The 144,179-nt window shown below is 34.2% G+C and overlaps 4 protein-coding genes across 4 annotated transcripts in view; 2 read left to right on the forward strand and 2 right to left on the reverse strand.

Annotated features, from left to right (window-relative positions):
• The first annotated feature begins 2,168 nt into the window (after positions 1-2,168).
• Positions 2,169-8,633, forward strand: LOC113497163 (nose resistant to fluoxetine protein 6-like). Its single transcript, XM_026876569.1, has 13 exons — positions 2,169-2,387; positions 2,941-3,292; positions 4,035-4,223; positions 4,448-4,521; positions 4,730-4,941; positions 5,075-5,189; positions 5,518-5,732; positions 6,142-6,335; positions 6,600-6,735; positions 7,051-7,237; positions 7,474-7,616; positions 7,826-7,934; positions 8,269-8,633. The coding sequence occupies exons 1-13, from the start codon at positions 2,192-2,194 to the stop codon at positions 8,343-8,345; spliced, it is 2,199 nt and encodes a 732-aa protein (XP_026732370.1). The 5' UTR covers positions 2,169-2,191; the 3' UTR covers positions 8,346-8,633.
• A 5,096-nt stretch (positions 8,634-13,729) lies between these two features.
• On the forward strand, positions 13,730-20,162 carry LOC113497164 (O-acyltransferase like protein-like). The gene is made up of 13 exons (XM_026876570.1): positions 13,730-13,974; positions 14,296-14,659; positions 15,466-15,651; positions 15,898-15,977; positions 16,846-17,057; positions 17,362-17,476; positions 17,561-17,775; positions 17,983-18,176; positions 18,346-18,481; positions 18,776-18,962; positions 19,192-19,334; positions 19,560-19,668; positions 19,785-20,162. The coding sequence occupies exons 1-13, from the start codon at positions 13,779-13,781 to the stop codon at positions 19,853-19,855; spliced, it is 2,208 nt and encodes a 735-aa protein (XP_026732371.1). The 5' UTR covers positions 13,730-13,778; the 3' UTR covers positions 19,856-20,162.
• Positions 20,163-21,722: 1,560 nt separating this feature from the next.
• LOC113497165 (ATP-binding cassette sub-family G member 4-like) lies at positions 21,723-80,378 on the reverse strand. Its single transcript, XM_026876571.1, has 11 exons — positions 80,048-80,378; positions 39,828-39,945; positions 37,806-37,995; positions 35,970-36,115; positions 29,787-29,946; positions 25,850-26,037; positions 25,307-25,460; positions 24,357-24,525; positions 23,754-23,854; positions 22,922-23,077; positions 21,723-22,626 (listed from the first exon to the last, which is right to left on the reverse strand). Exons 1-11 carry the CDS (start codon positions 80,274-80,276, stop codon positions 22,237-22,239), a joined length of 2,001 nt encoding a protein of 666 aa, XP_026732372.1. The 5' UTR covers positions 80,277-80,378; the 3' UTR covers positions 21,723-22,236.
• Positions 80,379-142,960: 62,582 nt separating this feature from the next.
• LOC113497529 overlaps positions 142,961-144,179 on the reverse strand; it is a 1,693-nt gene continuing 474 nt past the window's right edge. Inside the window, exons 3-4 of the mRNA XM_026877107.1 lie at positions 143,809-144,036; positions 142,961-143,410 (exon numbers count right to left, since the gene is read on the reverse strand). Coding sequence (XP_026732908.1) covers positions 143,330-143,410; positions 143,809-144,036 — 309 coding nt within the window. The 3' untranslated portion in view covers positions 142,961-143,329. The remainder of the gene's footprint in view (positions 143,411-143,808; positions 144,037-144,179) is intronic.

Below are 144,179 nucleotides of genomic sequence, written 5' to 3' on the forward strand. Positions count from 1 at the left end.
CAATGATGATGAGTTCCTGAGATTAGCGCGTTCAAACAAACAAACTCTTCAGCTTTATATATTAGTATAGAAGATATAGATTGAGCAACGATGAGAATTTTAAAATCAACTTGTTTTGAAGTAGTTTTGTTATTTGATAAATAGTTTGCAGATTTTCATTATCTAGTGATGTCACAGATTGAAATCTATGTAACGATCATTATGATGTTTAGAATGATTATTATGATAATCGTGTAGTTTGAACTCTTGGGTTTTTTGTGAAAACAATTTTTTTGATGAAGGTGTTCTTAAATGATTATATATTTTCTGTTTTAATTTTGTATAATTTAGAATTAGAAATATTTTCATAGGATAACACAAACTAATACTGACTAATTTCGTTGTGAGTTCTAGGACAAACAATTGTTTTTCTAGTAGACTCTATCATTGTAGAGCCTGGGTTACAGAATTACAGTAACAGGCATGTGTAGCAGGTTTATCCCATTAAAAATTACACGAAAGCAAGATAGTATAAACCTTCCTTTTAGAAACCCATTTTCTAAATATACATACCATAGTTTGGACCTAAGGAAGATGTTCACTTGTAGGAGGATGTAAGTTAATCTCTACTAATAAAAGAAAAGTTTCTATTTCAAGAAAGGTTTCAAACACTAGGTTAAAACGCCTTTAGAAGTTGGCCTCACTATAGGTATTTGCGATCCCGCGGCGTCAAAAAAGCAAGGACACAGGCAGAGTTAGAGTCAATTCGAATAATCAAAATGAAGTCATGAGGTCTTTCACTAATATGAAGTTAAACAAGCTAATAAGTAAACCTTTAAGTAGGTAACATACATTATCATACATGTTAAGTGTTAGTTGTCAGGTGCCAACGTGCGTGTGTAGTATTGTAATCTAAAAACATAGATTATTTCAGGAACTAATCCTCAAATCAGAAGGGAATTTAATTTGTTAAGATAAGATACGGTATTAAATTAGTTTATCTTTCAATAGATCTGATTTAGAAATATTTATAATGTAACATTGAAATAAAAATAACATTGAAGTACCTATTTTAAAATCGTTTAAGGAAATTATTTCACACCAAACTATAACGACGATTTTTCAATTAAAATTGAAGATTTTAATTATTATTGTTGTTCCTTTAATCTGTTTGATCTTTTCCTCAATGGTTTTTTAACAGTAGCATTGCAAAAAACGGCACGATTATCATGTACTCGTTGTAGATAACAAAACTTAGGTCATTTTAAGTGAGATTATAATGAAAAGACAGTCACAGTAGTCAGCAAATAAAATATAATTGAAGTGTCTATTTGTACAGACAAAGATAAATATTTACGTTATTAGTTCATTGTTCGATACCTTGTATCTCAAAGTTAGTTTATGGTCGTCTGATGGTTTGTTGCGCATAATGTTTAGATAATGATTTTATTTTATTTTTTATTGGGGAAACAAACAATTGTCAGTATTTTATACACCAGGTTAACAATATGATAAATAAATGTAAAATCCATAACATTTCCACATTTATTTTAGAGAACATTTGTTTTATTCTAATGTACACTTTTTGGAGGGCCAAATGCTGTACACTCTGTACAGCACCCAAAGTCGCTCAAAACTTTATCGCTTTCTTGGTGCCCTTGATGTAGAGGAAGAGAAAAATAAAGAGACCTAACAGCGCGCCGAATCCGAATCGCGAGTTCGATCCTCAAAACAATGATTTTTGTATGATGAACACTTGTTCGGAATTGTTGTCTTGGGCATGTGACTTGAATTACTGTGAAACAAAAGCTTCAATTCTGTGGAAATCATCAATAATAGGGAGCAGAAGGGTAGAGGAATTACATTTCAACAGTTTTTCCATATAATAATCTTAAATTCCTAATTGCCACGCAAAATTTAGTTCATTTTAGATAAATACTAAAACATTATCCCAAAACTGCGAAACCGCATGTCTAAGTAGTCGAACGTCGTTAGATTTTATCTTTACCTACATACATTGATTAATCAATTGTTTTCTTATTAGCGGCAATGTAGCAGAGTAGCGACAGACTTAATAATTATCTTGTAATCAGTATTTATTAGATAACCTTAAAAAAATAATTAGGTTTATATAGACGAATAACAAAAATTGACATTCAGAAAAACGAACGCAGTGATCGATTGTGGTTTAAATGTTAGTTAATTTTGAAAAATGATTATTTTTTATTTATTTTGTTTATTATCTGCCATACAAAATGGGTGCATCGTTAGTGCCTATCTTGACATGAATGTACCGGATTCTAAATATTTCTTTAATAAGGAGCTATATGGATCCGTATTGGACGAAAAACTGTGTGAAGAACAGATGCAGTTTATTCAGGCGAATCGTTCCGATCTATTACTGGAATGTAAGTACTTGTATTCGTGTTAAAATCATTTATTCAAATTGGGCTACCCTAAGAAATGCTTTATAAACGTCAAAGTCGCCATTGGACAGCACCCTTTACCGCTTCCCAAGTGCTCTTGCTTTTATACACTATACTATTCAAATAAATCAACTGAAACTAGATGAACACTATTTATAATCATCTCTAACATTATTTGGATAGTTGCTTATTAGTTCAAAACATATTACAAAACATCTGCATTTGTCGTCAAAGATAACGATACATGAAGCAATTGTTATTGTGTTGTATACGTACAATCAAATATAACAGTACCTACTATGGACGTAAATCAGATCAACAGCTAGCTTAAAAAAAACCACGCTGAAATTAGGTCTAGCAAAGTAGCTCAGAAAGTTACTCATTCAAAAAGTACTTTACGTCTTTGCATGCGGAAGGTAAAAATACCGTCCCTCCGTCGATATCCGATCATGAATCGCGGTCAGGCAAGACTATGCAACTCCTACATAGGATATTATATCATCTTCTAGTTTGACCAAATTGTTGTGTTTTACAGTTTTGGACGCCGGTATTCGAACACCAAGAGGAGTACTCACTGGAAATCTTCTAGACTTTGGAAACTACTACCAATGTCTAAAAATTAATGAAGAAGTACCAGATTCAGTCATAGAAGGGAAATATTGCCGTATCAGTCTCCCATTGAACCAAACATGGCCAAGTCTTCCAACATTACCTGAACTACCAGATGGCTTCCCTGAAAGTTGGCCTGAAGACTGGCCTCAAATACCACTTCCTGAAACAAACCCAAGGAGAATGAGATTGAAAGAGAGTGTAGTGCAGAGACTGAAAGATTATTATAATCAGACTTTTACGAGTCACGTGCTCAATGGAGCCCATGAAAATGCAAGGTAATTATAAATTTTAAGCCAAGGATATTTTACTAAGTCACGAAGTAAGCAAATTAAAAGAGAGACGCCAGTCTAAGCTATAACTGCAACTATTTCAAGAGAAGGTTATCCTTAATCAGCAAACCTACAATATTCCGATTTTATTCGGCAGCAGTCTTAAAATTTGTCATATTTGCTGAAGGAAAATGATTGAAGGTTTTGCTGATAATTCTCTATGTTTTTTATCTCCCTTTTAAAGCCTATATGAATCATTAAAAGGATTATGCAAATTACTATAATTCCCAAATATCTTCATTAAAACTGTAGTGATTTTTATATTGTTTACATTGATCAATCACGATTATGAGTCAGCGTCTGGTAATCTTATCTCAATAATACGTGAGTATTTGAGTATCATTATTTACAAGGCAAAGTATAGGATAAGCTTATTTTGATAGTTATTAACATAGTATAGTAAATGTTTCAAATTAAATCCGCCCTTCTGATTATTTTTCTCAAATGGCTCGTGATGAACGTTGTCCGTACTTCAGCCCATTCGTATAAAATGTTTCGTACAAATAGGCTAAAGAAGACGTAATATCAGACAGAACTAAAATCTAAAACTCGTATATAGTCAAGTAAGAATCGCTACCGTCCATTGAATCGCTCAAAGGACCGGCGAATGCGAATATTTTTCGCTGCGTTTTGTGATTTTGACTATATTCTCCTCCAAAATTTGAATGACGAAATAATACTTTTCCAGATCTGGTGACGCTACTACTGCTTTAGCGTTTACTTTCCAGTTGGCAGTATGCATACCAAAGACATGCACAACTCATGGCGCATTGAACGCGTTGTTCAATACAACTGGAGAGGGTCTTATTAACTTTGAAGAAAAATCTTGCCGTCTTCCCGACGATAAGGCTTGGGTGGCTGGTGACTATGTTGCTATGTAAGTAATTTTTGAAAAGTCCTTAAAAAGTGACAAGTAAGAGCCTAATCGTGAATTAATGAAAGTGAGCAATTTTATTTCATGGATGCTTTCGACATTGTAACGAACTTTTAAAACTAAGTTTTTGTCCTTCGGTCAAGAACACGGATAATTAATATTTGTCTCAGATTGTTTTGTTTGTGAAGAAATTAATACTTATTTACATTTTTCTGTTCTGTTTTCAGTTCAATATTTTCCTGCTTCGGTCTCCTAGTTTTGTTGAGCACGTGCTATGACGTATATCTGAATCAACAAAAAGGTAAGATTCAATTGTCATATGAATCTTACACTACCTGTTACATTCTATTAATTTCTATTATACATTTCAAGGTTATGAATTGAATATCCGTCCAAACAGTCTCTGTTATATTTTTTAAAATAATATATATAGATAGCTAACTAGAATCACAAATCTGGGAGCGCCAATAGCGTAGACATCTAAAATATTTGAGTTTTTTAATTTACAGACCCAAAGAAGTCGATCCCGGCGAATAAGCTATATCTTGCTTTTTCCGTCATCAAGAACACTCGTAGCCTCGTGACGTATAATCCAGTTCCCGGTGCCATCGAATGCTTGGACGGCATCAGATCCTTTGCTATGATGTGGGTCATCGTAGGGCACACTTTTTCTACCCTCCAAGCTAGTGGGGTACTTGCAAATCCTTTGGATGCTTACGAAGTAAGTTTAAACCACCATAAAGAAAGCTCTCAACTGATTTCGCTACTGAATGTCGAAGGTTGTATCATTTTCGGTTTTGATTTCGAAATTTTTATATATTAGTAACCTTGTTTGTATTATTTTGTGATTTCAGTGGATGACTTCCTTCAAATCCATCTGGATTATGGCAGCTCCGATCACAGTAGACACATTCTTTTTGATAAGTGGACTTTTACTTGTGTATACCACTGCGGGGAAATTGTCGAGCAGTAAGTATACTTTTTTCGTACCAAGGAGAAAAAAGAGCGAATCGGCTTAGAGATATTGAAAGTTCCGTGCTAACTAAATAGGCGAAAATTAAATATAAAAAATATGGTTCAGGGACAATTTTTTTTGGGATACCTTTCTTCAAAACAGATCCTCAGTAATAGGGTTTCGCTTTTATCCATTAGCACGGAACCCTACAAATATTCATTAAGTTCTTAAAAAGCGACTTCCCTTTTCCCTTAAAATGCACAACTACAGCTGATTTTTTAAATTATTAACATACTAATTTGTCCTTCACTTTTGCACACAATAAAGTTTATTCTTTTTCAGTGAAATTACTCAAGAACCTTCACCTTTTCTACCTAAATCGCCTTCTTCGAATGTTCCCCGTGTTGGCTGCTACCGTTCTTCTCCAAGTCTCTATATTCAGCCGAGTAACAGATGGACCGTTTATGGATGTGGCAATGAACAACGTACATAGATGCAGAGTGTACTGGTGGTCTACCTTGCTGTATATACAGAACTTCCTGAACCCTGAACACATAGTAAGCAAACCATAAAATATTATTATGGAGTGTTAAGATCACAGTTTCCACTAGCACACACTACATTGCACAACTAGAACGAGAAAATATTTCATCCATTATTAACCGTGGACTTGGAACTTAACTCTATATTTTAATTAGTCTATCAACGTTTGCTACGCTTGTAGAACTCTGCTTGTGGTTCTGAAGAGACCACAAAAACTTATTTGTAATCATCTCTTTTGTTCTCTTCTTTTCGACTTCAAAAATAATTCTAAATTCGTCTGTTTTTTTATTTTATTAAATCAGAACTTTGGACTAAATCAACCGATTCTTTTATCATTTAACATCAATTGTTCAAGTTTGGCTCAGAAGTTTTCATTTGACGTCGGTTGCAATATTATTAATTTGTCAACTTCTTTGTTTCCAGTGCCTACCTCACACCTGGTACCTGGCTATAGACGTCCAACTCCACATTCTCTCGCCTCTGGTGTTAGTGTTCGTGTTGTCAGGCAAACGCAAGCTTGCCTGGGGCGGGCTCATAGCTGCCTTGTTGGCGATCTTAACTGCTTCCACTACTTATAACTTTATCAAGAATTTCCCGGCATCGTATTTCGTATATGGGTGAGTTTTTTTTTTGCTCATTTGAAGCATTCTTACAAGTCTATTACTTTATACGATTTAAGTAAAGAATGAATATGATCTACGAATGCTTGTTCTGAGTCTAGAGCTCTTGAGTTAGTAACTCAAAAATTTGAGTAGCCTCCGCTATGAAAAAAATGAAATCCTTAATGCAAGACTCATTTTTAAAAACTGTCTTTGGTGCAAATATCATAAAACTTTTGATCTTTATGATTGCAGTGTACTAGAAAACTTTTTTTATTACAGACGTTCTGAGGAAGCTTTGGACTATTTAAATTATTACTACGTTAACACATTAACCAGAGCATCTCCGTTCTTTGTTGGATTGATTTTCGGATACATAATGCATTTAAACCGAGGACGGAAAGTCCAATTGTCAAGAGTGAGTATTTGTTACTATAAATACCTATGTATTACAAAAATAAGTCGGAATTCATATCTAATCAAAATTTAATTTCAAACTTCATACTGCATATTCTAAGAATGATAAGAATATAGTCCATGGACATTCAAAAAACCTAAACAATTATATTGCTATGTTATTCGATACAAAAAAAATAACTTTAGTTCAGCAATATAGTAAATCTACTGTTCAGACTCTTCCGAGGTCAATTTATACTGGTTCTGCGGCTTAATTTCCCGTAAGTCAAAACGACGTTGATTTACCAGTAAATACTAATATCTTCTTTAATTTCAGTTCCCCTTGACTATTATGTGGTGTTGCTCTATCGCGATTATGGTTCTGTCGGTATATAGTGTATATCCTATCATACAACCAACTTGGGACAATCCAACAGCTGAGAAAATGATTAATTCGTTCATGAGGCCAGCTTGGGCCATGGCTATTGGGTGGATGATATTTGCCTGTCAATCTGGTTTTGGTGGTAAGATTAACCTTTCAGGATTGAATATAATTTGACCTGTCTTTTTTCTGCTACCTTTTAAATATAAATTTGCTAGTTTTCAATTTGCTGCTGCATTATGTATTCTCTCTAAAGCTGATGATCAGCTGTGAATTTTTGATCTTTATAACTTAAACATACGTTGTTGTATTTTTATTTATTATACATAAATAATAATAGTACACTATAAGATAAATTGTTTTTTAATTTCCTTTCAGGACCCGTCAACTGGGCTCTGACTCTCTCTCCTTGGAAGGTGCTAGGACGTCTATCATATGCTATGTATATAGTGCACTATCCTATGATGTTCGTCATCCACTCTACAACAATCGCTCCCGTATTCTTCACTGTACATTTTAGTGTAAGTTTCTACTTCGATAACATTTTTACATTGTGTGAGCGCCATCTATTATCAACACGTGGAACTAGACCCAGTGCTTTGACTTCACTAGTGGCTTTTAAGTTTACATTGTAGTTCGCAAGGTTTAGCATAGATGTCGCTGTTAGAAAGTAATGGTGGCTAAACGACATTGAAGGATGAATAAATATTATTTTTGCTTTTTATTTTAGCTCTTCCGTTTCCTTGCTGACTTTTCGCTGGCAGTGATAGTAGCATACATTGTAACAGTTACAATAGATACTCCATGTGCTATTTTCATCAAACACTTCATGGGTCCAGGTGAGTTTAGATTTTGTTTTTATAGATTGACAATAGTACAATTTGTGATGTTTTAATGTATGAGCTGTTCCGTTCAATTTTTATGCTAATTGTTGTTTCTGCATCACTCTGTTATTGACTGGCAGAGAATGCCTAAGGCTTTAAGTAATCCATTGTAAATTAATCTGAAAAACATATTTATAAATTAATAACTTAGGCAATTTCAGAATGCAATGTATTAATATTACATTTTAAAGATTTTTTCTGAGAAAAGTGAGACTCCAGTTATAAAAACCTGAAGAAACAACAAATAAGCTCATATTCACACTTAAATTTACTTACCTTTTTCCTACAGGACCAAAGAGACCACAGGCGCCAAAAGCAGAAAAAATTGAAGCGGTTGAAACTTACGAAAAGCGATCAGAAGCTTGAAATTGATTTAAATTTCTCCGGTGATGTATCACCGAGTCTACCTATGAAGAAGCATTGAGGAGTGTATCAGCACCACAAGCAGTACGTTACTATTGGACCTAGGTGGCTTTTAGAAAATGCTAGCAATTGCCAATGTTTATAAATTAAGTTGTAATTAGTTTTTAAGTAATGTAAGAAGTAAGTATATTAATTTATGCGAAAGACAATATAAGTGAACCCAAATATTCTCATAATAATATTATTAGACGTAGTTTTAAGATGAAATAAATATATAATTATCTCGTAAAATGCAAGGATTTCAATATTTAGACCTAATTAAACGGGCCTAGCGGGTTGGTCTTGGTTAGTGACCCTGACTGCTATACCGGAGCTCGTGGGTTCTATCCCGCCCAGGATAAATGTTGTGTGATGAGCACGATCATTTGTTCTGGTGTCTGGGTGTAATTTATCTATAATATGTATGTATTTAGAAATATATAAGTAAGTTTATCAGTTGTCTAGTTACCGTAACACAAGCTCTGCTTAGCTTGGGATTAGATAACCGTGTGTGTGTTGTCAAAAAAAAAAAAGTTAGCCTTAGATAACCGAAACAAAAATTCTGCAATTAAAATGGAGACGCTAATTTACTCGTAGGGTGATCTGACGATCTCCCTGAAGTAGAAGCTCAACGATATGTGTATCTTGCCCATCCTAACCTATAAACGGTGCTCATACCTGGCTGCTGACCGACTCCCAGAAATCCGGTCTTGGAGTATCCCAAAAAGCTATGCAAGTTCGAATATGCAGCATTATTGTAGTTGTAAGACCGAATTCGATTTCGATTCCAATTAAAGACGTCGGAAAAAGGGCTGCCAGGCTAAAAAAGATTAGACATGTCACGTCAGCTGCAGGGTAATAGTCACCACACAGGAACCATCGGACGGTCGGGGTCACCGTGAGCGGCGAAGGAAGCGGCGGCGAGACGATCTACGCGCTTACCGCGTAGGTTCCATTTAGCCAGGGACAGAGTACCGTGGAAGGATATATCGGAAGCTAGAGCCCAAATAAATAAGACACGTACCATTAATGAAGCTCAGAATGCTCGCCACCGCATAGCTCATGATTAAGGACCGGTGTAGTCCAAAACTAGTCGGGAAATCCCGATAAATACCTACGCGTGAGCAAACCGTTGCATCATTTTATAAAGAATTCCAATTCCAATTCCTTACGAAAGTTAATATAAAAAGCTCAGAATGTACCTTTTTTATTTTGTAAGGCGAGGTAATTCTCATGGACAGCATGGCAGCACGCTTGGCCTCGATGGAAGAAGCGTGTAGTGACTTTTACTGACTAAACATAAACCACCGTGCAACGAAATTTGCGTTTTGCTGAAGGCGCATGTGTAGCTAAGGCTGTGTTGCAATTTTCATGCTCACATCTAGGTAGGTACTAACTGTGCAAATGGTAGAATTGAGATTAGGTTCAGCTCAAGCCCACTCTCTCAACTGTGTTCTCTTCATTCTCGTTGGGCAGAAATCCATTACAAGTAATCAGACTTGTTTTCCAAAAGCTTCTAATTTTATTTTTGCCTAAAATATAATTAAATCAGTTTTCAGTAAAACAATGGTAGCCTCAGCGACTGTAAGTATAATCTTATCAAAAACAATGATAAACAATCAATTTATTTTCCTTGGAAACTCATTCTTGGCTAATTTTAATTTTAATCTTGGCAGTAGTTTACAGAAAACGATGCTGGTTCAATTTCGATACAACTAGAAGCAGTGAAAGCATTTAATATTGTAGAAAGAGTAAGTATCGACCGTGAAAACTGACGTTTGCTAGTGCGTACACAATTAATGATGATGATTAAAATAACGATGAATTTTGATAAGATTGTAACGATGTGTGAATGACCTAGTGAAGGTTGAGATATAACAAATTTTTTATCTGAAAGGATTATAACCTGCCAATACAATCGCTCATTCTAGGTTAGTGGCGTAGGGCAATGACCGAGAATATTATTCATTAATTATGTCAGTATGAGCTATAAAATTACACTTATATTGAAAATACTAGCTGTTGCCAGCGACTTCGTCCGCGTGGTAAGAAGGTATAAGTTATGATATGGTATATATCTGGCCTGTTTTTTCCACATTTTCCATTGTACTGCAATCATTCTCACGATAGTTAGGTACTATAAAAATTATTTAATTAGTGTAAAGAGTTCTTATTTCCAATCTTACAATATTAAGCCCAGACTACAGATGCTTTTCCTTGACAAACACAAATCATGAATAATGGCTACTGAAAGGTGAATAGCGTAAAACTGTTTTAACTTATTTCCTTAGTGTAACGATGATTTTCAATAATACCAAATTACGTGTACATAAAGGTCGATGACTTCTGATAACATTGTAACGATGTGTTAATGACCCAGTGAAGGTTGCGATATTTAAAAGAAATGGCGAAAAGGTTTAAGCTTGTCTATGTGCCCATATAATTGCAAATTTTAGATTAGCGTTAATGTTTGATTGATAAGCGCTAGTGTCCCAGGACTGGGCAAAAGATCCGTCAAATATTTTTTCAGTTCTTAGATGGAAATTGAAAATCAGTCCCTCCATGCTTAAGTGCAATGATCGACTTTTCTTGGAAAGTTAGCTGAACTTCAGTAGTCCTAAAAGCAGTGAAAGCAGTTATTATGGTTTTTAATAATATAACTCCTGCAGTAATTAATTTAATCCTTGTGTCGCGGATGTTTGACAACATTCAAGTCACATGGCAAAGACATCCAGATTCAGAACAAGCTTTTTTTTATCACAATCGCTTTTTCTACACGCGGATCGATTCCGCAACACCTCGCATTCAGTGGGTTTATCGAGGTTATCTCAACTAAAAAGCAGTTTCTATTGTTTGACATTAAAAATGTATACTTCTATCAATGTCGAAAAAAAAATATATAGTCAAACTTGCAATAATAAGCACACGCTACAGAACCTTTCGTTTTTCCGACTGCACAGCATGCGAAGCGTCATGAAAGCACGTGCGAATATTGAAAACTGTGTTAATGCTATCAAAAGTCATTGAACTTATAGGTCGATAACATTAAAATGATATGTGTTATGACCTAGTGAAGGTTATGATATATTATCATGCGAAAGGATTATAGCCGATTTATATAGATACTATATATACAATTGCAAATTTTCGTTTAGCGTTGATGGCGTCACTAAATTGTATGGAACAGAAATGTAATGTTCATACTTTTGAGTGTACTCTATCAGTGATTTAGCCTGTAATAATAATGTATGCCAATTGCCAACGAGTCCGAGTGGGGACTTCAAAATTGAACCTAATTATAAATTGTATTGACGTCTTTTATCATAATCAGAAATAATCATATTATCTCGGATACCATTACTATCTTCACACAGACATCACGGACTGCACGGATAGCCAAGTGGTTGAGGTCCCCAGGCCCCCTGTGCGTGACGTGTCGCGGGTTGGATCCCTGCGTAGGACAAGCATTTGTGTGATCCACGAATGCTTGTTCTGAGTCTGGGTGTCTTTGTGCATGTGATTTGTATGTTTGTAAACCCCCCGCGACACAAGGCTTAAATTTCTTAATGCGGGAGTTTAAAAAAAAAGAGAAAAGAGACATAACACTTCAAAATCGATTTTCTGCAAAATATCAAAGTCCATGTGCATAAAGAAAAACGATTATCTGTACAGGTGGACTTTACGAAGTAGAACGTTTAGGTACAGAATCTGGAAGTTTAAAGACGCCCGTCATAAATTCGAGGATTTATGGACTAACCACAACCTCTTAAAGTAATATTATTGCCGTTGTGGAAGAAAGACCCCACTACACGCTATTTATGAGGTACATCACCACCTTGCACAATTGCAAAAATATTTCGTACTTGAAGAGTTGGCAACCGGCTGGCGTCTAGACATTCCATGGCATCTCAAACTGGATAGTGGACATGACACTAAAAAAGATCCAACTAGTCCGTCAGACTCTTCTTCACATCATTAAAAATGAAGAAAGATTAAAAGCATTTAAGATGAAATGTGTGGTAGCGAGGGAAAGCGAAAAATGAAATACTTAAATAATAATTTTTGGAAAGCTGAATGATGGACTAAGCACTTTTTTCCGTAATGCCTTGTTATTTGCTTAACCACGCTTACTTCCTCATTCGAAATGACGATGATTTCTGATTAGATTATAACGATGTGTGAATGACCTATTGAAGGTTGAGATTGTTTATCTGAAAGGATTAAAGCCAGCCACACAATTGCTGGGTCTAGGTTATCGTTGATGACGTCTATTTTGTGTAAGTGAAAAAAAATCGTGACTTTACGAAAATATTCTTGAGTGATTGCTGTCATCACTAGCACTTGCAAAAGAAATATTCGTCAACGTTCAACCACCACGTTCTAAAGTAATTATATTGTGGTCGTGGGGTTGCGACAGTGCACTGCAAAGCGTGGAGTGGTGTCTCCTTTTACTACAGCTGAAATGATTCGGGCGGGGAGGCGGGAGTTGTGAAAGAAAGAAATATTAATTTATGCTGAAATCTGTTACTACATACGCTCTGATGCCATCAAGTCTATGGCACCTAAAACTCGATATGTCGTGAGGCAACGTATCACTTAAGACATTGTAGGTGACGGCAAAGTGTCGTGACGTAGTAATGACGAAGTTAAGAATAAAACAGCCAATGATGGGCCATGATCTTGTGAATAATCGAGGCCTCAATTCTGCTATTTATGTTGGCCGATAAATGAATGGAAATCGGATTTGACACTATTCGTATGTTTTAAACATTTTACCAACACAATAATTGGAAGTTCAGTACAGGGCGGAACACTCGCTGTAAATAAAATGTATTTCAGGTGTCGAATTTAATCCTATTTCCATTCATTAATTGGAAACTAAAATAGCGGGCCTATGGCTCTGATGCCAGACTTTTGATGGCATCAGAATCTTGTGAACAAGAGGAAAGCAGCTGTCATAGGATTTTAGGAATTACTTAGCAAAATTCTGGAAGAAACCGCTTCAACATCTTTAATCATGAGCTACTTCGCATCGCTGCCACACAGCAAGCATACAGGAATGTCATGTCTTCACGTGGGCACCACGGTTAACAAAATTTTAAATATATTGTATATTTCGATAATGTGTTGATTTTACTTAGATAATATTAAAGAAATGAGGTCGTTGATAACAGCGATAAAGCGGTAAATCTAGAATTAATAAATCACTTGTTTTGCTTTTCTTTATGATAATATGATAGACCATCAACATACAAAACTAATAAAGTGTAGTTATCTCTTAATCATTTTGGTCGTAGATAAAATTCAACAATTAAGGTATTTAAATAGCCGAATAACGAGTTTGTCATTCAGAAAAGTGATCGCGCTGATCGGTTGCGGTTTTAATATTCCATAAAAATGATTATTTTTTATTTACTCTGTTTATTAACCATTTTAAAAAATGGTAGCATCGTTAGTGCTTATCTTGAGATGAATTTACCGGATTCTAAATATGTTTTTGATAAAGAACTTTATGAATCTGTATTGGACCAGGAATTGTGTGAAGAGCAGATACAGTTTATTCAAGCAAATCGTACTGATGTTTTAATTGAATGTGAGTATTTGAAATCTACTTTTTACTCTTCAGTCTTATTCTGACCACGGCTTACACTTAGAAAACCCAATAGATACTCAAACCTACAATTTCTTTAACAAGTTCATATGGAAGAACCACTTCTTTCTTGCGAAAAAGCTCACTGGATTCTTAGTGAAAGCTGCTTGAACGACATGATAAGGTTTAACTAAAATATAAGTACCAATGTTTTTAAATCAAGCATATCAGTTCCTTACTTCTTGTCAGTCTTCATAAAGAATAGTAGAATTTGCTGCCAATATCACACTCTGACACCAAATTTGAGCAAAAAGTCTGTTTTAGTTATGGATGCCGGCATTCGAACACCAAGGGGTGTGCTCACGGGAAACCTTATGGACCTTGGAAACTACTACCAATGTTTGAATATTAATGAAGAAATACCAAACTCAGTCATAGAGGGGAAATATTGTCTTATTGACCTCCCGCTAAACCAAACATGGCCAAGTCTCCCATCGTTACCTGAACTACCCGATGGCTGGCCTGAAGGTTGGCCTGAAAGTTGGCCTGAAGATTGGCCTCAACTCCCATGGCCTGACACAAACCCAAGAACGTTGAAGTTAAGAGCAAAGCTGGCGCAGAGTCTTAAACAGTACTATCATCAGACATTCATGAATCGCATGATTGACGGAGCTTATGAAAATACTAGGTATGTACAATTTAATGACTTTTTAGTTTACCCTTGTACTTATAGAATAGTTCAAGGTATTAAATTATAAAAGGTCTGCAAATTTTTGTGAAAGTAAAACGAGAACATTGGATCAGCTCCAAAATTATTATTAAGACGTTTAGGAAACTTGGGCTCAGCTTACCAATCTTTTATTTCTTCGTGTACGGTTTGCCGCTGGTACTTAATTTGCGGAAAGTAAAAAAATGATTTGAGGTCTCATGGGTTAACATTTGTTGAAATAATGTAAAGACTTTAATAATGGAGTTAAGGGACGTTTTGTGGGTGAGAGGTGTCTTCCAATACCCTTTATTTGATTTCTTTATTTTGCTTTTAATTACCCATAAGCAATTCTACTTCTTCATGATTAGAAGGATTACTCGAATTACTTTAATGCCCAGATATCATTGTAATGACCGTGATTTTAATATTGTTTACATTTATCTATCACGTTTACCTGTATGAAATCATTAGTAAGCGAGTCAAATCGCAAATATATGCAAGTATCTGGCTTGCATTCTCATTTCATTTTCCAGTTTTGTCAACTGCTTCATATGCTGTATTTTCCATCTAATTACCGTGATATAATCATAGAATGGCAAATCAAAAAGTTTTAAATTAAGAATTTTGCCTGTGTGTTTGAGGAACGGCCTGTTACACGAGCGAAGTCATGCTTTAAGATTTTTCGTACCTACTCAATACATCAAAACGCTTCGCAGTATCGATTGTTAAGCTACAAAGGCTGCCTGAAAATTTCAAACTCGTAATTTTCTGTTCTATTTTTGCAGGTCTAGTGACGCTGTATCTTCTCTAGGGTTTAATTTCCAGTTAGCAGTGTGCATACCAAAAGTATGCACTACTCATAGCGCTTTAAATGCATTATTTAATACTGGAGACAGTCTTATAAACTTTGAAGAGAGATTCTGCCGTCTTCCTGACGACAAGGCTTGGGTGGCTGGTGATTATGTTGCTATGTAAGTTTCATATTTAAAACATCTTAATGCCAACGAAAGAAAACCAGCGAAAAAGCTAGGATTTTGTGATTATTTTATTATTCCATAGAGGGTTATCCAGTTTTCCATAAATTTTCAAATATCTATGAGTGACATTGTATCTCAATCTCTGATGGTAAAAAAAAATCTGATGTTTTTTTTTTTTAAGTTTTACCAATATTTGTTGTACTTGTACGTCCAATAATGATTTTGTTTTTATTTTTTCAGTTCAATATTTTCGGTTATCGGTCTCCTCGTTTTACTGAGTACGTCGTATGATGTCTATCTCACTCGCTATCAAGCAAAAGGTAAGAGTGTCTGCCTTATGAAAAAAGTTATATGCAAAATATCACATTTTGTAATTGATATAGGGTTCCGTACCCAAGCGTAAAAACGGAAGGTGATTATTATTATTATTACTAGCCTGGAATGTCCCACTGCTGGGCAAAGGCCTCCCCACTCTTCTTCCACTTGTCTCTGTCATGAGCCGCGAGTGACCAGTTCGGTAAGAACGAATCCAGGTCATCCCGCCATCTCCGTCTGGGTCTGCCTCGCCGACGTCGGTCTTGTGTCACGGACCATTCAGTGGTAATTTTTGCCCACGGAAGGTGATAAATGACTTATAATTGCAATCGACAAGGTTATCTCACTATGTTAATCGAGCAATGACTTATTCACAAAACAAATAACTGCATGTTACATATTCATCGTTCCAAAGTAAAATCTCAAAAATACATGACATGTACAGTCATTACAGCTATCCAATTAGTATCGAGGCATTTTTATCATAATCTGCTATTAAGTCCATCTGATATCGGCCGAACCTTTGGATTGCACAATACGGGTTAACGTACTATTTCATGGTCATTTTGTTGAACTTGTATGCATTTTTATCGATTTAATTATCACGAATGACATTCCTAAAAAAAAAAAATATGACGAAGTTTATGAGCATTCAATAATTGCTTGCATTTATCTTATCACTAGTCTTTTTGATGCATTAATTTTGCAAATATCTGGTTAACGGATTTTACCTGAATTTTTGGAAGTGAGAAAGACAGACACGCAATGGTGATTTTTTTTAAGCGTTCAACTAATACTTAATTTCCACATTACCTGACAATATTGATACATAAATAAGGATTTATTAAATAAACTCGTTTTTTTTTTTTACAGAAACCAAAACTTCAAGCCCAGCCAACAAGTTGTACCTTGCTTTCTCTATCATCACAAACACTCGTCGCCTCGTGACGTATAATCCAGTGCCCGGTGCCATCGAATGCTTGGATGGCATCAGATCCTTTGCTATGATGTGGGTCATCATTGGCCACACGTTCTCATCTCTTAACGCAAGTGGTCTTCTGGCAAATCCTTTGGATTCTTACGAGGTAAGTTGAATAGATGAATGGCGATACTGAACAGCTGACTGCACAAATAGCCGACTGGTTGTAATCACCACGACAAACCCACTAAACGTGACGTGTCGCTTGTTTAATCCTCACGGGGGACAAGAATTTTTGTGATCAACGAATGCTTGTCCTGAGTTTGGGTGTCTTAGTGCATGTGATTTGAATGTTTGTGATTAAATTCCTTAATGAAAGAGTCAGTTTTTAAGAAAAAAATAAATTACGAAAAATAAAGCTGTTCAAATTTTCCAGTACTATAGTCAGCTAATTGGTTTTGTTGTTTCAGTGGATGACATCTTTAAAATCCATCTGGATTATGGCAGCTCCGATCACAGTGGACACGTTCTTCATGATAAGCGGACTTTTACTTGTGTATACCGCTGCAGGAAAAGTCTCAAGCAGTAAGTAGCCTTTTTTGCTTGCTACAAATAAATAATATCAAGTACTTTGCTATGATGATACTTATAAACGATTTCTTCTTTCAGTGAAATTAGTCAAAAATCTTCATCTGTTCTACCTAAACCGTCTACTTCGAATGTTCCCCGTATTGGCTACGACAATACTTCTCCAAGTTTCGATATTCGGTCGAGTAGCTGATGGACCGTTCATGGAAACAGAAATGGGTAACGTGCATAGGTGTAGAGCCTTCTGGTGGTCTACTTTGCTGTATATCCAGAACTACTTGAACCCCGAACACATGGTAAGATTTTTTGTCTTTATTTTGTAACAAATCGATATTGATATATGGCTTCATTGTTAGCGCTGATAGTATTACATAGTCTCCGAATATTTCCAAAGTCATTTAAATAAATTATTACTTAGTATGTCTTTCACAGATCAACGACATAATATACCAGAAAACAATTGCGATGAACTAAATTCCTTGAAATTCTTTGTCTGTTTTCAGTGCATACCCCACTCTTGGTACCTGGCTATAGATGTCCAACTCCACATTCTCTCGCCAATTGTATTAGTATTTGTGCTGTCGGGAAAACGAAAGCTTGCCTGGGGCGGGCTCGTGGTTGCCTTGCTGGCGATATTAACTGCTTCGACCACCTATAACTTTATCAACAACTTCCCAGCATCGTCATTTATATTTGAGTGAGTTGTTTGTTTGTTTTATATTCAAATCTTTAAACTATTTGTAAATAAAATGTTATTGTTTATTATTATTGAAGACGTCTAGTTCCTTCTCATACTTAATCTTATGTTAAAACCAATAATAAGTATCGAAAATTTTGTAGGTTTTATTTTCTATGTATTTTTTCAGAACTTTTGAGGACATGCAAAACTATATGTTCTACTACTACGTCAACACATTGACTAGAGCATCTCCTTTCTTCGTTGGATTAATTATTGGATACGTCATGCATCTGTACCGCGGAAAGACAGTGAATTTAACCGTAGTAAGTATTAACTTTTGGCTTATTAAAAAAAAACCCGTAGAATAACCTCTTCGAAGGCTTTAGTAACTTTTATCTGCAAGAAATGCATGTTTTATTTCAAATTCATATAAAATGAAACATTTTGTCGATAGATGCCTGATATTAGATATAGTTTTTCCTGATATTAGATAACAGACATCCATCGTCAAAATGTTTTATTCGTGATATTTAAATCCAGATATTTTTATAAAATTTCATCATTTTATTCCTCCTCAAATCACCTCTCAAAATCTTAAACAATTTCGAAACTTTCAGATCCCCTTAACCCTGTTATGGTGTTGCGCAATTGTGATAACGGCCCTTGCTGTGTATAGCCCATACCCGCTCATACAGCCCGATTGGGACAACCAAGTAGCTGATAACTTGATTAATTCCTTCCTGAGACCAGTATGGGCTGCAGCTATCGGATGGATGATCTTTGCTTGTCAACATGGGTTTGGTGGTAAGATCATTGCGAGCTTATTTCTTGTTGTAAGACGTGGATGCCTCCAAGAGCTAATTAATGCATTATTAGAAATGATTTAACATTTGTTATCCTACGCTCTGCAGCCAAAGTGTATTTTTAATTAATTCAGATCAACGTTATAGTACATGAAACAAATAATACATTGTTAGCTTTTTTTCTTGAATAGGTGAGATAGCAGTACATTTATGATTAATATCTTTTTCAGGTCCCATCAACTGGGTGCTGAATCTATCTCCATGGAAAGTGCTAGGACGCCTTTCGTATGCGATGTACATAGTGCACTATCCCCTAATGTTCGTAGTGAACTCTACAGCCATCGCTCCTATATTTTTCACATTGCAGTTTAGTGTAAGTTTTTCATATTTTATTACAAAAATCCAATTGGTTTTCAAGGGTGAACATTTTGAAGAACTTGTTGAAGCGCCATCTATTGCTAGCTTTTGCAACTACTATCTTGCATTAGTCATTATTGAGAGTTGTAGTACGCATAGTTATCAATAGATGTCGTTGCAATAAATTGTTTCTTTCCAAAGGCCAACTTAACCTAATCGTTTGTAATCTGTTTTCTTATAGTTATTCCGGTTCCTTTCGGACTTCTTGCTGACTGTCATAGTAGCGGTTATAATAACGATTACGATTGACGCACCATTTACAATCTTCATCAAACACTTTATGGGAGGTGGTGAGTAGAAAAATCTGATACCTGTATATATTTTATTTTTCAAAACTCAGAAATGAAATTATTTTTTTCAAATAACTTCTGGTTATAAAATAAGAGTTGTGTTTTTTTCTTAACAGGACCAAAGAAACCACGAACTCCGAAAGTTGAAGAAAACGCTGAAATTGAGGAAAAGCAGTCAGAACCTTGAAGGCGATTCAAAATCCATTTTCAAAAACGGAATATAATTCACTTTTTGACATCAATGTTTAACTTTTTTAAACCAAACTGATTTTGTTTTAGGCTTATTATTAGTTTTCGGTTTTTGTTATAAGGACTTATAAAATATTAAGAATAATGTACCTGCTTTATAATAAGGTGTAACACCGCATAGTTTTAGGAAGGTAGTTGGTACCTAATATCTAGAGATAAATTAGGCAAGAAACAGGTGAACCCAAATACTCGCTTATTGTAATATAATAATTTACATTATGAAATATATAATATTTATTTTTGTAGACAAAGAATTTTATTTCTTTAACCATAACCTGCTTTACTTAGACAGTTACTTTTGTCATTATAAAATAACTCACACCTATCTATGTTTTTACATATTTTTTTTACAACTATCACACAACACCATCTGTCTCAAACTGAGCAAAATGACTAGACAACTGACAAATACTAAGTATTTCGAAATACAATTAGACACAATATTACAAATCATCGTGCTCATCATACAAAAGTTTTCCCGGGTGGGAATCGAACCCACGACCTTCGCAGTCAGGGTCACTTTCCACTATACCTACAGGTAAGTCAATTGCTTCCATTTACTTAACTCAAGATTATGTGTTTAAAGTTACAGGAAATTCAGAAGCGCTTGCAAAATCCTTATGATAATACCTGATCACAATAAATAACGTGACTGTAACAGTTTCTCTAATCTATCAATAGATCTCGGAAAATCGATCCATTACACGCTTAATCTGCTAACTGGAAAAACCATTAATTATTTAATGGCAGCGTAGTAACTATTATTATATTTCTTATTATCTTGATCAGACCGCGTGATATTGTAATCACTTATATTAATATATACATACAGTTCTATATGATATAAGTACTATGTTTTCCTTAAAGAATAGATAATAGGTTGTTGTGAAGTGCTGGTCATTTATCACTGTTTGATGGGACATCGGGATCCTGTTTCCACCTCTGATTGTAATATTTTTTATAATATTCTATACTCTATACTAATATATAAAGGTGAAGAGTTTGTTTGTTTGAACGCGCTAAACTCAGGAACTACTGGTCCAAATTGAAAAAATCTTTTGTATTGAATAGACCATTCATCGAGGAAGGTTTTAGGCTATAAATCATCACGCTGCGACTAAAAGGAGCGAAGATACAATGGAAAATGTGGAAAAATCAGGGTAGATATAAATCTTAACTTATATCTTCTAACCAGGTGGACAAAGTCGCGGGCAACGGCTAGTACTGCATAAGTTTCACATATCACCATCTAGTCTTAAACTTAGCAAAGCTTGTATTACCAGAAAACTGATAAACATACTTACATATTTGTAAATACATACATCATGTATGTAAGCTACACCTAGATACAGATAAAATTACACACGAATTTTGTCCTGGGTGGGAATCGAACCCAGGAAGACGGTATAGCAGTCAGGGCCACCAGCCGCTAGACCAACAGGCCAGTCTAATAGGACCATTGCTACTGTAAGAGTGAGAAAGCGCAATGGACGTTGTAGAGCAATGTCTCTCCTCCACATGACGAATAACAGCGGCAGGTATATTAATTGCTAAGTACACTTCCCTTATAATAACTCTTCTATGTTTTACTGTTTTACGCCCTCATCGTTAACTTACGAAAGAGAAAGAACCTTTAAAATCATATTTAACAAAGATTTAAATATGGTTTTGACGTAGATTAAAAATAAATTTATACTTTATACCTCTAACGTAATAAATTAAAAAATATAGGAAATATAGAATCTTAAAAAAAACATACTCACACCTAAGATTTAATCCTAATTTGCTCAATGAAACAAAATAAGTTAAATTTATAAAACCTTTATTTCTATTACCCTTTCCTAGCTAAGACTAAATGATAATAAATTCATGATCATATAAAACAGTAGAATTACTTCTTAGAGGTGACTTTAAACAAATAGTGTAAAATATAAAATTGAGGCATAAATTTTGCTACATGTGCTAAATACACATTCCAAGTGATTCATAGTAAGAAAATCTTCTTTCAGTAAATGACTACAATTAATTGAACTGCCCTTAAACAATGTAATCCCATTAACTTTATCTTAACTATCACAGATATCATTTAAATATACACTCTGAGGTAAGCTAGTCAATTTAGTCAATTATTTATGAACTTTATATATCTCTCCACACATCGTTAATGTGTTCTATCCATGCACTTCAAATTCAACCATAATTTGGCAAAAATCAGAAGAAGAATTAAACTAAATTGTTCTCTATAAATATGTTGTTCAGGCATTGAAATTAATTTCATCTAAATTAAATCACACATAATTTTTATTTACAAACATAACCTTATCTATGTTTTAAAAATTTGCTAATATACGTCATGAATTTATTTGAAAATTCAGTTGTTAAGCGGTACCTTAAGGCTAGATACGCTAAGGTCCTGTGAATCGTAGTAAATACTATTAGGCCTAAGATTTGTATAGTATACGAAGCTTCTTCCATTCCCAAATCCCTTAAAATGAGCTTAGGATCTGAGTATAGGCAGAAGTCTTGGTCGCACTCCATAACGTTTCGGTCTCGGTAGAGGGCTACGGCGAATCCAGTGACACCATAACGAAGGAATGAGGCGGACATGAGGTACTTCATGAAGGTTTCAATGAAGGGTCCGAAGCCCATTCCGTAGCAAGCAAGGGCTAAAAGTGGTGCTGCCGTAGCTGGTCCTATGATGGAGCCATTCTGAAAAAGTAATGCCACATTTTTAGAGCAATAAAAATAAGATGATATCGAAATGAAGACAAAAAGAGAAAACTTAATGTTTCGAAAACTGTACTTAAATGACAAATATTATGTACAAAGTGAACGGAATGTATGACACTGTATTTTATAGGTGTCTAGGAAGAATTAGGCAAAAATTGGCCAAAACCAAAATCAACAGGCCTTGTGAACTATTTAATTCGGCTAAGCCCCAAAAATATATTCAGACAGCAACTTTACCGAACAATCAATTGATCTATTCTGAAAATTTACTTACAGTAACACTAAAAGCTGAGCCAACAGCCAGCCCCAGGCCTTCGGAACACATGGCTATTAGGATAGCGCAAAATGAGAAAAGGAAAAATCTATCCCACTCCAAGCTCTGTCCAGACATGAAGTATGTGATCACCAGGAATATGAAAGCAAGTATTACCTGCAACAAAATAGGAAATCTTAAGGTTTCATAAGACTATGAACCGAGTTCTGGTACAAAAATTACGGGCCATGTTTTTTTCCAGTTATCGTAATTCTAGTTCACCTTGAAGCAAATGGCTCTATATGGATAAACATAGTTAAAGAATATAATTGGCATTTATGGAAAATTTTTACCAAATATTTTAAACAACGTTAATACGGGCAAATTCAAATAGAGTTCTGGGATCAAGGGTTTTATCTAAAAGATAAGTATTCAATCTTCTTACATGGAAAACAAATAACATTCAATGTTTCTAAGAACTAAGTCCTTATACCTATTACTCTTGAGTATACGTAGAAAGTAAATCCATATTAAACGAGAATTGGGTTTACCAGGAAATTCTAATATATTATGAAGGCAAAAATATTTAAACAAATATTACATTAATGATGAACGAATGTTGTTCTGTTTCTCAGCAATTTTAATAATATAATAATACAAGTACTGTAAGTTCTAAAAAAACAACTGCTGCCATTACGCAAGGAAGATGGAGTAATATAAAACCATCTTGGCATCTCATTTCCACAATGCCTATATTGTTTGAAGATCTCATAATAAAGGCCCCCACGTAATGTGAACCACAGAACACTATTAAGTTTATAATTTGTAAACGAAGTAAAATACACGAACTTACCATACTTGGAATACTGGATACTGTTAGGGCAGCGTAAAAGGCTTTCAAACTGTACCAGCGATTGAAATATTCCCTCCGAAGTAAACGCACTTGCAAGGGAACTGTAACAAGTAGTAAAATGATATAAGCTAGATTATTTTTGAGTCGGTACACTATGTCTTATTTCAAATTCATCAATTGGATTCATATCGCGGGCCTTGAGCGTGGAGACCGTAAAAACCAAACACTCACTCAACCAAAACTCCCACTCTTCTATCTATCGACTAATACCAGAACTTTTAATGACTTTTTGAAATATCACGGTTGTCCTTAGTTCAGCATCCCGCCTTTAGGTGGCATTGGTTGTAGGTATTGGAAAACTATCTTAATCAGCTGTTTGTGCTAAAAATGCTATGCAATAGCTTAGCAATAGACGGCCACACGTCTTTTTTTTTTACTTCTCTGTACACTTTCATGACAGAAAACAAATTTGCCTGACACTGATACATAAAAACTAAGTACTACATATTTTCATCACTGTTGCCAAAAATGTATCAGTCAATTAATGGGTTTTAGTTCTAGGGCTACATAATTATGTTAATGCAATAACTTAAATATACTTACATATAAGGACAGGAATCATGATGTACGTATACATAAAGAAAACAAGACAGCTGAGACAGAACTTAAAGTTGACGACGGGGACCGCAGCGTTGTTGCCGACGTCAAAGAAGATGCTGCCAAGAAGGAAAGCCGAGAGCAAGTGGTGGAAAAACTGAATCCAATGGGAGATCTGAAAGAAGACAGATACCTTATATTAATATTTGCTTTATACTATCCAAGTAGCGACTGGCGCTCCTAACGTCATCGCATGCCATCATTAAAACCGTATTATATGGTCCTAATTGTTGAGATTATTCTTCTTGGAAGGACCAACTTGCTAGAAAGTGGTATGATATTAGGCGCCATATTGCTTGTAAAACTGAAAACTGTTTGCTGCGATAGACATGACATGACATCAAACCTCGAATAATGGGCAAGACGACACTAAGACGGAATCATTAAAATATTGTATTTAACTGATAAAATATCGTGTATGTATTGTGGAAAAAATCTCCATTTTAAAATTTAAGACGAGATTACTATTTTATTTTAGAAAATAAAATTGCAAAATTCTGCCAACTCCATGCTTTTTAAAACACCAATCGAAGTGTGTTACGTCAGCCCTCAGTAAATACTGTCACTGTCACTGTCAAGTTCTATACATTTTGATCTCTCATGTTTACAAGTTTGCTGAGAGTTGACGTCACAGCAATGTCAACGCCGGTGACTGCGTTTTGGCGCGAATAAATGAACGTTTCATTAAAAACAATTTTTTTCAATAATTAGTTTTTAAATTATAGAAATATTATATTTTTAAGTAATAGTAGATGCTTAAGAATATTTTAAAACACATTTTCAAAAATTGTCATCTTGCCCATTATGCTTTTTATAATATTATTTTTGAATAGAAAACACTAATGTTGATGCACTCCTTCATATATATTTCAAAACCAAATAAAAACATAACTCACCGTATTCCTTTTATTTTGTACCAGCATTCTTGAGGTAAGTATGATAAATTGTGTCCAAAAAGACGTAGGAAATTCAACTTTATAGGACTGATCCTTAGTTACGTGCTCCGAAAATATTCTTTGTACAGACTCGTCTGAATGGAGAACGGGTGTCCTGAAACGAAAAATGGTTGGAGGTAACCTTAACCTAACTTGAGGTCTAGTCATAACATTAACATCCCTTTGGCTTTTTCTGATCTATTTTAGGGATATTACAGATTAGGTGATTTGGCATATTAATATCCTACAACATCCTGTTATTTTTGAGCTCACATGAAAAAAATAACTGTTGCCATTTCAACAATATACCTATGAAAAGCAAAGTATCTAAGAAATCACAATATTTCGTTTTTTTTTTGTCTAGCATTTATTATGCCTTTGTATATATTTCGAGTAAGTCACTTTACTGCATTTCAATGTAATTTGTTTGTAATAAAGTTTTGCCAGCTATCAATATCTATACTTAAAGTATCAACCTTACGTTAACATTAACTAAATACGAACCTTCCACCTCTCGTCATTATTCTGTTTGGCCTCTTACATAGTTTCCCATTTAGACATAATTCCGACAGTTGAGCCATTGACTCTAAATTTCCGAGTAAGGTTTCCAGCACAAAGTCTGCAGGGTTGTGAGTTGTAGGGCAAATATGGCCAGCTTCAGCCATATATGGTACTAACATATCTGGTGATCCCTGAAAAGAAAAAAATTTGAATTAAGATGATTTAAAGGACTTGTACTAGATAGGGATGTAGTAATAAATGCAAGTATAAAGCCTATGAAGAAGTGTTTTGGTGGTTAAAAACAATTTTAGCCATAATCTATGATCTTAAGAAGATGTCATCATCGGCCTAGCCTTTTCCCAACTATGTTGGGGTCGGCTACCAGTCCAACCGGTTTCAGCTAAGTACCAGTGTTTTACAAGGAGCGACTGCCTATCTGACCTCCTCAACGCAGTTACCTGGGCAACATGCACCCCTTGGTTAGACTGGCTGTCAGACTTTACTCGTACTTAATTAAAACTGAGCTTTATGCTTTAAAGAAATGATAAAACTAAACCATAAAAATTGAGTTGAGCATTCTCGTCTGACGTTTTCAATGAAATTTTTATGTCAGAGTGACTTAAGTCGTAAACATAAAATTGTCTAGTCATAGTCTTGGAGCGATGAAATGATAGACGAAACAGTTTAATAAATAGATAGTTAAATCGTAAGCACTTTTACGAGGAAATTTGTTTATAGCATCTAGATCCTTCTAATTTGTATCAGACATAGAACAAGCAGACAAAATTTCGATAAAACCGTCTGTGATTGTTTTTTTATAATGCTGATTTTTCCAACACTTAAATAGGAGACCGTTGCTAAGCAGGATTTTTAGATAAGATTGAAACAAAAAAATCGATTATGATTGCCTTTATTTCCATATATAAAACGCAAAGACCGAAGAAGGATATTTTTTCCTTCTTCCGCTTTGAAACATACTAATAAATCAAACGACTAAAACTCTCTAGATGAAATAATATACTAAAAAGATCATCCGGAATCGAGCAATGCATCACCAAATGAAATAGAGTTTAAAGTAATCGCTGTAAAAGCGTTTTATATCTGAGCCATTACTCACGCGAGGGTTAAGTGAAACACTCCGAAGTTATGACAGACTATTATCGAGACATCATTTTAGGGTTAAACACGTATCTTTGCCATAAAGTTTATAGCATCACCGCCCTACTGAAAACTCATTATGTTACCTAAGTAAATTATTACGACGGTAAAGTTCCAAAGTTGACTTTTTGGACAGAGTGACCATTTGGGCCTTAAAGGAGGATTGAGTGTTTGATTTACATAGCTGTTTACGGATCAGGGTACTATTAAATCCTAGGTTACGATTCATACGTTGTTAACATGCCTGGTTTGAACGATGCCATAAATATTGTGGTCGCTAGATTGTTGTACTACCAGTGAGAGTACTTCATGTATAGTCAATTCCGAGAATTGTCATTGATATTTGAAATGTTCATTCCTTTCAATACAATATAACTTAAGATGCAGGGCAATATTGGTCAATCAAATCTTTATGCTGTTTGCGGATGAGACCAGAAAGCCAATATTTTCAGGAGATAAAAATAACAGCAACTGAAGTAGGTGATTTAGCCCAGCTACAAATCATTATTGAAGAATTGTATTGTATAAAAAAAGTTCAAGGGACGTACTCGTACGTTTTTTCTATATCAGTAATTTTCAAAGTCCGATATAGCTTAAAATAATTACAAACTAACCTATTGTTTACAATATGTACACTTAAAACAAAATACATAAGAAATAACATGGGCATTTTAGCGATATGACTACTATTATCAAATTAAATAATACAATATATTTGTCTCCGGTCAAACGATACGTCTGGTCCCATTCACGCAGTCGAGTAGCTGTAAAGCTTTGTACAAAATCCCGCCAATGTCAATTACGGGTTTAATCTCGCCATTAAATTTACAGCCAATAGAAAGGCTGTTTGACGAACGATTTACGTCGACATTGTTGATACATTCTGTAGCGATTTGTGAATTATTTGCGCTCTTAATTAAATATTTTGTTGGATGAATTGAAAGTGATTTTGGAAGCATTCATGTATAGTGGTAGACCCCAATTCTATTGTTAGCAAAGAAATAGCTTATAGCAAATTAAAACTGAGTGCTATATAAGTCGTAACTTAAGTGATATGGTACCTAAATTGATAAACAGAGTAGAACGTAACATACTTACACTTACTCAATATACTAGCCTGAAAAGCGATATAGGGAAACAGTTAAAAAGCGGTAAGTAAGTTAATAGTCAAAGTGCGAGTTCGACTCCCGACACTAACGGTGCTATACAAAAAAAAGCTAAAATAAAATCAAAATCCGTTTTTTAACCTTTTCTGTGTCTTCTGTGTCAGGGTAAAAATCCATTTTTACCCTTTTTGAAAACCTAAGCCCTGAACAAGAAAAATAAGTTTTTATTTATCGCCTTTCCATAGAATTTCTCACTATAAACAGTTGTTTTCCTGTCTTAACTTATCTTACAAGATTCTATAAGTTTTTATCGAAATTTACACTTTATATTGTTCACAAAACTAGCTATTAAATTTCTTTTGTAGCGCTTTACTTGAACACAGTAATATTCATATATTTTCTTATCGATATTACGTCTATAGAGATTTCCCTGCAGCTTCTTGGAGTTTATAAAGGAGATTTTAATTCTTAAATTAAAATACCGTAGAATACGTTTCGTTTTAGTCAAGTTATCAGTCAATTGCGTCAGTTCAATAATTACTTCTAAATAATTTACTGAAACGGACTGTTTTTTTTTTGACTAGCTCATAAATAGCTCACTTTTTGGCATTGGCTAAGAGATTTCAAAAATTTATACTTTGAAACTTTCGAAAACATTTTCGATCAATTAAAATTTGAAAAAGTTGAGTAGTAAATTGAATATTCTTTTTGTGAAAACTTTATTTAAAAGCTAAAATTATTAGCTCTCTAAACTATAAAATATGTAAAAGGATTCAAAACTTTTTTCTCATCACTTATTCTCTTTTAATAAAACTATAGAGACTTTAATTTTTATAAAAGATTGCATCAGGTGCAAACTACTTTAATGAATAAAATTACAGTTACAAAAATAAGAAATTCATTTTTACAGAAATTTTTCATAATACTTAATTTTCTTCATAGGAATAGAACTTCTATAAAATATGCTTCATTTAGGAGTCTGGGATTAGTGATTATCCAATTAATTTAGCTATGTAAATCAAAACGAGAAGATTTTAATGAAGAACCGTTTGATTTGGGTTTCGGAAACTTTCGACTTGATTGACATCTTTCGCGATAGGGACTTTGCTAATTAGTTTGCGAGACAATCAAACTTTGGTAGTGGAATTATCTTACGGCTATTTGTTAGGATGTCTTGTAGGTTCAAGTGACTGACCTATATTTAGCGTTAATTTTTGTCTGGGTATGTGAATATTATGAATATCGCTTGGAAGTTAATACATATCCAAACAAAGAGAGACCTATGCTTAGCAGTAAGTTATACACAGTTAATATCTCTACTAATGTTGGAAATGTGATGTTAGTTTGTTTGTTTTGATTTTACTTATCGATTGTCATGAGAATAAATTTTCTTTGATGCATAAGGAGTAACATAAGATATATTTTCACTAACTTAAAATAAAACGAAAATAATTGCACGAAATGGTTGAGGTCACCAATCACTCGTCCACCGAAACGCGTCGCTTGTTCGATCTCCGCACATGGTTTTGTGAAAACCACAAATCCTTGTCCTGAGTCTGAGAGTCTACTTGCATGTGACTCGAATGCTTATGAAACCCGTCGCAACACAAAAGTTAAAATGTTTAGTAAGGGAGTCGTTTTTTTTAAAGAGTCTGAAATAAAATTGATATACATACTTGATAACAGCACATTCCTCTGGCCAACACGTATATTCTGTCAAAGAGTGAAAACAAGGATGCCGATGGTTGATGCACGGTACATATTATGTTCCTGCCTTGTCGTGACAGCAGGCGGAGAAGTACCACGAGCTGTCGAATTGACACGACGTCGAGACCTCTGAAAAAGATGAAAAGAAAATGAAATATACTGTCGGAGCAATAGTGTGGAGGTTTAAAATCTTTAAGCCCCGACGATGATACAGGGTCGTTATAATTTTTTCGGGGCAGTCTATGTACGCAGATTTCTGTGAGGTAAATAAAAAAATAAACGTCTTAAGTCTACCCCTTTGTCTTCATTTAGATCTAAGCACTTATTAAAAATAAATACGGGCATAAAAAAAAAACAGGCAAACTACACACACAAACTTCAAAAAGAAGCTAGTGACTCTAATGAGACGAATGTCTTCCTAAGGATCTTTATACGCGACAAAACACAAGTCTCTGTACCCAACTAGATAAGGGTAGTACTATGCATACCTATAGTAATAAGTCTTCAAACCGAAGACGTTGCTAAGCAACGAAAATTCGAGTTTTGTATACGTAAGTTGCCTTGTGTATGAAACGGCAGTCGTATCGTTAAAGTTTTCCATATGTCTACGTCGATATGCCCAACTAGACACCATTTGTGAGTTCTAGGAAAGGGGTACTTTGAGCGTCTATTTTCTATTATATTCGGATCCACGGTTCGTTGGCGCACCTAAACAAATAAAATCGAGTAGCCCTTTCAGTTAAACATCGTTTAAATTAAAGCGTTTTGCATTTTAAGGGTTTTCGTATTAGTGAGATTATGTAATTTTGGGCTTTGTTGAAATTGCCAACCCATTTGCTTACTCTTTAGTTGTCAATTAATTTTCTGTAAGTGGTTAAATATGATATTTTAGGTAACGAATGGAAATGATAAGGCCACAGAATAGTAATTTTAAATAATAATGATTTAGACAGCAGCGAGATTTTCAAAAAGACAAATGTAACAAAGACATTAATTCTTAAATACGAGTACCTATGTCATATTATTTGTGAGCATTTTGGCAGCTATGTTGCTATCACGTTAGTTTTGTAAATTATACAATTGTTTTGGTATTGTGTTTCAAGAAAAGAAGTATTCTTACTGCTAACATTTATTGAAAACTCATCGGTCAAGTGCAGTTCGGTGTGGCGATGCTGAAGGTTCCTTACAACGGCCAAAATAAGTCAAAGGCAAAAAAATCGGCTGGGTGGCTATTAATTTGAGGTAGTGACCTAAACAAAAGTACAAATTTATTTGTTATTGATAGCAAATTTTTTATCGCAGCAACATTGGTTAATCTCAACGTTTATTTTAGTATTTGGTGAAAATAAATGGTGTTATAGCGGCAACATAAATACATCACAACTATAAACTAAGTTCTTAACGCTGATAATTTGGTTTGTACATAAATAAAGCCTTGATATAAATGTATCCATAACTTTATGATGAATACTTATTGACATAATTATGAGGCTAATTTAAAAACTTGAATTATGAATTAAGCAATGATTTATTACAATCTTTTTCTTTGACGTAAAACAAACATACATAAAATGCAGTTTATTTATTATACTTTTTTATCAGCAAGTCAAACAATGTTTTGAAGACAAGTTTTTCTTAAATAATTCACTTGTTATTGCTAATTTAATACTCAATCATATTATTATGAATCGCTTAGTTACACAAGTTATATTATTACACTAGCTATTGACCGCGACTTTGTCCGCGTGGTTAGAAGATAATATAAGTTATTATTTATACCTGCCCTGTTTTTTCCACATTTGGCTTTATATCTTCGCTCCTATTAGCGGCAGCGAGACGGTATATAGCCTAAAGCCTTCCCTATATTTTTTCAATTTGAACCTGTAGTTCCTGAGATTAGCGCGTTCAAACAAACAAACTCTTCAGCTTTATATATTAGTAAGTATAGACAGATATAGATATAAATTTTTAGATAGAAGCTAGAAGTAAATTGAATGCATAAATATATGCACTATAATAACAACAGGGTAATAAACCGTATTTACTATAATATAGCAGTAGCTACCAGATAATGAAATACCAATGAATTCAATAAAATCCAATTAAATTGAACAATTATTTGTCTTGCACGCAAACTTTTAATGGTTGCTATTATAAGATATAACAGGAACATATAATTTTTATTGTTTTAATAGCCGTAAATCGTAATTATTCTCTCTGTTATAAGTAATGTAGTTCTGTTACAAAAATATCTATAACGTGATTCCTTTGCAATTATAATATGCTTTCAAAATTGATCTAGAACTTTTGCTTTGCGTTAGCAAGATTTTTAAATTTAAAAACACAATTTAATGACTCCTCGTCAACGCAATCAGTAATTGAAATAAACAGATATCGGTATTTTTAGGGCAAAATTATACAAACTGGAGAGGGACACTAATAAAACAAAAAATACTAAAAAATGTTTGTTTTTAATTAAAATAATTTGGTCCTTGATAAATTTATAACAGTAAAAAAGCTAAATTAATTCTTGCCGTAATTATGAACAAAGCAGAGGCCTTTTTTGTTGTACTGAAGGACTTTCGTTTGTTTTATTGAACTCAAATTGAAGATATTAAATCAAATATGTACTATTGGACCCACACGGTACCAGTATTTTGTACAATTTCTGCATTTTAGATATGTGCATTTGCGTATAAATTATAGGAAGATATAATATAGAAACTTTTGGAAAATAAAGAAAATAATGTTAAAAAAGTGGATACATTGGGATTTCCAAGGATGAATAGAAATAAGTGTAATTTTTTGAGGCGGAAATAAGTGTTTAATACTAACATTGAAACTGCTTTAACAAATGTAGTTTATTAAAGTTGAGAAATTTTTATTTTTTGTTTTATATCGTTAAACATCTAACAATTTACAAAACCTTGGTTTCTATACATTGAATTTCTTTTGCCAGGAAAATGCTTATATTCAAACTTTTTACCGTTTATAAGTTTAATCATAAAAAACAGGATACTAATCATATTTTTATACAATATTCCTTGTAGAATGTCACAAAAGCATTATAGATGGCATAATAGTTGGAAATGGAAATAATTATGCTTTTGCTGCGAGGAAAATGCGCAATGATGGTGTAAGTGAGAAGTACCTACATCCGTCAGTAATATGCAATTTGGTTTCAAAACCGCTAAGTTGTAGGTAAGAGCGAATGCACACTAGTGCAATTGTACAGTGGTTTCTTTGAGCATTTGGCAAGAACTAAATGGCCTATTTGGGTCTTGCTAAATGCTCAAACAGGTGGACAGTTTTGTATTAAGGTATTTAATCCTTGTGTCGGGCACACAAACATTCAAGGAAAAACTAAACTACTCAGGATCAGCATTCGTTGATCACGCAAATGCTTGTCCTACGAGGGAATTGAACCCTCGACACGTTGCGCCCAGTGAGTTTTGCGTGGGGTCCTCAATCACTCGGCTATTTGTACAGTCAGCTGTTCAATTTCGCCTATCATCTCGCCTATCACGTAAGAATCCAAAGAATTTGCCAGAAGACCACTTGTATTGCGTTAAGAGATGAGAACGAGTGGTCAATGATGATGTGGTCATGGCAAATGGCTTGGCATGCATGGCAAGGTGCAATCACGTATGGTTCTTCAAACTCTTGGAAGGGACAAAAGCCTAGATATAGTAATCTGAACTTTGTCTTATTTCTACTCCGAATTTAGTACCAACAAAGGACCAGGACCAAAATAATTGTAGAACCGAAGGGATCACTTCCAAAAGGATCCACAAATCAGTACCATGGGTTCATGAGCAATTTTTGTCAAAATAGCTCCACTCGATGGATTAAGTACATGATCCGATTTCGTAAACGCCCCAACCTGCACGTCCAATAAAAGGTTATGGCGGGACGTGGTGATTAAGCCAATTACCTTCCATTGTACTTATGTAATTTTGTTTAGCCTGCCCCTATTGGAGTGAACCTTTTAAGCAATAGATATTAATGAATCTACTCAGAATTGCGTTTGCTTTCAAAAGATTGTATTCAGAATGAAATTGGAGGTGATATCGGGTATACAAGTTGCCTAATCTTTTTCATGGTGATTATGCGACATTGTAAAAGTTTACTCTACCGAGTACTTATACTAACAATGAATATTATCATACACTTTACATTGTTATCTTTGTTGGAGTAATTTTCTTATATGGTTACGGAGAATTTCTTGTTTTACACACCTGCTTTCGGAGTGAGAAGACATTTGAAAGCTTTTTAGCTTCTTTGGTAATATTTTTTCTTTAGATAAACCTACTTTGAGTCCTGCTTAAAGAAATTTAAAAAAAAACTAGCTGTTGCGCGCGACTTCGTCCGCGTGGTTAGAAGATATAAGTTATGCTGCCCTGTTTTTTCCACACTTTCCATTGTATCTTCGCTCCTATTAGTCGCAGCGTGATGTTTTATAGACTAAAACCTTCCTCGATGAATGGTCTATCTAACACAGAATTTTTCAATTTGATCCAGTAGTTTCTGAGATTACCGCGTTCAAACAAACAAACTCTTCAGCTTTATATATTAGTATAGATATAAAAAAATAAAGTAGAATATTGAGTTTCTAATGCCTATAGTAACCAATGGGACGTTGAAGAGTGTCCAATCACATAGTTTTTAGTATCATAATCATTAGTTTTTGTATGTACTTGTACAATGTACTAGAACTCAAAGTAATTTTCAGACTTGCCTTAACAACTGGTACTCGTCTTTAATGAAATTAAACGGTCGGGTAACCATTGTAGAGTTTTTGTTAGTTTTTGCTGGACCATCATAGGACCCCTCTAATCAACGTTAGAACAATTTCAGTAACAGACATATTACTGGCATCATGTAAGTATATCTGACAAGCCTTGAAAAAGTTTAAATGGCCTACCATTATCTAACTCCAAATTAGCTTGGTAATTGTAAACGTGACTGCTATTAGATGACAAAATTATGAATGCTGTTATTTCGTAAAAAAAGATTCAACGTAACCGGTTGCCAAATGGCTGACACAATGCTTTAAATTACCTTAAATGCCCTATTAATAAGAGGAATGAATCTCAGCATTGGCAGTGTTTACAAACACACACGAGAGTTCCGGATCCACAAACATTAATATTTACTTTAAAAGCCCCTTAAAAAGTAAACACGAAAAACAATCCTTTAAATACTCCATAAAACCCACGCGTAACTATGTTAGTAGGTAATAAAATAACCCTTTACTGCCTTAGTTTGACAAATAAGTTTTAGCATGGATTTGTCGTTTTCAGGGAATTAAATACGGGGTTTTCCTTCCTCAAAAGAAGGCTTCCATCAGAGAAATAGTATACACAGGCCAACATACAAGGATCGTCGTAATGATACCAATTACTCATGTTTAATCCAAGGATAACACTTTTCCTCAAACGTGCGGATTATTCCTATTATGCCGGTCTCCTCTAATTGTTTTTTTAACCCGGCCCTTGTAATGAGACAAACGTCAGCGTATCACAAAAACGTTGGGTTGTTTAGGACTCTTGTTCTGGTTCTACTAATGAAATGTGTTTCGTGAATTAACACGAAGGGATGCATAATGGATGGAAATTGTTAAAAAAAAAACCTTTTTTTTTGCTGATTTATTTAAGGTCTTATGTATTTCATTTAAGGTTTATATTGGTTGAGATCGGTTGTTACTATTTTCGCTGTAGTAATAAATAAAGGCTTCCAAAAACACTTCATCAAAATTGCATCATATTACGGGGCTTTTCAGAATGTATTTAAATAAGTGGGCTACTAAAGTAATTCTTGAAAGTTTATGATTAAAAACACTTACTATGTATATACATCAAAGCGAAGTTCCAGAAAGGACTTGTTTATGCAATTAAGTAGAAAATTTGTAAATAACTTTGACATCGTAAATATATTCTATACCATACAAGCTTGTTTGCCTATATCTCTAACATCTACCAAAAATAAACCGTGCTGATACCGATAGCATGGATTTCTAAATTAACTAGACTTCATGGTACGAGGGCACTTTTTTGCACTCCATACTCCCTATAGAGACAAAACCAGTCAGAAAGATCTATCTGTTGACCTACTCAGGATAGCTTGATTAATGAATGTCTAAGATAACTTACGTAGTGGGCTCATCCAAGAAAATGACGGGTGGATTGTTGACCAGCTCCAAAGCGATGGATAATCTTTTCAGTTGTCCTCCAGATAGCTTTTCCGTCATAGTATCCCTGTGATTCCAGAGTCCGAGGGTTTGGAGAATTTCTTCTACCTGTAATATGTTTTTGTTAATTAATTATTTTTCTTTTAGAATGCCAACACAATATCGAATTAGTTGCATAGATAACGTCTACTACAAAGAAAAAAAAATCCTATATGTGGAAGCACCAAATGTGTTTTCCAATTAACCTACTAATAACTATTTGCCTGTTGTTCTAGTGGTTAGTGACCTTGACTGCTATACTGGAGATCGTGGGTTCGCTACCCATCCAGGACAAAGGTTTGTGTGGTGTGCACGATCATTTGTTCTATGTCTAGGTGCAAATCAGAAATATTTAATTATGTTTATCAGTTAAATTCTCAACAAAATAAACTATTCAACATCATCGAGTGGTATATAGTCACCATGGCAATTATCTATGTGGTGTGTAGGTGGTGCAATTATCATTGGTCAATTATGCGGTTCAATGATAAATGTTTGTAACACGTCTGCATATATTATGAATCAAACGTTGCCGTGCTTAATAAAATCATAACATGTATCTACTGTATAAAGTAAAATTTATCTCATGACTTTGCCCAAAACATTTTAGGAAAGCGTAAAATAAAAATGCTTTGGTAGTCAGACAGAAATCGAACAAGAAAAAATATATTCAAAACATTCAAAAATGTCATATGACGGAATTGTACTAATTTCCTTACAATTATGTTATTACTCTTAGTTTGGTTGAACTTCCCGTTCCTTTGTTCGAATACACTTGTATAATTATTTAAATGCGAGAGTCAAATTGCCTTTCATCGAATATTAAAAGGAAGTTTATTTATAAGAATCCATGACATTCAGCCCTTCCTACACCAATTAAGTACTTAATCACAGCTTTAACAATTACATTAAAAGAACTTTTATTACTTTTAATTTACATCCGCGTTTTAGGGTTTCTTACCAAAAGGAAAAAATGGCAAACACTATTAAGGCACTGCTGTATGTATGTCTGTTCGCCGGTCTATCACCTGGCAGCGTCAAATGAACGCTGGCTATAATGACTAAACAGTTGGAATTTTCACGGAATTTCTGTTTACATTATAACCAAAAAGAAAACAAAATTATTGCTAAGCAACAGACAGTGTACTCAAAAAAAGTCTTGTCTTTTGTACGGAATCCTCAAAATCGCGAGTCGAACTCGCACTTGATTGGTTTATTTTATTGCTTCCTATGAAACAGTATTTTTCCTGGTTAACAACAACTGCCGGTCAAAGTTCATTAGGGTTATTATCTTTCTGGAGAGCGTTTTACATTATTGTGCGGTCATGGCCCAATAATTCTGACCATTATATTGAATAACCGTATATTGCTCAGACGACTGTAAAGCGTAAGATATTAATTCCCAATTTCAGGTCTAAAATTCTCAGAAGTAATTTGGAGCTAGAAATTTCGGTCGGCGGCAACCAAAATGTTGACGGTGAATTATATAATATTCATAGTGTTAAGAATATTGCTTACCTCAAACCCACTGTGTTAGCATAAATATTGAGCAATTGACTGGTCTGTTTAGGCTATCGTGCATTTTGATATCCCGGGGTCCTCAAAGCATTGTTTGTGGACAACCTATGTATTGGTTCCTTATTTTGCTCATTTAGCTGAGACAAAGAAGTTTATTTAAAGTAATTTTACGGATTTCTATTATTTTACCAGTCACTGTATCCAACCAGTCAAGATCGCATACAAAACAAAAGAAACTCACAATTAGTTCCTTTTCAGCATTCCCCAGTTCTTTCCCCAGCTTCAGGTTGGCTGCAATCTTCATGGCTTCCTGTACCGAGAGCCTGGGTTGAAGGAGGTCGTCTTGCATGATGTATGTACTGAGCTTTTTGAAGATCCTCATATCTCGAGAGTGACCATTTACCATGATTCTCCCGTTCACACCATTTGAACTGTAAGTAGAAAAGTTTTTATTAAATTAAGATGCTAAGGTAATATGATAATTTAAAGGTTGTTTGAGGTGGGATCCTAATGGGGTTTTTGTCGAAACTTCACAATTCTGTCTAGTATTTGTAACTCTTTGTCTGGTCTTGATTGCACGGAAATGATAACAGAAACATCAATATCGGTAAATCCTGTCTTAAATTCTAAGGTATCAAATAAAACAAATTTTAATACAGCTCTCTTTTTAAAGCCGGTTGAAAGTCCGTTGGAAGACAGCTCAAAAATTACACAGTTATACTAAAACGCAACAGCAATTTAAATTAAGATATTTTAATTTGTCACTCAATCTATCAAGGTTTAATCCTTAAAGCTAAAATAAATAAACGACAGATGCTTTTTTATCGTAATAAACCACGGGCCACGCCTGCTTGGATTATCATAACCTTGTAAAAGCTGTTAGATGTAATAAATTATTTTTAGTATCGTAACATTCCATATTTTTCTAAAGTAATAGCCCATAATGACCGCAATTAGAAATAAAAAGCAAGCGAAAAAAATATGATCGTTTTAGTTGCCGTACTCCTCCGAAACGGCTTAACCGAGTTTTACCAAATTTTATATGCGTATTCAGTATTCGTAACATCAATTTTCATACCCATAAAGGTTAAGGGTTGCTCACACTAAAAAAAATATTTTATTATCTGGACGAAATTTGGCACTAAAAAATACATACAACTAGAAATAATTTATTAGGCAAAACAACGTTTGCTGGGTCAGCTAGTATAAATATAGAAATTAAAATACCTGAATAATACAGATTGTTGATGATAAAAGTGCAACAAAGTAACTGTGAAACTATGTTTAAAACAATAAAGCACATTTTTCTTTTGAATTAAATATACTTATTTATGTTTTAACTACGCACGGGCATGCAGAAAATTATATTTTATTACCTAGTATACTGTTATATTCTTGAAGTTCCTGAAGATATAACGATAACAAAGCATTGTGTTATCATAACAAGTTTATAATTAAAAATAATTTAATCCTCTTTAATTGTAAGTAATTTTAAAAAAATACGACTTTATTTAACTACTGGTCTGAAAATAAAAGAATACCTTTTACACTGTAAAGGTATTTTTTTCAAGCCATTGTTATATATTTTTATTATTCTCATAATGACTCGGTTTTTGTGTCTTACAAAATAATGGTCTTGTGAAGAAAAATAAACATCTATACATAAGTGATATAGGCGTTAATTATTATTAGCATGAAAACACACTGTCATAAAAATATAAATATGAAAAATATGAATGAAGACACGTTATTCGAGTCCTTTTAACTGCTGAGGCGGTGGGCATAGTAGACCGTTAATAGTTATATAGATATCAAAGTATTTGAAGTATTCGATCCCGACCAAATAAAGAAAACATGTTTAAACGTGTATGTATGCCAATTCATCATACAAGCACTTCACAAGGAATGCATCAATAACTTAAAAATTCCAAGCAACTCCGGTCAATGTAGACATCCAAGGTTATAAATATTCACACCTGGCTCAAAATTAGTAGGATTGGACAAAAATAGAACTACGAGTAATATTGTCGTTATTGTCATAATTTGAACACGTTATAAGGCCAATTTCATAGGCAATTCTACCCATTTCGTAGCTTATTTCTTATGTGGTAATTATTTTCTGGACATCCAGTAAAAAAAATGTTTATTGATATTTTTATGGAGATCTATAACTTATTTATGCAATTTGTGATATACGCCGTCGATATAGAGACTAAAACTACTTGTTCCTAAATATTTAAAGATCAAATTAAGTTAAACTTACTTATAACCAGCTAAGATGTTCAGTAGTGTAGATTTGCCAGCGCCTGATGGCCCTAGGATGCAGGTCAGCTCTCCCGAACGAAACTCTCCTGATACATTGTGAAGGATCTTTCGTTCTCCTGGAAATAAAAGAAAAATGTCAATTACTGACAAGATGTAATCAGAACTTAAATAAAAACTGTTAAAGAAAAGTCCTTACTATGGGAAACTAAATATAGAAAAATATTTAAATATCGATAGTTCGATAGTGCTCAATTAGCCTTTGCCCATCATATTTTGAAATGGTATATCTAGAAACACTCTACCATTAATACTCATATAAACAAAGCAGAGAGTTGTCTGTTTTCAAGGATAAATAACAAAAGAATTCCTAGAATAAAAGAAAACCGCCAGGCAATAAGTAGAGGATATTAAATTAATATATTAATCGCATCTTCGAGGTAAATAAATGGCTAGTAGCTATCAGTGTTTCTCAAACTTGCTGATATTTTACTATATACTCATGGGATAATACGACACGTGGGAGATGTGGTAAAATTAAAAATACAAATGTATGCCTGGGAACATTATAAATACATTTTTTTTAGTTTGTAGTAAATTTCTGGATAATATCGAAAGTCATTGGGTTTTAATTCAAAAAGTACTAAAATTGTACCACTCTAATTCACTAGTTTTTCAATGATATTAACGCTTTCAAAGTCATACTTATATAATATATTTACTATCATTACATTAGTTTCATAAAAAGGATAATCTATTTTTGAGAAACACTGTCATTATAATAGTCTCTCGATGCAGCAACCGTCGCACGTGCAAGAAACGCGTCACAGTATCTAGCAAACATAATAGTTGGGTCTACGATGACGAGACCCGATAAATGATCCTATCTTTTCTACAACCTTGAATAAGAAACATCCTATTCAATAGTTTATATAAAAGATTATTGTGCTAAGCACATTGTCCCAGTGTAAACTGCTTAAGCAATTTCAATCTATTAATGCCATGGACCTCCAATAACATGCAAAATAAAAGTTAGTCTTCTTTCAAGTCCAATGTTAGATTAAAAGTGAAATGTGTCGAAAGAAAAAACTTTATTTCGAAAAACCAAAAAATTCAAAAAGCATACAATTTTCCAAACTCCAGTTTGAAGTATACCAAAAAACCGGTGAGCCGTATGCGTGAATCTTGCATCCAGGTTTTTCTGCACCAACGAGTTTCATCTAGTTAGTGGAGTCCAAAAACAAAAAGTAGTCACGTCCCTTCTGCTACTAGCGTCTGTTGCCTCCGTAATATACATACAAACTTAAACCCATGTATGTCTATCCCACTGGAATGAGTTCATCTGTCACACTGAAACTTATTCTTCCTAGCAAAGCAAGTTACGCCCTTTCAGGCTTATGATTCAAACCAAACACCGCTTTTGATTGACTCCAACTATTTTATTTCAAGTGGCCCTTTAACCTTTTATTGATCTTCCTGCAACTTTAAATATTGACATACAATAAAATGTTTTTTGTAAAACTTGTCATTACCTGCTTCGCATAATTTCTTTGCTTTCAAGGAAGTCTCTTTATGGTATCCTATTAATATCGACATTTACGTGAACTCTTACAATCTTATCGCTATTTCCTTGATCTTTTATTATTCCACAGTTAGGAATTTCTTTGAGTATTTTTTTCGAACGAATTCCCAAACGTTTTTGGATGAGGTAAAAACAAGAAGAATTTACTTAACCGGAATTCCTTTTGAAAATACTTGTTTTGTTTTGACAAAAACATATTTTGACCAAAATAGCAAAAAAGTTAAAAGGTTTATGCAAATAAAAACATTTTTTGTAATTTGGTTCAAAATGAAGTATGCGTTTGAAGATATAATGATACATGATATGAGATACCAATAAATAAAACCCTTTTTTAGGTTCGCGGGTTATCATATCACATTTACTACCACATTTACTGAATCTGGTATGATAGCAACATGCGAACCTGAATCTGGGCTTATTAAAATCCTAAAAATACTTTTAAGGACCATTGAGAATTTTTGGACAAAATTTTGCCAGTTTGTAGGACAAACGCGTTATTATGGTGTACTACTTGTCATAAAAATACCTGACTTTTCACAATTATAATTATATAGACGTAACTAGACCTAACAGGATTGTCCAAAAGGGTTACCGCGTTCTCGGTACACAAATAGCAAAAGAAGGAACATGGTGGATTTTAGTCAGTTAAAGTCTGACACTCCCATCCGCTCAACCCAAAGCGTCATTTGATGATTTTCCATTCGGCAAAAAAGGTAGTCATGCAGAAATCTATTAGCATAACGCATGGCAACAATGTAACAATCATATTATTATTATGTTAAAAAGATTTACTGCGCATTACATTATTATAATAACAAGATCATAAATCATTAAGGCAAATTAATTATTGCATATTGTGTTTCGAAACTTTACCTCTTCCTACTCCTAATTTGTGTTACCTATGGTAATCATTATAATCCGATAACCCTGGAAGAAGACCATGGCAATATGGCAAGTTGTACTGTCTAGGATAGGTAGGGAAACCGGTCAAGTACGAGATGAACTTTCTAAATTGAGGAGTACGGGCAAATAAGCTAAAGAAAATTGATCACCCATATTTACATGCAAACCTATCGTAGCTTAAAATAGGTGTTTTTTTTTTTTTTGCAGTTATAGCAGTAACATAGTATAATAATATATTATTGGTGTTCTTTAGATACAGGTTGGTGACGATAGTAATAGATAGTAGATCTATTTGTTTGTCACGTGTAGAGCCTTAGTAATAAGCGTCCTTTAGATACAGAAGCCTTAAAAACAGAAAAGTAAACAAAGTGTTTTTGAAGTACAGAACCCTAAAAGCAATTTATTCGAACTATTACACCCCTTGTTGACCAAACAATTCAAAATATAAAAACAATTTAAATAAATACATTTTGAGAGCAAATCGCCAGAGTTTGCATACAAAAGTTTGGAATGAAAAATGACATCCAAACGCGTTTTAAATCGCAGTTTTGAGTACTGTCGCTAACAGTTACATTGGATATGAATGATAGTTCTAGATAGTATGGCATTGACGTACAGGCAAGTACAAAAAGCAATCTATGGAACTGACATAAATTGTCACAATGGTCACAATATGGTAATTATTTTTAACATATATTGATCATATGTATTTTATATGCGAATCTTGCGAATCGCCTATAAAAGATAAGTGCAATGTTATCAAGGTTACAAATAACTTAACATCTAAATGATTAAACCAACTAACCAATTACATAGATAGCCGAGTGGGCTAAGGTCACCACCTGCCGCGATTTGGGTTGTCCCGCATAAGACAAGCATTTGTGAGATCCACGAATGCTTGTTCTAATTCTCGCGCCCCTTTGATGATAAATGATAGTGTGTGAGCAGGTAAAAAAAAAAAGTTCGAACGAGTTCGAATGTAAGTCTTTTTTCTGATATGATGACTTTTTTAAAATAAAATTATTATGTTGACAGTTTGGTAAATATCGGGAGAGTGATGGTCATTTGTTTATTTAATTAGCTATAAACTTTATAGTGTATGATAAATTACAAATTATATTACGCAATAATCAACATTTCCATTGACATACTTAACTTACGGTCTTAATATTATACCTTTATTAGAATGCTTTTAAGGTTACCTAGCTGCTTGCAAGTTCGGTTTTTAGATACTTGTCACATTGCAAATATAACTTTAGCTTTTAGTGTTGGCAACTTTTACTATTTGCCGTTTGCATAAAAAATAATGTATTCGAAAAACAAGGTGTAATAAAATAGTAATTGAAAACCAGTATCTGTGATTTGCATAAAACGAATACAATTTTTCAATAAAGTCAGTCAAGCACGAGCCAGACTTGCGATAATGTTATGAGTTCAGTACAAACAGAGCTAAGAAAAATAATATTTATATGCTTATACTTAATTTCTTTGCATAGCATAAGGGTTAAAAAGAAACATCTATTACTAAAGCTTTGTTGGACGTTGGCAGTCGCTCCTTGTAAAACACTGGTACTTAGCTGAATCCAGTTAGACTGGAAGCCGAGCCCAACATAGTTGGGAAAAGGCTAGGCCGATGATGACGATGATGAGAACGTTGGTCATCAGGCAGATATATTTCATAACCATTTGACGACCTCCGTGGTCGAGTGACGTACGCACCGGTTTCAAGGTGTCGCTAGCTCTGAGGTCCCGGGTTCGATCCCCGGTCGGGACAATGTAAAAAATCACATTTCTACATTGTCTTAGGTCTGGGTGTTTGTGGTCCCTTCGTTGTATCTGAATTCCATAACACAAGTGCTTTAGCAACTTACTTTGGGTTCAGAACAATGTATGTGATGTTGTCCGCATTTATTATTATTATTTATTGACATTTAAAATATGTGTTTTATTATAAAATATAGAGATTTTTATTTAAAAAAAATAGAAAAGTGTCTTGGTAACCATTGAATCCCAAAAATAGCATAAAGAATTGTCTACTTAAGCATTTACCTCCATCAATGTTCTAAAAACTAATTTATATAATTTGTAATCGAAGATTAAAAGCGTGGGTCCTTTAGTAGACCGGTAAGTATTGTGAGGTGGGAAGGGTCCTTATTAATAGCGTACAATCAAGACCCTTTTCAATAACGAACAGGTTACCTGAACGTACCCTTTGAAATAGGTGAACCTAAAGCGAATGTTTAGTCATAGGGATCATTGATCTTAAATTGAAATTAGTGAATGAAAAGTCAGGATACCTTTTTTTATAATTATTAATAGATATTATTTCTTTTCTTAATACTTGTACACTGTTGCATATTTTTCTTAATTGTCCTTTCGCAGGTCTGTTGAAAGAGATTTCTTAAGAAAAAAAAATATTTTGTACACCTCTTTCGAATTAAGTGTTATTTGTGTTCATAAAAGGTACATCAATAAGTACCTTAGAACCTACTTCTAGTTATCTCTGCATCATCCTACAGATGTCTGATAAAGAATGCCTGTGAAATGAAATTGAGACTTTGAGACTAAACTTTGGTAGACAGGTATACAATGTATATTAATTGCCTTCATGGGACGGCTTGGCTAAGCTATAACCGCATATGTGATTCGATCACAGGTTAAGCTATGCTTGACGCGGTTGGTCTGAAGATGGGTGACCATCTTTGTCATAACGAGTTCCTCCGTGTTTCGGAAGGCACGTTAAATTGTGGGTCCCGGCTGTTATTCCTACATCTTTGACAGTCGTTACAGGTAGTCAGAAGCTTGAAAAAGTCTGACAGCCAGTCTAACCAAGAGGTATCGTGTTGCCCAGGTAACTGGGTTAAGGAGGTTAGATAGGCAGTCGCTCCTTGTAAAACACTGGTACTTAGCTGAAACCGGTTGGACTGGTAGCCGACCCCAACATAGTTGGGAAAAGGCTAGGCCAATGAATGGGACGGAACACACTTGTTTTGTTTGTGCAATAAACAAGTAATCATTGCGTCGTTTGTTTATAGTTTCGTTTCGGTTTCTTGTTTTGTAACAAACTGCAAAAAAAAACGTTCAAGGTCGATTCCCACATTAAGCTTTACGTTCTTATATTTTGGGTCATATGATTGAATTGAGTAAATACAAACAATTCATTTTAATTATAAATTATATTTTCTTATGTTTACTTAATTTATAAATGTAAAACAAAATATATTTATAAATCCTTACAGATGTCAATATATATTTATAAGTTAAAAAACAAAAAATTATTAAATTAAATTAAAGCATCAAAAAATTCATCGGCGTCGCTGCCGGCTGGGAGTGTGCCCAAAAGGCTGGCAGCATTGCCACGTTGAATGGCAATGCTAATCCTCTGAGCGAGGTAAAAGCCAGCCTTTGGGTCACGAGAAGTGTCAACGAGACGCTTTGCTAGGTCTTTAAAAAGTGTTTTGGCACTCGGCCCCCACGGCCCAAAAGTTTCAACCCCAAACGGCTCAAAGAAGTAACTACCAACTAGATTACCATATTTGCGCCGTTTGAGGTTTTCAGCAGCCGCGGTATATATATTTATTGATATCTGCAAGGAAAAACGGCCTTTTGCAATTTGAAGAAAAATCAATTTAACAGAGCTTTCATGCATTCTTTTACTATTAAATATTATTATTTGAATGATACTCATGGTTGGTGGTAAAATGATTCCACATCCACGTTGTTTTTCCCGTTACTACAAAAAATTTTGAGAAATTATTTTCAGCCCACTTTTTTCACCTAAAACTGTCGCATCGATAGTGAAAACTCATCCGTAAACTCTAACCTACCTCTTTTTTTACCGCCCAGTCCCATTTGTGTAACTTTCCAGTATTCATATCAATAACATGATGAAAAGGAATTGGCTCCTATCACCACAATATCCTAAATAGCTACTCTAAGTATTAAGACCTAACATTCAGTCGCGAGTCAAATGTTTACATCGCAAGTTCATGGTGAAGAGGTTTTATTGTCACTCATTGTCAAGCAAAAAACTCCTTCCGTAAATTTAAATACATCGAAGGTCGGTTAATTTCCCATTATAAATGCCATGAGCAAACAAAAGAAATTAGCGCCACCTTGACTCGGTCGATGACATATGAAAGTGGTGTTGCAAGTTGTGCGATTAATCGAAAGTGAAGTTCAACATTGGCCGCACAGGTAACTGAGTGTGGATCACCTTGTTAACTAGCATTGTGTGCCGGTTCAATCTATACATGGTATTATTGATATTTATTTTGTAAATCTTGTTCGATGTCTCTGTCATGTGACACATTAAAACAAAGATTGGACAAATTAGTATATGTAGGTCTAGTTCAATTTAAATAAAATAAAATCACTTCTAACAGTTCTATTAGTCAAAATCTTTTTTAACTTTTAATTTAACTGGTGATTCAAATGTCTAATTGAAAATCAAATTCGTACAACTGAAAATACGACTTCCGTTTATAAATAAAAAGATTTAGACTTCAATTTTATATTCGAGTCCGTTCAATAAAAACAATTAAACGTTTTAACAATATACCTAAAGCTACGTAATTAAAATATGTTTACAGTTCGTTCAAATCTTTTTATCAGTAAACAGAGCTGTTCTAATTGTATAACTGCAAATCTCACGGCATTTACTATAATAAAGACAAGTTGACAACTAATGATTAAAATAATTACCGTCACCGCAAAGTAATTGATATGACTTGACAGAATAATTACCGATTTATATTTATTTTCTTCGTGACACAAATTGCTTTTCTTTTTTTATCCCTTGTCATCACTTAGCGTTGACGTTTCATGATCTTTTTACCAAATGTAATTGTCCGCCAATAAGGAAAGCAAAACAACTCTTAATAGGTCTTATTTTCTTGTTTTGTTTGCACTATTGCACAATTGCTGTGAAGAAATATTCCGGGTAATGATTGATAGGTCTTACGATATTTTTTATTACCCGTTGTATTTATTATTACCTGTTCATCATGATAAAGCCTTTTCAAAACTATGTCGGGGGCGGCGTCAAGTCTAAAGGAAAATGCAGCTAAGTACCAGTGAACACCTCAATCCAGTTACCTTGGCAACACGATACCCTTAAGTAAGACTGGTAGTCAGACTTTCAAGTCTGTAACTACTCGTAATGATTGTCAAAGATGTATAAATAACAACCATCACCCATCTCTGACCGACCGTATCAAGCGTAGCTTAACGTATAATCTATTAACTTGTGCACTTGTTCTTAACTGCGAGTTTTTTATCTTTTCAAAGTCGTTTAATTCATGCTGCGGTTTTCTTAATCAATGACGTAGTCGTAGGCAAGTTGCTAAATTTAAGTTTAAATTCTTGACTAAAATTTTACAGTCCTAAAACACATAGCTGCTGTAAATTTTCCTCGGATAACTAACATACAAATTACAAAGAACGTTTCTAAGGAAAAAACGACGGAGTTGAGTGGCATTTTCACGAAATAAGGTCAGTAAGATGTAAAAGGGTAGTGGGAAAAGGATCGGACTGGCGGCTGCCGCTGACGGCTAAGAATTTGTGAGGAAACCCGAACGTTTGAGCTAGAAAAAAACGAATCGGATATTGGCTTAGCTTGTTCTGTCTTTGTAGGAAATCGATGGATTTCAGTCTTATTTATAGATTGGATTTATTTTTGATGCAACGACCTGGTTATTAATTGGTTTCGGTTTAAAAAGAGAGTATTGCTCCTGAACTTATCAACGATTGTTAGGAGTGATCGGTTGAGGTAGGTATATTAAATTTAGCGATCTTAAATCACATTTAATAGCCAAATGCTAATTTAATTCATTATAATGATGAGTGGGAAAATTAATGCTTCTATGCTAAAGCCATAAAATACTTAGCATCAAAATAAAAAGTCCTGACTTTTGTGTCATCATCTGTGTGACAATCATACGAGTAATAAATTTGATTCATTGCACTCGGCAAAATAAAAACATTTCAATTCATGAAATAAATGTTCTCTTTCAGCTAAATTCTCGAATGAAATTCTATTTTATGGGTCAGTTAAAATGTGCCTTGAAAACGGCTTTCTAAGCATAAGCAATTGGAAAGGTAAGAACAATCGTGTTCTGCCTGCATCCAGAATGGAGCATACTTAAAGCTTCATGCTATAAATTATCGCTAAACACATTGTCATCTAACAATTTTATATAATTACTTAAATCATACATGCGTCACAATCCCGGGCACAGACCTCTTCCCGTACATGGAAGTGAAGGGTGAGCATCGGTCACCACCTAGGTAACTGCGGTCTGGCGATTTTAGACTAAAATTGGAATTCTAGCTTTCAAACTTATTAAGACTGGATTCAAAAATTGAAAGAAGATATTAGCTTCTTTCCCTTTTCTCAGGAATCCAGTTTTCATCACGATATTTTCCTTTCGTCAGAGGTTTCTTTGATTAATGAGAAAATTACATGTAACGTATGTAGTTTATTGAACTTTATTAATGAAGTATTTTTTTTAAAATTGTTTCAATGGATACTTGCAATTTACTAAACTCGAAACATTTGGGATTTGCAGTTATCCTTGTTAAGTCTAAGAAAGGAGTATCCAGAATTTGAATCAAATAAAAGTTACATGCTATACGATAAAACAATCACTTTTTTATAGCTTCAGCTTAGCTTGTGGTGTACAAAACCATATTTCAACGAGAGCATATTATTTTCGGCAATAGTCGTCGAGATTCCGCTAGATATACGACCTACATTACCGGTCTTGTCTCACTGTAAGACGAATAGCTGGCTTCCGGGTACCTCCGGAACATTTTGCAACGGTCCCCGGACGGGGTGTCCATTTTATTTTCATTATTTCAAGTGAAAATTAGTTGGTTTTCGCCTGTTTAAAGAGTTGAATTGACTTGTTGAGATTTTTGTCTTTTTTGTTTCATAAACAAGTTTCCTAATTAAGCCTTTTATTTGATTAATTGTTACTGAATTACATTCATTATTTACTCTGTATTGATGAAGATGATTATCACACTTCACTTCAATATTCTAAATGGGAAAGTATGTGAATGTGTTTGTATGTATGTATGTTTGTTATCTCTTCACGCCCAAACGGCTGTACTGAATTTGATGAACAATGGTAAATATTTAGCTGACACTTTGGATTGACACATAGATTATCTTAAAGTTGTGTAATGAATGGTTTTATCTGTATAATTTATAGTCTCCCTATGTCTATATAATCTCTCTATCACCGACATCCAAGCCGCGAGCAACAACTAGTTATGTAAAAAAATATTTCTATTAAAATTTCTGAAAATGCAGCATTACAAAGATGATGCCGTCTCCCTTTTCAACTCTCTTACTGTCACGTCTTCAAGTAAGCTGGAAGGTAAAACCATTTAAAAGTAAAATTGTATTGATACCATCACATAAACAAGCGGTTAAATACCTCAAAACTGAGATATAATCGCACCCTTTTCCCAACTCGTTTTGCAAAATAACTTGTTAGTTGAATAATTAATACCTAACTTTTTCATGATTGAGCGGATCATTATTTTATGCCAAATTAACATGGAAATTAACTTTAGGAACAAGTCAAACGTGTTTTTTGAAATACCTGACCTGTGAATCAAGAGAAATTTACATAAACCAGTGACAAAACACTGCATAGATACCGAAAAGATTTCATTCTTAAAACATTTGGGAATTATTATTATCCAATTTTCAACACGGAAAATAACTTTAGAGTACCTAAACGATATCAAATTAATGTCTTACAATAAACAAATAACAATAATATCGATCCGAGTTCATATTTATTTACGCATAATTTAACAAGATTATCGCGAAGACAAAAATAACGAAAGTCATTTGTTTTGTGATCAACTTCAAACAAAAACTTGACGAAGAAGCATTAAGTTAAAAAGCAAAAAGGTTACATTTCCTTAAAATATTTCGAATACAGATCAAAAGAAGAGACCTTACGCCGCGATCTCAGAAAGTGTATTTGACGTTGTTTCGTCAAATCCAATATGATCAGAGTAAGACAAACCCAAATCAATCAGGGATTCAAAAAGATACGTTTTTATTGCTCTACATCAGATCATTACTTTCGTTTTTTTCTTTATTAGATTCCTGGCTGTTTCATTTTAACTTTACGACTCTACGACAAAGTCAATATTGCAATCCAAAGAATACTTAATGTTCAAGTTTAAAAATAAGTAGAAAGAAAAGTTGGAGTATACAAAAATGAGATAAATATCTCTTCCTCTCCCAAAGAGAGAGATGGATCGAGAAATAGAGAGGCCTACGTACGTCAGAGGAACAGAAACTTTATGACCTTAGAGGTTTGCTGTATGACGGTGACATCTAGAAAAAAAATAAAGGTAGGATCAGAGGCTACACTTCCGACACAAGTGACATTTCTACTACAGTCGTTAATGCTAATCAAATCGTCGTAATGGAAATTTTCCGTATAACCGCAGATCGGACAAAGGTTAGGCAGTAACTTATTAAATGTCATGCTGTCTCTAACTAGAGTCTAAACATCGTCACTTAGTAGTTTTGTTTGTGATGAAGGATGTTAGACATGTATTAATAAGAAATTACATTTATATATCACTTGCTCATGGATAATAGATTGACAGTATTAGAACAAATTAGAGCTTTTCTTTTGGACTCTGAAGGGCAAAGCTTCAGCACACTTGAATGCCACGTTCAAATTAGTTCTCCATGACCAAATATTTTATACCAAATTCATTACAAATATGTATCTAAAAGGAGAGCTGAACCCAAAACTAGACAGATAAGACCAAAAAAAACAATTTCCCTAACAGATTTATTTGAAGTCCCGAAATATCTGAAGATGGCTACACAAAAAATATTGGCAACACAGTCAATATTAAGGATCGGCCAAAGGAAGTGGTGTTTCACGGTATGGCCAGAACAAATTACACCAATTTCCATTTTCTATCGTTCTTGCGGTTGTATCGCCATTTGTAAGGATTGATGATGTGTTACTTATGTGGGTGTACGATATCTATTTATCAACTTCCAAAGTATGTTTAGCCAAGAAGGTAGTAGAGGCCGTTCTTTTGTTTCTTCGATGCGTTTTTATTTTATTATTGCTTGCTAATTGATTTTCTCTTCAAACTGTAGCTTTGAAAGAAAAAGGTAACAATTTTGAAACACTTTAAACAACAACAATACTAATTAAAGATAATCTTCTATTACTAATGCTGATAAATGTTATAATGATAGGATAAAAGCATCTTAAATTGTAAATACTAATTTCCATTAATTTCAAACTTTATCTTGAAATATAATAAGGATCTCCGCAAATTTCAAACAGACCTAGCTGGCATTTGAATATTGTACTAAATTGACAGAACATTTCAATGGTAAGCCGGTATTCAGGGTTCCGTAAAAATGAATCTATATTACTAAGACTCTACTGTCTGTTCGTCCGTCACCATGCTGTGTCTTAAAGATCGTTATAGCTAAATGGTCATTAATTTGGCGGGCGACATTTTTTTTTGCTAGCCCATGTTTTTCTCAATGCATCTTTTACTGTCTACACTTTCATATCTTTCAAGCTCACATGACGCTAACCTTTTACATATTAATCTTATACTATAATCAAAATAATCCTATTTTTTACCACTGTTACTGAGACGAGAAAACCGAGGTCAAAACCTAGTATTCATTATTCTACCAAGGTCAGGACCTAATTTGAATTCTGTCCAAAGATAGACAACTTCTTACGTCAATATCTTGAATGTCTATATTTCTTGTCGTCCGCAGATGACTTTTACTTACAAAGTCTCTAAAACATTTGTTAAAACTAATTAAACCGTTGCTACTTAAATTGCTTCATCTTTACTCAACTTTGAGGCTCGCAACTTGTTAAGAATTTGCGAAATTAATTAGATTACGTTTCCTTTATGTAAGCTTGTCAATTCAAAGCAAGAAGGTTAGAAAACGAATTTAGGCAGTTGTGTAAAACTATGTGTTTGATACAACAATGGTAGATACGTGTAGATTAAAATACAACACTAAGGGTTTTGTACAAATAGAGACAATGATCGGAATTGTATAAATAGTGGACCTCAACAATACATGACCTTAATAACGTTGTTTAACTTTGATCTTTATATTTTGTTGTAGTGGCAACATAAGTGAAAATGCTATCGCTTTACCTACATGAGAAAGAACTTTTTGACAGTCCGTCGCATAGACAGCGGTACCTCCTTAATAGGGTTTTTACTCTCTAAAATGAAACAGTTGTTATATTAGTTCTTTGAGGACATATTATAGAATCTGCTACTATGTTTTTGATGTTCTAGAACTCTCCTGCTGGTAGAGCCGAAAGGAATATCAGGACTCCAAAGTAACGACAGAACTCTAGCGCGATTGAAGAGGGTAAAGCGCTTGTCTTTTCTCGTGTTTCGTATCCCACTGCTGGGCACAGATCTCTGACATCTCAAACTAAACTGTTCAGCTGTAAGCCGCGTCAGACTATGCCTTAAGAAGCGAACTTCTGGTGACTTACTCGGTACGTATCGAGCATACATTTACGACTTCATTTTATTTAAAATTTGTTTGTGTAGTCTATTCATTTCATTTTATTTTAATATCGTTGAAATAACTTAGATTATATTAAAACGGCAATAGAATCTTATTAAATGCATATGACAAAACAAAAAATGAAACAAAAACATGAAGCGTTCTATAATTATAAAACCTTGAAAATTATATTTAAGCTTTGTTGATATATTTATATTTTATAATGACAAAATAATTTTATATCTATTTTAGTGTGTGATCAATCATTTTATGACAGCGTATTAATAAATTTAGAATATGCTTGACAGTTTGCTGATACCAGCTGTTGCACACGGCTTCTCCTGCTTATCGTAAAAGTAGATTGTAGCCTGGAATAACATGGAGTTATTCCACGTTATTCCTTTATTTTACAATCTAAGCCAAGCTCCATCAAAATTCGTTCAATAGTTCTTGCGTGAAAGAGTAACAAACATTTTTACATCTTCACAAGCTTTTGCGTTTAAAATATTTGTTTATTAATTATCTTACGATTGAATGCAATAATTAACTATTATGTGCTACAAAATTTAAAAAAATATATAGTCTAAATACACAAATTATGTGTAAGGAATCCGGAATCATCATTAAATTAATTCACGCCATCTTTTAAAATAATTCGAAGGACGCTTTATCTGAACTTCCATAAATATTCAATTATTCAATGATTAAGAAACTATTTCCCGTAATAATAAAACAACGATACTTTAACCGATAAAAGTGTATACAGGAAATTGTAATTTGGGGTTAATACGGTATTTCACAAAAAAAATATTTTTACCTTCAGATAGACTTCCAAAACTGTAGGAAACGCATTTTTTCTATAATTTCGTAAAAAAATAAATAAAGCGATACGGCGATTTAAAATGTCACGTGACGTCACTTACTGGTACGCTTTTAATTATCAAACGTTGTTGGGTGATTCTCCGGAAAAAAGAAACACAAATTGAGAACATCATTATCCTCACCACACTTTTCATACTGCAGATTGCTTCATCATCATCATCATCATCATCTCAGCCTATAGCAGTCCACTGTTGGACATAGGCCTCTCCATAATTTCTCCAGCGCGACCGGTTCGTTGCTGCAGATTGCTTGATTTAATATAATTTTACCTAAGTTTATAAAGTATTATGGCTATTATTAGATGAAGTAAGAATCAAAACATTTTAAGCATCACAGTGAAGTGAACCAGTTGGTGAGGATAATGATATGACCTTAACTAGTGTATTTTTTCCGAAGAATCACCCTGTTATTAGCCTCCACTGTCATAGGTACTTTTTACTATCTTAAGCGTACGCTTCTAAAATTCCAAACTTTTAAAAGGTGATAAAATGAAAAAAGCTTATTTAAAACTTTTTTTAAAAAATCTGTCTGACGGACTAAACAGATTCATATTATTAGATTTAGTCGAATACTCTATTATCAACATTTAAGTTTTGTTTGATGTCTCGAACGAAAAAAGTAGCTAAGTAGCTAATGAGTTTAGCACATGCTGAGAGCATAGTACTTATTAGCATGCTAATAATTCGATATATCAGACATTCATAAAAACCTAGACGTGTAAATTAAAAAAAAAAGCGTTCCTTCTCTGAATTTGAAAAAAACAATTGATCTATTGATTCTGCCTGCTTACTCTAGCACTCACATACACATTAATAGGCAAGCAATCTTATATGCATGTAAAGAATAAAATAGAAACAATTGATACGCTTTTTTATATAGGATAAATTTAGGTATAATTTATCGCCTCTCATAATTGTCATTTGTGCGATGATATTTTTATGACGGCTTATAGCTACACACGTATCAGATGATCCTAATTGATTAATAAAGAATTCAACATTATTAGATTTTAATTGATTTATATTAAGGTCAAAACATTGTTTTTTATTTGATTATTTTCCTGTTGACAGAAGTGTCACGGTTTTTCGTATGATTGGATTTGTCTGCATGAAGTTAGAAGTTCGATCACGATATTCTTCTGGCGTGGTCACCATTCTTTTATTTATTCGATCAACGATTTTTTGAATTTCGAATATTCGAGTCTGGAATCTCTAAATATTAGTGATTTGGCGTGGTTATCCATGATCAATGATTGTCTACATAGAAAATGAGTTTGAAGCAGTGGAATTTACTGGCTTACTATAAATAGGGGTATTTTTTATTGACATTTAATTTTCTTAGCCAAGAAGACAAGTTAAGAGAAAAACAAAAAATATCTAATATTAGCTGAATCATAAAGATTGAAGTCAATAAATTACTATGGTTAATCAGAATTAAAAACTGTTTATTCTGATAACTAATCTCTTGACATTATTATATTCACAATTACTTATCCAAGACCTTAGATAGTTTATTAATAATGAGACATTCATCAACGCTTCAGTATAACTGTTGTTTAGATTTTTTGCGACATAATCTATTTGAGCATATTTTAAAGGTATCAATAACCTAACGCGAAACTGGTTATCGTGTACAGTTAGATTTAAAAATACGCCAAAATTTAAGACAGTATCTTTGGTATTTGACTAACGTATCATCAGTCTAGCCTTATCCCAACTATATTAGGGTCAATATCAAGTCTAATTGGATGCAGCTAAGTACTAATGTTTTACAAGAAAAGAGGAGACTGCCTTTGTTTTATAGATGTAGAAATAACACCCGGGACTCCTAATTTAACGTACTGTGCAAGAAACGGAAAATCTCACACATCCACGGAACGACCGTATCAAGTTTAGCTTAACCTCCGATCGATCAACGTATGCACATTCCTCCGAAACAACTCTATTGATTTTAAGCGATAAGGTAAGTCTAGCCTTAATAATTTTTCACTGTTTTATTATTCACTAGCTGTTGCCCGCGACTTCGTCCCCGTGGGTAGAAGATATAAGTTATGATTTATACCTGCCCTGTTTTTTTAACATTTTCTATTGTATCTTCGCTCCTATTAGTCGCAGTGTGATGATATATAGCCTATAACCTTCCTCGATGAATGGTCTATTCAACACAAAAAGAATTTTTCGATTTGGACCAGTAATTCCTGAGATTAGCGCGTTCAAACATACTCTTCAAATTTATATATTAGTATAGATATGTTATTTTTGTTCTACACCAGAAATTCTCCAGAAATAATAAACATGGTAAATCTAATTGCCCGGTCAAATAGTATCTACCCAAAAAGTCGTAAGTGTAAACTAAAACAAAAATACACAGAGGTAGACCATTATTGCATGCTTCTGTCATTGCTATCTGAACAAGATCGTGATCACGCATCGCCCAAGACTTCCTTTATGCTAATGTCACCTAATTAAATAATGAAAAGTTCTATAACAGAATCAGGTTTCTTCCCAAACGTGTTCCGTACAAAGTCACCTTGAGATTAAATCACTTATTTAGAGTAAATTACATTGAAGGAACCGAAATGTTTAACAAAATATTCAAAATGCTAATAACATCATAATGTATCAGGAAAAAGGTTTTTAAGGATATAATACGTTACATCTTGAATGTATCTTTGATGTTCAGATCATTAATAATTTAATTGCTATGTATTAATTATTAAAATATATAACAACGCCATCTAGTCTCAAGCTAAGCGAAGCGCCCTAAAACATACTGATACGTTCTTAAAAACATATATGAAATAAATAAATTACCCAGACACAGAAGACAATGATCGTGTTAATCTCACAAACATTTGTTCTGAGTTGAGAATCGAACCCACGACCTCCGGTATAAAAGTCAGGGTCACTAACTACAGGCCAATAAAGGTTATTAACCGAATATTTTAAATCAAAAACCTCGTATGGATGTGTAATTGTGTGTGTTAGCTGTCTAAGATGACTTATTTCAATCAAATTTGGTATTGATTCTACGAGACCATATAATTTCACTGACGAACGGCCTAAAACAAGGATTAAACGGACTTAATAATAATAATAACATTTTATTCAGATAACTTAGATCGATACAATAAACGACACAAGTTTAAGTTTCAGGCTCTACAAATATACGCATTAATCGAAAAAAAATAAACTATAAGATACTATTAATGTAACCTTTTTGAAATTACATACCTAGTATTTATACTGATCTATATTTTATACCACTACTGGGCAAAGGTCTTCACGTTCTTCCTAACCTGTTTTCTGCAATTCCTGGCAATGTATTCGCCTCAAAAAATGTCTACCTGACTGGTCAAGGTTATTGGTTGAAAGACCTTTAAAAGTATCATCCCAAATCGTACAAAAAAACCCCAAAAAATACTCTTTTATTACAATCACCGTTTCAGCACCGAAATTGATTAAGCTCTAATGGAGAAATCTAAAATTATCTCAACTTCAATCCCAGATAATCACTTTTCATAAAAATGGACCATTTTTTAAATACTTTAACGGTTCATAGGACTTGGATAACAGTAAATTAGAGAAAAATAATTTAACAAACTCTAGACTATAATATTTTAATTACATACCCATTTTGACGTTTCTCATTTTTTTAGCTGAACCGATAGTTACTCCGTTTGAATGTTAATAAAAAAAAAACTAATTTTCATCGAAACATATAACAATACCAACAAACACATAACTGTCAAATGGTCAACTTGATCCCGGATAACAAAATAAGGCAAAAAAACTTAAACTAAAAATAACCTGCATAAATTTAACCATAACAATCGACGCTCAATAAAAACAAAGTAAAAAACTGCTCACTCAAACCATATTATTGTATTTCAGCAATTCTAAATAAAATAAAATAAGACAATCTTGTCAAAATCTTAACTCTTAATTAGTGTTTTGCTCTTTTTGCGTGAACATAACAAATTAATGATCAAAACAAAAGAATTAAGAAAATTCCACGTCTATGAAATAAAGGTGCGTTTCCACTGACATGGCATAGCGAAGTGGAGTTAAACAATCGTTCTCGAAATCTTTTTGAATTGTTTCCACTGATGCAGAGTGTAGTATGTTTTCTCATTCCTCCTTTTTACTATTTTTTATTAATTTCATTGCAGGTTCCAAGGCAGTTAATTGTTTCCCCTGGGACACATTGAAATTATTATCATACGAGAACAATATATCATACTTCTGTTTAAAATCTCCATGCATTTCCTAAAAAGCTAAGCGTTACTAAATTCTTAAGCAAATAAAAATGTTGACCAATAAATTAAAACGACTTAGTTTTTATTATAATTTATGCAGAAATTATATCAATGACGCACAAAAACAAGACATACAGGATTTTACAAGCGTATAGTAACAATCCCATTATCAAATTAAATATTAATTGTACATCATTCGTCGTTGGATCAAACGTATGTTATGTTAAACTAACTCAAGATCACGTGATAAAAATATCTTTGATGAAATTAATTAAAACTAAACTTGGACCATCAAAATACCGGTCATTCCAGCGGAAACTTTTTGGTATAAGACTATAGTGATGATTGTACATGTTCGATTCAGGCAAGTTACTTTTGTACTGATTCTAAGTGGCTAGTGATAGCATAACAATGGTAACACTTGATTTAATACTTCACTTTTCAGTTCAACTTTACAGTTGGGCCGGAAAGTCAAATGATGTATAGTCATAATATGTATATAATCTTGGTATACAATATCTTTTAATATTAAACAATTGGATTATCAGCAGCCAAAAATGATAAAGGAAAACATCGTTTTGAGTGAATTCTTTCAATATGGGTTGTATCTTCAAGGTGCGGCACGTCATCAGGTATACACAAGTTAGATAATATATATTGTGTATCATCGCGTGATCGTATCATATTTTTTTGGTCTGCCTCTACAAAAAATAATTTCAACAAAAAGTCAGGTCTTTTCGACGGTTTATAGCTATATGTTAACCCATTAAGGGTCTCAATCTAAAACCCTCATCAAACGTGTTTTTTGATATAAAAATATATTTCTTTAGGTCAACGACCCTTGTTCTCGACTTGCAAAACATCTGACGTCGGATAAACTAAAAAGTTTATTAATGTGTAGTGTTAGAGTACCGGTTGACTTTGGCAATGAGTTAATACACTGATATTTTTAGGAGAATAGGGTTATTCAACTGGTAAACAACAAACGTGTTCTTTCCTGGAAAAAAACATACAGTTTAATAGAAGCAAGCAATTAAATCCTCTGAAAAACTTCATTATCAAGTTGGGGTTGCCTTCCAGTCTAACCCATTACAGCCAAGTACCAGTGATTTACAAGGAGCGATTGCTTATCTGACCTTCCCAATCGACTGAAGCCAAACCTGAGCAACACGATACCCTATATCGAAACTCATTGTCGGCGACATCGTCATCATTAATAAGCCACCGTGCATCTAATAAAACAAAACGAAGCTACATACTTCCATCATCATCAAGGTATCTACTCCCTTTCTCATATAGAAGCTCGTAAATAAGATTAGTAATCAAAAAATCTATACTAATATATAAAGCTGATGAGTTTGTTTATTTGTTTGAACGCGATAATCTCAGGAACTACTGGTCCAAATTGAAAAAATCTTTTTGTGTTGAATAGACCATTCATCGAGGAAGGCTTTAGGCTAAAAACCATTACGCTGCGACGAATAGGAGCGAAGATACAATGGAAAATGTGAAAAAAATCAGGGCAGGTAAAAATCATAACTTATATCTTCTACCCACGGGGACGAAGTCGCGGGCAACAGCTAGTATAATATACTCGAGAAAAGCTTCTCGATCACGTGCGATACATCGATAGAATTGCTATGGTTTCATCGAATATCGTATATGCAACCACTGCCGCGAGACAACCAAATTGCGCGCGATATACCCGTAGATACAAGTTTCAAAGATATACAGTGACTGGATGAGACTGGATATGATAAACAGACTCGCTGTTGATGTTTTTAGGGTTCTATACCCAAAAGGTAAAAATGGATTCCTATTACTGAGGCTCCTCTGTCCGTTCGTCAACAGGCTTTATCTCGTGAATTGTGATAGCTAGACTGTTTGAAATGTAACTACTTTTACGGATTTTATCGCGGTTTAATTTTAGATTTTAGTTTCCGACGTTTCTAAAATGAAGGTAGAACGAGCAACATCTTCAGTCAAGGCGAACGTCATCTCAGTCTCCCCGTGACCATGATACCTGTAAACCTAAGAAACCACTACCTAGACTGTTGATGAGATCCTGGCTAAGCAACGGTTCAATACTTGATTGAAAGTGACGAATAGGTTTGTGACACACACATTTATCTTCAGCCTGTATATGTGCCTGCCTGATTAGTGCCTTGAATAGACTCGCACTTAACCAGTTTTTTTTTGGTTTTTGGCTGTCGAATTTCATAACTCGTTATGTCTATTTGTATAAGAAACAATAGTCATGTTGCGGGGGACATGTCATGTCAACGTCGTAGCATGTGTTTTTGCCGTTTAGCAAAATTGGTAATTTTCATTTTTATATATTTGAATTTATTATTATTTATTTATCTTTATTTCACACAGGTATGCTAAGCCCCAGAAAACAGTTGCAATGGTTTGACTGTAGGGTCAAGAGTCTCTAAAAAATATTTTATTAGAGAGTCTTAGTATTAGAGTCTCTAAACGGTGTTCCAAGTTCGTCTTGTGAAATTTCTTACCTCTTTCACACCTTATAACTACAAACTTATCTAGTTCCTTCGCAAGTCTGTGTGAACTCGAACGCATTCGGATGTGAGTGCCAGGCGGTAGGTTTTATTAATTTTACCACGTAACGAGGTGCACACTGCAGACTGATGCAACGGCTTTCGGTCCAGAATATACTCATATGATCCAATTGCCTGAAGTTGTGTGCTTGGCATATAAATGTCATTAAAGAAACGCTTTTAAATAAGTTCGAAATTTTAAATTCCTTTTTTTTACGGTTATGTTTACTAACTCTTGTTAATCGGGATCGCTTGACTAGGATAGCGGAGTGGTAAATGTCACCACGCTTAACCCATGACGCGATGTCGATCACCGCGAAAGATAAGTACATATTTACCTAAATAGGTTTTTGTTCTAAGTCTGGATGTCGTTGTGAATATGACTTGAATGTTTGTGAAACTCTCGCTATACAAGGATTATTTTTTTTACTGCGAGAGCCATCCTCTTCATTTTCTTTAAATCGAACCGGAGTCCTTAATCATGAGCGGACTGAGAAGATACCCGCGTCAATTTATAACTAAGAACGAATCCAATAAATGCTTAAACACATAAACAAGATGTTGTCAATACGAACTTTGTAACACAATTAACATACAAAAGGTATCAAATTACATGCAACATAAACGTTTAACTAACCATTGATAGGTATTTAATTGACATATTTTATCGGATGCATTCATTTCCTTTTATTAACAAGTAGAATTACCATGTTTGTATGTTGTATGGTCAAAACAAACAGTGAATTATTAATAAATAAATAAAATAATAAATGCGGACAACATCACATACATTGTTCTGAACCCAAAGTAAGTTACCAAGGCACTTGCGTTATGGAATTTAGATACAATGAACACTCAGACCCGAGACAATGTAGAAATGTGAATTTTTACATTGACCCGACCGGGGATCGAACCCGGGACCTCCGACCCAGCAACATCTCGAAATCGGTGCGTACGCCACTCCACCACGGAGGTCGTCAAATTAATTAACCAATGATAGTCAGATATTTTGTTTCTATATTTAATTGAAGACCTTCAAAGTATTTATCGTCACTTATATTGTTTCCTTTATTCAATAATTAACATGTTTCGTTAATAATAGGTTCGAAACAAACATGAAAATTAGATATCCTTTATTACTCACTGTTTAAAGTTCAAGTTTATTCAAAACAAATAACCTTTTGACCTCCCTGTGTATTCAAACTTTTCTCAATCAGATGTCAACTTAAGAAGGTTATCAAGTCGTTAAAAATAACAATTGTGTTATATAACACTTCAAAAATGTGTATTGTATTAATATTTACATAGTTTTCTTAACAATGAAAGAAAGAAAATTCTCTTTTGAGTTAACAGAATCGTAACCTCTTTAGCTCCACCGTCCACACAATTGAATGTTAATACATTTTATTTAGATTAATGTAAATCTTTTAGTTTGTATTGAAGCAGGCAATAAAATACATACATCTGAATTAGATAGGAAAATACTCATTGTATACAATATAGTTCTTAATCTGTTTGTGATTCAGAATTTTGAGTGATTGGACAGGCAGATAGGCGACACGTTGAGTTTTAAAATTAGTCCCATTATAAGGAATTTAATCCTTATGTCGCGGCAATTCATTTCACAAGTCACCTGCACAAAGACATCCACGCTCAAGACAAGCATTCGTGGATCACACAAACGCTTGCTCTACACGGGGATCGAACCCGCGACACGTCGATATCAGGGAATTTGGGGTCGTGGCCTCAACCACTCGGCTACCTCGACTATCCGTGCAGTCGTTGGCGATATAAGCGTAAACTTTAACAGTAAGGGGCGTGACGCTCAAGACGTGGCATTATAGGGAGACAAAATCTAAAGCTAGGATCACATGGCAAGCTAATAAAAAAAAAGCCTAACAAGAAATAGTTTTATCTATTTAATACCTTAATCTTCATCTCGCGCTAAACACAATTAGCGAATAATTATGCTGACCGGCATCGCTCTATAGCTGAGAGTGTAGCCTGTGCTTTAGTACATTGAAACAACTGAACAGATGGGTGATGGCCATACAAACACAGACGGGATCGAGAAACTTTGTTCATTAGTTATCGTTAAGTACTAAAACTTTACTTGCTATTGTTTCTATAGGATACCGACAAGCCCTTTCTAGAAAAATATAGATGTTTTTCTCACTCATTGGCCTAGCCTTTTCCCAACTATGTTGGGGTCGGCTACCAATCTAACCGTTTTCAGCTAAGTACCAGTGCTTTACAAGGAGCGACTGCCTATCTGACCTCCTCAACCCAGTTACTTGGGCAACACGATACCCCTTGGTTAGACTGGTTGTCAGACTTTTTCAAACTTCTGACTACCTGTAACGAATGTCAAAGATGTAGGAATAACTTCCGAAACTAACTTCCGAAACAAGAGGAACTTGTTATGACAAAGATGGTCACCCACCTACGGACCAACTGCGTCAAGCATAGCTTAACCTGTGATCGAATCACATAAATATTTTTAGGGTTGGTGGCTTAGTTTCTATCCCCCGCTATTAGCCAAGATTAGATTAGAGATGTTTTAACTTAAAGTTACGATTGTTTGCACGTTGTGGGAGTGGGTTGTCACGTGATGCCAAGAATGTGGTTTCATAAGTTATTACTTAATAAAAAATACGTCTATTAATCGAATTTTGTGATATTTCCCTCAACGCACGATTTTCTAATGATTATCATCATGTAAAATATTACAGAAATGCCGTAACTTATGATAGCTTTAATATGAAAATGAATACTTTAAATTATGATATTTTTAATGTTAAAGTTTGCATAACTTTAGATAAGTTTGAATGCAGAGCTCCCGTTATTTAACTCACTTTGTCGCTATACTCACGATACATAAGCACCGTGTCGAATATTTATATATTTATCCGACAAGCAAAATTTACCTTTTCATGCCCCGTCATGATCCCTATAGGGTGATCCAAATTAGTAGGTATTTTAATTAGTTTCGTCTTTGACCCAGTCTTGCGCGCTAGGCTGTAATTACTACGATGGTATGGACTGATAAATATGGATGACAGTAATAATACTATATATGCTCTTAATGGTCCTATTTAGAAGTATAATAGCGTGTATCCTTAAGTAGGCAGCAAGTTTCAAAATGAATCATCATCATTACCATGCTATGCAAAGATCTCAAATAGTGGATAAACTATTGAAATGTACGAAAATTAATTGCGAAAAACATAACACCAGTTTCTGTCTTTGTTACATATATTATCCTCTTTCACATTCCTAATACAATCTGGGGACAGTATACAATCTGTTTAAATTGGCAAATGTACCAGTCGGCAGCAGGGGGCAAGACTAGTGAGTGAAGGCTAGGGGTGTAGATAGTTGCGATACCGATGTCACCTAATTCGTATATTAATCATTATTTTTGACATATTCATTTATAAGAGGAAATTCAAAATGATTTTTTTTACAAGACGTTCTGCGCAGCTTTAAATTAGCCTAGAACTTATTATGTATACAACATCCGATATAAAAACCCAGTCATAACTACGATACTATACATCATCAAATAGTCGTCATAGGATAGTCTAAGATAATGGAAACCGAGAGACAACGCCATAATTATTGGTTTCCACTAATAACCTCGTATTTTAACAACCAAGTCTACTGACGTCAAACATTTACCTTGACATTGCTTATGAGTATTTAATTCATATGTTTACTATAATAAAATAAATTGAGCTGTTTGTTATTGAATTTGTTGAAAATAAAAGAAACGTACCTTCCATGCCTTTCCATCTGACGTTATTTCACTAGAAACACTCTTAGCAGCCATATCGTCTTTCACACAATCCATCGTCGTCCCCTTCTCCTATATCCATGCACATGCCACATCTCTCTTTCATTCTCAGTCCTCCGCATAAGATGCCCATACCATGACAGCCTGTTACCACGTAGTAAGAATATAAATATATCAGGTTTTGGATATCATTGGCATGACATAAAACACCGATTTAACTATTTAATTGAGATGTGTGTGTTTGATAGTTTTTTATTCATGATAGATAGGAAAATGTTATGGCTTGTTAGTTACGATTTTAAAAGTAATGAGATTATTAAAAAAATTAAAACTGTTTTCAATTATTAAAAAAAACTACTTCCGCAGTAAGGAATTTAATCCTGTATCGCGGGAGCTTAAACAAGCATTCAAAAATACACCCAGATGCGTGGATCACGAGTGGATCACACAAATGCTTGTCATATGCGTTGATTGTAGCCGAGATACACACACACAGTGGGTTTTGGCGTAGTTGCAACATATTTTTTTTATTTATATCTATATTTATCGTCATTACTGATAATATATAATTTACGGAGAAACGGAGATTCAATTGCACTTGTTACGTATATTCCACAATTAAAAATTGCAAAACAATCAAAGTTCTAGACAATTGTGTTTAATTTGTTACAATTATTATGATTGTTTCGTGTCACAAAGTAACTCGTTTTGATGTTAGAGGCCAAGATTCTATATATTTAAGTGGTTAGTTATCAACGATACATAATTAAATACTGGCTCATTATCCTACATATCAAGAATTAGTTTTTATTGTCAGGTCGCCTGCTAGAACATGTAACAACGACTATAGGGATGACGAATTTTTTTTTGTTTCTAACACTTAGTTTAATGCATAATAATTGATATGGCGACTGATAAACAATCTGAGAATGGAACTTATAAGTGACGTTTCAATTGTGTAAGGTAACATAAGGTCACAGGACAGAGTTGTTACATCACAAGTTACCTTCAGTAGTGCGCAAAAAGAGGCAAACATACAATGTCCAATATATTTTAATTATCTTACTCAGGGCATGATAGATTTAGACTTTTTATTATTATCAATGGAGAGCATACCGAAGTACCTGTTTCCACTTCTTAAAAGAAGATAACGCTCTTCACAATGTAGAGTAGCATCTCTCTCTTTCTCTCTCGGTACATCAACAGTGCCATTTCTTAAGGCAGTGTTCCTAGGTTGAACTACTTATGGCGAGTTCGATCCCCACATGGTAAATACACTTAGTCATTAAATATTTGTTAAAATCAATTTGTATTAGACAACCTTGGTATTTAAGTAAAGTCCCTAAGTTTAAAAAAAAACTAGACGCAGACATTGGCAAAAAGAGTCGTAACCAGTTTTTGTTTTTTTCGAAAATCGTAGGTTTTTCGAAAAGGTATTTGTTTTAATGATGTTATTAAAAATTACAACGAACGAAACCAGTGACTGTAAAAAAAAACTCTCACGCTAAGGAATTTAATACTTAGGTAACGGGATTTTCCAAAATCAAAAATCTTTTGCACAAAGAATGTTTGTCATATTCATAAATCGATCTCAGGACAACGCGTATATTATTTATTGACGGTGTCACAGAAACAAAAAAAAGTAACGATGCCACAAAAACATATTTTTATCTCGTGTTACTAGCTACTAGTTACCAATTCTGCTACTAATTACTATTTTAATGACTTATTCTAGTTGAAATAAACGTAACACCGTAAATATACTTAACAATAACATAATTTAATCTACCGTTACATTTTTTCGACACTCATTAGCATATTCAAAGTTCATACTCATTTGTTTTCTATTCAATACATTCTAATAAGCCTTTTTTGTTCTTATTTTACTGGTACTTCGAGTTACTGGTCTTATTACAGTAGGATTATTAATGAAGGCTTTATACACATTTTCCTTTGCCGTTAAAAACTTTTTTTTCGGTTTGAGTTGAGCGGATATCTCGGTCCTCTTCTGACTTCAACCTACCCATGTCCCTTCCTTTGCCGTTCGTGTACCAGGGCCACTGTATCCCTTTCAGGTAATCACGCTGCCCTGGCAGTTGCAGTTTAAACTTAAGGTGAATTGCTGAGTGCTGATTGTTGAATGGATTATTTTAGAAACTTGGGTGTCGACGTATACGATGGTTCAGGGCTATTGTCTTGCCACCATGCTTGATCTACCCAACGCCATGTCTACGTACAGAATAAGGGTTCATCCAAAACTGGAAGTAAACTCTATAACCACTTCTTATTTTAAACTTACAAGCTTATCAGAGCAAAAAAAAGTCTGAGACAATAATTCGTTTTAGATTATCTAGCTTCTAAAAACGTCAATAGCCATACAAACTCCTTGAATTGTATACAAAGGCACGCATCGTTACAAACTAGAGTGTCTAGAGCGAGATAAGTCGCAATAATCAAACAGGAGACGTTTATTCCTTTTCTATTTAAGAAGAGGCCTTTGACCTTCACCGTTTTAATCAAGCAAGTACCTACTTATATATCAACATTATACCTATATAATGTCATATAAGTTCACGCATCGTTGCGTGTCAAGTCTCATTATTTTATGTAATTGTATCCGTTCTATTTGAAACATTACCTTAGTAAAAATGTGATTTCATGTACATTGCACGGTGTTTAAGTAAACGCGTCATTGGCCGGCGGAAGAATGACTGTCAATTTTTTTTTGAGGTCAGCGTGTTTGTTCTAAATTTAAGGGTTGGTTTCTATATTAGTGCCATTGTTGATTAGATTATAAACATTTTTAGTTAATTTCGAGAAAAGAAAAATTTCTGTTCTAGTCGACTGTTAGACCGACTGTTGAGTTTTTTTTTATTATTAATTTTGGAGTGTCTGCCCACTTATTAAAGTTTGATTATTGCAGTTTAGTGGAAGTTTATTAGTGGAAATTATATCCCTACTAATATTATAAATGCGAAAGTAACTCTGTCTGTCGGTCTGTCTGTCTGTCTGTCTGTGTGTCTGTTACGCTTTCACGTCTAAACCACCGAACTGATTTTAATGAAATTTGATACAGAAATAGAGTTGACCTTGCGAAAGAACAAACTATAGTTTTTTCCCGGACCTTTGAAGAGTTATCTTGGAAAAGCGATGAAACCGACCTCGAAGCGGGCGAAGCCGCGGGCGAAAAGCTAGTATGCATTATATACGTTTCACCCATTGACAACTTGTAATTTTACATTGAATCGTGGTCGCATAGGGTCTGCGGCCCAATAACTTCATGGAAAACGTTGATTTTTCCATCTGCAAAGTTTAAGTCAGTCTATTTAACTTTTTTAAATTTACAGTATAATATTTATTCACGTGCTCACACCTCAGCCGTCTGACTGGAGTAAGACAGAAACATACTTAGCATGAAACATTAAAATGTAAATGACACATTTAAATTAGTTTCATGAATATGTCAATTGACAAAGGTCAGTTAGGATTTTCCATACCGTTATGTACGTGTTTAAATAGACAGAGAATTATATTATTTCCAATAGACTTTGTGGTTAAAAATAAATAACCGGTTAAAGTGCAAGTCCGAGTCACCTCGATAGCGGTTCTGTAAAAACTGTCATGGAAAATAAGACTTCGGTATTGTGGCAAATAAATTTAAGAATAAGTGGCCAAAAATTGATTTGTCTCCACAAAAATGTATGGCCCTTTTTTAACATAATTTTCAGTACTTGTGTTATGGAGGAAACAGAAATATATTATACATCGTCTTTGAAAATTTAAACTGTCTAGCCATCACAGGTCATGAGATACAGATTGGTGACTGGTGGATGGAACCCCAAAAAGGGAAAGGGTGGGATTTTCACGGAAAATATTCTTATTATACTGTTTTAAGTTTCCCTGTGTGTTTCTCATAAATCTCACAAATCAAACTTTGAATGCGAGAATCCATTTAAGAAAACCGACTTTAGAAGGTTATAATTTACTGATGTGTAATTAAAACTACAAATCGTGTTATTTTTGTTTTCAATAAATATTTGATTAAAACACTTGGAAGCACGGAACTTGGTTGCGGTTGCCACAAGGCCAGCATACTAAATAACAGCGAACCTAGTGTAAGCTGTCTAACAAATTATTGTGCACAGTTTACCACAGACCACGCTTTGATGTCCATTTTTCCTTTATCTACACCTACATATAATATATTATTATAAACTTGATGAAAAGTGAAATCTGTGCAATGGATATTTTTTAATGTTTGAGTTGAGTTTTTAATGTTTAATGTTTGATTCTATTGCGTTCTCCATAAATTATAACGAAACTAAAAAAATATTTATTACATTTTTTGTCTGATTTAACTGTTCGTTTAGTAACTCAGCTACGGATTCCGCTTTCCCTTGTCCTGTGGGCAACGGGAACGCGATGCAAATTACCGCGTAAAGTTACCAACAATTAACATTACATACATTACTTTTAACCAACTCTTGCCGATCCGATCTGATATTATTGTTATAATTATAATAAATATCGTTACGAAATCTAGCGTGTCGGCGCTTGTTTATTTAAACAACTATTGTAGCAGTTTCACATCCTGTAACTTTTAATAATGAGTACTAGTTAATGTAATCTATACATATTGTGTTAAGTGGCCCGTTGGTCTTGTTAGAATACCCACCCAAAACCAATGTTTGTGTGAAGGACAAATTGGCACAAATACTGGTATATTTTAGAAATGGGTGTCTTTGTGCATCATGTATGTTTATAAACCTCCGGCGACACGAGGATTAAATTCCTTAGTGCGGGAGATCAGTTGTCAGCAGGCTAAATGCCGTTTTGTAAAAGTTCTGGAATAGGTATTATGATGTTATTTAAAAAGAAAAGAGATAATTTTCATTAAAGTACCTCTCAGTGCCTTTTTCCCTTGGGTAAAACAATGTCTAAATCAATGGAAATTAAAAAAAAAAGCTTAACACTCCCGAAGATAAAGTAACAATATGCTACTATTAGGTCTTAATTATTTCTTGTCTTTTTTAAAGGGGACTGTATGACCTCCACTGAATTGTATTTCATTAAAAATAGAGACACTTGCTATTTCAAAGATAACCGCAAATTACAGGAAAGCCCGAATAATTAAAACTAATTCACACTTATTATAAACTCTCGAGTTTATTCTAAACATAATAGATGTTTATCTTAATAATTAAACAAAGATATGTATTTAAAAGTAAAATTACTAGTCATTATACATACATAGAGTTAATAGTTTTTAGTATCTTGATGACATTTTGCCGACCCGTCCTTGGGGCGTGAATCAGTTTCTAAGTGTAGAATATTTTTTAATTACTGCTTATGTTTTAACGGAACAGCACGTGAGAAAAACGAGTTTATATTTTTTTTATATCACTTCCATATATGTTAAACAAATCTTCCTTAATTTTTTTTAGTTAGAAGACGGCGTGCATTTGATCCGGACACTCCCAGACATTTCTTAAAGATTAGACAGACATGACATGTTGTGAAAGGTTTTCTTCTTTGACAGGGTTTTCTTGTATAGAAACGGAATTATAATAAAACCGGTCAACTTTCAAGTCTAAAAAAGAAACAAAAATGATTGAGAAGAAATCGTCCCTTATCTAATTAAGTCGTTCATATAACATTCTTCGTCCTATATATTCCTTTTATTATACCTTTGTTCATGGAACCATAAAAAACCTTTCAAGTGTTATTTTATCCCGATTAGTTGTGCCCAATGTGTCCTATATCTTTTGTGGTTATAGTTAACTTTTATGTGCAGTAGGTATTTCCTTTAAACATTGTCTAAAAGAAAAACGAGTCTAGCTGTAAAACCATACAAGACCACATGAATATCACGACAACATACATTTTTATAAATAAATGGCTTGGAAACATCGAAATGGGTTTTCGTGTGAAAAGTTTTGGAATGAATCTCTCGCGAGGGTGCAATCGAAGGTCGCTGTAACTCTAAGATACTTGTCCCCATTTTATAGAGGATACGTGACTGACCCTATAAGATACTTTATTACGTCTTAGTTTGTTTCAGCGGGTCTTTTGTAAAAAGGCATAATACTGGTGATAAAGTTCTCCATTGCTAGCAAAGACCATGTAGCCGTAAGGGAGAGGTCACCACGCCAAGCCTCCTGTGCGTGACGTGTCGCATCTTCGGTCCTTGGACAAGTATTGTCTAACTATCAAGGTTCATGAGATACAACCTGGTGACACACGGATGGACTACTAGTACAACCTTAGTAACAGGGTTTCTGTTTAACATTAAAAATACATTGAATCGAAAATCACATGACAATATATTACAACGATTACCATAAATGGTTATAATACACTTAAATAAATAACTTCATAAATTAATATAATATGTATATTATTATGTAACCCGTTCATTTTTTAAACCTTAAAATATTCAAATGCCGTCAGATTGATACGAAACTGAGGTTTTAATAATTAATAGAATACGTCAATGAATTTAACATCAATTAAAATGAAGCTTATAACATTCGTTTGAGTTCTGGGTTCCGCAAATTGAAGTAAAACCAAGATTAGAGTTAAAAATAGTCTATTCAGGCACACAATGTTCATACACAGTAAATATTCTTAATAACTAGTAACGGTCGCGAGCGCAACGATTTCGTGCGCGCTGCGGCGGTTGGCGGGAGCGAACTGTCGATCACGCGAGCGGCGAGCGACATCGCGCGTCGTCCTGCGCGGGGCGGGAGCGGGACGGGAGCGGGAGGAAGGAAAGAATTCCCGCGTACGCGCTATGTTAACATAGAAACGACGGTTGGGCAGGGCGTTACACTCTCCCCCTTTTGACCAGCGGAAGGTACTCCGAGTGGTCAAATACAAGAAAAGCGCTGCGGTTAGGTCACCTTTCGAGGGCGACCTCTATTACGTTTAGGGATAATCGGCTCAGGACATTCACCCTCCCTAGCATGGTAAGGACGCAAATCTGATACGTGATACTTGCCGATGATTTCTCCTGTCTTATCATGAGCTAGGAGGAATGTAGTAGGACTCACCTTTTTAGAGACGACGTACGGTCCATCCCGTTTCGGATTAAATTTCGAGGTGACACCTTTTGATGCGTTACTGAGAGTATGGGTTCGCATTAGGACTAAGTCTCCTTCCTGATAATCATAAACTGACGACCGACACTTATCGGCATATGACTTACGGACATCTTGCTGCCGTTCCAGAGTCTCTTTGGCCGTCGAGACGGTATCTGCGAGTTTCAGCAGATAAGGCGTAATTTGGGGAACAAAATTCTCCGATTCCACCACTACTCGGAGATCTGCCTGAGCAGTTAAGGGTGACCGCAGCTCACGACCGAACGTCAAGTAAGCTGGGGTACGATCCGTGGATGTAGTCACTGAACTATTAAAAGCAAACCGTACAAACGGTAATACCTCTGGCCAAGTCTGATGGCGACCTTCCACTAAGATGGCGAGCTGAGCCTTTAGGTCCCTGTTCTTTCGCTCGACTGGATTCGCCTGTGGGTGATATAAGGGCACCAGGCTTTGTTTCACACCTAGAACATACATCGCTTTTTGCATAACGTCTGCAACGAATTGCACTCCGTTATCAGAAATCATCCGCCTAGGAAGACCGAATCTCATAAATACCTCATTGACCAAAGTTTTAGCACACGTCTCTGCTGTAGCTTCGATGAGAGCGAAGACTTCCACCCACTTGCTAGTGGTGTCCTCCACGATGAGGATCCATCTCTCACCTTGGAGTCCTTTAGGCAACGGACCAAAAAGATCAACTGCGATAGTTTCAAACCTTTGAGACGGGACAGGAGTTTGAAGCAAGCCGGCTGGTTTGAGAGTTGATGGCTTGTAGCGTTGACACTCGATGCAAGTCTTCAAGTACTTGGTTACAAAACATCTCATACCAGGAAAATAGAATCTTTGCGAGATACGATGTATTGTTCTATCAATCCCACCATGAGCGGCGGTAGGCGAGTCATGGCATTCGAACATGACTTGATTCCGCAGGCTCTCCGGTACGACGAGTTGAGGCTCCTCGGAATCAGTATCAGGGACATACCGATACAGGACACCTTGATTCAGGAGATAGCCTCTCTCAGACCAACGATTTATGTTAAGTTCATCATTACCTTCGAGGTCATGGATGATCTTCGCAACTTCCGGATCAGCTAACTGCGCATCACGGGTGGAAGATGCATTCCAGCGCGGTACGTCAACAACAACAGGACAGACAGCCGATTCGGTTGCAGGACCATCGTCTGTCACGGGGCGGCTGAGCGTATCGGCAAGAACGTTAACCTTACCTGGGGTATACTCGATACGCAGGTCGAACGATTGCAACTTCAGGGCCCAACGTACTAATCTGCCACTTGGAGACTTGAGGGTAAAAAGCCATTTTAGGGGCTGGTGATCTGTCATCACGTTGATCTGGTGACCATCGATGTAACCTCGGAAACGTTCCACTGCCCACACCACTGCGAGAGCCTCCCTCTCCGTGGTGGAATAATTCTGCTCGGCTGGAGTGAGCAGACGGCTGGCATATTCAATTGGATGTTCTTGATTTGGTGACTCCCCCTGGAGTAAGGCTGCGCCTAGTGCGTAATTACTAGCGTCAGTCCGCAATACGAATGGTTTCGTATAGTCCGCTTGTACAAGAATGGGTGCTGTGGTCAGAAGTTTCTTAAGAGTTGCAAAAGCTTTACCTTGCTCCGTACTCCATACCCACGCCTGAGACTTCTTAGTTAATCGAGTAAGTGGTTCGGCCACTTTCGCGAAGTCTGGTATGAACTTACGAAACCACGAACACGTCTGGAGGAAGGTGCGCAGCTGTTGAAGGCAAAGTAGGCTCTTTCATACCTACCACAGCAAGCACCTTCTCCTCATCCGGGGATATACCTTCAGGTGAGATCACGTGACCGAGGTACTTAACCTTCTCTCTGGCGAAGACACACTTGTCCCGATTCGCACGGAGCTTAAATAAGCGGAGACGGTCAAATACCGCACGGAGATCTAGCAAATGACGAGCATATGAGTCAGATATCACCAATATATCATCAAGGTACGTCAGTACGATGACATCTTTGAGTGATGATCCTGAACGGAAGCGATCTATAAGCCTCTGGAACGTAGCCGGCGCGTTCTTCAGACCAAAAGGCATTCGTAAGAACCGATACGTACCAAACGGCGTGACAAACGCGGTTTTATCCTGATCCTTTACTCTGCATTGCCAATAGCCACTCCGAAGGTCACAGGAACTCATCACGCAACCTTTCTTAGTAGACTGGAGCAACTCGTCAATACGCGGCATAGGATACGCATCTGTTTTCGTAACAGCGTTGAGGCGTCTATAATCAACACAAAACCTGTACCCACCATTGGACTTAGGCACCAAAACAATCGGTGCAGACCATGCAGACTCGCACTCTTCAATAATTCCATCTTCTAACATTTTATCTAGTTCCATGCGAATTAACTCCTTCTTCGCTGGCGTAACACGGTACGGTGGCACGGCAATAGGAGGATGATCGCCCGTATCAATATGATGTTCGGCAAATGGCGTCGGTTCCCCGTTTTTATCAAAAATATCGGAATACTCACCAAGTAAATTCTCCAAGCCACCACGCTCCTCCTCAGTCAACAGAGTGCCCTCATCTCCCCTCAGTAGGCTGAGAGAAGCACACTCCACCACCGCCTCGCGAGAACTCTCCGTCAGTAGGGGGTGAATGACCTGAGGCCGATCAGCTGTATACCATGTCATAGAGGAAAAATTCAACACCAACTTAGACTTTGTAATGTAATCTATCCCTAATAGCGTTTCGTTATTTGAGGCATCGGGAAAAACCACAAACTCAATGGGAATACACAGAGACATACAACTTACATTAACACATGCTAACAATACGATATTCGTACGAATACTACCATCCGCAAGTCTAACCGACATCATCTGAGACTTAAATTTGACACCTAAACGTAGAAGTAGTCTATATAGGGTTGAACCCGCGATACTACGCCGGGCGGCAGTATCTATAAGCGCTGAACCACTATAACCTAATATCTCAATATTTAATATAGGTCGGTCTTGCATAATGATACTATTCGTGCTTGTATTTACATTAATACAGTCTTCTGCCGTGGTAAGTGAATAAAATACATTATGTTGAAGTTGTGGTTCATTTGAATTAATAACATTACAACTCAAACTCGATACATTACTTTTACAAGTAGGACAGTTTGCTCGAACAAACCCTTTTTCACCACAACCATAACAAATAAGGCTAGATTTATTATTACTAGACGATACTTTAGAGTCTTTCTTTGGACACGATTCACGCGTATGACCTCGACCTTTACAATACACACAAAACAACTTTGATACACTCGCGGTATTATTATTATCGGCACTTTGCAATTCGTTGCACATATTACGTACGGATCGAACCTGCGAACGCGAGATCGACTGCTGCGCTAACGCACCACTGAGCGTCGGGGTCATTGCACCGTTTCCCGCCGAATTGATGCACGGAGCAGCGGCGCGCGGCGGCCGCGGGCCGGCCTGCGCGTAGCGCGCGGGCGGCGGCGTCGTCTCCGCTGGCGCCGACTGCGAGGAAGTACTTGCGTTGGAATGTTCCGTGATAGATTCTTCTATATCTCGGGCTTTGTCGATTAGCGACTCAATAGTGTTAACCGTGTCCCGGGGTAATCGCTTTCGAATACGTTTATGTAATAATCCGTATATAATATCTAACTTAGCTTCTTCGGGTAATACGTAAGGTAACTTAGTGATCATACCTCGTAAACGTACAATGAAGGAGTCCGCGAGTTCTTCATTTTGTTCGTTTGCGAATATCTTTCGATACAGCTTATGAGCAGGACACGGAGTACCGTACATACTACGTAGTCGTTTGACGGCTTCGGACCACGAGGACACCTCCGTCCGGATCCCTCTCCACCATACTGCAGCCTCGCCGTGTAGCAGCATCGGGAGACCACGAAGCGCAAGGTCATCGGTAACCAATGCACACTCCTTATACATTTCGACGGAGTCAATGAAGGCTTCTACCATTTCAGGGTCTCGGTTTTGACCATCAAAACGTGCCGTACACTTGGACATGTTGCCTGATTTACTAGTTGACGACGACGGTGTCGGTGAGGGCGTCGCGGTATAACCACGCGCCGCGTGCGATGCCATGAGGGATTCGACGAGCTGCCGATTTGCTTCCGCCTGAGTGTTCGCAAAGGCGGTCAGAAATGAAGTCAGCTGGTCCCCAGACATGAGCACTGACGAAGATCTTCCAGGTTCTTCATCCGAGCTGGCCTGCGCGTCAAGGTCACCTGGGTCAGTTCGTACTTTACGTGGAGGCATCTTCACTCTTAACGTAGGTACCAAGAACAGGAACACAGGAACTTAACACCGAAAAATCGTTACCGGTCGACAAGCACAAACTGGTTTAAACTGGTTCGCGGCCACGAGTTGGAGCGCCACTTATAACATTCGTTTGAGTTCTGGGTTCCGCAAATTGAAGTAAAACCAAGATTAGAGTTAAAAATAGTCTATTCAGGCACACAATGTTCATACACAGTAAATATTCTTAATAACTAGTAACGGTCGCGAGCGCAACGATTTCGTGCGCGCTGCGGCGGTTGGCGGGAGCGAACTGTCGATCACGCGAGCGGCGAGCGACATCGCGCGTCGTCCTGCGCGGGGCGGGAGCGGGACGGGAGCGGGAGGAAGGAAAGAATTCCCGCGTACGCGCTATGTTAACATAGAAACGACGGTTGGGCAGGGCGTTACAAGCTTTAAATTGTATAATCGCCAAATAGTATAGGTCACCACGTCACACCATATTTACAATTACAGATGCTATTCATCCCCGAAGCTTGCGACTACCTATGTATGTGCTAACAAGAATGACGCGCCACTTGTTATACACCGTGATTTTTTAGTCGTCTTACAAAAGCAGCCCAGTTCATGTATCCAATGACTAGAACACGTTCATGATAAAAAATAGGTATTTATGAGATTTGAATAAATTTAAAATGCAATTTTTATTCAATATTATGATGCAATTCGTAGTTTTTTTAAAAACACAGCTCTGTTGCGAGCGCGGTCCGACCCTTGTAACAATGGCGAGGGGCGCGGGCGGCGGCGGCGTTTTTATCATTTTTAAGAGTATATTTCAGATTTCTCTTGTTTAATTTTTCTTCGTACTTATTATCTTAGTTGATGATAAAAAAATAATAATCGCGCCTAGGGGTATTTTACGTCGGATACATGAACCGGGCTCCTTTTGTAAGACGACTAAAAAATCCACCGTGTATTACAGCATATTTCTAAAAACCTATATGTTTCGTTTGTTGGCTATATTCATGACATTTAACTGACAGTTGACTTTGAGAGACAATTGAAAAAAAAACAAATGACCACCAACATTTTCTAATCAAATAACATTAAAATATTCGTGTGTATTAGAAATATCCAAATTATGTATTTTAAAATATGTCAATGATAAAATCATTATCAGTTTTAAAGGCTCTTTGGTTGTTTTTACATAAAGTTTATTTAAGAACGAAAAAAAATATTTTCTAAACTTCCACCTATTCATTCGAATTGTTGTTTATTATAATTAGACCTAAACCTACTAGCATAAAGTCGTATTTCCCTTATTTATAATACTTGATATAACAATTTAACACATTATTAAGCAAACCAAAAATCCTTACCATTCTCCATTCCAATTAGCACCTAGTTAATTAGGCCAGAAAGTCGATATTCAATGAGTCGCCTACTAAAACACCCAAAAATACACTAAATTGAACACTAAATTCCGGTGCTTAAACGTAACTAAATTCTAGTTTCGGTTTGCACTGTCAGTTCAACCATTGGATCGGTCGCAGGTCAGTAGTCAGTACATTTGTGGTCACAACCGCAGTCGAGTCCATTATGACATGTTAATTTTTAATCATGTAGGCACAGGCATGCATTATCTGTACTGAATCGTTTTGGTACTGGTCTTTCTACTTTATATTACAAATTCCTCTTGAATTTTGAGAAAAAATATACACATTTGAAATATCCTTATAGCCCGATTATATTAATATTATTCACACACAAAAAAACTCAACAAAACAATAGGTATTCTAAAATCACTGTATTTGCAACCTGCTTGTATAGTGACTGCCATTACAACTCTATTATTTATTGGATCAGAAATCATGGCTTAATCAGAATACGTAAGTACATAAAAGAAAAGAAAAGCTCATGTAAAAATAAATGTTAAAATAAGATTTTAGATGGCTTATTTGATATCTAATTAAAGTATTTGAAAAGACCATTCTTAACTGAGGTTGTTTTTCAGGGAACTGCTGTGACCACCTTTAAACTCTAGCTTCAGGTCAGCGCTATGTCATTTTTACGTAATTTACATATTATGCTGCCAAAATTTCAGCTCAATTGGAAACCAAAGTGGATCAAATTCAGTTTGAAAGATTTGATTAAAGTCAGACAGATAACGGGACAGTTGAAACTAAATGAAAGCGTCGCATCATTATCGATCCATTTGAAATCCGAGTACTATCGTAATTCAACACTAGTAGAAATGAATCGTCCGAACTCAAGAATATGACATCAAAATTGACAATCGATAAGAAACAGGTCTAAAATTTTCCTTAAAAGCTGTGCTATCTATAATTAGGTATTTCGGCAATGTAAAATAAAGCCTTGACCTTATAATTTGCATTTAACTCGCCGAATTATACAAAATGTATATCAGGCACGTTTTTAAGAATGTTTCCGAGACAAAGGCGATGTTGCTTCGATATCTCAAACAGAACATCTTGTTAAAAAAGTCCAGTAAGATTGGTTTAGAGGACTTAGATACTGCTCTATATTATGTTATGTGCTGTCTCACTTCTATAACTGACGACATTGTGTATAGACTACAGTTTATAATAATATATGTAAATCGGATCTTAGAAGCGGAGTGTTTTATTGTGCATACGATGACACCCCGTATGTGTCAAGCCTTTTATGTCCAAACGTTTAATAAACTTATTAAACTTACATAGCTTAGTTGGTACAGTGACTGGCACGAATAGCCATTAGTCGCAGGTTTGATTTCTACCTGAGAATTCATTAAGGCTATATACAATGTCACACGTGTACGTGTTCCATACGCAATTTTAAAAATGAGGTCCTTGAGTCTGTATCGCAACTGTTATAGCCATGTAGTTGAAACTTTGATAGAGAGATGACATATTTTTGTTGCCGTTATAACATCAAAAAAACAAACTTGAGCCAAGGTTTTCCTTCATTTAGTAATTTTTATTATTTAAAATTTTTATTTTCTTTAGCTTTTTTGAAAAAACCTGTTGCGAATCCAACTCGCACGTGACGAGTCTTTATTTAACTGAAGCATTTAGCTTGGAGCTCGCATGCAAGCCTAAATTGCTTCGACTTAAATATGCTTAGGGGTATAGACGCTCATGTCAAAAATCAGGCCAACCACTATATTTGAAAAAGCTCGTTATATTTAATCGGGGTCTTTTAACTGGCAGTTTAAGGTTTTATTATCATTAACTAATCAATGATTTAATTATACAATATGAAGGTTTATACCAGCTAGTGAAGGCCAAACGAGAGATAAACAAAATATTAATGTTACTGATTTTAAATTATAATTGATTGAGTCTGCTATACTTATATTCTTTTTGAATAAAAATATAATTGAAAGTCTTTTTAACCGACTTCAAAAAAAGGAGGAGGTTCTCAATTCGACTGTATTTTTTTAGTGTATATGTTAAGCTGAAAGCCGTGTCAAAAAAAAAATATTATTGACAGTATTTTAAATGTTCGAGTTGGATAGAAACACAAAGGTAAGGTTTAATAAATATATGCGTACGAGTACCATAGCAAGGAATTAATTTAAAGGTTTATGGTATAAGTTCATGATTAAATTAATAGTCAACAACATCCTCTCGCATAAATTATAATATAATATTAAAATTCTAATATTCGCAGTAATAGTAAATTACTATAATTATGAATTCTCATATCCCATATAAATAAATTGGAGTTTTTATTTCTATAAATATACTTATTAAACCTTCATGTTAATGATTGTGACTGGTTTTTTTCTGTCGAAAATAACTTTTAAAAGTTTAAATCAGGAAGTTTTTCAATGTTGACGCAAAACGCGGGGACACGTGACAGTATTATTTGGCCGTATACTTTTGGGGGCTTTATCGGACAAAGAATATAGATTTTTAGATTTACTCTATTGTTACCTACAAAAAAAAAACTAACGGTAAATTTATTTTATTTTACTTCTTGTTCTATTTTTATATATTCGCGTATATTTGTGAAGTGAAGTGAATTTACTCTTCATCGGTTTTTTTTCACACGCGATTGAAGTAATGGTTCTTTGCTATTGGACGAGATCGCAATTAAATTTAAAATAAAAAAATAAATACATCATAAAAGAACTACAAGAGGCATTTTTTATTTATTTAATTTAATATGTTTTTCCAAAACTAAGTGACAGAATAAAAAATATTTCAAAACGTGACGCCATATTTCCGTAACGGACTTCCGTCGAATTTTAGTCCAGTTACCTTCTAGTAGAGCTTAAAGAAGTTTTACTTTAAAAAAATAACGTACCTTTATGTGAGCTGACGGTATACGTGAGATCTTCGAAGAAAATATGTACCGGTGGTCGTTTCGCCATACGATTCAAGGCTTTGAGGGTAGACCCGGCCCTTTCTAAAGCTGCCGGCGTCCAGTGACTCTCCTGAGCCTCTCCCGCTGTAGGGTTGGGATGAGTTGACGGCGCAGCGTGGGCAAGAGAAGCCCCAACGATGGCCTTACGTACCAACGGAACGTTAGACATGTTTATATACACTATTCGAGCATAAACACAACAACGAACACAAGTTGCGAAAATCAAGAATATTTTTTCTTAATTTATTTTACGAAAAATCGGCATTTATTTTTAATCTATTAAATTAATATCTATACTTTTGTAGAAAATATATTAATCACAATTTTATTCAATAAACTGTAAAACAATTAAATTATTTATTTAATTTTCATAATTTTGAATTCGATTATTTCGTAACCGCTGCGCGTGATTCGCGATGCGGTGCGCGTGCGCAGGTTATCAGTGGCGCCGCACTACTGAATCGACCTGATCTTTACTTTAACGATGATCTAAAGAAATTATACCACTGCAATTAACTTAAGCGTTAAATTAATCAGTGGTGTGATGTACCAATTAAGATTAAATAATTAATTCATTATAAGTCTAATATTATTTCAGATTTTCCTTTTAATCCCGTTACTATTATAGAGATATAATACCATTTTTTGATAAGTATTTATGATGACAGGTATCGTCCAAATGCATTTTTCTTTAATACGTGTTTATATTAGAGCATTAGAATATTTATAATCCTCAGTTTACATTAATATTACTGAATTGCTATTATTTTGAAAGATGCTTTTGTCATCTTTTCCTTCCTAGATGATCCATTATAAAACACAGTTATCAAGTAGGTTTTATTTTATGATGATTTAAGATGCATAATGTATTTTAGAACCTATTATTTATTCTAGGATCATCATTGGCCTAGTCTTTTCCCAACTATGTTGGGATCGGCTACCAGTCCAACCGGTTTCAGCTAAGTACCAGTGTGTTACAAGGAGCGACTGCCTATCTGACCTCCTTAACCCAGTTACCTGGGCAACACGATACCCCTTGGTTAGACTGGCGGTCAGACTTTTTCAAGCTTCTGACTACCTGTAACGACTGTCAAAGATGTAAGAATAACAGCCGGGACCCACAATTTAATGTGCCTTCCGAAACACGGAGAAACTCGTTATGACAAAGATGGTCACCCATCTACGGACCAACCGCGTCAAGCATAGCTTAACCTGTGATCGAATCACTTATGCGGTTATAGCTTAGCCACGAGCTCCTCGTGGCTAAGCTATAAATATTTATACTAGGATATGAATATATTAATGTATTTCTTTTTAAACCATTTAACGTGACCTGTAGTTTTTGGGTTAGGCTCAACATTCCAGATTGGTGGTGGTGGTGGCCTGGCGGTTTTATGTTTGGATTTGTATACAAGAGGTGCAGGTTCGAACCTAGCGCAGGCAAACTATCTATGTAATAAACGTTGAATTAAACTTGGGTTACGGATAGTTTTAGTATGACTAAATGGCGATGTGTGAAATTAGAAAAAATGACGGAAAATTTTATTCAATAGCGTCAATACCACCTTCTGTAATGAAGTTTCTGAAAAAAAAAACAGTTTTTTACACACTTAGAAATAATATCTGTAATATAACGAGGTTTATTCTAAACAAGAGCTGCCTATATTACAGTTTTAGTAAACGGCAATGCGATTGAACAAAAACCTGTCTAAAAGCCATAAATTATTTTTATCACAATAGTATTTGGTATTTATTTATTACACAATATCTTGGTTCCCTATATTTCAGTCTTAAGTAATCAAAACATCTAGTTAGATTTATAATGTAGATTTTTGACTATCTACTTACTAAAAAACCGGTCAAGAGCAAGCAGAACGCTATGGGTTCCGTACAAAAGAAAAAGAAATGGTAGGTTGGCAACTGATATTGCGGGAGCCATAAATTTATTTGTCAAGCAAAGAAAACAATGGCCATTCCTCAATTTTTATTTTTATTTTTTGTGCAAAGAAGTCTTAGACAACCCCTTAGTATAAGAGTTCCGATTTTTAAATAAAAGTATTAGAACCAGAAGAGTATTGTCGTTCAAACGGACTTGGCTAAGTATTAAATGATTTATTTATATTCGTATATACGTTATATAATATTTAATATTATAAAGAGGAAAGATTTGATTGTTTGTTTGTTTGACACGAATAGGCTTCGAAACTATTGGACCGATTCTAAAAAATATTTCACTGTTGAGAAGCTACATTATCCCCGCTGAACATATTCTATAATTTATGTTGAAAAATATGAGGGTTCCGTAAGAAAAGCTGGTGTAAAATCAAAAACCTTTTTCTGCGTACGCTGCTAATACTATTGACAATAGAACAAAATGATGGACTACGGGTTTGTTTACCACGCGGACGAAGTTGCGGGCAACGGCTAGTACGTTATAAAATTAATAAAGCGTAAACTATCTTTAGATTCATAAAATACAGTCGGAATAGAAAGTGCACTTGCTTTCTTTCGTTACGGTCGTAACCTAGCAAAAACGTAGAATAAAAATAACAAAACAGATAACGCGATCTCTCCTAAAGCAAAGAAACTTTTTTTATCTCAACAAAAACGAATCTTACATTTTTGTTGTTAAATTCTCTCGTTAAAGAATTTCACTTTGATGATATTTAAGCCTTTATTTTAAACTAGCTTTTCGCCCGCGGTTTCGCCCGCGTCGATGTCAGTTATATCGCGTTTAATAGAGAACTCTTCAAAAGTCCTGGATAAAAACTATCCTATGTTCTTTCTTAAGGTCAACTCTATCTCTGTACGAAATTTCATTAAAATCAGTTCAGTGGTTTAGACGTGAAAGCGAAACAGACAGACAGACAGAGCTACTTTCGCATTTATAATATTAATAATAGTAGGGATGTTATAATTCCTTACAATGCTTTAATATTCTGGAAGTACTTAGTCTGTGTACTACTTAGTCAAAGGATAGAATCTCAGCAGGCATCAAGGTTGCAGCGTGCACATTCACTAGGTGAGGGAAAATGTAGAGTAAACCGGCAAACATGTAAACTTTTCCAAAATGTGTTAAGCCACTTCAGGAGCACTGATAAGCTGATTCTGATTGGCAATGTTAACTCTGACACTTGGCTATTCATCTACAATAAGAAAAAACAATGATGAAGTCAGAGTCAGGCAGGCGACAGTGAGGGTTCCTTACATAAGAGTAAATAATTACAAAATGGCAATGGCAAAGTGGCATCAGATGTTCCATAAAAAAATTGTTCAGCTGTCACGGTTCATGAGATACAGCCTGGTGATACGCGCTCAGAAACGAGAGTTTTGTTTATCTTTTGGCTACGGAACCCTAATAAAACCAAAAATTGCCTACAGTAAACAAATTGGAAATCATATGGATACTTCACAATTAACAATATTGTACTTCCTTATGAGTTCATTGATATTCATTCATTGGTGTTCATTCGTTAAGTTTTAAAGATCGTGATTCCAATAAATTAAATGAAGCACAACAAAATAATTTTGATATTTTTTTGTGTAATCTTATCACAAGCGAAGTTGAATAAGTGTAGAAATTGAATAAAGTGAGTATGATAGCTGGATCTTTATATCCACAATTTATAAAATAGATGAAACTGACAAAGCCAAGCAAGAATCACACTTATATAAATGCGAAAGTGTGGGAGTCTAATGTGTGCGTGTATGTATGTGTGTATTTACGTTTGATACCTCTTCACTCCCAAAAGGCAGGTGGTCAGCGTTCACTTGACACAAGGAAGCTTTGTCTCATTTGTCTGCGTTAAAAACAAAATCTAGACTTCCACACTTGAAATAAAACATCTCATCCGTCTGAAAACCTATAGGAACTGTAAAGAGCAAAAATATTTTTGTCCTGTTTCATTCCAACGTTTGTCGACACCCTTGTCTGTTTCGATAAAACTGTATATTCTCCAATCGCTCGCTCCACTAAGAGGAAATCTGATAATAATATACCTACTTTATAAACTATTAAGAGATATCCTCATTAATTCGAATATACATAAAGATTTGTGTACGTGACTATTAGGCTAGCGATTAAGGTTCAGCTATTATGTAACACAGTTCTCGTAGAACAATTAAGATAATTTGTCCATTAACCTAAATATTGTATAAGAGCAAATTTAGGAGTAATCCAAGTAAAGCTGAAATTCGTTTATTCATTGGTTCAAGATATTTTTGACCATGATATAATTTTGGCCTTTTTAACTTTTTAGGCAGTTTCTTTTCTGTCGGCGGTGAAATGACTTCAACCCACATCGAAGGCACGGCGAGGGGATATGTCGGACTTCCACAGACTAAAACACCCCGATCTCCTGTAACTGCTTAAGCTAGAGTCACGGGATCGCTCCCGCCTGCTCTGCGCGACTCTGACTGACCCTAGTCTTTTGGACTCCGTCTTGATCCTCCATCTCTCACTAAGCGCAGGACGACGCTCCCGTCGACATCTTTTCTTTTTTGCCTTCCCCGCCGGCCGCAGGCTCAACCATACGGTAGCCATACCTTACCGCATGCATTAATACATTTCAGACATCCATGGTCAAATTTTGAAACAGACATTGAAAGGAAAAAAAGTACCAGTAAATTCAATAAGCAAGTTTAATCTAAAAAAAGATAAGTATTAATTAAATTAAAATGTACTTACGCTAATAATTTATTTTAACACTAGCAGGAAATACCATGCATGTCAAGTTTTTCCCATGCAATTAGTTAGGTATCTAAGAATGTAATTGTTGCACTTATGTAAATTAGTATTAACTGGACTTCAGTCAAACCGGTAATTAGGAAGTGGTTAAGAAAAGGCTTCGCAAGCACGAATACGTCAACATGACATTGACCACTGTGAGTTTCAAGCTACTGGTTTGGTGCTTGTGTAGGTCAATTGTCAATGTGATTGATCAAACCTGCATGTCTTGATCAAGCATAACTTGTACATCACCACTATACGCTTACGACTTGGCTAATTATAATGAAACTACCTGTTGGCGGCGACTTCGTCCGCGTGGCTAGAAGATATAATTAGGAATTTTTGAAAGGAATGAAGATGATGAATCTCCCTCGAAGATGAATAATTTTCCCTGTTTTTTTGACATTTTCCATTGTATCTTCGGTGAAGGGTACCTAAAACAGTCTTTGATGAAGGGTCTATACAACACAAAAAGACTTTTTCAATTCGAACTAGTAGTTCCTGAGATTAGCGAGTTCAAACAAACAAACTCTTCAGCTTTATATATTAGTATAGATATAGATTTGTTTAAAGGATAGCTGATAAAAATGAGGGTCACATGCAAACGAAGCCGCAGTAAGAAGCTAGTTAGTAAATAATATTGTATTACAATCGAATAAATTGTTCCTGACATGCGATAAGTACAATAAAATTAACGATTAAACGTCATGCACTAGGATATATTTATTACTGGGACAATACAATGCTTCCATATAAATTAGAGTAATCTTATAAAACACCATAAATCCATAACACAAACATACACATAAATTATAAATAAATATAAACATAGTTTTCCATAATATAACGATATAGCGGTTAGCCTTGAAGTATAAGGTGATAATATGTTACTGGTAGATGCTAAAGCAGGAGATTAACGAATTGTCTTTTTTATATTAATGTGTGAAAGATAATATTTGCTCGGATTTTAATTTTATTGAGACGAGAAAAATATAAAACTGATGCAAGAAATGCTAAGCCTGATGTTTATTTTGTAATTATGAATTGAAATAAAAACAAATCTTAAATGTAATAAAGACCATTCATACTTTTTTTTTTCGAATAGAAATCAAATGTTGAAATGCGACTTTCTTAGGAATTGTAACACACGTCTTACTTAAAACCTTGACAGTGACGTAATGATTTATTTAATAGGTAAAATTATATTATTGGCAGTCGAAGTGCAAGGTCTTTCTTAATTTAACCTGTTTGGTACATTTTAAAATATTTCCTATTAGATAATAAAGCAGTTAAAACTGTATAGTAATTAGGTGTTTGTATATTATGAGGACTTAGCAAGGTCGCTGTTGGATCAGTGTCCCTGATGTAAATACGTTTAAAAGGACCAAGTTTATTACGCTATTGAGGCTAATCCTTGAAACACAAGAGGTGCTAATCGTATACAATTAAATTACAAGCCCAAATATATTTCAATATTCAAGATCAGAAACGATCAAGAAAAACGATGTTCATCTTAGATTTTTTTCGACAAAAATCAAAATGTTTGGGAGTAGGAGCAAATAACGTCACTTATCGATAAAAACTGTAAGTACATAGTGACGTCACAGGAGATTTTAGATAACTGTATGATATCCAGATTATTCCAGATCCTGTAAACATAAGCTCCATCAAAAAATATTTTCATTCCATTCCATTTTCCTTTTTCTAATCAATATATTTTTTTGAAATGTCTTTTTTTCGTAAGATTGTGATAAATTTATATCAGTAACTATAAAAAAAATCGTCTTGTTCCATAATATTAAGTTCTACTTCGTACATAAAAAAACTCTAGGAAAATGACATGACATGGTGTATCTGACAGGGCTTGGCAGTGACGTCAGTTCACCGCCGCGTGTAATGTAATTTTCCGTATTGAAAAACACCCTTTGTGTTAATACGGTAGGTATATTGCTTGTTCCGTGGATTTTATATGGTTAAAGAGAGTGATGACATTTTGTTAGCTGCAGAGTAAAATTGTGGTTAAGGAAAAATTTATGTAAGATAGTTACGTCAGTCATGTGGGATGCACAGGGCAGAAATTGCGGTTTAAAGGTTTGGAAGGAAAAGAAGAGATCTTGTATTAGCAGTACTATTTTGGGGTGGGATCTTAAGTAGGTTTAAATGATGAAACTTGGATTAAGGGACTAGTATTGAAACTGAGAAAATGTTCTATTTCACTTTCATTTTTTTACATCCAACGTCATGAACATTTTTACACGTATGCCTAACAAATATACCCAAGGGCAAAATAAGGCTCCGTAAAAAATTACACAAAGCCTGTAACCTTTTTTTCAGCGAAACTAATAAAACATTTATCTCAATTTGTTAGAACATTAGTCAAGAGCAAACGTATAAGTGGTATTATTTATTAAACTCCAAAAACCAGTTCACTTTGAAAGCACAATTACTTTCGCACTTACCATGTGAAAACATAAAATATAAGTGGGAAAACACCACGAAAAACTCGCGTTCTGATTTAGTACGTGAACAAAGAGCAAACATCGTAAATTATCAAATCAAAGAGAGTAAAAAAAAAATACATTTAGCAAAGAAATCGTGCGTTTTCCGACGATGTTTTTTCACTCTTGAGGTGTTCAGGATTGTGGTAAATGGTCCTTAGGGAAAGAAATGAGTGGGTTAAAAGGAACAAAAGATTCTGACTGTAAATGGAGAGGATATTTTACTTTTTGGCTGGGGTAAACATATTTTGTGTGTCGCAACATTGCCTTTTGCAATTATATGCACGGCTGCTAGGAGTAACTTACGAGATTTGTGTCTTTAGAAGCAAACTTTTTGGTCTTTGTGAACTGTTAGTTGTAGTGAGTTATTTATTATGCTCAAATACTTTCCATCAGCATTGCACACACATTTTATTTCGTTCTTTCAGACATAATTGACATTTTCCATTCTCAATTTGAAATAAGCCAGTTGTCGTTCCTGCTTTTATTGTGCTAGTATTTAGAATTGTTACCAATTCACCATGAATTGAATTTCATGGCGTGTTGTTTTTTCGCTCCATTTGTTGCAATACGTCCCAAAATAAAATTCTTATTTTGATTAATCAGAAGTGGCTGTTAAAGCAACACGTTCACTCACCTCCCTATACTTATATTGTTCTTAAAACAAACCTTTCCTTCCAAAACAAGACCGATAAGAATTTTATTCCAATGTAAAAATACCTCTCTTTCATAAACTTTCAAATATACTACTTATAAATGAAGATGTAGAAAGGGGTCACTTAATTCCCCGAGAGTCAGAGTGCACAAAACTCTTAGCTATAAACTGGACAGCCACTTAACTTTTTTATTACAAACGTAGGTACAAAGACAAGGTTTTATGTCTTTCAGACCGTAACATGATGTTACGTGTTGTAAAAATGTGATGGAAGATTGCTGGGTGTTGGATTTTTTAATATTTAAAGCCGTTTTAGGGCTTCAGGTGTGGGCGTTTGATTGGACGACCACTGGTTGAGAGAAATGATATAAAATGAGATACCTGACCAGTAGAACAAAGACCTTCCAAATTAATTTCATTGCTTCTTTATTTAAACTTTACTAGCTGTACTTCAACACCTATGTTAGGGAATTAACTTTATAACTAAGGTTCTCTGTCTGTCCGTCTATTACCATGCTGTATCTTATCAATTGCAATTTTCACGGAAGATGTTTTTCGTTTGTCACCATAAACAATGAAAAAAAAATTGTGTAAATAAACTTATATCTTCTATCCACGCGGACGAAGTCGCGGGTAACAGCTAGTTTATTCTATATTACCAACCCTTAATGTCGCGAGTCAACTCGCACTAGATCACTTTTGACATTATTATATTCATCAAATTCAACTCATAAAACAATTTTCTTTTGTTTTGTTCCGTTCCATAGCTAATATGCTGGCAATTCACATAAAAATTTTTAATAAGAAACCATAAGAACCAGTTAACAAGCACATCTGTATAACAGAACTAGTTAACAACAAACCAGACGTTACATAACGCTGTAACATACTGGTCCAAAGTGGTCACTAACTCCCAGACCGCCGCTTTGCTAAGATCTAAATTACTAACTGCGCATTATTAAATTTGTACAACGAAACTATAATTTAAGTTTGGTTCTGATTGTTTGAAACTGTTATAATAAACATTGGTGATACTAGAGATGTAGAAGTACTGTTATGGTTGAAAATATAATGGTTATTTCGGTTTGGTTAGGAGTGTGAATATGTGTGTGTTCAGTGTGAATACACTGCTCTACAATTATGAAAATGACGATTAGACATTATAGAGGCATATTCAAAATCAATCAATACTCAAACGAATCGCAAAACTTTTTTCTTTTAGAAAAAAAAAATTAAATCACTTGCACAAAGACGACTAGACATCCCCTACGCGGGTACCGAAACCGCGGCTCGTCGTGCTCAGTGGGTTTAGCGTGGTGACCTCAACCACTCGACTAAGAGACTATTCAGCATATGTCCTTAGCTAAGAACATTTCTCTTTCGACTCGCGTTGGCTTCGAAATTAGTCGGGCAATCCCGATAAATATGGGTGAGTAAACAGTTGCCGGAAGAAGGTCGATCCTCGTGAAAAAAAATCTATGAAGCTTTCCGCAAGTGTATGTGTTCAAAAATACTGAGGAAATGTGAGTGCTTAATTCTGATCAATTTGTGTAGATAGACACTTTTTGACAAATAGAGAATAGAAACCTTAAAACTCTGGATGTACGCGTTGTCTACAAACAACATTTCGTATTCGTCCGTTTTGCGTCGGTATTTTTGTCGTATCGAAAGTTTTTCAATCCAATGTTTGAACACGTTGTTTTATTCAATATTGTCAAACAAACACAGTCATTGATTTCAATGTGGAGTTGTTCTAGATTTTTGTTCAAAAGTCCCACATGTTCGATATCGTATACCTTGAAACTTTGAGCAATCGTATACCCGGTTTTAATATTTAGAATGACCAGACCAGGAGGGTCCGTTTGTATGCGATACTGGAGGTTTTGGGTTCGTTACCCACCCAGGCAAAAAGGGTTGATCATGGAGAGCAAAAGAATAATCAGAGTCTAGGTGTTACTTATCTATTTAGTTACCTATTGCTCACAATACAAGCTTGGCTTAGTTTGTAACTAGATGGAGTTCTGTGACCGTTTTGAAATAAATTACAGATCGATTCACTTCCTTTCGATTTTTCGATTTGACTCACACTTACTTCATTTGTGGAAGCAAGCTGGCACAATACACAGCATAGAATAACGACTCTCTTCCACAGCTTTCACTCAGCAAAATCAAAAACTTATATAAAAAAAAAAAACACCAAGAATTACATCTACATTCAAAATTGATACCATCTTGCACGTAAACAGATTCAAGAGCCGTTTTCTTCCCATTAGCAATAAAAATGATAAAATCGTTTCGAGTTACGTCAGAAAGACAAATTCGTGCATTTAAACAAACCTTTTGTTAAAACTGCCACATATTCAAAATTAGTAGGGACGTCCATCATTTATTTAAAAACCGGTTCAAGACAGACTCTAAAGGTTCCGTTCAAATAATGATAATAATGGCCAACGTTATTCTATTTTCGTTTTTTTTTTTATGATATTTGGGAGATAGAACCCTAGTCTTAGATAATTTTATTGAATATTTAATGAAAACTAAACCGCAAAAGTAATTTCCATTTTTTTATTAAAAAGCAATTTATTATTCTCGATTGAAGTAATGAAAACGCAAATTAATTATTCGTAACCACGTTATTTAATTTGAAAACAATTGGACTGTGTTCCATTATTTAAACACAACTGTTTTATATCTCACTGACTTTTTCAGGCACAGGAAAATAACCACAGAATTAATTAAAAAAAAACGATTATTATTTGCAAAGAAACACGTGTCCATATATCATGACTTGTCAGAAGACTGAACGATTTTATTTTGTTGTTAATGAATATGAGCCGTGTCCATAGGTACTTAGTACTTGAAGCAGGACTATTTAGTTTAATAAAAAATTTAAGTTATATAAGCACAATAGCTCATTACACCACACATGGCGGCAACCCTTCACAACAGGTACAGTAAACTTACAATAAGGAGGAACTATCTTAAATTTAACCAAACCCCCGTTGGGGAACTTCCAGATTATTCAAGAACAATTAATTAAATGTCCATTTCATTATGCAATGGATACACTCCCTGGAACTTCGTAACAAATATGTTTACAATTCAAATCGCATTCACCTAGTTATTCAACACTGCAGTTCTACAAATCGGGTTATTTTCAAAATACGCTTGATTTACATCTAGCTCAAGAACAAGTAAACAACATTATACCGTCGGAAGTACGTCATAAAAATTCAAAAAGTATTCAAAATTATGTTTGTCTACAGCATTATTATCACATTCAGTGAAAAGCTTTGAACATATGAAGTAACGCCTACTATAATGTTGTTGGCAATGAATTTACGTAACATTTATTATTATTTGCTATAACTTTTTACGTAGGTGTCAACATAAAATAGGCGACATTTGGTTGAAATGTCACGGTAAATGCTAGTCACAGTAACTGTGTTTGCGTGTTAATCAATTACACGCATGTATTTCTCAAAGGAGCGGATAGAGGTGTGTTGTTTGCACTCGCTGTTTGCCAGCGATAGTATTTGGTCCCATGTGAGTCAAATTTCCCCTATTTGCCAGATCAGAGACTGTTAGTCAGATTGCGTAATACGATTCAGATAGTAGTCAGCCAATCAACAAATCTCGTCGTAGGCACGTCAATTAGAATGCGGATTGGCTGGGTACAAGACATTTTAGTGTAGACAAGGAAGAGCTAAGATTTAGCCATTTAGATACATGAGTGCACTGATCGAAGATTAAGTCCTCAAGTTAATTTTGTTTGATATCTTTGCACACAAAAAAGAAATTTGTGAAAATGTTCAAACTCACAACTACTCTTCTTCTTGTTTTTTGGGAATAGTCCTGAATCGTTAAGGGTAAGCGATCATAATTCACCGATTAACAGATTTTTCTTTTATGAGTTGTACTGAAAATGTTTTCAAAATTCTAAACCAATGTATGCCTTACACCAGGTACAATAATTATTGTTTTCTATAAATTTTCGATCTAGTTACAGCTAGAAAGAGCAGCCTTAATTGAACTAAAACCTGTTCCTAATCTACTAAACCGCTCTGGTACATCGTTTCCTAAATTAAATTTAAACTTGTAACTGCCTATTAATATAGTATGAGATCTAACTAGGGAGCAGGGACTCTACTATCATGGTTTAAGTAAGATGATTGCATTGGAGGAGGAGAGACAATGCTCTACATAAATTGTGCTCTATCTCACTTCGACATCTGCTACAATATTAACTTAGGAGTTAGCGGTAGGGTCCCAGTATTAGTTTTGCTGAAAGTTATTTTGATGGCACTGATGTTTAGTGTAAATCGACAGTCGATATCTTCAATATTATTAAATTAAAATTTGCATCTACAAAATTACTGTTGTGTATGTTGATTGATACTAAGATCTGAATACACCTAGCAAACCATCAAAATAATGGGATGAAATAGTTGCGTCAGATATAACTGCTTTAACTGCCAGAGCATAAATGTCAGCATGAACCTTTTTATTCTTAATTCAAAGTAGGTGCAGGGGGGTCTACCACCAGATTTTAAAGGAATAATATTATTAGACGACCTCCTTGGTCGAGTGGCGGACGCACCGGTCTCAAGGTGTCGCTAGCTCTGAGGTCCCGGGTTCGAACCCCGGTCGGGTCAATGTAAAAATTCACATTTCTACATTGTCTCGGGTCTGGGTGTTTGTGGTACCTTCCTTGTATCTGAATTCCATAACACAAGTGCTGTAGCAAGTTATTTTGGGTTCAGAACAATGTATGTGATGTTGTCCGCATTTATTTATTTATATTATTTATTTATTATTATGGTTGTTGAATTGTGACGCGAAACATGCGTGAAGAGCGGCATCTCTCTTCTAAATCAGCAATAACATTACTTTAAGATGCGGTAGTATGATCCCAAAAAAGAAAAATCTATATTTCTACTGTAATCTCTAAAGCAGGAGGGAACCGTCCCCTATTCTATAAGCACGACGAAGCTACGTCCATTTATAAGTCATCTCTTTTTTCGTGATAGCAGTTCTTTCTAAGTCTGGCCAGGGTACTGGAAAAAAATAAAGAACGAAAATGAAAATGTTTGAAAATTAGACTGGATCTATTAAATACTCAGCTATTTTCTAGCGAAGCATATTTCAAGGTTTTCCTGATAAAAGGAGGAAACCTAGACAGTTTTCTTCTAAGATCAACCACAAAATTATATTACAAAAGCGAAAAGCCTCACAACGTCTAGACAAAGGAACTTTTGATTGTTACATTTTAATTAGACAAAGCAATGGAATTAAAATTAAGTACAGTCGACCGCACAGAAATGTAAAGTTTCCATTCGAAAATCGACCTTACACTAAATGGAATAGAGTTAGAGAGTTGGTGCTAGTGTGTGGTCTACTGTACCAGGCTTGGTTACAGTATGGTAAAGCGAAGCCGTTTATAATAGCAATGGGGAGGGAAGGATAGCGAAATGAATTTTCTTATTGATGAAAATAATGTAGTGATTAATTTTAATGTTTGTACTCGTGGCTAATTTTGGATAGAGTTTTGTGAGGACCATTTTTTGGTTAGTGAAGGAAACATAAAGTATAAGATAGTTATTGTATTTATATTTTTTGCTGTTATTTGTTAAGTTATTACCTTATGTGTGATCTATCTGTATCAGAGATTTTAATGGTATGATCGTCTGGTTATGACTGTACATACTATTATGCCTGTTCAATCACGACCAGCTGAAAAATTCTAGCCAAAATAAAACGTATTGGTAAAATCTTTAAAAACTTAACACGTCTTTTTATTCCCTTGCATGTTAAATTAATGGTTCAATACAAAGTTACTCAATAGAAACTAATTTTCCCTAGTAGGTATGTTGTCCTATGCAAACAGTTGTTTGTTATCGGTGACCTTACTTTGACGTTCTTGTGAATATTAAATTTTCTTCAATAATTTAGTATGGTAAACGTGATTTAATATTTCGGGTAAATCATTTTAGTTGACCTTGTCGGTTCTTTTCGCATTTTTTTAGAGTGAATAAATAGATTTTGAGCGATATGAAATAGCCTATTAACACAAAAATTTTATTAGGACGTGAATCACCACGTGACGGCTGGCAGGAGCTGGATGCGAGAAGCCGAAAATCGATCTCAGTGGCGTGCACTAAGAGAGGCCTATGTCCAGCAGTGGACTGCGATAGGCTGATGATGATGATGATGTGAATCACCCGAACTTAGTGAGACAGTCGTTTTCTTGTCTTATAAATAAATTATAAATTTTTTAATACAATGTCTTTCAGAGAATAAGGATTAAATCTCGCAAATTTAGCAAAACAAAAGAAGCGAGTCCGTCATGGGTCCAAGCTGTTCAAGTGTTGTCGTTGCTGCAAGTACATTACCTTTTCCCCATGGAAGCAACAAAAACAGATAATTTACCTACAAATGCTTGAAATATATTATATTTTCCTAATTCCAGTTGTCTTAGTGCATGTGACTTCAATGTTTGTGACGCGTCGCATCACGAGGATTAAATGGTTAGCGAGAGTCGTTTTAAAAAAATAATATAACAGGCTTATTATGAACTAGCTGTTGCCCGCGACTTCGACCCCGTGGGTAGAAGATATAAGTTATAATTTATACCTGCCCTGTTTTTTTCACATTTTTTATTGTATCTTCGCTCCTATTAGTCGCAGCGCGATGGTTTATAGCCTAAAGCCTTCATCGATCAATGGTCTATTCAACACAAAATAATATTTTTTCAATTTGGACCAGTAGTTCCTGAGATTAGCGCGTTCAAACAAACAAACAAACAAACTCTTCAGCTTTATATTATTAGTATAGAAGAGACGCGAACTAACTAAAAGAAAGGGACGAATAGGTCGTGCCTTTCTAAACAATTCACTACTAGAACAAAAAAAAACCTAAAACAATGTTACAAAACAATAAGACCAAACAGCGGTCATATTGCTGTAAACATTTTTATACGAGGATACCTTCATTTGTATATAAAACATCAATGGAACAAGATATAAAGGTTTTTTACAGATTTCCCGAGAGATACAGCCTACTAGACACATTTACATAAACTTATAAAAGAATAGGATTGCATGGAGTGAATAAGCTTTAAGATTTCTATCAACTTGGACCTTGTATTGTCTTGGAAGGTCGACTGTATTGGTAAAAATCTAGCTGGTTCTGTATTCCGCGTAAAGATTGCTCTATATGCCTTACATCTCTTATGCCTACTTTTATAAGGGTGTCTTTCTTTGCGGTATCCTGCACCAAAGAGGTAAATCACAACCATATTATTGAAGTTCCACTGTATGTCCATTCTTCCGTACGTCTGTCACCAGGCTATTACCGATAATATGAACCGTGATAGGTAGACACTTGAAATATTCAAAGAAGGTGTATTTAAGTTTTGAACAAGAAACTATGAAAATTAAAATTGAGAGTAAGCAGCGGTTAGCACATTCATGAATTTAGTGGTGATCAATGGTCTCAGTGTCGCCAGTTCGACTCAAGATTTTCCCATGTTTTTCTATTTCTATTAGAAAATTAGCTCTTTGAAAAGTTGCCTTGTAATTTCAGGAGCGGTCTGACGCACATGCGATAGTAAATGAAGAGAATTTCATTTGTTAATTAATAACATTAAAATTGTATTTCATAATTAATTAATAACATGACTGAATGTTTTATTGAATAGTAATAAATTAACTAAAAATATTTTTGGTGTTCATTCAATGTTAGTGCCAAGATCTGAAGATTATTTGTATATTTTTATGTGGTTTAAATTTGTTTTTTTTTTATAAGGCCAATATTTAACAGAGAAATATCACAATTTTTACCGATATAGAAGGTCGATGTAACCTTCAATTACTATTAACTAACTATCAAAAAGATGATGTTTTGTTGCATAAAAATAAACATGTTTCCAAAGTCTAATGATGTTCTATCACACAGGTTTAACCTAAGACACCCGTCGCTAACAACTCTTTTATTTGTATATTTATAATGATGAGAAAATAAAGACTTTTTGATTTTGAATATGCTAATACTTAAAAAGCATATACATTTAAAACAACACAGGTACCAGGGTAGCATAAATACAAAGCGGTACGCGCCATCTGGTTAGATTGTAAATAAAATGGTTTTATCATGTGAAGCCGGCGCGAAGTATAGACAGCGAGGCTTTACTGAATACTCCATTTCATTAAATCGAAAAAATACAAAAACGATTTGAGAAAGACAGTTAAATATATTACTGTTTGATTTAAATTATAGGACTCCACAAAAGCTATGTGGAGGCACCAATAAACACAATGGACTACGTTGCATTGCATTTAAGCTTTAAATTATATTCGACTCATATAGCAATTATAAATGGTTATTAAAAATCTTCTGAGAATATAAAAATCTGTAAGAGCAAGTCGCATTTGCGAGACTAAGGTTCCGTACAAACACAGGCTAAAGAAAACCTAATCAGTTGGGTGTAATTGCTATTGCAATAAGCAGAAAAACATTGTATGTACAAATTGTTAATTTAAACAGGAGTACAGACAGATGGACAGACTGAGACATTATTGGGATGTGGAACCCTAAAAAACCCTAATTAAAAAGTAACGACTTTCAACTCGAATCTACTCGATTTCAATTTCGAAAATAGTTCTATTTATTTTGTGTTTTAGTTTTACCATCATAATTATAAAAAAATAACACTGATTTAAATATCCTTTTCAGTACTTTGAACCATAAGATAAATCCAATAGTCACGTCCCAATTAAAAATATCAAATTCTCTATTCGAAAGCTATGAATAATGCTTGTCTATTCGACTGAATAATATCGATAGTTTTACTTGGCATCCAAGTGGAAGAAATATCAGTCTTTTGTTGACCGAGGTCACACAAGTTCATTTTCCATACGTATTTACCAAACCAGAAAAACCTTACAAATTTATATTCGTTACCTTCTCAACGATTGGAATCTGTTCTTAATCCAAACACACAAATCATTTCAAATTTTAATATCACAACATCACTAGACTTAATAACCGTTAGGTTGGCATTATAGTTTGAAACTGAACCTCTTTGGTACTAAACTGCTTTGTTTACGTCGGCGACATCTGGCGACGAGCGAAACAATTGCCAGTAAACAGTTATATGCGAGAATTGGGTATCATTGATATCGAATATGTACTTGCAAATGTATATTTCGAAACGAACAATAAACGGGTTTATTGAACATATTTTTTTTAAATTGGAAAACGATTTGTACAAGATGTTTCGGATAATACTGCTGATGATAATGTTGCAGGCATTTTTTATAAGTAACATGCATTTGATGATGTAGATATTTTTGAAAATATTTAATATTTTTCTCTGTTATTAATTATTTAATGATGCAACGGTTTACTCACACGTTTTACCCCAACGCGTACGCGTATGAACCCAACCGGAATCCTTAATCATGAGCAGACGCGTCAGCTCATGATTAAGGACTAAAGTTGGGTTCGAAACTAGTCTGGCAGTCCCAAAAAATACGCGTGTGTAAAACGATGCATCATTTAATGATGAATCTGTCTGGCAATACATACTGTGTAACTAAAGCAATATATTGTTTGAAATTCAGCGGTACGTATTTAAACTTTAAATTCTCGTTTAAATACTATCAATAAACAAAAATCGCAAAAAACATCAAAAAACTAGACAGCAACAACTAAACTTATAATAAAAAAAACAACGTAATGAATAAATGAAGATCTCCATCCTACCGTAAAATATTAAATTTCCTTTACCAAAAGTTTACTCCAACTCCTTTATTAAGTGTAGGTATGGGATTATCCCCTTTGCGTATGGACCATTAACTATGGGTACACCCTATTGTCTCCAGCATTATCTCTTGGAAAGGTGAAGTGCTTCGGTGATTTATTGAAATTTCTCCATGAACAGAATTGAGTAGTTTCTCCATGAGCAAAATTGAGCAGTTTAGAGAGTGTTACGTTTGATTTTAGTGTTATGTTCTTTAAGTGTTATGGGTTTTGTTAATTAGTGCCTTTTAGGATTAAGGGTAGAACTCGTTCAGGTTAAATTGTGGAGAAATATTCCTAGTAGTCGTTATTATTTGTTGGTTAAATAAATCTATTGATTGGCAGATAGCGTAGTGTCGTTTGACTTTTACAAAACAATTTTTTTTTTTTAATTACTTGTTTCGTTCTATAAAAGCTGTATTTATTTTTCGAATATATTTATTATTCGAGTCCTTTATTGACATTGATGTAAATACTTTTATTATTGCTGAAAATTTTACAATTTTGTCATAAATCACCAAGACAGAAAACAATACGGACACCCACTATAGTCAAACAATACCAACATTGAGAGTTCTGTAGCCAGAGAGGAAGGCTATGATGCTTATGCGTCTGAGCGTTCAACTGTCACCAAGCTGTCTTATAAATCCTGATAGCCAGATACTTTCCACACATGTATTTATGTAGTGTGTATTAAACAACAAAAAATATTATAATTAATTGACGGCTAAGCATACAATTAGTAAGTGTTAAATTTAATACATGACCAATTTATCTACGAAATTTGTTTTCTTCAGCGTATTTATACAGAATCCTCAATGTTGCGATTTTTCCTCGCACTTCTTGACCAGATTTTTATAACCAAAAACGAAAAGCTAGAAATGAAACGAAGCTGGTAAATGACTTAATTTCCAAACGCTCAGTAAAATACAATGGCGACACGGCAATAACGAATGGCTACTCACAAAAATTAATGGATGCTCGCCTGATTGCGCAGGTCAGAATGTAATACCATAAATCTACTAATGTGACGATTATTCGAATATGTTATGCTGTCTGAAAACAGGAAAAAAAATCTAAATAATTGCATTGTTCAAAATTACAACCTCCGTGACCGAGGGGCGTTCAGAACAATGTATGTGATGTTGTCTGCATTTTTATTTATTTATATTTTGTACTAGCTGTTGTCCGCGACTTCGTCCGCGTGGTTAGAAAATATAAGTTACTAATTTTTGAACGGAAGCCCTCGAAGATGAATAATTTTCCCTGTTTTTTCCACATTTTCCATTGTATCTTCGCTCCTGTTAGTCGCAGCCTGATGGTATGTAGCCTTTCTGGATGAATGGTCTATTCAACACGAAAATAAATTTTCAATTGAAACCAGTAGTTCCTGAGATTAGCGCGTTCAAACAAACAAATAAAGAAACTCTTCAGCTTTATATATTAAGTATAGATTTAGTATTATCTTAGGATCAATAATTTCATTTTTGATTCTGTTTTAATGCTCCAAAATTATCGATTCAATCTGTTTTGAAAACAACCAATTTTACTATTCGGAGTAATGTAATTAGCCAGAGTACATTACATAGCTTCACAGTACAACAGGATTTTTTTATTAAAGAGCAATATTGTTCACATAATTTTGACGTAAACTGCAATATATTCAAGTATTTCATACTAAAATCTAAATATACATTTCCTTGTAGAGCGATTTTCTTTTTTCACGGAAATAAGTAAAACATCATTAGCAGGGCACCGTCTTTCCTATTCTAGTTACATTGGCGTGGTATTGAAATTATTTCAAACGCTGTGGATTGCAACTCGTAGAGAATTTGAATCAGATTCAATTAGTAGTACTGAGTAATAAGTAGACGTCTTTTTTTAAGATGACTGTGTCGAGATGGGGTTTGCAAACATTCAAGTTAGGTGCACAAAGGCACCCAACCTACTGGTATGGTGTTGTTCTATAAGACTACTTAAATAGTGTACTCAGCATTCATCGGTTTCACACCCATCAAGTAAAAACAGAATCCCTCTTAATTTATTTATCACCCAACCAATTTGAGTTTTTTATCACTAAATGTCTCAAATTTGTCGTTGAAATTGTTTTCAAAATCACAAGAAACATCATTTTAGAAACACTCGTTTAGATTTGTAACAGCGAAGTACATAACAAGGCATTCTCTAAAGCTTCTTGGAAAAATCTCATGAAAGAACTCATACAGGATGAGTTCTTACCTCCTCGTTCTCGAGATTATGTTTATACAAGTTACCTATCCTATCTCAAAATATAATAGCAATATAGCAGCCTTTCCGAGGAACAGTAACGGTTATGACGTCAACTAGTTATTTTTTATAATATGTTATTTTTTTGGAGTATCGTTCTGTCTCGTATCCTTGGTTCAAGGGCATCTAGCTTTATTGATATTGGCTCGACGCCTTCGAAAATGATTTGCAGTTTGCAACGCCTTTATACTTATTTTTTTTTTAGTATTTGGAAAATGTTAAGAAGTTCAGGAGCTATGTCCATGCATAGTTTTATGTAGCTGGGTTTATTATGTTTTTTTAACAGGTTTGTTCTCATCAACATTAGCTATTAAATTATTCAAATATTTTTATTGCTGCAAATTAGTTTATGGCTCAATAGCAAGATTTTTATGTTGCCCGCTTTTTAAGCTGAAAAACTGTTATTATACATATTTATGATATTGTATTTAATAATATTCCCGACGTATTTCTATTAAGTCTTGATCAAATTATGAATGATCCTTACAAACCAAAAATACGAAATTTCCAGGAACCTAAGGACCAATCTTCGCATGAAAAAATAAGGGACTTTTGTGACTCCAGATATAACGCGACCCGTATATTTATAGGTCTTATAAATTGAAGATACTTAACACACCTCCTCGCTAAAAGAGGCATATAACGAAATATCAGGGACATTCTCTGGGGTCATAAAAATGTTTAGGTAGCTCCTAAAATATGCTTTTAATAATGGCCCCCTCTGTTCGCCTATTAATTCTGGACCGTTGAGACCAAGTGAAAAATTACTTTTTGTAATCATAACGATTTATGGTAATACATAATATCTTGGTTACAGTTATGAATATTGTAATAATGTTGAAGAGAAATGTTGGATTATTTGACTTCTAAGAAATATAAATATGATGTTATTTTATAGTATGTATTTGACTGTATATATTTGTTAAAAGAAAATTAGTGTTCAGTTTACTGCGTAATGGAGGGCGCGCCTTGGGACTAAAACTGTACGATTTAAGTTTTATACATTTATCTGTCACATTAAAGAATAAGTAGCATTTAAAAAAGCCTATATAAAGATAGACATTTTCCATCTGTGTCGTCTGAAAACAAAAGCCTCCCACTTATAAAATACACGAAAAACGTTTAGTACCTGAGTGATAAAATTCCCAACAGCTCAGGGAGCAAACATTAGATACCATTCATCGAGTACATTCTTCGTATTTAAGTAGTTATATTTTAAACAAAATGTGTTGAACGATACTAAAGAAATACACCTTCTATTTTCCCAAAATGTGTGTCTTTAAATATTTTCTCCTGGCATGTATTTCGTCGGTAAAACCTGACAACTTCTCAAGGCAGTTGCGGTTTCAAACATTCTGAACATTCTACAAATACTGTTAAACTTCAAGCAAACTGAATACTGTTTACTTCAGGAGTAAATATACGGTGTAAACACTTTGGAAATATGTTCCAATGGATTTTAGTTTACTGTTCTCGGTGTTGAAGTTTAGAATTAGTGGAGAAAGAATTTAGTATTTTCTTTAAAGACCTTGATAAGAACTACCATTTCATAAAGATCCTTAGATCAAAATAATACTCTAACTTTACTATCTGCTATTAAGTAGTAGTAGAAGCTAAACACCGCACCAGCAGTGCCGGCGTTAGGGGGGGCGTGATGAGGTGATGGCCCATCGCGACAAATTCTGGGGGGCGCCAAGTTCTGAAGTTGGAGTCTCTTGCCTCTCCTGGCGCAAGCCCTCAGAACTGTGCCCTACGCTAGAGGTGGAATTTTTCCACCGCCAAACGTAATGCTAAGGGAAAGATAAAATTCTTAAAGTATTTTTTCTTGGGATCAGCAAAAAACTAACACTTGATATTGCTTTCCTCAAGTGGGCGCCACAATATTTTCACCGGGGTGTCAGTGGCCTTTACGCCGGCACTGCGCACCAGATAGTTTTCACAATACGTAAGGAAAATTTGAAATATTTAAATTGGATCCATCAACCATGCACAGTGATCAGTGCTTAGTCCGTTCATATGTATTATGTATGTAGTTTCTTGCCGTTTCTTCTGCATAGAGTGACACTTTGGAACCGCGCAACAAGCGCCATCACCTTAACGTTTTGGAGTGCCTAAAAATGGCCTACTTGAAATAAAAACTTTTGATTTTGATCAGTAATATTATCCCTTTGCCGTCAACATTTATGTGAAGAATGCTATGAGTTAGTTGCTGACGTCTCCATTTATTGTTTTTTTTTATAAACCAGTTTTATTTCAGTAAGTCTTGATGGCAGGGACCTTTTTTAGACTAATTTTAATATTTGCTCATAGTTTCACAGGTTTTATTTAAAACGATGAGTGGTTTAGGGAAACTGGAAATTCCTTGATAATCCCTTTCATTACTACGATTCCAGGATGGCTTTCTGTAAACTCAATCAGATTTGTATTCCTTCTCCGAAATCAATCTCATTTGGGATACAACTGCCAATGTGATACTCGTATCTTTTCCCATTTTCCTCTGAAACTGTGTTTTTTGCATAAATTTGAATATATGACATGTTCATTCGGATTACTGCCAAAAGCTCGATGTTTGTTTCGTAAAATCATCAATTTTAAACAAAGAGAGATATTAATATTCGATTTGATTAAAATTAATGTATTTATAGTGAATTTTTGATTGGTGTTCCGTATCAAACAAATTGTCTCTTATGAATAAAATATGGTCGTATGAGTGTTTTTGTAACGATGGCTTAATTTATTACTCGCCAGAAGTTTTTTTTTTAAGAAAAGTAATTTTGAAAACTACGGCAATGTCGAATTGTCCTGTATTTACGAGCCTAGGACGACTATTTTATAATATTGGGGGAGCCCTCTAATAGTGACAAATAAATTTGTAGTTGATTAATTGGTGATGACAAAATATATTTTTTACTAGCCATTTGTCGAATAGACAGCGATGCCTCAATAATGAGGTTCCATTATCACTCTAAAAAAACTAAAAAATATTATAAATAATGAAACTAATCTCACCTAACCTACTCAAAGAAAATACAAGTATTAGCAATAACACAAAAACAGATCGGACTCATCCAGAACGAATGGGTACACAGGAAATAGCAAATAGTACTAAAAATAGCTCTCGACATAAATCTTGTTCTTGCATAGGACATCGACGTGCAATAATGGATTCACACACAGATATTGATGGATGCTCTAATTTACATTCTATTTACATAGTACTGCACTCGAATTAAAAATGGTGTTGAATGGGTAATCTAATTAAGTCTGGATTGAGTTTCTTTTGTATGAGTGATTTGGTGTTCGTCAAACAATCATGTTTATTTTGAGAAATATCCTACATGCACATATGTAATCGTGATTCAACTTTTACTTTGATCGATTACACGGGTAGCCAAGTGGTTGAGGTCTCAAAGCCAAACAATGCTTGTTTCGGGTCGACGGTTCGATTGCCGCGTAGGACAAGTGTTTTTGAGATCCACGATTGCTTGTCCTGAGTCTTTGTGCTTTTGTGTAACAGTACAAAGTTCAAGTTCCTGATTGTAAAAGCCGATTTTTAAAAGACACGAAATGTCTGCTGTTATAATTTTACTGTCATAATTCTGTCAGTTAATATAACTTTTTACAACCGTGTTGGCATAAAACTTAAAGAATCAGATTTACTTTTTTATATGTTACATGGTTATGACAGTTCATCAACGTTAGTTATTGTGAAATTGCATCACTGCAGTTGCATTACTGTTTTTGTCGATATTTTATTAGAATTGAATTTTATTTACTCACATTTATTAAAAAAATAATATCGATTTAAAATTGTTAACTACATTTTCCGCTAAGTATTGTCTCTATCTTTATTTACGCTTTAAAATAAACCAGAAAATTTCCTTCAAAAATCTTAGCAAAACAGCAAATGAAAAATGAAACAACAAGATTAAAAGTTCAACACTTTTCATTTTCTGGAAGGAAGGTAATTTTTCACAAAGATATAGGTACTTGTAGAGAAGTAGGGTGATGAATTTATTTCTTCTTGCCACGTAGCTGGATGTTTTGATGAAACGGAAATGTGCTTGGATTTCACAAGTGCATTGCACTTGGTTACATGGAAGTTGTTATATTTGTGGTATCGCTTTTCAGAGGATAGAGAAAAATGAAAATCGCTGCTCTGATACGTCGGAGCTAACACTTCAAATTTTGATGATAATGAGTTTTCAGAGGTAGATCTGAAGAAAAGAGAATTATAATTTTATGACACGTAGTCATGTTTCATTAAGATAATTGTATTCTTAGGTTCATACCTAAGTCATAAAAGTGGAAACATATTTCTTAGGTTCCAGTGCTTATCTTTGTCACCAAGCTATATCTCAAGGACCATGTTAGCTAGATTTTATAACAACGAACAATACCCGACAAGGTCCATAATGAGCTGTGAACCTAGTTACAATTTACCACGTAGCATTATGGTATGCATAAAGAATTTAATTTAATAAATGTTACAAATTTGAAGCATGATAAAACTCTATTTTTTTTGGATGTTGGTACAAAAACTGGTGGCTGGTACTTCAGAACATTTTGTTCACCTCTCCATCTCCTCTCTCCATTTTTATTTTAATTGTTTTCTTTTAAACGTTAAACATAATCCGTTCTTTAAAATTTGCATACATTCATAGTGATTTTAAATACAATATCACAGAATGCCCGACACTGCAAAATACTGAAAGCAATCAGAGAATACGTTAGCTACTGCAATGTTTTGTTCTTGTACGAGTATAATAATGAGAAATGGTGCAAGAATTTGTTATTTCATTATTCGTTGATTTGTTAAGCGAACTTCTGTTCACAAGTTTGAAAACTAGATTGAGAACTTGGAAAATTTATTTCGTTATCCTTCAACATATTTGTTTTATGTTGTGCCATTGTATGTATTTTGAATTGAGAGTATAAAAAATAACGAAATGCTTATTTATTATGAGATCTTTTTTACAAATAATTTTGTTTTTATTTCAGTTATCGACAAATATTAATAATAATGGAATTATTTAATTCCGTAGCATTATGAAAGGTTTCTCCTAATGTTAATGCAGATCTGTACTTTTACAACTACAATAATAAAAAATTAAACCGCGATAAAATCCGTAAAAGTAGTTTCATTTCAATGTCTAACATTCGCGTAAACCTAAGAAACCACTATACAATAATAACTTTCACTAGTCGAATTCTTAAATATTTGACAACAACTCACGTGTATTTACCGAGATCGCCCGGCTAGTTTCTGAGTAATGACTCATGAATGTATAGCGTAGTCGCATGCCAAACTAGTCAGGCAAAACGAGTAAATACGCGTGAGGAAACAGTTATCAAATAATTATGCAACAATATTACTTTCAACTGTTGGTTGGAAGTGTGAGATCAATTAATTTTTGTTGGTATTCAATATCTGTATATACGTAACTGGATACAGTAACTCATGTTAAGTAAACACCAACAAAATCACGAGCCAAGAGATTTATACGCATTTCAGATAATTGGTTTCAAAAGCGAATATTGTTGAATATAATTCATTCATTCACAACAGTTTTATTAAGCGGAGTTAATCTGTAAATCTGCATCGGAATAATATTTATTAAAACATTAATTATGGTATGGAAATCAACTCTTTAATTAGTGGATTCATCTTTTATAATTTGAAATTACTTTAATTCAATGGGCCTGTCCATTGAATTTAAGTCAATTCAAATTATAAGACCTTTGATGCTGTTCTAAAAACTATACTTGCACTAAGTATTTTAATCGCGTCGATTTTAAGTCGCATTATAGGTAGATAAGTTCTGCACGGTCCCCTCGTTTTGAAATAGTTAAGAGTGCTCCTTTTCTAATTTATTTGCTTTATTTACATCCTTAAAAATATATCCAGTATTAAATATTTAATTTTCTAAGAAAAATCTTAAATGTATCAACTAATTTCAAATACCATGCTATCACAATTTGCAAGCGGACTGATACTCTGAATTACTATGTGGGTTATTATCATACCAAAAAATTATGTGTTACTACGGGATAAGCAAAGAAAAGTATCTACACACAGGTGTCACCGAGAGACACAGCCAGTTTATAAGTCAGTGACATTTGAAATAACTTAAAAATAAAATAAATTAAACAAGCATTTCTATTCCACGTTTGACAGAATAACCGCTTAGGATATACGTTGAGGGTCGGACAAAATATTTTATTTAGTGATGGTCGCTACTGCGCATGATCACAATACATGTTTATGGATAACGTGTCTTGCTATTTTTGCCCACATTACTGATTAAATATTATTTGTAAATGACCTTTATAGTTAGTGACGCGTCCACAAACTTATTTGTCTAATATTAACGTCATTCTTCTTTAAAGTCTATTTTTTATTTATTTTATTGGGATAAGATTTTTTATTTTATTTACAGGGATATCGTTTTGACCTTGGTTTGAGGAGGTCAGATAGGTAGTCGCTCCTAGTTTGGAAAAGGCTAGGATGATGATGATGACGAGACGTGGTTAAACCTCCAGAGACACCTTAAAGGAACACGAACTAAAGGAGAAATAAGCTGGATTTAAGCGCAGTATTAAAGTTGAAAAAGTTTAGAATTCACTACGTAAGTTCACAGTCCGCTACTTAACACCAGTGGTTTTCTTAACTCAAGTTCACATACCTTAACTGTCTTGCAAGTGGTCAAGTTTAATTAAGTTAAGGATTAGGTACTTTGATTAAAACTATGGCTTATTTACGAAGACTGGATTTCTTGGGAAAATCCTGTAATAAACTAGATGTACACGAATATCTTCTAGGTATTATTTATGCCTAATTTACATGATAGTAAAAACACAATTTAAACGAGGTAAAAAAAAAATTGTTTGATGTGTCCAAATCAGATAATTATAATTTTATAATACCAGATGTATTATCAAAAAGAAATATTAGTATACAATTTTCACTTCTCCTTTCACAGTTTTAATTCAATAAGTGCTAATGTCATTGAATACAACAAAAAACCGAATCTGGTATAAAACCCCAATTCATTAAATAACAGCTCTACAATCGTAGCGAAACTAAAAAGTAAACTCCAACATTCCGTCATCGTCCTTAGAAAATTGAAAGTTTATATAACAATGAAGTTGAATTTAAGACGAAGAAACTTGAAAATGTCAGAGCTGTACCCGTACTATGACAGAACTGGCGCTGTTGCTGTATTGTATGTAACACTCCACAACGCGAAGTAAACTTCGGTGACATCTCGCTTTCGCGACACAACTGTCGAGTGATACGGTTTCGTGGTACAGGGATGGTTCAAAACGATCTTATTTCACGAAGAAAGATTCAAATGAACATCAAAGTGTAGCTTGAAGTGCAATAGATTTTCAAAAGCTGTTCAGAACTTTCTCAACCACATACGCTGACTCTAAGAGATCTGTTTAAAAACTTATATTGCCGTTGCGATTCATATTCTGAATGCTTTATGGAACTTTAGTGGTCTCGCTTTAGTTTTCTTGTCGGATCAAATCAATTTGAAAATGGTTGGGGTAACTTAATTTGAATTTTATGCGGAGTTGGAAATGTTTCTTTGATGTTTGAACTTTGAGAATGTTATAAAAATGAAACAAAGTATTGTAGACACTGTAATTGTAGTTTGTGTAGCATTAACAAAATAGTGATCTTTTTTGTTTCAAACATACTTTACAGAACGAAATAATATCTTTATTTTTCAACTCAACTGTAAATAATCATTTACTGCACGGATAGCTGAGTGGTTAAAGTCACCATGCCAAATGCCCACTACGTGTCACGGGCTCGATCCCAGCGGCGGACAAGTTTTTGTGGGCGGAATGCTTGTCCTGAGCCTTGAATGTTTTGGAAATCTTCCGCGATGTAAGTAAAAAAAAAACAGATATAGCTGGTTTGCTATCTCAAAGTCCCTACTCACTATCAACAGTTGCACGATAGTTTATCACTAAGCCAAATAAACAAGTTCTTCACAGACAAACTTGTAAAATCGCATTGTTCTCAAAATGAGTTGGAATGTTGTCAGCCATTTGAGCAGATAAAACCTTCAAACTTTTTGTTACGTACTCGTAGATAATGTACTTGTCGACAAATTTATTCGAAACTCAGTACGTCAACAAGTTTTACTTTTTAAAATAATAAAATAGAACGGTGTGAACATAGAATGTTATTCCTTTGATAATTTTCAGTTAAATAACGTTTACAGATCATATGGACTTTTGTAAAATAAATGATGTTGTCAAATTGAGAAGCATAATTCGATACCAACATAATAATTTAAACTTAGTGATATTATAGGTATATTTGAAGGAAATTATAAAAGAAAGCACGCATAGGACTAACCAAAAACATTAAATTTTGAAAAAAATATGTAACCTCACGACAGAGTATTTTTATTTCATCGGCTATTACTAGGGACTCAGCTTCTGATAACAGTTGATTTAAAAAATCGAACAAAACTCACAAAATAATACCTACACAGTAATTTAATGAAACACCGTTCTTATAACCGTTAATATGTTCCATTAATGGAGTGATGCATTTCAAACATACCGATTAACATCCACATAATCCGATTGCTTCGCATTCAATCAGATTGTCTAATAATCAGTTCCCATTGATGGATGTGTTTAACATAATAATTTAGGATAACATAACATTTAGGTTCGACTAGTAAATGGATATTGTCTGTCATGGGATCTCGACATAGCTCACGAAATAAGTTTGGCTAAAATGATGGCTTTGAGTTTGCATTTTGTTTTGTTTTTTAATGAAGTCTTGCAGTTCCTAGTTTCTTTTTTTCAAAATTATTGCATGCTAAAAAAATCTGAAAATAATGTTTAAAAACTTATATGATCAATATTCAGATTGGCTCTAAGTTCTTACTTAAATATTTTTCAGAACTTGCTTACCGTAAATACATAATTTGATTATTACACAAACAGACTTATTACTTTAGTCTAGACAAAGAAAAACTTCATGTACCGATTGACATTAACACCAATCAACAAAAAAGTACTCGTATATCTTTACAAATTCAATGCAGAAAAATGTTTTAAGTTGTGTACTGATCTAGTATACAAAATTCAGAAACTCTCCCGACGGCTATATCGTTAGCTACAGACAGCTACATGTTACTTGTACAGAAAACCTTATACTACCTTTAAAAGTGAGAATCTTGGAATTGTGGAAGAGAGACGTCGTTCTACGCCGCTCTACGGCGCTACGCCGCGCTACGAGACTACGACTAGTAGAGCACCGTCTTGCTTCCACTTCTTCGACAATACTTTAACATTCGGTAGTAGGGTTTCAGAGTTGTGTAGTTCAAGCGATGTTATTACCCTCGATCGACATGCGGATGCCCCACATCAAGTGCCAGGAAATATCGCCCGGATTTCACATCTTCCTTTTTCGTTAGGAATGATGTAACAGTTTCTCGACACGTATTTATTCGATTTGATTAACTATTGAGTTTATAAGTATTTTTGATTTCGATAATTTTATACATCAAAAATGATATTTTTAAAATATAAAATAACGATTTATTTTGTTTCTGATGCAACGACGATATAAATATCGAATAGAAGTATTTTTTTATTTTGCATGATTGGCCATTTTTACAAATTTAACTCTTAATTTTTATATTTGGATGTTTTAATACAAAAACAAAAAAATATTTATCACAAGAATACTAATTCAGCTTCTGCCCATAGTATCGTAGTATTGTGTAAAAGAACTACTACATATGTCATAATTAATAAAAAAAATATCACAATCACATCCACACTAGAAATAGAACGCGACAGCCCTAATCAGACTATGTAGAGGCTATTGTAAGATATTCAGTGAATATGATCCTTCTATGAGTTGACGGAGTTTGAATGCCTTCATGAATGCCGGGTGCAGGACCTTGTACAAGCACGTGAGGTTACATATAATATTCAGTTACGTTTACCTGTACTTCCTCTTGTCTTGTATCAGTAGGGTTGTCAAAACATATGAATTGTTGTGAAGAACATGTTTATTGTGTTTATAAATCATAATATTTAGATCAGTTGTTAGAGTGTGATAGTGCGCTTTGTTTATTTTTCGATTGAAAGCTAAACATAATATACATAGATCACAAAAAAAAAAATTCGTGGCGATAATTTTAGTTGCATCTGATTAGGTCATAAAACTCCATCAAACGTTCTTTGAGTGTTGACTGTTGTTAATATATTGATAACAAACCCAAGCTTTCAACCCTCATTTTTTTATCAAATAAAATAAAAGAGAAATAGGGCAACAACAAATACAGAATTCATTTTAAGGTACACTTTTGCGAATATGAGTCCCTTGAAAAATATCAGCTACAAAAACTGCGTAAAGTTTTCAAGTAAGCTGTACAGAACCATCAAAGTTCAAAAGTTTCCTGAAAATGTCGTGCTATTAATATGCCTAAAATATAAGTTGCAGCTCTTCATATTGCATGCAAAATGGATATTTTCCCGTGAGGGGAATAGAGTAACAAGTGTATCAGGGAGTTTATTCCCGAAGTTTCGAAGCCACACCGAAAGACATCCCCGATGAATAAAAATACTAGACTCTACTTGATCCAAGTTGGTCGACGCGCTTCGTCTCAACTTACGAATACAATATTTCCTCGACAACTTTATTTTGCGGTAGATATCCAAAATGAACAAGTTTTACACGAACAGTCTGTCGAAGCAATAAAGTTTTCAACAAAATTTTGGAAATTAAATGCAAAGTCTGGCCGAAATCTTGTCCACCTGAAATCCAAGTAGGGGTTTAATCATAAAAACTTATTACCAAAGTGTTCTTGTAATCTGTTCTGATTAAAAATCTCATCGAATCGTTACTCTTGGTAATCTGATTAAAGCCGACCGCGAAAATTAAATTTATTAATGATTCAGTGAAACAATCAGTATTTGTCTACGCTTGGAAATCCAGAAATGCGAGGCGACGAGTGACACAATTGCAGTTATTAAATCATTAAATATTCAACGGGTAATTTTCTGCTTTGCTCTGTATTCGTCATTAAAAAATAATTTGTAATTAATGGTAATGTAAACACTCGGTGATATGGGAATCGCCAATCAGTTTTTAATGTATCAAAGTTAGTCCGTTTGTTATTGATTTTACTGATGAGTAAACACAATTTGGCAGGCTTACAGTCGAACTTTTGTGACTTGATGAATCAGTATGTATAATTTTGGTGTATTTTCAGTAGGAAAGTTATTTAAGAGAGGGATTTATAATTTTAATTAAAAATCAACACTACAAAACCATATGTTTTGATGTTTGATATCTTTATAATTTAAAAGGAATCCTCCACACTTTAATTATAATTTTCACGTTAAAGTCTGACATCCAAGCCCTTATACTCTCAGTTGCAAACACTCCAAGCTCTGAATACCACATTATGACGTAACGAAATCATATTATGTATGTACATATTTCTGTGTATAATAGAACAAAGGATCATACAAATAGGAAAATTTCCTATTGCATTGAGAGTATCGATATTCCGGGAAGAGCTTACTATGATGTCGTATGATTGCAAAGAATTTGAAATATGGAAGATTTTGTATCAGAAAATGTAGTCGTACATAATTCAGAAAGCTTCCACTCTGAAGATGACGAAATTTAAAAAACATCAGTTTTGAAGGTGCGGCATGCAGAACCTTACTCACGGAACATTTCAATACGTTATGAGATAAGATTTTTAGTATGGAGTTAAAGACTTGTTAATTGTCTTTCTTTGAGGTGCTGAGAGTTCATTTTTAAACGTCGAACGGAATGCTTTTCACAATCAAGGTTAATGACTGTTCATGTTACTTTTTTGAAGTTTGTCATTCTATTTGGCAGGACGACCTCAACTCTGTATTTTATTACTATAATCTGTGTGTTATACAAAATGCTGGATTCAGGCCTTTTGAAAATCAAGAGTCACTTTCTTTTTAAGACTCTCCTTATAGATCAGTATTCCGAAGTGTCAACATTACATTAGTCTAAACAAAAAGCTGAAAACTTATATTCATCCACGCTATACTTATGCCTAAACATTTGAACCTCGCAAGCTGAATTTACACCTCTTCATGTCCGATGCACAAGCGTAAAATAGACGCCTGTCTGCCAATAACACCGCATATGAAAGCCGCTGAAGGATTTATTGGGCAATAGATAATCCTCGTAATATGAGTGTCGTTGTCAACTTTATAGGTGTCGAGGTATGTTGCAATCTCGTTTTATGGATTTTCTTGACATTTGATGTATTGTGGTGCGGTTTTATTGGAACTAAAATGGAGGGAACGATTCGATGCAGAGTTTATTTATAGGACTAGTGATGTTTTTAAAACATCCTTATAATAAGTAAGTACAAAGGGATTACAAGATTGTTTTCTGATTCTTAAAAAGCTCCACTTTCAAAAATGATTTTTCTAGATCCGTCTCCTCGAGAAAATATTGTCATATCATTTCAATGCTCTGAGTGTTTTTTTTTTAATTTTCTACGAGCATTCTTCAATGATCATTGAAAATGGCAAATAGTCCACTGACGGACGCTTTAGGTACCGCAAACTATCACTAAGTGAATAACCGCCAATGGAACTGCACTCTATCGGTGGCCATCCATTCCGTCGCTAGCTTCCGACCTGATTAACCTAATCAATCCGGCAGTTGAATCAAGTATCTTGCAAAAGCAGACAAACAGCAAAATTTCTACAACGCTTGCCACCAATTTCGCAAACTGTAATGACTTTTTTCCGATACCTAATACCTATAACTATTTTGGTTTTGATAATTGTGCATATTTTGCAGTTGTTTTGCTTTTGCTGAATATGCAATTCCGATGGCAAGATGGTCTGCTATCTTGACCTGATAATTGGTTTTCTGCCTCTACTTATCTTGATGGAAAGCGTAGCTGCAATCAACTGCATTGTGTTTACTGTGATACTGGCCCTCTCGGTCGTGTTTATGTGTAATTATGTTTAAATCTTTTCGTAATGTAGAGTTTCTGAAATTATTTAAAAGGGATATTGGTGAGAGTAAGGCCATTTTTCGCATTTAGTTGCTCTACTCAGTATTTTTTGAAATTTTTTAAATATAAATAATTGTTATACATATTAACAATTGTGTAAATAAATATTGGGTGAAGTTAATTTATAAGAATATCCACCTGGTCCATAAAAACAATTCGTAAGAAACTTAAATGATGTAACGATTTACTTACGCGCATTTTTTAGGGTGACCGAATGGATTCTACCCAACTGGAGTTCTTAAATATGACTCGAGAATCGGGAAAAAACTGGAACAAGTGTTCCCCTTTTTTTCTAATATAAGTAGCCAATATAATTTTTAATACAAAATACACAGTACATGTACAACTTGAACTTTGAGAACATTTAGAATATGACCATGAATTTGACATATTATGGGACAATAACCATTAGCCTTGATAGTAATAAATTATGGAAAGGCCGGTCCTTAATCCTATAGTTTATGATGTAAATTATTTACGCTGCGGCTGTCTAATGGACTAAGACCATGGCGATTATGAATATTGTTTGAATGAAGCTACCATAAAAACAATACACAGAGCCAAACAATAATTTCTTAATATTCTGAAAAGACCATCATTTTTTTATACTGATAAACTAGAAGTAAGACCTTTTAATTCGTAATTTAATATTCAAATACTGCACTGCATTAAAAAAAGCGATTTGTTGGGTGACAATACCGAAAGACAAACAAAAAACAAAAGCTTTTACTATCAGGCACTTTTTAAACATTAATATTAATGACTCTTGTCCCTAGTGTCGTCGATGCATAGTGTATTGTTTATAGAAAAAAACCGGTAAGAATAATAGAAAAGAAAATCATTGGGTGAGGCAGGATAAAATATACTAATGTAGAGTCACGAAAGTAAAGAAAATAACAATTAACGACCCTAACAGCCATTAAAATAAGTATACTACTGCAAACTAAGTGACAAATTATCATTAAATCATCCATATTAAACGCAACACAATAATGAAAAAAGAAAACTCAGCTTATCCAAACTCCTTACCATGTTGCGTTACCAGTTCATTACAATACAATTGAAACACTCAAATAATATCCAACATTTTCATTATTAAAATTGAAAGAAATAATACTTGCTGGAGCGAATCAAATCAAAATTCTTCCTTCAATACTGTCTGTATATTTTCCCCGAGCTCTTAGTCAAATCGAAAGGAATGGGTTTTATATTACTTCGGATAAATTTTCAAGAAAAATGTAGATGATTAAACCAAATCGTTCGTCTTTGTGGTTTTGTTAATCAGCTGAGGAGTTGTATTTGTTGCTTTAATTTGTTAAGTTTATTTTTAGAAGAGATTATCTATGTTGAACATTTATAAAATAATGTTTTCAGGCTTAAGGTAGACATAAACTCATGCTATGTGCTGAACTTGTACAAAACACTTGATAATATCTGCTCCTCTAGCCAATGAAATTACTGTCAGCCTAAGGGTTAAATAAAAACGCTCAAATGTATGGCAATGCCATTTTGTTTCGATTAGTCACTAGTCGATTACTCATTAGTGATTTAGACTTGTAATTTTTGTAAATTGTTTTGTTTTCTATCAGTGGTAACGATTGTCGAAATTGCTTAAAGAGTCGAAACTGGACCCTTTACAAAACATATACGTTTCGCATATTGTGACATTGCTTATCAGAGGCTTATTGTATAAACAATACAGCACAAAAACGATATTACAAAAAACAGCTTCTAAAAATCCCATATTATTCTCCGTAAGCGTACCTCCCTTTCCAAATGTTACGTGTCTATATTTGGGTTATAGCCTCCGCGATAAGCATTGTTAATTTTTATTAAGCACTCTCATTCCATACAGGCTTACAAAGGTACTTAACCCGAGAATGAATGTGGCAACCCGTATATTTTGGTGGCGCCGACCCAAAATCGACTTGACATATAGTGCTATTAATTGCAGTGAATTGAAAACCAATTAATAAACGTTACTAGTTACTATTATACCGGGTATTATTGGCTGTAAATCGGAATGGACAAATGTTGGCTACGGTGTAGCAATTACCTTAAATACAAAATGGTTGGAAGGTTGTGATTTTTTTTTCAATAGCAGCGTTAAGATATGCCTATTCTTCGATATTTGATGTAGGTGAAAGAATTTTGGGCTCAAATGTTACACTGAGCCCGTAGCTATATTATTTCCAAAAAATAACATTTTCTGGTCAAATTAATTCTTTTCATAATTTTTTGTTCAATCATAAGATAATACATAACATTACATTATTTAGTTAAGTAACTCTATTTTTATTTTGTGTAGACTCCACAAAGCATGGTTTTGTACAACTGGTTTATTGCCAAGTCGCATTTCTACAATCAGTAACTTCAATGGACTGCTTTGACATTAAAGAGTTTGTTTCTGGTAGGAGGGTTTTGAGGGCCTATACCGCCTTAATCGGTTTTATTTTGCCTCAGCTATTGGTCAAACTCTAAAATTGCTTCTAATTTATTAATTTCATATTTTGACAGAAATATCTCTCTAGCTGACCAGCGTAGTATTCAGTAAAGTATTATGTGTCACAATATCGCATTAACTTCATAACAAAGAAGCAACCACATTTTTCTACTTACAAAAGTATGCACGACGCACTATAGTAATCACGTGACGTCCCTCGCCGCTCGCTCCAATCCCCTTTTAATTCCGCAAGCCTTTATTTACAGTTGCACTTAAATCCCTAGGGAAGGGAAGATAGACGCATAAAACGAAACAAAATGTCAGATGGCGTTGTAAAACGTGGAAACAAACGATTGCAAGTGTGGACGTCAATTGGTACTGGCCGAAAACAAATGCTGGCGTCAGAGGACCAGCTGCCGTTATTTAAAACCGTTCGAGTTTCAATTTTGATCTAATTGCAGATTCAGAGATGTGTGTGGTGTTTTGAGAATTATTGGAACGTTATTTTTATTTAACGAATGGGTTAATATGAAATGACATTAATAACGTTTTTTAATCATCTCATAAAATGTGTAATATCTGTAAAATAATATTTTTCTTTTGAAAAACGTCTCCGACATTGAAGATATAAATCCTTGTTTTTATAAATTCATTCACAAAATATATTCAAGTCATATATACAACGAGCCCAGACACAGACCAGGCATTCGTGGGCTACTCAAATACTCATCCTGCGCGGGGTTCGAACCAGCGCCACAACGCCCACACTGAGTTTAGCGTGGTGACTTGGCTATTCTTGCAGTCATTTCAATGATACTTTATGTAGACGGAAATACTATAAACTTAATAATTTAAGAATAAAAAAGATTTAAATCCAGTTACACACTTGTATAAATTTTCATATTTTATTAATTCTCCTAGGTGTGATTCATCTCCAGTTTGCTTTTTAAAATTAAATTACTATAATTTTATGCCTAAAATTCAAATTACTATAATTTTATGTGGGATAACTAAAATAAAATCCAAACCAAAACTTAAACGCAATTAGAAACCCATTTACACTACACCAAATCAATTAACCCTACTCGTGCTAATAAAATAAATTCTCTAAACTATAAACAAGACTCGGACCTCTATAATGACTTTTAACCTTTTGCTAATTGTAACTGTCACGATAACTGTTACTGCTATTGGCGAGATTTTCTTATAGAAGACCGAATAGTTAAGTCGAAAGTTGTCCGGCGGTTTAGGGTTATTTACGATGAGATTGGACTTCTGACTGCTTTGTTTTATTGTTTGATATGGATGCTATGAGAACTAGTTTGGGAGAGTAATAACAGTTAAACTGTAAACAACAGCCTTTTTTTGTTAGTTTGGTTGCTTAGGGTTTGTGTCAAATCAGGTTAGAAAATTGTGATAGTTATTTGAAAGTGTAAAACTAAATAATAATCATTAACATGTAATGTAGGCTGTGGCCGAAAAGATTTAGAGCTGGGAGCAAAAACAAAAAAAAATATGTGAGAGGGAGCCATCACTTTCAAAATTTAAATTATTGCAGTTGTGATCGGGAGATCAATTCACGCAGGTTTAAGTAATGTAGTAGGCGATCTTTTCTCTCGAACTACAATAGAATTTCTTTAAAAAGTCGCGGTTGGAAAACACTAGTGACATCACAAGAATAAGCTGCTTTGAAAACACATCCTTGGATCTAATAATCACATAAAATATCAAACTAAATAAACATTCCCAAGACATGAACATTTCTCAACAGTTTTCGCTTGGTACATGAAAAATGTTTCAAAGGCAGTGTTTTTAAAAATTATTCAAAAGTTCACCGCATCACACAAAGGTGTGGTCTTATACAAAAGCTTGATTTATTTCTCACTTTGTACAGGAAAATAGTGTGAAAGAACTTTGTATGATTCATATCATGCCGAGTTGTAAATATAGCCTTTTAAATATGAGACTTAAAGTGAACATATGATTGTAGAGCTGTGTTGAATTTTGAGATAAAAATCCGTATTTTGTTCACATTCACATGTGTGTATGTACAATGTAGCTGCTTATAGTTTTTATTTAATAAATATAATATAATTAATAGGTATTTAAATACGGAACATTTAAAAAAAAAAATAGATATTCAACTTTTTCTAAATCATGTTTTGGTACGATCTTAGAGCCATAACTCCTTTTGCCCTTTTTCGTCCGTAATACAAGAACTGAAATCTTCAATCTAGTATATAATAAACTGTTACCGTAGCCGTATCATTAAAATTATGTCTAGTTACTGCGATAACATAAAAACCTAAGGAATTTTGAAGTACCTGCATACATACAAAATAAATTTCAGGTAGCTACTTTGAACAATGGAAACGTAAACATTCACATAGACGCAAAATTTCATATAAAATGTTTCTCTCTAAATCTCTGGAGTCAAAACTCGGAAATTCTTCTATGTGAATACGAAAACTATACTCAGAATACTCGAAGACAGTTTCCGTTGCATGCTAACATTCGCCCTTATCTTTCGTGACCTGAAAAGATATCTTTTAATGTTTCTTTGCCTTTTGAAAACGGTAACATTTTAGAGTGCTTTTCGTCTTTAATATTTTATTTAAGTTATTTTTATGAGATGTTTAACGTTTAAGTGTTTATTTCTTTTATTTTAGAATCCAATTTTAATGCCTTCAAAAAATTTAAAAAATGAAATATTTTATAATTAATCTGCGAATAGTTCGTATGTATCTATTACTGAATGTCCCATCTGTTTTTTACTTTTGTTTTATGAATACTAAAAGCCGATGCCGCGCATGCCGGAGGCATAAATAATAATGATACACTCTAGTACTTAATAGACCGTATAGTTATTCAAGCATATAAACTATTTTTTTATTATTAAAATTTTCGTCTTAAAGGAAATTTCGACATTGAAATAAAAACTTAAACAAACGAGCAATAAGGTAGAGACTTACTAAGTCTGTTATCTTTGCTCTCTATTGTGTAACTTTGTTCTTGGTGTAAAATAAGGCCTTTGAAGCTTTTGTCTTACCGCTGTAGTTACAAGCAAGTATTATGATCTGTCACGCTGTATGGAAAACCTCGGGCAAACATATTTTTTAAGACTAAGAGTCGAGTCTAAATTGGCAGAAATACAGTAAAGAAAACAGTGTTTTTTTAAACATAAGTATCTTATTTTTTTGTAAATAATGTATATTTTTCTTTTTATATTGATATAGTTTTAAAAATGTAAATATTAGTTTAGTTTAATTTATTGTAATAAATAGTATCTTAAATTTATTTATTGGATCTTATTCATTTAGTGGTAGAATACAGTTCCAAATTGTGTTTTTTTTTTTCAACATTCAATTACTATAGATTATTTTTGATAATCTTACTTTATTTTCATCATTCATCACCGGAAAAATATTTGATTTATAGCGACACCGTGTCTTAAGATGCTGCTTAGTGACGGATGAGCGCAGAGACCGAAAGACAGGTTTACTCTATCACGTATTCCGTTTTTACCCTTTGTAAGTGGTCCCTATAAATAGCTATAATGCACTTTCAAAGTCTCATCTCTATTGAAATGTCAATAAAGGTCCCCTCCACCCCTTTTCAAATACTTTACTGCTGTAACATAACCCTTATCGATTGATAAAGCAATTAATAAGGACCGCTCCAGATTACCGGCCGATGCCAATTAGTTCGGCGACCGCTATTTAGTTTTTGAAGGTATTACCTGAATAGAATTGTACTCATTACTGTGCTACTATAAAATGCTATTGAGTTGAAAATAGGTAATCTTTCGTAATTGTAAAATTTTATTTAGGGATTTTTGGCTTTAGCATTTTGGTTAAATGGTGTCTGAGTTAATGTGTGGATAATCAGATTCAAATAATACGACTTTAATACAAGAGACATATAAAAAGCAATCATTAAAAATGGTTTAAAAAATAAAAACAGTGGTTCACAACATTTTGTTAAATGTATACCTACAAAATTATATAACACGCCGAAGGTTGTTTACACCCGTACCAAATCCACTTCGACACCGATTTGTAAATTATTTATTTGAGATACCAAAACCGAAGATTTACTCAAAAAGTTTATATAAGTAGCGAAGTTTCTCCTCGTGTTACACAAGATAGAGAACAAAATATAAATTTTATGACTTGAAGAAAATGATGCACAAATTATTATGGTTAACTTTCGGCTAATAAGTTTCGGGTGTCAGAACCACAAAACTTAGTGAACGCCTGTACATAGGGTAGTCCCGGGGGATTAACTAATAATTAATGGGTGTATTTAATTAATGTTTCGACTTTAGAAAGCTTGTACTAAGATACAAGACTGATTAAGACAGTGTTAATTAAACATTATTCCTGAAAAGGCTAGCATATTCCAAATGTAGTCCTAATAAAAAAATGCGATCAAATTCATAACAATTCGAAATTGCTAAGCCTAATAATGTCGCTTTAAAGACTTAGATGTAAATTCAATAAATCTAGGGATGGGTTGTTAAAAAAAAAACGACTAGATATTTCATAAGTTCTTTTTTCAAATTATAATTACGTAACAGAAAAATTGAGACAGCCGATTACAACACAGCTCTTAAAAGAGACTACGCAGGTGCTACAACTGCCGGAATTTAAATGTTCTGCAAAGTAAATATGACATAATATTCAAAATGGTTGTTAACATCTGTCATACCCGACGCGTTCCGAAATTGGTAGCAATTAGTTCCTTTGATTAAAAGATTGAAGGGAAAGGTGCCAATGCCAATGGCAAGTAATAACAGAGAGCTAGATTCAAAATTTTCATTTCTATAACTTTAGTGAAATGAAAATCAAATCTACCGGGAGTCGAGTGAAACAATTCCCTTCACTTTGGTCGGATGAAATCAGATTTTTGATTTCGGAATTGTATTAAGTTTTGGATGGTCGGCCGAAAGAAATTGTAGAGTGAAATATCTGTGCTCAAACGAACGGGCCCGCTTTTAGCACGACGAAGATGTAACGATCTATGGATATGCTAAGGAAGTATTTGTATCACATAGTTAAATATACGTCCTTTTTGCATGCAGACTTTTTCTTTATTTTTCAATGTCTTCCTACTGGCTTAAAAAGGATTCCGATCATTAATTTAATATTATATACTGAATCTTTACGAGTCATATGGTTATTGTTTTAAATTACTTTATTTATAGGCCACAGTAAGCTTTACTTTGAATTGCAAATGCTCACTGTCCAAAAAAGTTTGGGAAACATAGTCTTGAAGTGGCATAAGGGTGAAGTAGATTAAAATAGCGTTAAATATCAACTCTTCAGAATAACACATATTTTAGACAGAAAAAAAATCAGCTCAATTACAACAATATACGTTTAACTAAGAACATACATTCCGCAAACAAACCGAATCTGAAATAACAACTTGACATGTCAACTTCACAATTATTTGGGTTTATTTGACAGTCGAAGTTTTTACGATCGCAAATAATTTTATACACGCAGATATGACATATTCGTAATAGAACCATTGGGGAAATTTGATTAGAAACCGTTTGCGATAAATCCGAATGAGTTTAATTTTCTTACAGAGTTAGATGCAGAATATTACCTATGCTTGATTTTAATAGCCTTGGTTAAGAGTAGACTGAAGGTGAGAACAGAAATCAGAATTTTCGAGATAAACTTTCGGGCAAAAAAAAATCATTGTCATCAGCAAAAATTTAAACCGTCTAGCTATTAGGGTTAAAGAGATATAGTCTAGTGATAGATAGACGGACAGACAAAGGTGTGGAAAGCGGAGTCTTTAAATACGGTACCCTAAAAAAGGCAATTGAATGGAAATGAAAAATAATGCAATAGGATTCTAAGACGTTCAATATAATTTAAGATTTTAACCAAGATAAAGGTAGTTTTCCAATGTTCCGTTTGCCAAGACACATAAAAGGAAAATGTAGGAAAACAGAAGTCCTGTTATGGGACCTCATTTCATGTATTTTGGCAAAAGATACTATCGGCGCAACGACATCTCCTTGGCTATTTAAGCAATCATAAACTTTGTTCTAAGAGATATCTTGAAAGATAAGAACACTGATAATGACCTTTCCTTGGGTATAGTACCTAGAATCAGTCCAACTTACCGTATCATCATTGTTAAGCACCGAGCTGAAGAACTGCACTGATATAAAATAAAACAACACTGTTTGGTCTGCGAGAGAGTCATATATTGAAAATACTTCATAATACATATGTCAACTCATGTAACGAAACCATAGCGCGATCTAATTCGACGTCAATGCCATCTATCGCGCTATGGTTTAACAAATTACTATTATAATACAGTTTGCTCTTGAACAATCATTTTTTGTTCTCGCCATAAATGAATAGAATATATCCGAAAATCTAAATTTGTCTTATGGACTTATTAGTTTTTATTTTTCGTAATGTTTTATAAGGTACAGTTGACATCAGTTACATAAAATAAAAAATCATTTTATTAACACAAAAACTTCAAAAACCAAAAGCTTGTCTCTTCTTGTGCATCATTGCAATCTTTGAACTGACTGTGAAAGAGCACGCTCCAACGGTTTGGACATAATTGGAAGAATGTTTTAGAAAAGAATGATAAGACGAATGTAAAACGTGGAAGCGGAAGAAATTACGTTTAAAATGTATTACAATTCTAAAAGGATTCTGTTGAAAGTACCTGGGAAAATATACGTAGAATATATATGGTATGTATTCATCTTATTATCACATATGCAAGGTTAATACACACACAATAAACTACTAAACTGTTTAAAAAGCCATCAACAACTATTCTCTTATATAATTATTATGTTCGTAGTCAGTTAGAATATTGTAGTACGGCTTGGAATCCGGTGTATGAGATCCATGAAGACAGAATAGAAAAAATACATATAAAAGGCTTGTCAAAAATCTGGCTTTTAGATTCAAACTACGAAATACTTCCAGATCTTATATTAGCAGGCTAAAAAAATTTCAACTCAAAACACTTAAAAGTCGCCGCACGATTTCTGATCTTGTCTTTTTGTATAAGCTGCTGAATAACCACAATTACTGTCCAGAACTCCTTAGCAACATCAACATCAATGCCCCTTCTAGACTTCCTCGCTATTCATGCTCGTTGCTTAAAGCTCCACAATTCCGTACCAACCTAGGGAAACATTCTCCTACAGTGAGATTAGCTTACCAGTACAACACCGTGACAGTCGCTTCGGAAGACATAGACATCTTTTATCCTTACATATTATAAAACAAAGTCCCCCGCCGCGTCTGTCTGTCTGTCTGTCTGTTCGCGATAAACTAGAAAAGTACTGAACGAATTTTTATGCGGTTTTCAACGATAGATAGAGCAATTCTTGAGGAAGGTTTTAGTGTATAATAAGTTTAGGCTTTGTGTAAACTGACGATATTACAGCGATATTAGTTAAACATGTCGGAAAAAATTAAGCCATTCGAGAGCTTTCATCGAGAACGCTGCCAAAACCTTTTGAGTTACAACAAAACAATGTATGGCGGGTTTGTACCTCTTTAATAGATCTACAAAAAAGTCCGCGGTGGTATATGTCTATCTTCCAAGGATAACCCACAATAACCATTTTTATGTGTTTTCTTAATACAGTAAAATTATGGGTTATTTACGAACCTCTTTTTAACAATACAGTATTAATCCTTATCCAAATAAATAAGTTAGATATATTATGCATGTAATGTAGAACAAAATTGCCTTTTACACTACGCCAAAAATGTTAATAGGTAATGAGTTATCGTAATATTAAAATCTCCGCGCGAGATATTAAAAATCGATGAAACGTAGCGAAGATATCGTTGGCATCTATATACTAATTGTACTATATATATACTAATTACTATGTATATACTATGTATGTACTATGTATATACTAATTGTTTGTTTGATTGTTTGTTTGAACGCGCTAATCTCAGAAACTACTGGTTCAAATTGAAAAAATATTTTTGTGTTGAATATACCATTAATCGAGGGAGGTTTTAGGCTATATGTATATCATCACGCTGCGACCAATAGGAGCGAAGAAAAAGTCATAACTTATATCTTCTAACCACGCAGACGAAGTCGCGGGCAACAGCTAGTAATTCTATAAAGGTATTCGGAAAACTAATAACTGAACAATTAAATTAAAACTAAATGATTGTCAACCATTTTTTTGATTGACTTATTGACGTAACTCCTAACGTATCATATCAACTGCAGTGTATATATATATTTTTTTTTTTAATTTCAAATGTTTGTGTTTTTAATTCAATTTTTATTTTAATTGTCATCTTTTGTATGTGTTAACACGTTTTTTTCTTTATTTAAGCTCACAAGGCTTATTATGCATGATGTGGTCACCTGTAATTAAGGAAGCACAAGAACTGTAACTTCTTTTTCTTGTATAGCATGTAAGGTGTTTTCTTTGTTGGTGATCCAATAAATAAATACAACCACTAATACTAGGTATAGTTACAGTACCATCGACTGTGACAGTATTTTTCTACACCTTTTATTTTTAAACGCGAGGCTCAGCCATCTGAACTTCCGTCTGTCATCATGCAGTGTCTCACGAACAGTGATAATGTCAGCTAGTCAGTGGAAATTTACAGATATTGAATAAAAGAAAAACTAGACCTTGTTTTTCGGGCTTGACTCGTTTTTAACCAGTTTTCTTTTAGGTATGCCAAATTTATGTATAAGACTTCAAACTTCGACCTTTTTATTAAATGAAACTGGCAAACTGTAATATAAATGTCCAGCCATCAAAATATAAGCACTTTCCAAAAATAACAGTAATTAAATATTAAATTATTCAGGTATTTAATCATAACGAAATGGTTACGGTTCAACCGAAATATTTTCGCAATCAAACATCGAGTAGCAAAAAATATTTTAATCAAAGCTTAAACCCTTTTCACAAAACGCCAGATTGTTAACATTTCGCCCTCAAAAACCGGTAATATTAAGTAATCATATTTAAATCCGAAATCCGTAGTACTGGTGCTCTGGGGATTACCACACGACCGTTCGTGTCACGTAATATTAAGCTTGTAAAATTCATGTTTTTAATAACCGCACGTTGAGGGCTCTGTATTTGCATAAGGTGGTCGCACGCATGTTTGTGTGGGTACAAAGTATGTACGTGCGATCTTATATCCACACGTATGTGCGTGTGTGCGTATGTTCCTGTTTGCTTATATGTGTGTGTTTGGTATACAGATCTATGTCTGCGTAGAGGTTCGTAACTTCTGCGGCTTTCCTTTTGGCCTTTGTGGTTGTGTCTAAAAATAGGCCGTGCGTTTCGTACATAGTATATTAAAAATTCTCACAGTACTTTCCTTACGAAGACTTTGGCTGTTGTATGCGTAGTTCAATATATTACTGTCAGTTTGACGAAGTGTTTTAATTTTTGTTGGCGTTGGAAAAAATTGTGCCTTTTTTCTGAAAATGTGAGGTATACTGTAATAAAAGGACTATTAATTACACTAGACGCTTCTCGCCCCATTGATGCTCTGTCTGATTTGCCCCTGCGTCCGTGGTCCCAATTTTTATTCCCAAGCGGAATTATGCGTGGAAAGAGTTATTTTGGTCCTGTTCGTTACATTTATTTTTGAATACACGTCATTAGGGACTTATAATATCAAAATACGTAAATAAGACTAGCAAATATAGTAATTGAGATATGGAGGATAATATTATCGATCTATACAAAAAAAGAGAAAAACCATGGTCTTATATTCTGAGAAGTTACCTTTTTATTGCAAAGAACTGTTTAGTTACAGGAACAGTTTTTTAAGCGACTCCCGCAGTAAAGAATTTATATATAAAATAATCCTAGTGTCGAGGGGGTTTTCGCAAACATGCAAATCATCTGCACAAAGACGGCCGGACCCAGAACAAGCGTTCGAGGATCACACAAATGCTTGTCCTACGCGAGGATCCAACCTGCTACACGACGCGCACAGACGTGGTGACCTCCACCACTCGGCTATGCGTACAATCGCGTTTATCGTTGATTAAAATTTCCTTTGATAAAGCACGTTTGGGGAATTAAGGCATTATTGCCAATTTTTTACCATGAGATAGTATTAATATTTTATCCTAGCAAAGACAACTGCAATTACACAAATTTAAATTAGAAATCAAGAGAATTGTGTTCCAAAAGGGTTTAACTCAAGCATCGAAACCACTTTTATGAGCCACCAATCGAATAGACCAAACATTTAGTCTCTGTTAGGTAACAAGTTCTGAAACCCGCTTCAAGTAACCAACAATCCATAACATCTTCAATATTAGTTCAGTGTTGAATAGAACCATTGAAAGCAAACGTTACCACTGAAAACAGAACCAAAATCAATATGTAAATCTTAAACCAACACTCTCAGTATTCAATAAGCTTGCATGTACAATCGTACATATTACGTGAACGGTACCAGTAATCAAAGATTCATAGGCTCTCAATCACGGCGGGAATCGATGGCAGACTATGACACATCACGTTCCGATTGATGGATCGAGTTGTCTGGACGTAACGATTAGTCATCGAGACGTATCGATACGTAAGTTATAACTGTAAGTTTTTGGTCTAGGGCTCCGATTCTGGAAGCTTTCTTATTCTTAGATCTTGAGATTTGAATGGAGGATTTTTGCTGGGAGATATTATTATTTTACATAACGCGGAAAAGATTTCGGCTAGTTAAGTAGAAAATGAGGTATGCAAAAATGCGCAAATGTATTAATCACATTACATTATCGAGTGGAGTAAAATATCTGCGTATATCAAATAAGGAAATAGCAAAAGGCACAACTTAGTTTTCTGACAATCAAAAATGTTTTTTTATTAAATACAGTAGTTATTGACAGCAACGACAGCAAATATTTTAAAAAAAGACACGCTCCAGGAACATTGCATTATATCTTCTTTGCGTGTAAAATAATATTTTAGTTTGATATTTTCAGCCTAGTTTTATTTTTAAAATAAAACATTGATACAACTTACCACACTAACATACTTTTCTGTTCATACTGTGTTGCTGTGGATAACTTGAATGTTGTGTGTATGTTTAACACGAGTGCAAACTAAAACTCTACAACAACATTGAGGTTGTAACATAGTATTTAATATGACAACTTGTTGTAGTTCGTTATTATTTCGCTTGAAAACTAACGTAAGGCCAGTTTATTTTTCTTTTACATCATACAGTTCTTATGTTTTTTTTATAAATAGGGTAAAAAGTATTTTTTAACATGCATTCTGCATCAGGCAGCTGCATAAAATAGAATACAAAAAATCAAAAAGAAAAATTAAACTGTTTGAATAAATTGAGATTCCTGCTAAAATTTTGCCAATAACACTTTGTCATCGTAATCGGAAGCTTCGTTTTTGTGCTAAAATGAAAACTTTGCACACATTTAGATAAAACAATCTTAATGACATGTGTAAACATACAAAAAAACATTGTCATTTTTATACAACATATTAAAATCATAACTCATAAACTAGAACACACCACAATTTACTAACCTTAGGAACACCCAAAAAAGAATCAATCAAAACACAAGGTTATATTTACGTCGTTGTCACCCTAACGTAATCTTCCATTGAACAAAATGTATGTAAAACCTCATTCATGCACCTTTCGAAGTAATCCACTGCAGCACATTTACCTCGGCTCCTAGTAACAACATTACCGACTTACGAATCGAATTACCAGAATACGGTCTCCTCGATTCAGCAAAATAGGATATGAATAATTCAAAATTTGGAATTGTAATTTATGTTGTTATTCGAACCTTTGAATGCTGAGTTAGTGAGGAGATGATGTGGCGATAACGTAGATATGTAGGTCACTTGATTTTAGATCGTTTAGTTGTAAAACTAGCGTAGTTTATTGCAATATTATAGTAGTGTGGGGTTCCTGAAAATTTGTGGTGGTTGGGATATGTGGGAATAAAGTTTGTTTGGAATTAAATATTATGTAGAATTGTATACAACCAGATATTGTAAGCCTTAGAATAGTGAAAGTATCAAAGTTAGCGTACAACGTACCTACATGTTGAAATTTATCTTTAAGCTGATTCTTTCAATATAATTGATTCGTCAATTAAGACTGTACGCACGTCTGCTTCTATAGGTATTTGCTTTTTATGAATCATTAAAATATTTGTTTTTTCTCTGCCAATGTTTGATTGATTTTTTTTATACTGCGCCTTTTATATTTGATAAAAAGACCTTACAAATAAAATATTGCCTTGCCAACATGACAATATAAATTGGTAGAATTAATATAACACACGCCTAACCTAGGAAGTTATCAATGATACAACTAAAACTTCCTCGAGCAACTTCGCTGTAGTTTAAACATTCCTCTACACGTAATGAGCACACTTGTTAGTTAATACATAGACACGGCTAAAATTACAGCACTAAAAGTAATGAATAGGATCCCTAACTAAGGTTTATAATGGAAAAGTTCCCCGAAGTCACCCTTATAGTGATAAATTCTACCTACGCACAAAACTTTTGAATATCCGATCATACGTTCCGCCAATAACCGTTCGGTATCTGGAGTTCGATCTATATTTTGAATTTAGTATTATACTTTTGAAAGGTTATGTTTCGGTGTTCTCTACTATAACGGGATAGTCAGAAATTGATGTTTCAAATTTTATTCAGTGGGCGTATGAAAAATGTAGAGTTTAAAGACAAAGAGTAGAGTTTGAATATGTTTAAATAAAACCTTTTTTTATTGCGTTATCTATGTTCTTCAATGCATTCATATAATATTCAACCATTAATAAGTTAAGTAAGAAATTGGTGACATACAAGTAATTAAAATCTGATAAAGTTTTGCATTTCTATAGTATAGTTGCAAGCCGGCAACGACTAAAATATTGCTCACTCTACTCTACCAGGAAAAAAGATAACTTCGAGGAAATAAAACAACAAAAAGTTTCGATCTTAAAAGCTAAAATGGTAGTTGAGGTAATTTTTATTCAAAAACATAAACGGGAAATTGTCTGCATGCTCTTAGGAGCCTACTGCTAAATCTTATACCAAGGCAGTTGAAGTTGTTAGAGAAAGACAGCGCTCTATACTTCACGTGATGATGTCTCTCTTCCACAACTGCAATAGCATTACTTCAAAAGACAGCGGTAGTCTACCTGAAGTGAAAAAAAGAAGCCACTGCTTTTCCGAGTGTTGCATTGTTTCAATTTCTTAACGTTTCCGAAGAGTGCTGTAATAAAATGTTTTACTTGTTTTTTTTTTATTTCGCAAGTGCTGTCGTTGTGTTTGTAAGTTGTGATTTTTTGCTGCTTAGTAAAACTGTCTTTGATTGGGTTTGCAGACAGAAATTTTACGTATATTTAACTTGAATTCCAGGTCTAGTCGTTTTCGAAATATATTTTAGTTGATTTTTAAGACGTAATCTGTTAAAAGATAACATGCTATGATGGTTAGCATTTAAGGGTACCGTAGTCAAAGGGTTCGTTAAAAAAATGACCGGCTTTTTTATCTTATACCCATTGTCTCACGAGTCCGACTCGCACTTAACAGTTCTCTAACTAAAAGAACAATCATAATTCTCCCTTGACTCCATTTTCATCTACCTTCAAATATAGGTCAACTAATACTCACACATCACCACTTGGTATCTCACACATAGGGACACACTCTGGACCAAAACAATGGCATAAGAAGATTGTCTAGCAGGCAGTTAGTATGTAAATGTGTTGTCTTATCATCCTATAGACGGCACCTCAAATTGAACCACTCAAACACCACCACAATGGATGTTCGTTACGGAACACAGTCATTATCGCAACACATGGCAATTGGACTGATAGTGGCTTTATGGCTGCATGGAAGGATATCCTTGAAGTTAATTAGTCCTCTAGTGTTCGGTGGTGCTGATAAGTTTATACAGTTTACAGTGGGTATGTAGTCAGTAAAGCTGTTCCTGCCCTTATGCTGGCCATATAGAAAATTTAAGGTTTAGAAACCAGACATAAAAACAAATCAACCATTACCATGACTGATGGATAAAGACTGAGCAATATTCAATCTTATACTTTACAGTTCCGGCTTTATCACAACTCGATGAAGAATTATTTAAGACTGGGATAAGATAGATCTGCTCTGTTCAACACGCGTGCTTACTTCCATGTTTATGATATTAATAGCAAAATATTTAAAACCCAATCTTCTACACTGCATTTCCCAACCAATTACCAATTTGAGATCTTACGCAAACATCCCTAGAAACTACAACACATTATTCTACAAAAACATTTCCCTATTCAATATCAACCCTCGAACGCGCACGTTCTGTATATACGTCTAATTATGTAAATAATTATTGCGAAGCTTCGTACCGTATGCTAATGTAACCAAAGCCACGACCATCGTATAGCATTTAGTTTGTGCCGATTCTATTGCCAAAAGGATATATGGCCCGCATAATAGGACGGCTGCGTAGTTAAGGCATCTCGTGGTCGGAGGGTTAAATACTGTTTATACTTAGGTTTGATGTCACAATTGTGTATGTTTTATTAAGATTAAAAATCGAATTTATTTTTTATTTCTTTTTGATTAGAGACTTGAACTTTTTGTGGTAATTAATCCTCTGCTTAGCGTTCTGAACCGAAAGAGTAAAATGAGAACGGAATTCCTAAGATTCGTTCCTTTTCTGTCTATAGTAGAGAGCGGTGCTGCGTAATAGTTTTGCGTTTTTAACCTTTGGGTACGAAATGCAGGTAAAACACCCTCACTCGTAGAGAATTCACAAGTATTCAAATCACATGCCCAAGACACCCAGACTCAGAACAAGCATTTGTGAACACGCAGATGCTTGCCATATGCGGAGATCCAAGCTGCCACAACTCGCACCCCGTGGGTTTGGTTAAGTGACCTACACCTCTCAAACGGCTATCCATGCTGTCAAAAATGTACGTGAGGAGTCCAAATGACCGTTTTGTTGAAAACTGAGGAGTTTTCTTTCTTAAAAACCTCAAAGTAATAAGCCGAATGAAAACGAAACACGATATTATTAGAAAAAAGAGTTCTTAAGAAAAGTGGTATTCCTACAAAAGCAATTTCTAAATGGAACCATCGTTTTGCTGTTATAATAGAGTGGCCGTTTATTAGCTAAGAGTTTTCCTTTATTTTAAAATATTTTAGTTATAGTACAGTTGATTTTTTTGTAGAAATGAATTTTAAAAACCAACAAGTGCTCTAAATTCAAAACGATGTGATAAAACTTATTTTCAGAACTATTTTGAGAAATGTTATGTCATAGATAAAAATACACTCTAAAATATCAAATTCTAAAAACTTAACAAGAAGGAATGAGACCTGAAAACCATTTTTTAGTGTTGATAGCCCATTGATTGACCACCAGCTGTACTGTTAATGTTACTAAAACGGGAGATGATGAGTGACGACAAAACAAATCCAATTAAAAAATTCCCAACTTATATTTTGATAACCACGATGACACTCGCAACAGCTAGTGTGTCACAAGACTATAAGTATTTCGTATTATCTATAAAGAAGGACTTAAATTCCAAAAACAGTTCTTGATGTTTCATCCAGACAACAGCGCGAATACTCCCCTAATTTATTAAGACAACAATAAAAATATTGTTAGCTAAAGATACTTAGCGTGAATAATTGTCGACATAAATTTTAGTTTTAATTAAACAAAACTTATTTCACGTACTAACTCTTTAAATAAGTACGTACTTAAAATAATAATAGTAACTCATTGTTAAACTTGTTGTACAATTAAGGTTTCTGGAATATTTTACGTTCCCCTGTTTTATGAGAGAATTTATATATTATAAAATGATTTATTAGTTTATATGTAACTAGCTGTTTCCCGCGACTTCGTCCGCGTGGTTAGAAGATATAAGTTATGATTTATACCTGCACTGTTTTTCCACATTTTCCATTGTATCTTCGCTCCTATTAGTCGCAGCGTGATGGTTTATAGCCTAAAACCTTTCTCGATGAATGGTCTATTCAACACAAAAAGATTTTTCAATTTTAACCAGTAGTTCCTGAAAATAGCGCGTTCAAACAAACAAACAAACTCTTCAGCTTTATATATTATATATATTTATATATTAGTAAAGATATGCGTATCGTTTTAGATTACACAATTTATTTTACTGTTGATATAAAACTATTTTAAATGGATCTATCTTTTAATGATTATTGAATTACAGCAATTCTGTTTTGAAATTAACATTTTCCTCTCATCCCATATTCCACAGTTCTTTTTTAAACCTAATATATCGTGACTGGTAAACAAAAGCCAAACAAAATACTTTCCAAAATATATAAGAAAACAGTCAGGAAATATTGGCTTTGCTTGATAAACCGTCTTGATAAGTAGAGTAATTGACCAAGTTGATTGATTGAATACAATATGTTGGTTATTTAAGTAAAATAAATAAGGTCTGATAAAATACGTAGTTTATTAGAGTCGTGAATAGTGTTTGGAGGGTTGGAATAACGTTTGTTTTAATAAATTTAAGTTATTATATTTACCATTCTTGCTTAGGGTTCTGTATCCAAAAGGTGGAAAAGGAGAATTTTGCTGTTTGTCTGGCTGTCACTAAGTCGTGTCTCATAAACCTTGATAACTAGACACTTGAAATGGTTACAGATATTGTATTTCTGGAGCAGCACAGCAAAAAGTAGAAATAAAAATTCCACAAAACGGTTGGTTCCACTACAAATACGATGAGTTGAATGTTTTTTTTCTAAACTTTGTTTTTCTTTAGCCTATTTGAACACTAGTCAGCCTTTTGTATATCGAATACACCTCCCACTAGACAAAATTTTCTTAGGAATCAATTTGGTAAGGCCAATGAAGGTTCTTCAACTTTAACTTATTCACTTTAGGAACTTTTATTTTAACCTCACAAATATACATGAAAAAAATATACTCGCATTGAATCCACAGAATACTGAAACCCGGACACGGCGGGTACGAAATAATTTAATATGATATTAATGTAAATGCGAACAGTTTCAAGCGGTGTGCATTCCCGGTAGTTATGCAAATAAAATGTGCCGGCCAAACTGTGGGGATTTACTAACCTTATGCTAATCGAATCCCAGACTTTGCAACTGCATATGTGGCTTTAGAAACTTCATGCATTTTTGGTTAGAAGTGATATTATCGTGGCAATTTTGAAAGCTTAGTTTTGAGACGGAGATTTAGCACGTACTGCATTCAAAGTGGTTGTAACAAGCCGTTATTGTTTGTAAAGAGTTCTATGATATTGATGTTATTATAGTGATGTGTACGATAAATAGACTGTATTTATTGTTAATTGTTGTCTTGCTACGAGGTGTTTAAAGCTTAAAGCAATGTTCCAACGTGTATGAAGGTTTGAAAACCTAGACACAAAATTAAATATAAGTTATATTACAGAAATACATTATCTGTAATTCAAAAATCTAGTTATCAATCATGACGTAGAACCTGGTGACAGATGGATGGCCAGTCAGTCTGCGGAGCGTCGGTATTAGAGTTTCGTTTTTAACGATTCATGAGATAGAGAGTGGTGAAATATGGACGGCACAACCACATAGAACGGGTATCGTTTGCACCTTAGTATTCGGACTCCTAAAACACTATTTTTTTGATATTATTATTTACAGCAAGTTTATAAAAACTAGTAGCGACAAACCTCATTACCGTATAAAGGTAATACAGAAAACTTAGTACTCTTATCATACCATAATAAATCGTTTGTAGAGCGAGCGTACACGGAGTAATTTCATACAAACAAATTATGTTACACACAATGTTGTTGCTTTATAGGAATTGCAAGTACTTACATTTTTTTATTCAAGAGATATTTAGCTGTAGTTTACAATTATGTGATTCTGTGATGAGTAATATCGAGCGACTGCGCAATAGCTGAAGTATTGCTGACTGCTAGAAAAAGGTAATAGGGTTTCTTAGTTATACTTCTATCCATCAATCATCGCTTTTACTATCGACTGTCTACCTAAAAAGACCCCCGAAATCACATGGCTCGTATTAAAAGTATTCGTATAGAATACATACATACGTACACAATACATTTGTATACTTTTAATTGTTTTTGAGTTTAATGATGATAATTCCTATATACGGTTTAATTGATCACATAAATAATTGATGTCTGCCGCAGTGTTACTGCAGGGCAAAGCCCTCTTTCAACATTGTAAGTACAGCCCGATAAAGCAGTAATAAAAAAGAATATTTACGACACATCAGCATGCATGCTCCAGAATATAAATTTACTCATTACGACGTTCATCACTAATTAATCTTCTCCACGTCGAATAAGTTATGAACTAGCATAAACATTACACAAGCTTTAAGGGCTGGTACAAACATGGACATGTCACGTCCAGAACTTATGGCACATACACATAATTATGCACTTTATTGACCATTTTTGAAGTTTCGCTTCCACAGTGGTATATGCACTCGCTACAGCAGGAGACTGGTCATCATGAAAGCAAGACGAGTCACTATATTTCGTATAGCAGCATCTTGCTTTTGGAAAAGAGGCAAACGCAACGGCACTGACAGAACTCGTGAAGTGTGATACAAAAGTACTTCAGTTATGAATATTTCAAAAATCCAGATAATATGTTTGTACAAGGAATGGTGACAGAAAGACATCAAAGCTTCACTTAGGTACAAAATATATTTAATCACCAAGTGTCCAGCTGAAAAACAAACTGACTTTTAAAGAAAACTACAATTTCAATTTAAAACTATCATTTGCCTACAAAATATTACCTACTTAGAACACCATCTAGCACGAAAGATGGCCACAAATTGTCGCTCACTGTTGCCAAGTCTGAGAAAGCGTCAAGTCAGGTAATTAAGTGACCACTGAATCTCACTAGAATAATGATATGAATATTCCCTTCGTAAAACGGTTTTATAAAACTGTTTGAAGTGTATACATATGTTCAGAATTCGTTACCCCGGTATAATTAAATACTACTTAAAACTACCAATAGTAACTCTTGTGGGAGATTAAGGCGAAAATGTCAGTATTTATTTTATTAGTATATTCTTGTAGACATGTATGTATATAAAATTATCTAAGTAGCAGATCATTTTTGAAAGTTTATATTTATTTCAGTAGTATAAAAACGGTTTTGCGGCTGTTGATGCTGCTGCCGTTGCCTTATTTTTGACCATCAAAAAACCTGCAAAATGTTCGACTTGTTGAAGGTTTTCCTAACTCGTTAAATGTTTGCAATGAAAAACTACTCGGCAGCTGTGTTTCATTGATCACGAAATATTGGTTTTCATAAATTCGATATTTTTTCTTTGTAGGATATAGAATAGGCTTCAATGCAAAATAATCCCTTCGGAAAAATGATCCGTTTATAGCACTCTGTATTCGTTGAAATTTTAAATATTACTGTAGACTAAAAACTAGCTATACTCCGTGATGTTTTAGTCGTCTTACAAAAGCAGCCCAGTCCATGTATGCAATGACTAGAACACGTTCATGATAAAAAAATAGGTATTTATGAGATTTGAAAAAAAATTAAATGCAATTTTTATTCAATATTATGATGCAATTCGTAGTTTTTTAGAAACAGCTCTGTTGCGAGCGCGGTACGAGCCTTGTAACTATAGTAAGGGGCGCGGGCGGCGGCGTTTTTATCATTTTTAAGAGTATATTTCAGATTTCTCTTGTTTAATTTTTCTTCGTACTTATTATCTTAGTTGATGATAAAAAAATAATAATCGCGCCTAGGGGTATGCAGGAGGGTTGCAGCATTAAGCTGAGCGACGGCCGTATTGCGTGTTTGCGACGCATATTCTTACCTTAATGTCTCAATTTTGTACAATTCGTCCTTATGTATTTCTGGGTCACAAGCACGTAATAAAAGTTATTTTCTTTCTTTCTTTCTTTCTGTATTTTACGTCGGATACATGTACTGGCCTGCTTTTGTAAGACGGCTAAAAAATCACCGTGTATTTTAAAGCATCAAATTATAGAACACATTTCTCGACTCTTTCCAGTCACCTTGTGACTCAGCGTTTCAACAAAATATAAGAAACAAAAAAGCCCCTATCTCGAATGTAACAAAGGGTTTAGTCAATATTGTCTGACAAATGATCAAAGGCACTGACCTCTCTTCAGAAGTATTGTATTGTCGTTCGGTCAAATTTCAACTGGCAAACCAACAGAGTCCTTTACACACGTTGAAATGAGATGGCGCTCTATAGGACCTAGAGCTGTCTCTTTCCCACAACGGTTACAGATTAACCTTATTGGCTGATGGTAGGTTATGTCCGAATGCGTAATTGCTTTTCGGGTCGGTTAATATCTACATTTTAATTGCGCTCGTTATCTCTTTACCCTCCGTGTAAAAATGTTAGATTCATGATGTGTTTTCGACTTTGTTAAGCGAGGTTATTGTTTTGTTTGATTCTGTTTTGTTTTAGCTGATATGTGTTGATTGTTTTGTGTAAATGGATGATTTGTTAAAACATGTTTCGGTTTCGGTTTGAATAATTTGAATTTGAAATTTGATTACTCGCTTAGCGAAAATGTGGACGGGTTTGCTTGAAAACATTAAAATCGTGATGGTCCAGTTTTAGGAATAGTTCACTGCTTCTAAATAATGCATCTTAATTTGTTTACTCTAATTATTGAATGTTGCAAAACATATCGTGTTATATTTATTTTCTTAAAAACTAAAAGTTTGGAATACTCTGTTGTGGATTTTAAACTATTTTTAGTTCCTAAACTTTCAAATAAAAAGCAACGTCTAGAATTTATCAAGTTTTGCAGTAAATCCTTCAAAAAGTATTTTCAACTAAACTTCTCGAAATAAGTAGTTTTATTCAATAAATACATTTCAATTTGAATTAAACATTCTGTTTGTCAATTTATACAGAAAGTTTACGACATCAATTTTAAATTCATGAGATAAAAGTGGAGTAGAACGTTGTTAACAAAATATTCGTCCCTTGTATACATATTTATAATTTCATTGTTTGTATAAGGTATATGGTTAAAGTTTTATCAATTTTGCGGTACGTAAATGTTGTGTTTTTGATGGCCGGTTTTTATATGAAAACAATTACAGTAATATTCTAACTGTGGTCTATCATTAGCTCTTTTATGTGCTTGTTACCGCAATAAGTCTGAAAAATCAGTAAATGCGAGTTGGACTCGCTTAGAGTAAGAGTTGTTAGGTAAAACAATTAGCTAAAAACGTTATTCTTCAAATTCCTGGCAATTCACAGACAATTCCTGCAAATTCTTATTTATATTTATCCTGTCCTTTAACGACGGACAAACGGCCAAACTAACAGACAGCGGCGGTAGCAGAGCTCCGTTTTTGTTCTTACGAATAGAAAAAATAATAAACCAAAAAAGTTTAACATAATCAGTTTCAAAATCAATAATTAAATTCATTGAATCTCGTTTCAATTTGATTATACCATCCCCCAGCCACCGACTGCCAGCTATAACTATAGGTTCTAAAAAAAAAGAAAAAATATTTTAGCTAAGGAGCTCTTCTTTCTACTTTTAAATTTAATAGGACGTAAATTCAAGTTTTATGCATTTTAATGTTCTCGAACCAATCTGACCATTATTCTCTAACAAACCTTCTAAAACTTCACTTACTAAACTACTTCCTCACTACTGAATTAAATAACTTAACGATCGAGTCTGTGTTAAGACGCTTAATTAAGCGTAATAAATCAAATAGATGTAAAGTAATTAATTCTGGTTTGGAAAACGCGTCACCCTTCATAAGTGTTTACCGTGAGTAAACCTAATTTATTTGGTTTGTGTAATGTTTTGACTGTCTTAATTATAATGTGTACAATTTAAACCTATTTGGTAAGACTTTTTTACAGACTGCATAGGGGTTCCGCTTTTGTTTTATATAATTTTTTTTTGGTCTCATAATTAGAGGCCAATTCTTTTTTAATAATTGTCACAATCGAAATCCTTTGATGTTAGGCCACAGACCATGACTTTTTAAAAGAGATAAGAAGTCGCTTAAAGAAGATAAGCGCTTTTGGTCATTTTAATAATAATCAACAGATTGATTAGTATTAAATTACACAAAAAATATTTATTTAAAAATAAATTTGTTGTATGAGTGTCTGTGCTTACGATGATCGTTAGCGTTTCCGTGCACCTCTCCTAACTTTTTCTCTAAGCTACGTTGAAGTTGGTTTCCCGTCTCATCGGAATCGATAAAGTACTTTTGCATAGAGCGACTGCTAAAGAGTATCACAAAGATGGTTTAGCCAATAACAGTCAACGTAATTTGCCACCAACGTGGGGAGACAAACCATTGAAACTAATGATGAGTCTTAGGTCATGACCTCAAACAATGCAAGCAGTTCAAACCAGCAGACACATTACTCTCGCCTATTAATTTCAAAGTAATTTGACAGAATTGAATACAAAGGTCCCTATTTATCAGAAACAGTACTAATTTAACAAAACGATTAAAACGACATCAAAATAATAAAGTGCAATGAACGTTCAGATATTAATTTTGAGAATAGACGCCATTTAAACGTGTTGCAATATTCCAGATTCAAATATTTAAATGTAACTTGCAACCCTTGAATATTTAAATTTCGAATGTTATTTTATAGAACGCTCTCTCGCACTTTTGCATTTGCAGGGATTCTTGCCACAACAATTTATTTAAAATAAACTGTTTCCACTACATATAAGTGCGGTTTGCATTGAAAACTTGCATTTTATAGTAACCTTTCAACGAATAAATAAATACCACTTATAAATATGTTTAAAAAGAATGTTTGTGCAAAAACGATTAAACTCATCGATGATTTCATGGAATTTCATGGTTTTTTTTTTTAAGCCGAATGTAATGTATTTATTTTTAATATAAAAGGTCATACAGCCACGAACAGTACGTTCCATGGTTCATATTTCTAATATATAAATAATTTATATGAATATTAGAATCGTGCGCCATAAACTTGATTTATGAGCCACAGATCATTTATTGCTAACAATAATTATGTTTTGATAAATAACTATCAATTTATCAGTTACCTTTTCAATTTATTGGGCATAATTATAGGCATAGGAAACAAGAACAGTAGTTTCATATTTGATAATTATACATGTTGCGTGTTTTTATTTTTCTGTCAGATTTTGTATGAATGTATATGAAAAAAAAACCCTAAAATTATTCCTCGGTCAAAAAACTACTGGTTTCCTATTAAGATGACGATATATAGAATCGATCAACAAAAGTTTAACAGGATAAGCCCAAAAACGACTTCTTTTAATTCAGCAATACGCTTAAGGTCTCGTTATTCTAAATTCACTCAAATGTTAAAGTTGTTCTTTAATGTCTATTTAACTATTTTCAAACTCCTATTCCTTGTAAATTTTATATTATTTTCTCAGAAAAAAATGTTAGACACGATGCGCAAAAACGTTGTTTTAGATATATTATTACAGTACTTCGCCGTAACACTTTACTCATACGTGTTATTACATGAACAGGATATTCTGCATAAGCTAATAAACCTTCAACTATGTTATTGCAATCTTGAAAAGCAAATATTTTGAGTCTAGTCTAAGCTCTGCGCGGATATTAAATCTTTCATCATTTTTCCTGACGCAACATTGTTCACCTTTAATCTGTGTTCAATATGTCTAATACACGCTTGAATATCCAGTAGGCCTTCAAAAATTTAAATAAAATGTTTTAATTATAGGTAAAATTTATTTTTCATAACTAATGAACCTGCGCGGTTCAAAATGTAGTTCCCAGTCTGTCTTACCGTCCATGCATTTCTATGTAAAAGGTGGAGGTTCAATCGCAAAAGGCTAGGGTGGTGAGCAATGTTCAAACCTTCCTTACGTAGAAAGATGCCTTGCAGTATCATGTATTTAGGTCGGTATTATTACATTCACTTAAATTGGTAACATTTGTATACGAGGTTTTTAAAGGAAAATAATCTATAATAGGATACCAGACATTGACCTCTTAAAAAAAACTAACTGGCAACGACTCCTCACATGTTTTATAATCTATGAATAATAAAATGAGCCTGTAGCTTGAGTCCTTGTTATTGTGTTATATTTTTCAAATAAAACCTTCAAGATTGACAAATTCATTTAGTAAATTATTGAATTCATTACAATTAAACTTTCACAATTATGAAAGAGTTTCGTTATTTATTCCCTTGTCGAACCACTTTCGAATACAAACTGGGTGTATAAGAAAAACACGAACTAATGTAATTAAACAGTTGATTGGTATTACTTTTTTTACGTCATTAAGTTCAACTCGCTCCTGCTACCAAAACATCTTCTACTAATATTAAAATAATTGCACAAGCGAGACAACACTCTACATTATATAGCATGTCTATGTCTTTCTCGCTTCCAAGCAGCAACATTCTTGCTTTTAGCTGTAGAAAATGTAGCATTAAGTCTAAGGTACTTACCAACTTCGTTGACTACTAAGGAACTAACGGGCCTTCTTAATTGCGTAACGCGATACTGTATTATTCTAAACGGGATCCTCCACTCCTTCCAATTCTGATAACTAATTTTAGTGAAAGATATCCAGGGAAATATCCTTCAGAAACGTCGTACAAATTAAATTGCTTACTTTAGATACTATTATTTTGGTAGGTAGTCTTAATAGGGTACTGAATTTGTGTTACGTAGGATGAATTTTAAATGCCAAATTGGCAGGATGTTTCAAATTGAATTGTAATATTGATAGTAAGAAAATTAAGTTTATTTTTTCATAAAGATATTTAAAAAAAAATCATTACCGTCCGTTTATGAAAGTGTTTTTAATAATAATTATATTTTATAAACGAGAATGACTATAAATCTATTTAACATATAAGTATAGGTAGAATATATACAAATCAATTTCATTTTATAAACACTTACAACTATTAAATTTTTTGTAAATTATTTCATAAGTATTTTCCTTTATATTCTAGGTGTAGATATTGTATATTTAGTCAACCTTACTATTGAGGGCCAAAATATATTCATAAAAAGAACAAAGACCCTACCATAAAATAACACACCGTTTTGCGACGCCATACAAAATATAACACTTTAAAGAAAAGCATATTTTACATGTTATTATGTTAGCTGTTAGCCAAATTGTATTAAGAACAATTTACAAAACCCGAATCGTTCCTTTACCCAACAAATTCCATTAAACTCTACAAAAGCGTCACTATAAGTACTCAGGCATCTACTTATCAAAATGACAACCTTAACACATGAACACGAAAACATATTTATAAATACACATTTCAATTTACGTAACGCCTACAATACGCTGGCATAATATGGACTTAGAACGCGTGAACTCGGGTCACACAAAGACGGTTCATCCATACATTTGGCACCCAACGTGCGTAAGGAATTTCATCAAATGCTCCATCTATTTCTATTAAAGCACCTTAATCTTTTTATTTTTGAGGTGAGAATTTATTTCTATCGGTTGTTGACACTTGGTATACAAATGAAGATGTATTAAGGTCATCGTTTCATGATGCTTTGACATTCGTTTGTAACATGAATGTGTTTTAAGTTTATTTTTGATACGAGCCTTCTCTCATACAGGCATGAGCTATTAAAACATCTCGTGTTTCCTCGATCATTCTATGGTTGATTGGTAGAGTATGTCTTAAGTATCTTAAATCTGCCATAAAGCGTTGTTCATTTATATGACGAATGAATACAATCAATTTTGATCTCTTAGTATGGATTATTTTTCCCTACCGTGGGACACCAATGACTGATTAAAATAAACTCCGAGTACATAGTACCTACAGTAAAAGGCAGCTATATTTATGAGTCACAAAGTGTGAACACAACTCTATCACGCCGTCAGTAATTCAACTAAAATTTTCTCTCACTTAATTAGTACTGATGGTTACTTTTTCTAAGCCCATGTTGTGTTAATAGGGTGATTAAGCGAACAAAGACTAAAGTTTTTCACTGAAAAATAGCCGAAGGCTACTCGACAATGAGGTTCTATCATTTAGTAGCTCACATACAAAATTTGAATAATGATTGAATTTGCGCTGCAACCATTTATTACCTTCCAAATTTGGAAGTTATTGTGTTAACTGTTATCAGTTTGTTGAAAGTTCAATAATTAGGTTTGTTTTAATATCGAGAGTATTTCAATATCTTTGAACCTTGTGAGTGATTCTGACTCTACGCCCCCCTCTACTCTTCATCCATTCGACATTATCCAATAATTTAAATTCATGTAGACTCTTAAGTTTTTAATACCATTATAAAAACTTACCAAGTCAATCAAGTTACCTACAAAATTACTATGCGTAGGCTAATCTTAAGTTTCTTTTATATAACACTAAAATTAAATCTCCCTACCTGAGTCGCGAGTTAATCTCTATTTTATACTGAAAGGGTCCCGAACATAATCGTCTAAGTTAAAGTCGTGTCAAGACAAAACCCTTAATGCAATAATGAAGCGAGCTCACCTACTCTTAATAAACGCAAAGGGTGGGGTTCCACTGGCGAGGAGGGGTGCTTTCGTACATTTCTTGTTTATTATCATGCTCAAATTCTGACACTCATTCTGTGATAATATGTTGTTTAAAAAACAAGATGAGACTCTACATAGCTTCTATTGGTGTCTTTGTTTACGCAATGAACACAACTCAGGGTAATAATATGTATATTATGAGACACATATTGAAAACTAAAACAAACGATCACTAAAACAAATCTGCACCTTCAACCGTTATATCTTGTAAAGGTTAGAACTGATTTCGTTGAAGCATCTGAACACCATAGCAAATATTGGAGAGCAGAGATTTTCAAAATATATATTAATATCCAAATTCGATATATTTAACAAGAACACAGCTTAAGCTCTACAATGCCACTCTACCTGTAACACATTTTTTTGTATTTGGAGTAAAAAGTACTATTTAAAACCAAATATCTGAAAAAAGTTTTCTACGAAATCAAACAGGATAGGTATTCCTGATTTTCTAATTACTGTCCCTGTTGTTGCCGTTCAGACATCTAGCAATGTCACCGCACCTCAAAACTGCACAAGTAGTGGTTAAATGTAGCGTTGCCGCGAACTTGGCTCGTTTGAGGCGATCCGGTCACAACGGCAACGGCGCAAAGTTTTCGCATGTCGTGTGTTGTTACCTCAATTGTTTCCTTCAAATTAACGGTCCTAGACCGTATTTGTTGTACTTCAGCTTGGTATTAACGTTATGAGGTTTCATGTGGAACTGGTACGCTTTGGTGTTTACATAACTTAAAACAAATAACATGGTTTTCATTTGTATAGATTGAGAACAACACTAATAGTTAGAAATAATATCACACATGGGCCTTTAAAGCAGGCCCATCGCAATTGTTAAAGTGAAATGTCATTAAGCACAGGGTAATAAGGTATTCTACTTTAACACTCTTTTTGAAATTGTTCATAATTTGAATGTCTCAATCTAGAAATAGGCGCTAAACAAGTAACGATTAACGATCCATCATTCCTTAACCTACTTAAAACATCCAAAATAAAACCCAACATAATGCTCAAGTTTAATTTAATTAGAAAATTTCAACGTTTTTCCTTCATTCGCGGCCTCTTTTCCAACGGCAAAGAATTTTTACGAAAATATTTTATTACATTCCTCAGACAATTCCTTTACTCCCTTGCAGTCGCCAGAGTTATTCCACTCCCGACAATTCTGTAATTAATAATATTTTAAATTTTACGTGATATTAAATAGCCTTATGAGAAAATTGATACTCGAAACCCTAATATAAGATTTAACTTACTATACCAATGTCAAATTCCACTTTCATGTCGGAGTTATTCGTTTCAACCTGACTTGTACCAAAAAGGCGAGGAATGTAACTTGAAATTAAAACAGTACATTATATGCAGGTTCTATACTTCGTTATTATATCTGCCATTGGCAGCATTACTTCTTCTGTTTTGTCTGTGTTTTGTTTACAGTATTATTTCTTTTAAGCCTCGTAAATTCAACCACTATCCCCAATAGGTCTCATTTTGCGTATCCCAATTTTCTATTTATTTATTCGATTTCGATTCTACAAATAAATACTTTGGCTTAATACTCACTGAGAACACTTGCGTCTTATAGCACATTTTGAACTTGATTAAGTCGCAGAAATCTGGTGGTCCATAAGTTGAAATGTCCCCGTCGAAGCATTTCGTTTTAATCGCATTTATCATCGCAGGTTCACCTGCATGAGATTTCTCTAACGTTTCAATTGCTTTATCTTTATCAATGTCCCCATCCGCGGTAATGAAACCAGTTTTTTTCGCTACACACATTTCGTGGTCGCACTGAAATTAAAATTTATTATTATTTGAAATTTCAGTGACTCAAAGAAAGTCTACATCCGCAGCATTATTTTAAAACTTGCAAAAGTGACGTTTACGTTATGTAATTTTTGGTAACTAAATGCTGCTTCGCCATCAAAGAGCGG

The sequence above is a fragment of the Trichoplusia ni genome, chromosome 9 (genome assembly GCF_003590095.1).
Source record: "Trichoplusia ni isolate ovarian cell line Hi5 chromosome 9, tn1, whole genome shotgun sequence".
Classification (NCBI taxonomy): Eukaryota; Metazoa; Arthropoda; class Insecta; order Lepidoptera; family Noctuidae; genus Trichoplusia; species Trichoplusia ni.

Excerpts from the sequence above, each read along its gene's own strand:
- LOC113497165 (XM_026876571.1), bottom strand. The coding sequence starts at position 80,276 with ATGTCTAACGTTCCGTTGGTACGTAAGGCCATCGTTGGGGCTTCTCTT. Across the intron at positions 36,116-37,805 it reads ATGCTGAAAAGGAACTAATT|GTAGAAGAAATTCTCCAAAC; the intron begins GTGAGTTTCTTT and ends AACATATTACAG. Across the intron at positions 24,526-25,306 it reads TACAAAATAAAAGGAATACG|ATCTCCCATTGGATTCAGTT; the intron begins GTGAGTTATGTT and ends GTCTTCTTTCAG.
- LOC113497164 (XM_026876570.1), top strand. The coding sequence starts at position 13,779 with ATGATTATTTTTTATTTACTCTGTTTATTAACCATTTTAAAAAATGGT. Across the intron at positions 18,177-18,345 it reads GCATCGTCATTTATATTTGA|AACTTTTGAGGACATGCAAA; the intron begins GTGAGTTGTTTG and ends GTATTTTTTCAG. Across the intron at positions 18,482-18,775 it reads AGACAGTGAATTTAACCGTA|ATCCCCTTAACCCTGTTATG; the intron begins GTAAGTATTAAC and ends CGAAACTTTCAG.
- LOC113497163 (XM_026876569.1), top strand. The coding sequence starts at position 2,192 with ATGATTATTTTTTATTTATTTTGTTTATTATCTGCCATACAAAATGGG. Across the intron at positions 5,190-5,517 it reads TGCGGGGAAATTGTCGAGCA|TGAAATTACTCAAGAACCTT; the intron begins GTAAGTATACTT and ends ATTCTTTTTCAG. Across the intron at positions 6,736-7,050 it reads GGAAAGTCCAATTGTCAAGA|TTCCCCTTGACTATTATGTG; the intron begins GTGAGTATTTGT and ends CTTTAATTTCAG.